Source organism: Aplidium turbinatum, chromosome 3 (genome assembly GCF_918807975.1).
Source record: "Aplidium turbinatum chromosome 3, kaAplTurb1.1, whole genome shotgun sequence".
Lineage (NCBI taxonomy): Eukaryota > Metazoa > Chordata > Ascidiacea > Aplousobranchia > Polyclinidae > Aplidium > Aplidium turbinatum.
The window spans coordinates 36,334,662-36,478,840 of NC_137474.1; the positions used below are offsets into that span (position 1 = coordinate 36,334,662).

At 38.3% G+C, this 144,179-nt stretch overlaps 10 protein-coding genes across 10 annotated transcripts; 5 read left to right on the forward strand and 5 right to left on the reverse strand.

The window, feature by feature from the left end:
- Positions 1-273: 273 nt before the first annotated feature.
- On the reverse strand, positions 274-4,213 carry LOC145767261 (centromere protein M-like). The gene is made up of 3 exons (XM_082579052.1): positions 3,865-4,213; positions 2,416-2,556; positions 274-1,084 (listed from the first exon to the last, which is right to left on the reverse strand). Exons 1-3 carry the CDS (start codon positions 4,040-4,042, stop codon positions 879-881), a joined length of 525 nt encoding a protein of 174 aa, XP_082435178.1. The 5' UTR covers positions 4,043-4,213; the 3' UTR covers positions 274-878.
- Positions 4,214-17,501: 13,288 nt separating this feature from the next.
- LOC145766762 (inosine-uridine preferring nucleoside hydrolase-like) lies at positions 17,502-38,037 on the forward strand. The gene is made up of 6 exons (XM_082578467.1): positions 17,502-17,690; positions 18,584-18,727; positions 22,709-22,768; positions 33,889-34,000; positions 37,218-37,411; positions 37,654-38,037. The coding sequence occupies exons 1-6, from the start codon at positions 17,502-17,504 to the stop codon at positions 38,035-38,037; spliced, it is 1,083 nt and encodes a 360-aa protein (XP_082434593.1).
- A 1,322-nt stretch (positions 38,038-39,359) lies between these two features.
- Positions 39,360-42,081, reverse strand: LOC145767030 (tRNA (guanine(6)-N(2))-methyltransferase THUMP3-like). The gene has a single exon (XM_082578761.1). It carries the CDS (start codon positions 40,895-40,897, stop codon positions 39,701-39,703), a length of 1,197 nt encoding a protein of 398 aa, XP_082434887.1. The 5' UTR covers positions 40,898-42,081; the 3' UTR covers positions 39,360-39,700.
- Positions 40,951-46,044, reverse strand: LOC145767031 (diphthamide biosynthesis protein 3-like). Its single transcript, XM_082578762.1, has 3 exons — positions 45,868-46,044; positions 45,375-45,533; positions 40,951-42,740 (listed from the first exon to the last, which is right to left on the reverse strand). Exons 1-2 carry the CDS (start codon positions 45,960-45,962, stop codon positions 45,377-45,379), a joined length of 252 nt encoding a protein of 83 aa, XP_082434888.1. The 5' UTR covers positions 45,963-46,044; the 3' UTR covers positions 40,951-42,740; positions 45,375-45,376.
- A 22,068-nt stretch (positions 46,045-68,112) lies between these two features.
- On the forward strand, positions 68,113-86,492 carry LOC145766390 (uncharacterized). The gene is made up of 6 exons (XM_082578096.1): positions 68,113-68,397; positions 81,595-81,651; positions 81,866-82,011; positions 82,921-83,054; positions 83,912-84,069; positions 84,433-86,492. The coding sequence occupies exons 1-6, from the start codon at positions 68,152-68,154 to the stop codon at positions 85,039-85,041; spliced, it is 1,350 nt and encodes a 449-aa protein (XP_082434222.1). The 5' UTR covers positions 68,113-68,151; the 3' UTR covers positions 85,042-86,492.
- Positions 86,493-87,070: 578 nt separating this feature from the next.
- LOC145766763 (uncharacterized) lies at positions 87,071-90,700 on the reverse strand. The gene is made up of 5 exons (XM_082578468.1): positions 90,297-90,700; positions 89,275-89,921; positions 88,981-89,199; positions 88,304-88,842; positions 87,071-87,508 (listed from the first exon to the last, which is right to left on the reverse strand). The coding sequence occupies exons 1-5, from the start codon at positions 90,698-90,700 to the stop codon at positions 87,071-87,073; spliced, it is 2,247 nt and encodes a 748-aa protein (XP_082434594.1).
- A 6,522-nt stretch (positions 90,701-97,222) lies between these two features.
- Positions 97,223-101,118, forward strand: LOC145767182 (uncharacterized). The gene is made up of 4 exons (XM_082578954.1): positions 97,223-97,463; positions 98,609-98,742; positions 99,847-100,004; positions 100,327-101,118. Exons 1-4 carry the CDS (start codon positions 97,441-97,443, stop codon positions 100,945-100,947), a joined length of 936 nt encoding a protein of 311 aa, XP_082435080.1. The 5' UTR covers positions 97,223-97,440; the 3' UTR covers positions 100,948-101,118.
- A 5,589-nt stretch (positions 101,119-106,707) lies between these two features.
- Positions 106,708-107,487, forward strand: LOC145766765 (phosphatidylinositol transfer protein alpha isoform-like). Its single transcript, XM_082578471.1, has one exon. The coding sequence runs from the start codon at positions 106,708-106,710 to the stop codon at positions 107,485-107,487; it is 780 nt and encodes a 259-aa protein (XP_082434597.1).
- Positions 107,488-117,488: 10,001 nt separating this feature from the next.
- On the forward strand, positions 117,489-119,867 carry LOC145766442 (ubiquitin carboxyl-terminal hydrolase isozyme L3-like). The gene has a single exon (XM_082578153.1). The coding sequence runs from the start codon at positions 117,583-117,585 to the stop codon at positions 118,273-118,275; it is 693 nt and encodes a 230-aa protein (XP_082434279.1). The 5' UTR covers positions 117,489-117,582; the 3' UTR covers positions 118,276-119,867.
- A 2,208-nt stretch (positions 119,868-122,075) lies between these two features.
- LOC145766950 (mitochondrial inner membrane m-AAA protease component AFG3L2-like) lies at positions 122,076-125,558 on the reverse strand. Its single transcript, XM_082578667.1, has one exon. The coding sequence runs from the start codon at positions 125,549-125,551 to the stop codon at positions 123,233-123,235; it is 2,319 nt and encodes a 772-aa protein (XP_082434793.1). The 5' UTR covers positions 125,552-125,558; the 3' UTR covers positions 122,076-123,232.
- Positions 125,559-144,179: the final 18,621 nt, after the last annotated feature.

Genomic DNA, 144,179 nt, shown 5'->3' on the forward strand with positions numbered 1-144,179 from the left:
ACAGCCTACAGATCAACAAAATATTATAAAGTTTCAAAAACAATAATGAAAGTCATGCTTTCTAGCTCTGATTGAAGGGTGCTGGTTTCAACTCTATGATCGGCTTTGCCGTAATGGCTCACATTTAGCGAAGATATGATTTAAAATGTTTACCTCTATTCTACACACTGTGTGTTTCACCTCGGGATTGTACTGTCCCTAGTTTCACCATACGCTGTTGGCTAGGCCCTAGCTGTAGGCCTAGCAACCTGTGATGAATAAAATACAAATAAATTGAGACTGAAAGCGTTTTCATTTTTAATAGGATATTCGATATAGAATTTCCTTGCAGTGAAAACATGTAAAAATGGTACAGCTGCGGACAAGGTGTGTGATTTAAAACATGCAACTAAGGCGTGCTGACCATTCATATAAAATATTGTAGCAGCACAAGGATCATGACAAAATGCACATAAAAAAATCAACATTTCAAGAAATTCAATCACTGAATCAGAGGTTCTGAGCAAAAGATTAAGCTCTTAGTAAAACTTGGGTTGGCTGTGTTTAATCGGTAGGCCTAGTCGCTTTAACATAATACAATTCTGCCACAGTAATTGAAACCTCGAACCAATCATGAGTTACGTTTTACGTGAGGTGAAATAGCGCGAAATGCAAATGATACAAAGCAAATTAAGTGATGATTTCGCCCTTAGTTTAGTGGTTAGGGAGTAGGTAAGTGTGAGACTTTCCTAAACCAATATCACTTCGATTCGTAGAAGTTTCGCCCGTAATAACAACCCAGTAGCAAAAAGTTGCCTCTTTGCGTTTAATCGTCAACAGACGTTGAAACAATATAAGATCAGAAGCGTTTACTGGTCTGAAAATCTCACAGCAGACTATCACCAACTAGACGTAGTTAAGGAAGATGTATATGGGAGGTGGGAAGACAGCAATTGAACTTTTCTTAAAATTTGTGAAGAGAGAACAGATTGCGTGGAAACCATTGAAAGCTCTCCCCATAGGACAGTGCTTTCACAATCTTTAGCAACTGCAGATATCTCTTCAGGACCGATGCACCACTGACTTTCATCACTCACATTCAAACCTTTATGAAAACAAAACATGTTATTTCTTTCGATAATTTGAAACTGAGCTAGAAACACTACATTTGTCATGCATCTGAAGTCGGATTTGGAAATCTATTTTTACATCTTATTGTTGTTCTTCACTATTTTCAGACGAACTACTTACCCTAATATTTTCACTTGACATAGTTTAATAAAGTGCAAATGTAAAATAAATAGGCTACATATAAACAACAACAATTTAAGTGGATTAAGGCAGGCCTATATAAGCGGTTTTAGTAATACAAGCATTTCTTAAAAACAATACTAAACCGGGTGGATAAATAACATTGCCAAATTTTAAATCTACGCAATAGTTTACTCATGAATGGACCCTCAGGGTTGATCGGTTTAAACCGGTTATAACCTAGTTTAAACCGGGCAGTTTTAACCACCTATTAATGGTCAAAACTGGTCAAAACCCCTTTAGTGTATGAATCAAGTTGCTTTTCAATTGAATTAAAAATATTACCCTCCATGTTTAGTAATGATGTTCTATATTTTGTTTTGATCAACAATAACCTAAATGCTGGATTTGGAACAAAAAAATATTCAATTTATCTGTTTATTTTTGATATTTCAATCAGTTGGTTATTTTAATTATTGAGAAAATTCCAATTCTAAAAATAAGTTTCTGATGAACCAAAAAGTGCTTGGTAGAATGATGAACCATTTGCACAGCCAACTGAAGTACAATAATCTTTCTTTTATGAAAAACATTTGCCATCAATTTTGCCATAAAATTTGCGCAACATTTGCCCTCAGGTTGCGTAGCACATAAGACGTAGCACGACATGTAATTAAGGTAGTAGTCTTAACGCTGTTTGATGTCTTGTTTTTGGCGGCGCTGAAACAAGAGAAAAATCCATGATAAATATAATCTTTTTTACCAATTTTACAGGCAGCCATCTGTGGCTGCCTGACAGGTCGGTATTGGCGGCCATTAATGAAAGTTCAGGCGGCCATGGCCGCCAGCTATTTCGAGGCTTGCATATCAAAATGGTCACAACTGCTTTTATATATTTCCTAAATAACCCATAGCCCAGGTAGCCGACCATTCACTACATAAAAATATTTTTCTGGGTTTTGACCTGTTTAAACCTAGTTTTGACCGGTTAAAACCAGGTTTAAACCGCTTAGTGGTCAAAACCAGTTTTGACCACTTAGAGATCAACCCTGTGGACCCAATGTATTGCCATAAAGCATCTTCTTTAAAGTGCATTACCCCTTCACTACTTGGTGAAAGTGGTGAATAACATCCAGTCAAGATCTTGCCACTGATGCATCACTAATTACAATGTAATGCACTTACCTACAAAAAGCAGTCTTCCCATAAAGTAATCCATAGGAAGGAATTTCACACATTTCTTTGCAGTTATTAGTGACTCCTTATTTCGCACATCAATCATAAAAACAACAAGAGATATGCAAAGAACGTCATCGATGTTGTTCCCTGATGCAAAATTTTATAAGGCATTTCTTTGTAAAAGAAGACCATGAAAGATAATGTATATGGACTAGCAAAGTCTTTACAGCAACAGTTAGTTAGAAATTAGGTTAGTTTCAAGCTTGAAAGATCGATCAGAAATTATTCGAAGTTATGTACTCATGACAAAAGTAATTTAGCAAAATTAATTGTAAACAAAAACTGTTAAACCGGACATTAGTGGACAAAACATAAAACTTCTAAAATGTACGCAAAAAAATATGGTAGGCTACTGGTACATGTCACTCCAGCATGGCCTACTTGGCACAAGACTATTGACTGTGGCAGAAGACACCATAAGACCATTTGGCACAAATTATGAAAGTGAACATAGAAACTTTGCTGGAAGCAGCCTACTTCATATTGTCAAAGATTAAGAAATTTATCTATTCTGACAAAGAGGAAATTTGGTCCTCAGCTGTTAAAATTCACGTAATGTACAATTGTACATAATTATGCAGTACTTTGTATGATTAATTCATATAAAAGATCATCTGTGACATAATAAACATTAATTTGTACAATACATTGGAATATCAAACTTGTTAAGTGCAATTCAAAACAGCTGCAAATAGTACTCAGCACAAATCAAGTTGGCTACAGATTTTCAATCATTAATCATTCCACAGACAATCTTTTGCAGCAAGAGCCTCACCCCAAAAAAGCTACATACTTAGCCAATGCAATTTGTATGATGATACAGTACCGTACATTTTCACCTTTACATTCTTTCACGTATGTGATTATTTTCTTTTACACTAACAAAACTCATTTAAAATGTATAATATTAGTTGGTTTTGAATCTTTATCCTCGGACTGAGAAAGCCTCTGATAGGTTTTTCCTGGCAATTTGCATACGGTAGGCTACTTGAAAAGACTTGCATAATTGATACAGGGCCGGTTACTGAGAGTGACAAAGTGACGTTTCTGATACATAGTTGTTGGTTGAAGTGTTGTTGCCGGTATTTCATCCAGTAGGTACTGCCAAATGGAGAGTAGCCTAGTCATGAAATGCGTTGCTCAAGTGCACACAAGAGCCAAACCAGTTCCGCTTGATCTTGAGTAGGACAAGTAACCACTGAGCTAAAAGTGGCAGATACAAAAATCATGGCAATAACATTGTTGCAAGGCAAGACCACAAATGTTCTAAATGTAGAATGTTCATGCAAAACCCTTCACAAAAAACCTGTTCTGGTCAGAGAATTTTGTAACATATATCCATTTCGAAAACATTGAATGCATAGCAACCAGTCAAAAGTTATAATTTAAACCCACCTGCCACTGGCAATTTGTTTGTGGTATGGACCTTTATTGCCTGATGTGTTGCATCAGCTTCTTGTAAAATTTCCATGGCAAACCTTTCTAGGTCTTCACCAAGGTTACCAACAAGTAAAATAGCCTCCTCTTCATTATCAAATCTCATTGGAATATGCATTTTCTTTGGAAAAGGCATAGTTGAGAAAATACTGAATCACCAATTCTGATAGCCCAACTAGACTAAAGACACATTGGGTTTATCCAGCTTTCATTGTAGGCTTATTAACCAGCAGTCTCTTATGTGGTACCGTAACTACAGTATGACCTCAGCCTAAAAGAGATTAAGAGATTATAAAATAAAATTCCATAACCTACAATCAAAAATGATTCTCTAGACCAGGGTTTCCCAAACTTTTTGGGCAATGGACCCCTATTTGTCAAAGTGTTTTTTCGCGGACCCCAATCTTATGTCGCATCAATTTTCCGCCTAACCAGCGATAAATGTTAATACAAATAAAAATAAGTAACACTGAATCATGTTTATTAATCGAAATGACAACATCAATGGGATGGATGTGATTGCTTCTTACTGCACAACTTGTCAATTCTTGGAGCAATTTGTGACAAGCAAACTCGCAATTCAGAGTCTACGATAAGTCTGGACCGGTATTTTGTCTTCATATTTGTAAGAGCTGAAAATGCTGTCTCACACATGTAGATTGTAGGTAGTGGCAAAAGGTAATAGCCTAACATTTGGGTAGCCTTTTGTGAGAGCAGTGGATATTCGTTCTCAACACTTAACCAGAAAGATGTAAGAGGTTTTTGATTGAAACTAATCATTAAAGTTCGGTCAGATGACAATTCAGCCAATTCTTCTTCTTTGCGTCCTGACAGATCAGTTTTTGCAACAACAAAAGGGTTTAAAATCCAGTCAAAATTCTCATTGTAGGCCTACTGACTTTGTAGACTACCGGAGAAAAAGCTGCGCAGAAATATATTTGTAAAAAATGTTGTCAGCTGCAGTGCCACCTTTGCCATTCTACTAAAAGTTAACACAAATGAATTATCTGATAACTTCGATTCGTTACTATTCTATCGTCCCTTCGCTACTGCTACTCTTATACCTAAACACCGCCCCTTCGCATTGAGTTATTTCTATGTTTTTATCTATTATTTTTATTCTATTTTGAATTATTAAGCTAGGCCTAAGGCCAATTCGAACAAAAATTGGAACTTCAGAACTTCATAACCTTACCACCTATGGGGTTATCTATTTTAATGCTCGGACTGCATAGACCTACAGGTAGCTAACCGAAAAACAGTTTAGCCTTGTAGCTATATAGCAAACATTCCCGACAGCTATACGCCGTACGTTTAATTGTTGCATCATAGACGCCGAATGCAATTTTTAAGGTAGAGCAATTACCAAGACGTACTAATTCATTTCAAATATTTAAGATTGACACGGCCTAACATTCATTAAATAATTCATTTTAGTTACAAATCACGTCGGCATTCATCTGCGACAATGGAAGTACGGTACCGTACAATGTCAAGCCTGTTTTCGCCATTTTGTCATATCGTCAGGGACCCCCTGTGCAGTCTTTGCGGACCCCCAGGGGTCCGCGGACCCCACTTTGGGAAACCCTGCTTCTAGACTAGAGCAGGGCTTCCCAAACTTTTTTGCTCGTGAACCCTTTTTATCTCCTAAAATTTGTCGCGTCCCTTTGCGGTTAAAATGATAAATAGTTCGAAATATGTAGGCTATATTTGTTACGGCCAATCTCTGTACAAATCAAACGTCATATAAAACCGTTCAAGTCTACTGAATATTACGTCATGGAAGTTGCTAGAAAATGTGCCAAAATTGCACCATCGTTCATAGACTTGTGTCAAACTTGTTTGGACTTGTTTGGGCCTGTTTAAACAGGAAATATTACATCAGCTTTAAACACCTGTTGGAATGACTTCATAATTGTCTTTCATTTATTGCGTCACAGTTACTTTCTACGTGAATTTGAGATATTGATATCTATTCTGGTCATTCGTAAAATGATTGTTTGAAAGTTGGCCGCACATTTAACTGTTGGCTTAGTGCTTGCTAGCTGGACAAAAGTTCCGTCTTTTATCCAAGTAATCTGTTCTGTAGTGACAGTTTTCAGTGGTGTACGCGTTGCACCCCCTCGTTTTCGGTAGCCGTGGGCTAATTTTTACAGAAATACACTTTTTGAAAAGAAGTTCAAGTGTGTGTTTCTTCGGTCATTATATGCAGACGAAAGGATCCGGGAACTTTAAGTTACAATTTTCCCACGAAGAAATTATGGTTTACCGCTGTGACCATAAAAAATAAAAGACGATTCTCTGTCTAGTGTTTGGCACAGAAGCACTTAGAAGCAAAGAAATAATAAAAGAAGATCTTATTGGTTGGTAGTCTAAAGAAGCAAAGAAAATTAAAGACATTTCTTCTCGGTAGGCAACTGAAGAACTTTAAGCTAAAAAGTAAAGACATTTCTTCTCAGTTTGGTACAGAAGAAAAATAACTTTGACATTTATTGGCAAGAAAGAAGATTAAAGGCAATCCATCTGTGCTTGAAGATTCAAGTGGAAGAATCCAAGCAGGTTTTGTGGACGTTTGGACTTCACATACTCGTACAGCTACGGTATCGTGCATTTAAATTCTTTTTTGTATTTTTACGGTCTTTGCAGTTAAATTTTTTATAACTACTGTAATTTTGTGTGTTTGTGTAACTTAATTTTTTAATTGTTAAATTTAGCCCTAACATTTAATATGTCTACACTCGGTGGTGACAGGGACTCGACCGCCGTCGACTCGACTGAGTTTAAGCCTGATGATGTTCTTTGCGGTCGGGCAGGCCATTCTGGGGAGGGACCCATTAACGATGAGGCTAAGTCAGTTCGAGAGGCCCGGCATCTTAGACGGGATATTTTGACTCAAATTGGGAAACTTTCTGTGGCCCTAGGTTCTTTGAGTGATAAGCAGGAACTGTTAATTTTTAGATCTAACTTATCTACTTTAGAAGAGGAATTAAGGCATTTCCATGCTCTTTTGAGTAAAATTGTTAACTCTGCAATCTTGGCAGAACTTCGTGATAGGGTAGATCCCGAATTTAACTCGTTAAAAAATAACTTCGAACAAAAAGAAAGTGATTTCTCAGATAGGTTAGATGCTGACATACATCCTGAGGATAGCGCCTCAAATGTAAGCACTAGGATGTCTGAGAGCTCGTCACGGATAGTTGCACAAATTAACCTACAGCTAAGACGAGAGGAGCTCCAGATCCAAGCCGAGGCCGAAGCAAGAGCTGCTGAGGCCATAGCGAGAGCTGAGACCATACGAGTTGAGGCCGAAGCGAGAGCTGCTGAGGCCGCCGCGAGAGCTGAAGCGAGAGCTGCTGAGTTCGCACTCAAAGACGCACAGTTGAGGGCTGAACAACGTAAGGAGGTAGCTTTAGCTGAATATCGTTCTGAGTTGGGCTCCCGGCGTAGCTCTAGGAAGGGCTCTTCTAGGCATTCCAGAAGTGAACATCAATCGCAGTTTAATTTACCTAACCTTTTCCAGACGCCTGTTCAATCTGTAAGTGGACCTGTACAATCCACATGTTTTCCAGCTGTTTCAGGAGGTCTCGGGGCCGCGGCTAAGGGTCTTCCGAAGGCTGTAGAGCCAAGGTCTGCAAATTACAACCGAACTCCTCCCCCAGAGCGTACAGGTCACGGGGCCGCCATTAGCAGTAATGCTTTGCCCCCTTCAAAGTTTTCTGCGCCGCTAGTTGCTGATCGCCCAGCTACACGTAATTTAGGTGGTTGTGAGAGGCGTATCGTGTCTCCTGATTTTAATGTGTTTGAGGATCGTGATCAGGCTGTGCATGTGACTGAGCCCACTCAGCCCCTTAAGGGATATAGCTTGTCTTCTCCCGCTAAATCGAGTTCTCAACAGCAGGATTGTTTTTTTGAATACCAAAATAGTAGGACGTTCTTCGATAAGGCGGCCTTGATTGGTTACGATGGTAATAATATGCCATTTGTCTTCTTTAAAAATCGTGTTATGGCCTTGATGGCAGCTTCGCCCTTTAAGGGAACTCGTTTGACTTTGTTGCAAGCAGCTTGTGTTAGAACAGCTGCACAAACGATTGCTAATTTGGTTTCCGACACTCCTGGCTTGTCAGAGGAAGACAGGATAGAAATGTCGTTATCTCGCTTGTCCCAACGTTTTGGAGTTCGTGGAGGTCTTTTCGCAGAACCAGAAATTAGAAAGTATCGCTATGGTAGCAAATTGACTTCTATCTCTTCCAGTGATTTGAAAGAGTTTAAAGATGAATTGTCGCAGTGTTTGCTTTACGCGAAAGCTTATGGTCAGCGTGATAAATTAGAAGGACGTTTTGTTTTGGATTTGGCTAAACGACTCCCGTTTGACGCTAAGCAGCGTTATCTTGACTTTTTAGGTGATCAGTATGGTAGCACTGAGGAACCTACTTTTCAGAGTTTGTTTGATTTTGTAGTACGGGAGGAAACGCGCAAGTCGACTGATTTTAGCATTATGCTAATGGGCGATTCTGGTGAGTCGCAGCATTTTAAAAAGTTTGGCAAAGGAAAATTGCCTTCATGTCCGGTTAGGCAGACGTCGGTAAAACCCCATGATAATGTGATTTCAGGGAGTTCGCAGTACTCGACTGCTGTTGGCGCACCGCGCGGCGGTGTGGCCAGACATAGTGACATACCGGCGTGTTTTTGTTGTTCGTCACGTGGTCAAGTTGAATATCATTTTTTGTCTAATTGTAAAGAATTTTTGCGCTTGACACCTAAAGATCGGAGAGATGTCATTGTGAAAGCTGGCAAATGCTTGAATTGTTTGCGCCAGCATATGGTTAGAGACTGTAATCATGCAAATAACTGTCGTAAGTGTGGACCTACCAACGATAGGAAACACTATTTTCTTCTGCATGATTTTTATGTGACGTCACGTGATTCTCTGGATTTGGTCGGTAAAGATGAGGCTGGTGCCAGAGTTCCTGTGCGTAATGTTAAGATTGGAAATGTTAAAGCAGCCTTTAACCGCGTTACTGCTGCTCGTGTTTTGAATCCAATGACTGGCAAATCGAAGTTGGTGTATTGTCAGCATGATCCTGGTTCGCAGTTGACCTTTGTTTCGAGTGACTTGGTGTGCGAACTTGGTCTTAAACCGTATGATAAAGCGTCGTTTAAAATGGATACTCTGGCTGGTCAGAAACCTACTTGTGCTGACCTTGTTAAACTCAACATCCAGTCGTTAGAGACTGATGAACTGTTTTGTGATATAACCTCGGTGGTTAACCCAGCTTGGGCTGACGATGTTAAAACTTTACCCCATAAACAAGATTTAAGTGGTTTCCGTCATTTTCATGACGTGAATATGTTTCATTTGAATGATTGTAGTACTGTAGATGTACTGATTGGCAACGACAACGCTTATTTGATGTGTGCAAAAGAAGAGCGTGTTGGTGACAATCGTAGTGAACCGCATGCTTTGCTCACTCCTCTCGGTTGGTTGGCTTGTGGTGGTAAGTCACCCTTAGTTGAAAGCGTTGCTAAAGTGTGCAGAGTGCAGACGTCTTCAGAGTCGGATGTCATCTCTGGCTTTCAGCGTAAAATTGAGTCTCGCGATATGGAAATAGCAGACCTGAATAAAGTCATTCAGGATTTGACTTTGCAAAATGAAACCTGTGAATTGTCTCGCAATGATATTTTGGCTAGAGAACTTGTCGAACCGAATATTGAGTTGAAAGATGGTCGATTTGAGATACCTGTTCCGTTGAAGGAAGATATTGATCTACCTAACAATTTTGTGTTGGCGTCAGATAGAGCTGCTGATTTAAAGAAGAAGGCTTTAAAACAATCTGAATTCCGAGGAACTTGTGTAAATGATGTAATGTCTTCTTGTCCTGAATTGTCTGACTTGTTAAACCCTCTGGCAGATGTCTTGGCTAGATTTCGGCTTGAAAGATTTGGTTTCATGGCTGATGTGACCAAATACTTTTTTCACATTTTGGACTCTTCAATACGTAAGCCCAGTTTTATTGAACTGCTTACGTACACAGGCAGTGCCGTTCGGATCGTGAACGAACGCCCTTTGGTACCTTTGAGTGACGACCCTAGGGATTTTACTGTCATCACCCCTGCCTCACTTTTGACCCCATACTTAGACCCATACTGTGCTGTTGGGCAACCACATGATCGTGACCAATTAAGAAGGGATTATCGGTTCAATTTGTCACTTTCTCAGCAGTTTTGGAATAAATGGATCGATTTTTACTTGCCAGGTCTTCAGGGCCGGAAAAAATGGCTAAAAATGGCCGAGAATTTGGAGCCTGGTCAACTTGTAGTGGTAGGTTCTCTCCAAGACATTGGTAAACGTGGGAAGTATCAACTTGGGAGGGTGCATGAGGTAGTTCCACAAATTAGGAAAGGGAAGCCTGTGGTTCGTAGAGCCAAAGTTGCCGTCTGCAACTATGATGAGAGTACGGGGAAAGTGAAAGTAGACTACGTGTTGAGGGATATTTCGTGCCTCGCCCCCGTAAAGAACACCTAAGTGTTAGGGTTTGAGCCTGGTTTTGTCTGCGGTGGCCGATACTTGTCTGAGCCCGGAACAGTCGGTTATTATCGCAACTATTGTATATAGCGTCATTTAGCGTGTACCTATGGTACCAATTTCATGTATCGTCGTGTTTATTCTTATTGCTGTTCATTCTTTGCATGCCCTTTGTATTTGCGTATTAACTTAAACGTGAGTGATTCAAAAAATTTGTGTATCGTGTGTTTTATTCATTGGCTCACGATTGTCCTTCAATTCTTTTTTAGTTATGCCATGTTAGACTGTCATAACTAGGGGCCGCTATGTTACGGCCAATCTCTGTACAAATCAAACGTCATATAAAACCGTTCAAGTCTACTGAATATTACGTCATGGAAGTTGCTAGAAAATGTGCCAAAATTGCACCATCGTTCATAGACTTGTGTCAAACTTGTTTGGACTTGTTTGGGCCTGTTTAAACAGGAAATATTACATCAGCTTTAAACACCTGTTGGAATGACTTCATAATTGTCTTTCATTTATTGCGTCACAGTTACTTTCTACGTGAATTTGAGATATTGATATCTATTCTGGTCATTCGTAAAATGATTGTTTGAAAGTTGGCCGCACATTTAACTGTTGGCTTAGTGCTTGCTAGCTGGACAAAAGTTCCGTCTTTTATCCAAGTAATCTGTTCTGTAGTGACAGTTTTCAGTGGTGTACGCGTTGCACCCCCTCGTTTTCGGTAGCCGTGGGCTAATTTTTACAGAAATACACTTTTTGAAAAGAAGTTCAAGTGTGTGTTTCTTCGGTCATTATATGCAGACGAAAGGATCCGGGAACTTTAAGTTACAATTTTCCCACGAAGAAATTATGGTTTACCGCTGTGACCAATATTGTATAGCCTACATTTGTGATATTAATGAAAAGGTTTTCAAATGAAAACTTAAAACAAGCTAACGGTATTCAATGACTGTTACTTTACAGTTTACACGCAGCCTACTGATAACAAATTAAAAAACTAAACACATTTATTTGAGTGTGATAGATGCGACCATTTTTTGCTACAAAGCAAGTGTATAGCTCTGACTCAATGTTAGTTAATGCTGGTTCCAAGCCGGTTTCAAAACTGCTTACAGTAGTTTTTGATGGTTATTTGTCAACGTTGTAAACGCTAAATCGCACAAATTGTAGTCACAGGCTCATGTCCGTGCACAGGCTCCAGCTTGTTTCCGAGCATTATTGGTTTTATTTCCAGTCGGATGTCTTTGGAGGCATACTCTATAATGGAACAGACGTGGGCAAAAGTCACATTGTATGGAGAGTTGGGAACGCGGTTGTATTAGCTTTTTTCTAATGATTTATTTTTCTGAACCTTTGTATCCTGCTTTTTTTTAAGTTCCGTGCCTTTCCTCGTTCTCTTCCTCCAGATTGACCTATCACTGGCAAAGTGTTCCCACTATTCTTGACCAATGTTTGCTGGGTCGAGAGAGACTTTAACTGATCTTTGTAATTGCGTCGTTGGTGAGACGATCCTATCAACGAGTAGCCTAGCCAGCATTTGCTTCAGTTTCCTCTGCTGGAAATTTTCAAGACTAATAGCCTACGTAGGCTACGTAAAAAGTAAAAACAAACAACAGGAGTGCGGTTAGGACTACTGCTGAATCAGGTAATGATATATATTCCGCTCGTTAAGCCAAAAACTGTAAAGGTGTTTTGCATAAAATTTATAAATTTTCACAAAATTTAAATTTCAAGTCAGAAGATAGATCAGTAAATTCTTTTTGAGAGAAGTGCTCAGTGGGCTAGCTATTTTGTTTTTGCGGTGCAAATAGGTATTGGATTCAATATAATTTTGTATTCAATATAATGAGAACATTTCAAGCGAATAATTTGCAACTTTTGTTTCCAGACGTTTATAGTGTTGATGAACGCTTTAATTTTAGATTTCAATGTAAAAACATAGATGTTTTCTCTATAGAGGGAATTTTCTATGGATTTCTCTATAGATGTTTTCTCTACATTCTCTTCAGTTTTTAAGCAAATCTGATAAATAGCATAATAAGAACCAGATGTCATTGCCAAAATGGTGAGCAATATGCGCATTTTTTTTTCATTACAAAAGTCAATACTTTAATTTTCAACTCTAATAATCTTTAGGCTATAGCTTCAACTTTTAAAAGCCATCATAGGCCTACTTTACATTGCAATAAAAGGATTTTAAATTCCGATTCCGTTTTACCACATTAATTTGCGAAAACATGCGTATTGAGTCCCTGATTGTTTGTTTGTTTGTTTGTTTTTCATATCTTTATCCTGCATTGCGGGAAAGCGGACTTGAGCGCTATGCATCGGTGTACGCCTTCCGACGTAGCCTACACCTAACCCACGCTGCAGCCGACTGCAATGTCTGTTTCCGGTTGTCTACTCTACTTATGACTTAAATTTGGTATTACCCATTACTCGAAATCGATCACTGGGTAGAGGCAATTATCGTAAAGTTTCTTGCCCAGAGAAACAACAGCAAGTGCGGGTGGCTGGAGTCGAACATGCAGGCTCTCGACTGCGAGCCCAACGCGCTAACCACTCGGCCTAATAACTAATAACTTGCACAGAAGTGTTAGAATGCAGTAGCCTACTTTGTGTAAAATTGGTAGGCTACACCCTCTGCGACCCCTGAAGTTCGTTACCCAGTTTGGGAAGCCTTGCTTTTAGAGCACTGGTTCTTAAACTGGGAGATGCACCCCCCATGGGACCTGAAAACTAACATTAGCCTACTACTGTAAATTGGTTGGTTATAAATCTTCATCCTCAGACTGACATAGCATTAGGATAGGTGATTCCTGAAAGTTTTCACTGAGGTTTTAAACCACTGACGCAGGGCCGGTTACAGAGATGGGCAGAGCGAAGTTTCCCCTGGTTGAAGTGTTGTTGTCTGGGAATTATTCCATCGATTAGGTGCCGCTGAATGGAGAGCAGTCCTAAAATGCGTCGCTCAAATACATATAGGCTACCAGAGCCGAACCAGCACCACTTGATCTTGAGTTGGGCGCTAAACAGCTGAGCTAACGAAGCGGACGCTAACATTATTTTTATAATTCTAGCCTATCTCAGCTTTTATTGCTTCCAGAAATTAAAAAATCGCAGATGGTATTCTCAACAACGGTTGACGTACGTAAAAACGTTTTTCTTTTTTTTTAGCCAGAAGATTTAATTTCGCCGAGTTGAAAAAAAATTATCTGGCAACACTTCCTGAAAGGATTTTTTAGAGGACCTTTGATTTCGTCTGTTGCGAGAATAATAGGCTATACGGTACGAACATAAACAATGCAAATAAAAAAACACCATAACAATCTAGATTCCACAACAGACAGGAAGTAGCGAAGGACTATGTTAGTCACCGAGTCAGCCAGGCCCGGATTTAAGGGGGGCAGAGGGTGCAGGTGCCCCGGGGCCCCCGACTTTTGAAGGACCCCCCTTACGTGGAAAAAATGTGATTTTGTGTTGTTTTCTTTCTTTCAGGTTTTGAAGTTTCTGCAAAATGCTGTGCAGTGCTGGATTAATGCTATACTGCAGACGTAGAGGTGCTTTTTCGCGCCGTAGGCGCGAACATATTTTTGCACGGGGGCCCACCGATCTAAAAGTGCCCCGGGCCCCCCATCAGCTAAATCCGGCCCTGGAGTCAGCTGCTTTTTGTGTTTTTAATGTGACAAATGTCAAGCATCGGCATTACGTTGAAACAAGACAGGCTTAAGTTTCGTAAAAATGAAAACAAAAAGTTGTTTACTGCTGCGACAGTCAAATGAATTCTTGTGGTTTTATTCAAACATCAAAAAATATCATGCTCTACAAAAGTAGAGAAATAAAACAGAGTAATCTTATTCTCAGCGGGTGTAACCATAGTAACATACTTTTTTACACACAAAAATTATAACATAATTAAAATAAACTCAAACGTTTTCGAAAAGTACGTGTGTCCTCATTAGGAATTAAATCTGCAATATAAATAAATGTAAAATCGTAAGATAAATTTGACTTTGCACTACAACTTTAACGACACTCTGGACTGAAAAGCACAAACTGAAAGAAATGACACAAGAATGATTACGAGTAAATTATGTGGTGAGAAACAGATCACATGAGGTGTAAACTACAGGCATGTGAGATGTGACAAACAATTAGTCCATTAGAACACACACAAAAGAAACGATGAGCCACAGGCGAACTCGCAAACCAGCGCCGCGTGATTTTGAGCCGGGCGCATAACCACTGAGCTAACGGGGCGGAGAAATGATTTAGAACCCAAGAATCTTATTGGTAGGCTACCGGGCCCAAAATAGCCTTTCAACGGCCCTGGCTTATTATGTTGAAATAATTAGGCCTTTGCAAATTTTAATCAGGACAAAGAAAAAGTAGCAAGTTTTCGGCTACCGTACTTAAATAAATAAGTTAAATAGATATCGATTTACAGCAAAAAATGATACTGAAATGTTCTTTTACATCGAAGAATCAAATAGGTACCGGTAGTTATATGCAATACTGTTACTGTATGTCATGTAGGCCTATACTAGCCTACATAGCCTAAAATAAGATTTTGTTAGCAACGTGGGCTGTTTTACATGCAATAGGCTATCTTTTAACCTCAAGCTATAAACATCCAAAAGAGGAACTTAGTTTCCTTCCTGATCAATGTTGTTATTTCTACCAGCTTTTCTTAGCAGATGTATTCTACTGATCTGACAAGGTGAAATCAATGAGGTGTAGATTTTATCTCTTACCTGAAGAGCAAGAGTTAACTAGTTTGGTTTCGCTTACGTTTGCTTTACTGAAACTAAGTAATAACAGCAACGTTTCTATTGCGCCACATCCAGTGGTGCATATAAGGAATAAGGTAGGCTAGAAGGCATTGGTCACCAAGAAAAGTCTAAAAATGTAGAAAATAACTCGTGTGAGCAAATATTTTGAAAACTTAACTGTTGTCATCTACAGTGCTTCTAAATAAAGGCCGCAAGTAATGTCCGTTCTGACTTAGGCTACAAATTTTATCTAAACTTTTACTGTAGGCTATCTCGTCCCCAACGCAAACAAATGTTTCACAATTTCGAAGCAACACACTCAGAAAAATTTGCTGAACTCGATCGACACGCGCTTATAACGATTGATGACATAGAATATGGTAGCCTACATTGACGAAGTTATGTAGCCTACTGTAATAAGCTATAATTTGGAACACAGCTTCAAAAGTGAGTAATCTATGTGCTGACAGTGGCCTATGCAGGATTTTTTCAAGAGACTATTTGAATTTTTTGTTCGAATAGAAACGAAAATGAATTGAAAAAACGCCTATTTGCTGATAACAACCAGAACCAGTAAGCCATAGCCTATTGTCAAAGGTTAGCCTACCATATTCAGCTTGCATTGATGACAATTTTTTAGTTTGCGGCAACTAGTTTACTAGCTTGGATAGATTTTCTCATTGAAAACAAAAATCGCATACGCGTATTGAGGGTAAACTGAGTTCAGTGGCGTAGCCTACGCAGGATTTTCTTACTCGCGAAGGAGAGCGTTCGTTATAACTGGACATTTTTTGTCGTAGCCTAAAGCAACTGTATGGTCTGACCAAGGTTTAAGGTAGCCGAGGCTATCTCTTGGTGAAATATAAACTCTCACGGTTTTAGCGTATGTCACTGTACTTTTGAATGGAATTATTAGATATGTCAATATGAAAAGCATGATGGTAGGTCTAAACAGATATAGGCTAAGTAAAAACTGTGATAGTTCGATTAACAGGCAATGTCATCAGATTGAAGCATAATTCGAACCTCTCTGTGAAAATATATTTATGGAGCGTAATTTATTATTGTACTTTAAACAAAAATTATCACCTTCTGAACATATATATAACGAATTATAGTAGACCTACCCTACAGGGCCGTGTGAGCACCATTTCGTGCCCTCCCCCCCCCCCCCCCCGAAATTCACTAGTGGGTCTTTTCATTAGTAAAGGTGCTTAAGATGTTTTTCAAACCATAGCTTGTAAATTCGGATCAAAAACATCAGACTGACAGCACAATCTGTTGGGACTCCATTTTCGAATTCATAATATGGCAAAGGGCTATGGAGTTTAAATAAATTAATTAGGTAAAAGATTTTCATCATTGTCATTTTTAGCCTGTGAAGTGAAGACCTTCCTCTTTTTTCCCAGCCTAGTCGATCGTGTGTTTCTTTTATAGTCTACCAGTAGGCTATGTTGTTCCTCATTCCACGAAAACTAAAACCTAAGAAAAAGAATGACGCAGTGTTTGTCTTAAAAAATGAAATAAAACGTTGGGTTGAATGCGTAACAGCCCACTTCAACAAGGTAGTTACAAAAACTTGGTGACGTGGAGTTTCCTTCCGTATGCACCCCCCTCTCAACAACGCTTCTAGATGCCATTATTAAACATCTTCGTCGTTTCACAAGCATTTAATTTTGGACAAGACTTATGCTATCAACCGTTGAAGCACATTTTCCATGAAATCGAAACCACAGTATTATTTCTTCTGTAAGCTTCAACAAAATTGCTTAGATTACTGGTTTCGCTGATTTGCACCAACTTAATATGGTTTAGGGGTGGGCCCCTAAAGAGAGATGTGGGGCCACTAAGCGGGGTTTTGGAAGCGATAAATAGGGCCTTGTGAGATTTAAGCTATTGAATATCAAGCTTCTGGACTAATATTTTGACATTTTTTTAATTTCAAATAGCAAAAAGAAAATAAACAAACTGAAATAAGTGAGCCCTTAAAGCTGTGCCTCTCCCCCAGAGTATGAGGAGCGGTTAATACAACCCTGTTACCCAAGACTACTCTTGAACAATAACATGTTTACAACAACGCTAAAAAATCAACATCTTTTGGAAAGGGGGGCATGGCCCAATGCCTCCCCTTCTTTGTACGCCACTATATGCTGGTTTAACGTTTTTTCCAAAACTTGTATCGACAGTTTGTTTGCTTTTTCACAAAATGAAACAATTCGATAAAAACTTTGTATCTGAACACAATCTGCTTGGAACAGTCCTAAATAGGTCTAAGCTTTTACAAGAACATAAAAATGGATAAAGGTTTTCTGCTTTTTGATTGCGACACTGGCACAGATGATGCAATTGCACTGATGATGCTTTTGGGTCAATCACACAATATCAACACTGTTGGAATCACGTGCGTGCAAGGAAATACTTCACTGGATAATGTCGTGATGAATAATCTCCGAGTCTTAAAGTTGTACGATCAGTTAGGCAGGGTAAGTGGCTACCAAATCAAAGACGTGAACTGATGTTTCTGAAAGTCTCTAAATGTTTGAAAAATTAAAGTTAGAAAGATTCAGTTGCAAGAAGTTCTAAAAAAACTTTAATGCTATATTCACATAATCTACTTCAAGTAGGCCTAAGCCTATAGTTACTAAATTGTGTGGAAGTGGAGTAAATTTCTGCTTGCAAAATTTGAGCAGCCTATAATAGGCTAAAGTGACATAGCCAATACACGGCTACAGCAACCACATATGAAATAGGCCAACCACTTTTACCAGGATCGGTGACAGGAGTACTTTGGACCCGGGTTCAGTATAATTATAGAGACCGTAACCTTCCTAAGGGGGCTCGGGATCTATAGAACGTCACAGCGTATTTTTTGAAAGAAGTGTCTTGTCTTGGGGCTCGAGGATATTGGCGCCAAGACCAAATTATCTTCTCAACGGCCCTGGCGCTACATGGGTTGGGAGACAGCTTGAAACGTAGACTTCTTTCCAGTGTCACGCGCAATCGGCCTACACTCTAATAAGAAAGTTAAAAAAATAAAATAAAATCCACGTTAACCATTTTTAACGTAGCTTAGGCCAACTGTCAAAGAATGAATAGTCTTTTAGGTTGGTCTACGCTTTTTTTGAACAATTTTATAAGTTCTAGGCAGAAAACGATTTGATGCGTACAGCAATGGTCTTTTCATTTCATAAACATTTACTTAGGCCCACTAAAAACAAAAAGTAGCCTTCTCCAGCTTAGTTTAGTCAATTTTATCTATTTAGGACATTAACTTTCAGGCTGAAATAGCCTACATTTTTTTCTGTTTAGGGCCTCTAATGTAGGCCTAGGCCTTATAAGTTAACTCACTATCTATTGGCTGTTATCAATTTTTCAGATTCCGGTGTTCAAAGGATGTGGCGTGCCTTTGATTCCAATTCATGACCCTGTTATGGCACCAGAATGCCACGGCAGTGACGGTTTGGGAGACCAACCAGATTTTTTTCCTGCAGCATCTTCTAAATTACTTGAATATGTTGAAGTAAGATGTTTGTTTTAATTAACCATAGATGGTGAAGATAGGCTATGTTCTAGCTATATAAGTTAAACCTACTTATCAATAAAAGTAGCCTATTAGGCTAAATAGATTAGACTGCTCTTTTCTACGATTCCACCCATAGCATCTTTTCACATATAAACTAGGTGGGCAATTGCCCACCTAGTCCCTTTGCTTGCCCCCCTAGCCCTTTCTTTGCCCCCTAGTTTGAAACTAGGTGGGCAATTTTTAATACTTAATTTTTGTTTAAGTTAGATCCAAGTTAAAGAATGAACAGCTAAATGGAAAGCTTTAGCATACATTTAAAACTTATGAGCCTACCTTTGACCTTACGGTACTTATAATATCCTTAATGTTCCACTCAAGCAGATTAATTAGCAATTTGTGTTGTGAGTAGCCTACCTCAAATTTTGTGTGAGATTCTAAATTAAGTTTGTTTCCTGATTTTCATCAAAATAAAATACCAGCTCTTTAGAATCATCTAATTCTGCAAAGATTCAACTCATTATAATATCTTAGCAGTTGTGTTTCATAGATTATCGCAGTGGCGTAGCCAAGGGGGGGGGGGGGAGGGTTGGGGGTTACAATCCCCTCCCTTTGGCACGCTCGTGACGTCACGACATTGAGAATGATGCTTTCAGTCTCTGTCTCTAAAACAAAGTTTGCCTAATTTTAAACGAAATAGCATTAAAAGAGCGAGTTTTGCCATAACCAAACATTCAAAATATCTCAGCTAGGAATTAGCAACAAGAAAACATAGAGCCTTAGCTTTATTATCGAAAAATGCCAAGAAAACACCATCTTATCCTTTTGCTATGCCACCGGACAGCACCATTTTACAGGAATATTTATACCCACATTTTTGTTGAAAATGCTCTCAGAATGCACCAAATTCAAAGTAATTTTTCAAAATTTTCTGGGGAGGCCCCCAGACCCCCCGCCGCTGGGTGTCGCCTTTGGCGAAGACGCCGTCAAAACTCCCCCTTTTAAAATTCCTGGCTACGCCACTGAATTATCGCAGTTGTTTCTTTCTACTTTAGTACAAGAGACCTAGATTAAATTTTATTACATTATTATTTATTAAATATTGTGGGTGGGAATGAATATAGGAAACAATTATGGGTCTCAAAAGTTTAGTCTAGGTATACCGTATAATATGCCTTTTTGCCCACAATTTGTCTGAGAAATCTACATTTTTAAGCTTACATGTTTTACGTTCGGGAAAAAAATGCTCTTTTTCCCATCATTTACGCGCGAAAAGTGCCCTTTTTAACATAACTCTCGCACTAAAAGTGCCCTTTTTTGAAAATTTGCCCACCTAGTCTCAATTTGTGAAAAGATGCTATGATTCCACCCAACTAAAAAGTGTGTCCACACATAGTCTAGGTTCACTTCAAAGCATTCAAAAAGTTTTCTGAATTAGATAACACTGGTCTACAAATTTCAACTTTTTTTTTCAGGTTTGGGTTTTGATAACTGATCTTGGCTAATTTTGGGGCGCTGAATCCGAAAATGAACTCAGATTTTCTCTATCACATCAAGTTTTCTTTCTATCGTTGCCATTATATTATGAAATTGACCGATTTTTACCCTTTTTAGTGCAGTAAAATGTCAAATATAATTATTTTCTGAGAGCTATAAACTTTCAGACATAGAGATATTTTTACACTAAATTCATAAATTGGTTCAGATTTCCTCTAAAATAAACAAAATTCCTGTTATGATAATTGTAATAGGACATAGTGGAGATTGGTAGCGTTGAGTTTTTCCATGCTGGCTTGACCTCCTTGTCTTAGCTTCTCAGGCGTTATCTGTGGGTCAGCTGCTATCTCTGTGCAGCAGGGTTACTAGATGTTAATTTGGCAAGGAGCCAACTGCACGTTCAAAAAGGGCCAAAAAATAGCCAACTTTTAAAACAAGGGGCCAAAAATAGGGCCAACTCAGATTGCCTAAGCAATCTGCGGAGTTATTGGCATCAAGGCTACAGGAAAGGAAACTTCTTAAAGCTGGTACAAGCGTGACATTTTATCGCAAACGAGAAGAGGAACTGCTTTCATATTTTGTTTCCCACAATGATTTCGTTTATTACAACAATATAGAAGGGCTTCTTCTAGAAATGGGATTACCACAGTATGATGCAGACGAATGGAGACTTTTCATTGATAGCTCCAAACGAAGTTTGAAGTGTGTTCTACTTCACAATGGTAACGTGTACGGTTCTATTCCGATAGGACATTCGGTGACAATGAAAGAAGAGTATCAGAACATCAAAACCGTTCTTGAAAAGTTGAAGTACCATGAGCATGGTTGGCTCATCTGTGTAGATTTAAAAATGATAAACTTTTTGCTGGGGCAACAAAGTGGCTACACCAAATACCCATGTTTCCTATGTTACTGGGACAGCAGAGCCAAGGATCAGCACTGGAACAAAGAAGAGTGGCCTCTAAGGCTCACCTTGACACCTGAAGACAAAAATATCATACGTGATCAGTTAGTTGATATCAAAAAGATCCTCTTGCCTCCTCTTCACATCAAACTTGGTCTCATGAAACAATATGTAAAAGCTTTGGATCATGAAGGAGAGTGTTTTAATTATATATGTTATGCTTTTCCTGGTCTCAGTGAAGAGAAAAAAAGAGCTGGGATTTTCAATGGACCACAAATCAGGCAATTATTAAAGGATGAAAATTTTGTAAAATCAATGTTGCCATTCGAGGCTAGAGCTTGGAATGCTTTCGGTGCTGTTGTGAGAAATTTTTTGGAAAACAGAAAAGCAGAAAATTATAAAGATCTCTTAAGGGAGCTACTGCTTAGTTTTGAAGATTTGGGATGCAGGATGAGCATCAAAGTTCACTATTTGAAGAGCCATGCGGATGAGTTTCCAGAAAACCTTGGGAAAGTTAGTGAAGAACAGGGTGAACGTTTCCACCAGGATATTAAAATTATGGAGGAACGTTATCAAGGTCGGTGGGATTGTCATATGATGGCCAACTATTGCTGGAGTTTTAAAAGAGAAATTCCAGATGCTGCTCACAAAAGAAAGTCCCTCGAAAGAGCATTTTTAAGCTTATAAGTGAAGAGTTCATATTTTATGAAAGCTCTTTTTTGACTGTTTTTGAACTCGCCCTGCCCAAGTCCCTTTGAGTCAATCTTTATTTTGGCACATTGCTGTTTCTGTGTGTGTCTTCAGAATTTCTGCACTCCATTGGAATGTCTATGTGCATATTGTGTGAACTGTAGGCTATAATTCAGATAATACCTTATCACCGTCCTATCGACATGTTCGTCAGCAGAATGTAGCTTTTGATGTTATTATGGTTGCTCTTTTGCATGTCTATTTTTTATTCCAAGGCATGAAATTTTAATAAAGATAACGCAAATTTTTGTGAATATAATATAGAATGCTTGTTTGCTAATTAAAGCTAGATTATTGCAGGTAAAACAGTGTTTATTGCATCAGAATTCCTTGTTTTGACAACAGAGGGGGGGCAAAAATTGATTTTTTTCAAAAATTAGGGATATTTCATATCTCAAAAACGTGATGTGATAGAGAAAATCTGAGTTCATTTTCGGATTCAGCGCCCCAAAATTAGCTAAAATGAGTTGTCAAAACCCAAACCTGAAATTTTGTGTAGACCAGTGTAATTTTTTAAAACTAGCCAAGGCCGACTTACAGTGAAAGCATGAGCTTAATTTAATTACTACCTTCTCCCGACGGTCTAATGAATGATTAGCCTACCGGTATTTTTACTTTACAAATTGAATTTCTTTTCTGACGATTATAGTTGACAAAGTTAAAAACTATTGAAAACTTTTTATTGAACTAAGCCACATATTCAAACTAAACATTTTTTCATTAAAACTTAGTTTAGGTTAAGCCATGTGGAGTTCTATAGTAGGCTACTAAATAAGCCTGTCTATGACCACTTAGATTTATTGCTGTTCCAACACAGATATAATTTTTAGACGGAGCATGCTGCCCATGCTATAGTTCGACTCTCAAAGATATACAGTGGAAAACTCAAGGTACCGTAAGTTTGTGGCATAGGCTACTCTGATGTAACTTTCCCTTCTTGTGGTTGGTCATTGTAACATAAGATTTCCGGATCCGTTCGTCTGTATGTAATGACCGAAAGAAACACTCCTTTGAAATCGTCTATTCAAAATTTTATTTCTGTAAAATTAGCCACATGGCTGTCGAAATTGGGACGCAACACCGTACACCACTAAAAACTTGTCACTACGATACAAACTACTTAGATAAAAGACGGAATTTTCGTCCAGCTGGCAAGCACTAAGCAAACAGTTAAATATGCGACTAACTTTCAAGCAACCATTTTACGAAATGACTAGAATACATTGCTATATCTCAAACTCACGTACGCAGTTACTGTGACGTCATAGTGAAACATTGTGAAGCAATTCTCAACAGGTGTGATACAAGTCTTACGAACGATGGTGCAATCTTGGCTCATTTTTTAGGAAAAATTCCATGACGTAATACGCTATGATTCAGTAGACCTGAACGGTTTTATATGACGTTTAATTTGGTGAACCATTTTCGGGAACAGTGGTCGATCAGACGATCACTGAACTAGGCTATATTTCCAAATAATAATATTTACAAAGAAGAGAAAACTTTAAAAAACTTTCAGCAAAATATTTTTACGTTTCATGTAGCCTACTCAAACTGGGTACCGCCAGGGTACCCCCAGGGTACCGCCACCTGGGGGTACCTCCAGGGTACCGCCACCTGGGGGTACCCCCAGGGTACCGCCACCACCAACTCAGCAACAGCCCTGCTGGCAAGATTGGATTCAAAGAGGAAGAAGCGCTGGACAGAAGCCATAGACTCAATCGACTTCACGCACTCCAGCCGCACAGCTTGGAGTACACTCAACAACCTCACTGGCAGATCACGTGCCTCTCGTCGCCAATGCCCCATTTCAGCAAATGCCATCGCCTCACAACTTGTGAAAAATGGAGTGCACAGAACGAGAGACCGTGAATCAGACAAGTCCGTCCTCAAGGAAATGACGGACCTCTGGAAGATCCCAACACCTGTCGAGGGCAACATCTCTGGTGAGTTTACCCCAGAAGAATTTGCCTCCGCCCTCCAGCACCTAAAGCCAGGCAAATCCCCGGGCCTTGACCACCTATGCCCGGAACTAATACTCCAAGCTGCTCCCTCTATGAGGTCCTGGTTAAAAGAATTCCTTTCCTGCTGCTTGCGTCACCTGCGCATCCCAAGAATCTGGAGAAGAGCCCTAGTGGTTGCAGTCCCAAAGCCGAAGAAGCCCCCATGGAATTCGAAGAGCTATCGCCCCATCTCTCTGCTCTGTATCCCCTTCAAGATACTCGAAAGACTTATCTACGCCCGTGTCGAACCGATAATAGACCCTCAGCTCCCTCGGGAACAAGCCGGCTTTCGCCACGGAAGATCAACTGTAGACCAGGTCACTCTGATGACCCAAGATATCGAGGACAGCTTCTCGGCAAAAAAGAAGGCTGGCGCCGTGTTTGTCGATCTCACGGCTGCCTACGACACTGTATGGCACAGCGGCCTTACCTGCAAACTACTCCGTCTCCTTCCTGACAGGCACATGGTCTATATGATTATGGAACTTGTGCAAAACCGCAGCTTTACCCTTTCCACCGGTAGCGGCCGACGAAGTAGACTACGTCGACTCAGGAACGGCGTCCCACAGGGCTCTGTCCTGGCTCCCCTCCTCTTTAATACTTACATCTATGACCTGCCTGACACCATCTCCAGGAAGTATGCTTATGCAGACGATCTGGCTCTCCTGCATCCAGCCGGAGATTGGCAGTCAATGGAGAGGAACCTAAGCCAGGACATGTCTGTCTAAAACGTTTTCTGCCTAGACTGGATAAAGTGCAGGCCTTACTTATTAGAAGAAATGGTGTATTGAAAACGACAATAATAAAACGAAACAAACAGTTGCTTACCGAATTCTTACATATTCCCTAATCACTTCAAATCTCCAGTTCTCCAGATTTATAAAACAATGACCACTCCAGTCCATGCCAAAACGTAAAAAGAAAGATCAACTAGCAAAAATTGTTAATGCATGGCCGGGTCACTCAAGCATGAAAATAGAATGGAGCAGAGATACAACAATAATATTAAATGGGCGGGGAATCGTTTCTAACATACCCACCCCCAAAACCAGAGTTTAACAAATGAGGGTTTTACCAATGTAAAACGATTAAAACGAAGCAAAACACAAACCAATTAATTGCCACAAGGTGGCCACATAAACGACAATTAACATGAATTATGCAAATGTCGACCAGAATCAAAAATATTCGCGGTTAGCAAGGATCACAATCGCAACACAAAAGCTGGCTTGCATTACACACAAACCTAATAGAACATACATAACAGTAGCTCGAAGACACGCCCAAGAAGAGTTAATAAACCCTTTTGACCAACATGCTTAGCGATTGCTAAGAATAAGCACAAAAACATAAGTCTACCGACAACTGGAAGTCAGCATAAACGGATACACGAAAAACAAATGATAGCATACATGGTACCAGTGGCAGAAGTGGGGATATGGCATAAACAAAAGCACACATACAACCTAATACTGCGCAATGCTATGACCAGCGCAAGTGACATTAACGTCAGAGCAAAAGTAGGCTACCAGAAAAAACACGCGACTGTTAGGTCGAGTCGTGATAGTTAAGCAATGAATTGACAAAACACAAAAAATAATATCGCACATAGCAAAAGCTTTAGTAGTGAGACAGGTGTGTGAAATAGTCAGACCAAACAGAGCTAAACAGCTACAGTGTAAATAACTGCAGGATGCAAATAGAAACAACACTATTAATGGGAGTCAATAACACAGTTATGGCAGAACTGCTGGATGCAAATGCATCGACGACACCACGTTAGCTGCGGTAGTGAGGAGCACAAGAATAATAATAGTAAAATAAACACAAACACGCAATACAATTCAAATATGAAACCTAAGCAGCATGAGCAATGTCAGTTGTGCAATCGTGCCAACCAGCCAGCCTAGAAAACAAAATTGTCATTTTAAAAGTCCATACTGCCCTCTAGCAGGCAGATCTTTCTGATGTCGCGGACAAACTCTGTACCGTCAGCAACCTTTACTCGCACGCGTCTGACAAGTTTATTAGTGTCCGGCATAACTTCCTTTACAATAGCCTTGGGCCAGTGCCCACGTTTAGTTGCCTCGTCCGCTACCAGTACCAAATCGCCTGGTTTCAAGCTTGGAGATGTGCTAAACCACTTTTGTCGGGGCTGCAACAGAGGGAGATATTGCAACAGCCATTGTTCCCAAAACTTGTCTGTGAGGTATTGGGTCTTTCTCCAAGAGCGTCGATAACCGTCAGCCTTCATAAAAACATCTGGCGATAGGGTGTCACAAGCTGACCCGGTGAGTATCATACTTGGAGTCAGGGCTTGCAGATCATCTGGTGACGATGGGAGCGAAGTGATGGGACGATCGTTTAAAATTCTTTCAATTTCTGCTACCAGCGTGAGAAGGTCGAACTCATCCAACGTAGCGTTTCCCACCAGCGACCGCATCAATTTTCTTAATAAACGAAAAAATGTTTCGTAGAAGCCGCCTTGGTGTGAGGCACGCGGAGGGTTGAAGTGCCAGTTCGTTTCATGCCGAAGTAAGACATCTGCGACTTTCTTTTGATGGAGGTTCTTGAGTCCTTGCCGAAGTTCGCGGTCAGCAGCAACAAAGTTTCCTCCGTTGTCACTGTACAGATCAGTAGGACAAACGTTTCTACGGCTGCAGAATCTTCGGTAGGCTTGAATGAATGCACTTGCCTCCAGGGATTGCACGACTTCAAAGTGCACAGCACGGGTCGCCAAACAATTAAAAATACAAACATATCGCTTAACACTGCTGCGTCCGCTCTTTACCATCAGTGGACCAAGAAGGTCGGTGCCAGCAGCTTGAAAAGGAATGGATTTGTTTACGCGTGGAGCAGGTAAGTTGCCCATCTGCTGTTTTCCGGCAGTAGCTTTCCAAAAACGACAGTTCATACAGGAATGCAAGACCCTTTTGACAGCTGACCGCCCTTTGACAATCCAATAACGGGAAGCAATGGCGGTAAGGACTTGTGAGCATCCCATGTGTCCTTCTCGTTCGTGATACTTCATGATCACTAGATCGGTGATTGGGTGCTGATATGGGAGAATGATCGGATGCCTTCTTCCGCTTGACAGAGAAGATTGTTGCAATCGCCCACCAACTCTTAACGTTCCGTTAACAACATAGGGGTTTAGGGACTGTAGCTCCTTCAAAGCCACATGCTTCTTCAACTGCAGGTCGGACACGAGTTCCACCGGGGCGTCGAATCCTGGGTGGTTATGGAGAACTGCGAACACCGTCGGGTATGTTTGATGCTGGGCGGCTGTGACAATGGCAAGTTCAGCTTCGTCCATCTCCTCGACAGTGAGCGAATCTGTCTTAACAGTCAAGGAGTCATCTCGGCATTTCCTTTTCAGGTACAATTTGAAGCGAAGCAACCATGCAACCGTTCTTTGTAGATCGTGGAAATGCGAGTAGCGGGTAAACAACCGACAGAGAGAGTCTGAGTCCGTAATCGCGTGTTGCTGAGCTGAGCAATGTTCAATGCTTTTAACCTCTGGATCGTCTGACGAAATTCCGCCAACAAAGTCGGGCTGGTTTGGCCAATTGCTCGTGACATCATGCAAAAACTTAGGACCATTGAACCAAAGCTTAGCGGTATTAACTTTATCAGGCCAAACTCCCCGAGACGCGAGGTCAGCGGGGTTTAAGGTAGTCGGTACATAATGCCATTGATTGACACTGGTAAGCAAGTGAATAGTGCTCAGCCTATTAGCCACAAAGGTGTGGAAACGAGTCGAAGTATTATTAATGTAACGCAGCACAACAGTTGAGTCTGTCCATAAGACAACACTATTGAATTTAAAATCACACTCTGTCAGAATAAAATTGCAGACTTTGGCAGCGAGCACAGCAGCAGTGAGCTCCAGGCGAGGTACGCTAACAGGCTTTAATGGAGCCACTCGAGACTTTCCAAATAGAAAATTACAAATTACTACAGAATCATCATAAAACACTTTAACATAAAACACGACCCCATAGCCACTGGTACTGGCATCACAAAAACCATGCAATTCAAAGCGGATAGCACATTTACCAAAAAGAGTCAGGCTTCTAGCGATGGAAACACATTCAAGCTCTGGAAGGGCCTTTAACCAAGCTTCCCAATTAATGTTTACTGGCCCAAGGCCATTAAGGGGTTCATCCCAATCAAGTTGAGCGTCACAGGCCTGCTGCAGGAGTTGCCTAGCAGGTAAAATGAAGGGTTGTATTAGACCCAGTGGGTCGTATGTTTGCGAAATCATGGAGAGAACGCCTCTCCGGGTGTTGGGCTTTTGTTGAATACTCACCCTCACCTCCATGCAATCGCTTGCAGCATTCCACACAACACCAAGGGTTTTCTGCGTTGGAAGCTGGCACTGCGGCAGATCGACTTTCGACGCCAAGTCTTCCTGCAACACAGAACTCAAGACCTCTGCACTGTTAGACAGGAATTTAGTTAAATGGAAGCCGCCACTTTGTAATAGTTCACGCAGTTGTTGTATTAGTTCGATAGCCTGATCCGGCGATTCACATGAATGACAAATATCGTCAACATAAACATTTTTTAAAACTGTGTTAACAGTGTTTTGATCAGCACCTGTTTCATTGTCTTGGGCAGTCATCCGAAGCGCGAAGGCAGCACAGCATGGCGACGACTTTGCTCCAAACACATGAGTTTGCATACGGTAGTCGACAGGTTCCCGCTTGAGATCATCGTCCGGATACCATAAGAATCGAAAGGCATCCCTGTCTCCTTCGTCTACACGTACTTGGGAAAACATGGCCTTAATATCGCCTACAACAGCGATCGGATGTTGCCTGAAGCGAAACAATGTTCCTACAAGGTTATTGGTGAGATCTGGGCCATGAAGCAGCTTCTCATTTAATGACACGCCTTTAAACTTCGCGCTGCAGTCGAAAACGACTCTAAACTTGGCCGCATTGGTCGTGCAGTGATGGGGCACATAGCACGTCTTCCCTGGTGTGTCTACCACACCAGTTTCAAGTGGCACAGCATAGCCACATTTAACATATTCCTGCATTTTACCACGATACTCATTGAATAACTCCGGGTCAGCAATAAATCGGCGCTTCATTCCCTCTAAGCGCTTGAGTGCCATAGAGCGATTATTGCACAAGTCCGGGTCTTCATCCTTCCACAACAGCCCTACAGAATAGTGTCCATCCACCTTCTTCACTGTGTCCTGCATGATCTGCAGCGCACGTTTATCCTCAATTGAAGGACAGGGGGTCTGTGGCTCGTCGAGGTCATTAAAATCCTGCAACAACACATTTAACATTCTATCGCAAGACTCCTTTACGCTAAGAAAGTTTACCATTACTGGTGAGTTGAGTTGCCTATCGCCACCATCTTTCCCATAAATGGTCCAACCCAGAAGAGTGTGCAGTCCACATGGTTCTCCTGGTGCGCCAGTACGAACTTCCTGCAAAAGATAAGCCTGGTGAAGATCGCTGCCCAATAACAACTCAACCTTCCTATCTTTTAGTTCAGGGAACTTTAAGTCCTCCAAATGACTATATGCACTACTAAGTGCTTCGGTGGGAATACTGTGGCTGACATCCACAATCTGGTCCATCACCAGAGCATCTGCAACGGAAAACACAGCCTGCTCTTCCATTCCCTGCACAGCCAAAAAATCAATTTTCTTGTCATGAAAGGAGACAGCATTGGTGGTCAGCAACTCCACATTGCTTTTTGTCGCAGCAACCCCTAAGCGAGATACGAGGCTTGAGGAGCATAGACTGACGCTAGAACCTTCATCGATAAAAGCATAAGTATAGGTATAGTTGGAGGGGTCCCCAGCCCATACCTTAACTGGCAAAACCTTAAAAATTGTTGTCCCAGATGTTGCTGGCACAGTTGCGGACGTTGTTGCTGAGATGCCCTTCTTCAGAGCAGAGGGGCTTTCCTCTTCCACACGGTTTACATGCAGAAGTGAATTATGCCTCGATCCACACGTTGCACAAGATTTCTTAAATCTGCAATCAACCACTCTGTGGCCTGCTCTCAAGCAACAAAAACACAGTCTATGCTTTTGCACCAGGGTTCTTCTTTCTGCAACAGGCTTTTGTTTAAACATCTCACACTTCCATAGGGCATGCGACTCTGCACACAAACAACAGGACTCTTGCTTATGGTTAGCAGATTGGGAAATCTGCTCTTGGGTTGTGCAAACCGAAGCACGCTTGTAGCCACCTTGCGGATTAGATCGAGCCATCGTTGGTTGTAGAGCTCTCTTAACATCTTTGCCTGGTTGCATAAGATGGCCATATTGGCTGTCGGCTCGAGAGGCTGCATCCTCGACCAAGACTCTTAAATCGCCAAACGTGGCACAGTCCGATCCCAAGTGATTAACATTAACAAACTGCTCCTTTAACTTATAAGGAAGTCGCAGGAACAGCCGTTGAAGCACCTCATCACTGTTTAAAAGATGGGACTTACCCCAGCCATCGAAACTGACTTCACACTTATACATCTTGTCGCAAAGCTTTGTGAGGCCCGGCGCATCCCACTCTGAAATAGGGGGTCCTTGCAGCAAATCTTCCTTCACTTTGGCCATGAGTTTTCCAGGGTTGCCAAACCTTTTTCTCAATCTATCCCATGCCATTCCATATGCTCTTTCACTATTTTGCAAGCAACTCAGGCCAGAAATTACTTCCAAGGCCTGGCCTACACAATTGTCCTCCAAAAAGGCGATGCGATCTTCAAAGCTTAGATAGTTTGACTCAATGTATCGTTCAAAACGCCTTTTAAAGTTAAAGAACTTTAACACATTGCCGTCAAACTTCTCCAGCGACAACCGAGGACCATGAACATTTTGAAACCCTGCACTGAGCTGGGGTTGAGGCACGACGATGGGAAATTCACTACTATTATTAGCTTCAGTGCGAAAGGGAGATGTGTAAGGATTAAGAATATTACTAGCACTACTGCTGCCCTGAAGGATACCCTGTTCTGCTTTTACAGGTGGTATCTTTACACCACTCTCACGGGGTGTCACGTGACTGCTAGACTCAGCAGCTTTGCCTGTGTCACTGCCTGCATCCATAACTACCGATGATGTTTGATGTGACACTCGCTTGGATTGCTCTCGACAGCTTCGAATGAGGGTAGAGCATGCTTCAAGCAAACCATAAATGCTTTCCCCCATACGGTTCATCCTAGATTCTATTGAGCCTGATTGCTGTGGTTTGCATTTGAGTAAATCTAAACGTTTAAGGGAGAGCTTCCTTTGAAGTTCAAGGCATCTTTTCTTTACCTCCAAAACTTCAGAAGAGCTCAGGAAATCATCACTTGAGCATAGCTCCATGTCGATGGAAGTTATGCCAAGCTCGATTTCAACCAGCTCTTGTTCTAACACAACAAGACCTGGCAGCTCTTCGCTACTGTCATGTTGACCACTAATATTAGAGGCGGCCTCATGCTGCTCTGTTGAGCCACTAGCATAACCATTTGGCTTACTCCGTCTTGGAGTTTGCTTGGGCTTTTTACGAGCCATAATTAACACACAGCAATATACAAGCTACAAAAAACAAAATCTGTATGGTACTTACCTTTGGTGAGGTGACAATTGACCTTCACGATGTTACGGAGAATGTCAGTAAGCAACCTACTAAAATTACAGGGTTTAACGGTAACCAGTTCTACCTGACTAGAACAATGGCCTGACAGAGTACAGGCTTAGAAGCTTCAATCTTTGGCAGACCTGACAAGACTGCCCAAAGTGAAGATCTATTTACAAAATTTAAACCAAGTTTACAACGTGGCGGGCTCAAAGGCACAAACCAAAAAATGAATCCTTGGCAGACCTGAAAAGACTACCCTAGGATAACAAACAACTAGTTACAAAGTTCAAAGAAACTTTACAGCATGGCAGGCTCAAAGGCACAAACCAAAAAATGAATCCTTGGCAGACCTGAAAAGACTACCCTAGGATAACAAACAACTAGTTACAAAGTTCAAAGAAACTTTACAGCATGGCAGGCTCAAAGGCACAAACCAAAAAGTTAATCCTTGGCAGACCTGAAAAGACTACCCTAGGATAACAAAACAAATTACACAACTAGCTAAAGTGAGCTAGACAAAGGCACATACCATAAATGAATCCTTGGCAGACCTGAAAAGACTACCCTAGGATAACAAACAAATTACACAACTAGCTAGAGTTAACTAGACAGGCATAACCTTGCACCAAGCAAAGGTATGTTTTATAAATGATGTCTAAAACGTTTTCTGCCTAGACTGGATAAAGTGCAGGCCTTACTTATTAGAAGAAATGGTGTATTGAAAACGACAATAATAAAACGAAACAAACAGTTGCTTACCGAATTCTTACATATTCCCTAATCACTTCAAATCTCCAGTTCTCCAGATTTATAAAACAATGACCACTCCAGTCCATGCCAAAACGTAAAAAGAAAGATCAACTAGCAAAAATTGTTAATGCATGGCCGGGTCACTCAAGCATGAAAATAGAATGGAGCAGAGATACAACAATAATATTAAATGGGCGGGGAATCGTTTCTAACAATGTCAACTACATCAACATATCTCCAGAAATGGAAGCTACAGCTCAGCAAGGCAAAGACAGTGTCGGCGGCCTTCCACCTAAACAACAAGGAAGCAAAACGTGAGATCAACATTACCACCGATGACGAACACCTACCCTACTGCGCCGAACCCACCTACCTCGGCGTAACCCTGGACAGGTCACTCACGTTACGTCACGTACCGACGACACCTGGAGTCACTGCGCAAAAAACTATCTGCGCGCGTTGCACTTTTGAGGCGGCTGGCGGGTTCCGGCTGGGGAGCTGATGCGAAAACCCTTCGCACAGCTACCTTGGCCCTTGTCCATTCTACCGCTGAGTACTGCGCACCAGTGTGGTGCCGCAGCTCTCACACCCGCCACATTGACACCGCCATCAATGACGCACTACGCACTGTGACTGGATGCCTGCGTCCCACTCCAACGGACTGCTTTCCCATCCTTGCAGGCATCCAACCTGCTGAGCTTCGCCGTAAAGGAGCCATGATTTCCCTTGCTCGTCGCGCACTGGACCCCGACCACCTCCTCCACAGTACATTCCAGCGCCTACCTGGAGGACAGCAGCGACTGAAATCAAGACGCCCATTTGTGCCCGCCGCACGACAGCTTCTGAACAACGTTGAAGATCTTGGAATAAGTGCGGCACACTGGACGAACTACACATGGAACATGGAGTGGCAAAACAACACCTCCCGACTCCGTGATTTCCTACCCGACGTCGATCCCCACCCTCCGGGAATGTCCCTCGCAAGACTTGCGTGGGTCCGGCTTAACCGCCTACGAACCGGCGTCGGTCGCTTTCGTTCAGACATGTGCAAATGGGGCCTGGCTCCCTCACCGGGATGCGAGTGTGGCGCCACAGACCAGACAGTAGATCATGTCGTCCATGACTGCCCAATCCATCAACCACCACATGGAGCGCCTGGACTGAAGGCCCTGGATGACGAGACTGTCGAGTGGCTGATGACATCATGCCCAAACATATAGTCCAGAAGAACAGCTCATACGACGAAGAAGAAACTGGGTTACAAAACCTAAAATAAACCAAAGAACTATTCCGTCCCAGTAGCCTACAAGCCCTACAATTTTCACAGTTAGACTAAATATGACTTGTTTCAAGTAGGCCTAGGTATACCCGTGTTAAAACTTTTTTCATTTCATGCGCAGAGGTGTAGGCTAGGCCTACACGCAACAACTATAGGCTACAGAAGCTCTATAGACTGCTTTCATTATGAAAATCGGCGGTACAGTATAGGCCTATACGATCTCATTCAATAAAGTTCTGTAGGCTAATGAACAGATGAGATGGCGTTTAGAGACAACTAAACCTTCAAATAAGAAAACACCAGTAATATTGACTCGGTCTACATTTTTGGCTTACATGGACAAATTTAACTCACGTTGTCTAAATACTAATTAAAATATTTAACAGATTGTGGCTACTGGACCTCTCACAAATTTGGCACTGGCTGTTAAACTGGACCCCGAACTTCCATCAAGATTAATGGCGGTTTACATTATGGGAGGAACTCGTTTCGCCAGAGGTAGTTCCCTGTGTTAATGACAAATTTTCCAAATTTAAATTAGCTTATCTGGTAGCTTGCAAGTTGGAAAAACGTTAACAACTTAAGACAAATAGACTAAACTAATTACTTTTTGGTGTATGGGATTTAGGTTATAGGCTACTGTGCATTGGTTGGTTTTGATTTGTTAATCTCGGACTGATTAACCCTATTATCCTTAGGTTCTGAGTTCCACCGAATCCCCAGGTGGTGCTGATTCAGCACCCAGTTTAAGCCTCTGATTGGCTTTGGCAGTCTCTATAGCTGACTAGCACAGCAAAAACAATAGGCTACACATTAACATAGCAAAGGTCGAGAAAAAGGTAGAAGAACTGGTGTTGTTGCTTCTGTGCACATTAAAAGAGCTCTGTCTTGGCAGTCTCGCATAAGCTACTTGTAAAGGCTTGGAATGGAATCACTGACGCTGGCCCGATTACGAGATTGACAGAGTGGCGTTTCCTCTTCCTGTTTCCTCCATCCACCAGCTGGCTCTGAATGGAGAGCAGTTTTGAAATACATTGCTCAAGCGCACACCTCAAGCGCTGAACCAGCGCCTCTTGATCTTGAAAGGTTTCTTCGTGTGCAAAGTCAGGCACTTAGCCACTGAGCTATCGCAGCGAGCGACTACATATCAACACCAAGTTGAAATTACAGACGCCGTAGGCTCCGTAGCCTACTTGTGTGTAAGATCATGGTCAGCTATAATAATCAGATCAGATTGAACAAAAAGTCAATAGGCTAGGTCACATGTGTCAAACTCCTGGCCCGCGGGCCACTTCCGGCCCGCGATGCAACATTTTTGGCCCGCAGTATGGTATTAAATTCTTTTTAAATCTGGCCCGCCGATATGCTGCATCATAAACAACTTCAAGTTTTAATCGATAATAAACTTACATAACTAAAATAAACAATGTGAAGAAAGAGGAGTTCTTCCCGGTTATACGCACAAGGCTGAGCAGTGAGCACTCACTAGTACTGCGAGCAGTTGCGATTCACTAACCATAACGGTGTAGCTTCCACGCTAGCCATTCAGACCATCTAATCGTGTCTATCGCTGTCAATTCTTGCTACAAATCGGCTGCCGAGAAACATAAAATAAACAATAATGAAGTTATACGTGATTAAAACTTAATAAACGTTTAGTTTACAAGTAGCCTACTGTAGGCCTTCAGTGCGTATTTGCACGAGCCAAAGTCCTCAATATGCTTCATCAAGTTAATGTTAAGACAACAATTTATTGTTTACGTAGTACTCGATCCAGCTTCATAGGCAAACACGTGTCTATCGCTATTAATTCATGTTACACTCGACTGCCGAGAAACACATGTTTTTGGAAAAGTCTTGATGGCTAGTGTGGAAGCTACACCGGTATGGTTAGCGAACTGTTCTTGGAAATGCTTGCTGTTCTATGGTGAGTAGTCAGGTAGTGCCGAAGCCAGAAAGATTGCTCCTTTTCAACAGGCCCACTGGTCACAGCGGTAAGCCATAATCTCTTCGTGGGAAAATTGCAACATAAGATTCCCGCATCCGTTCGTCTGTATGCAATCACCGAAAGAAACACTCTTCTGGAAACGTCTATTCAAGAATTGTATTTCTGTAAAAATAGCCTCAAAGCTGTCGAAATTGGGACGCAACACCGTACCAGGCCCGTAACTAGGGGGGGCGCAGGGGGGGCAAAGCCCCCCTGCAAAAATGTTGGCACCCCCTGGAAAAAATTATGTTAATTAGCTCTGTTCGCTGACTTTTCAGTTTTATACTCAATTTTCTTGTGTTATTTAATTGTAAACATTGTGTGTTTAAGGGTGTGGTAGAATGTTGTCTCTAAAACAAAGTTTGCCTAATTTTAAACGAAACTGCATTAAAAGAGCGAGTTTTGCCAATACCAAACATTCAAATATCTCAGCCAGGAATTAGCAACAAGAAAACATAGAGAGTAAAAACAGAGAGAGACTGTTCACCAGGCATTTGATAATAAAAGTAATTTGCGTTTTTCTGGTGACTATTTACTAGGTTACCTCCTGATGTTAAAGATGATAACTAGCTTTTGTATTTCCGACGTTTCGTCAGCAGTCAGCACGACTGACTTTATCAAGGTGGCTAAAACAGGTTAACACAACCTGTTCAGCAACGATGGCACAACACAAATTGTTCTAACTAAAACGGACTAAAACATAGAGACTTAGCTTTATTACCGAAAAATGCCCTAGAAAACATGATCTTATCCTTTTGCTATGCCACCGGACAGCACCATTTTACAGGAATATTTATACCCACATGTTTGTTGAAAATGCTTTCAGAATGCACCAAATTCAAAGTAATTTTTCAAAATTTTCTGGGGGAGGCCCCGCAGACCCCCCCGCTGCTGGGTGTCGCCTTTGGCGAAGACACCGTCGGTCTTTGCCCGTCAGCCGTCAACCCCCACCCCCTTTCAAAATTCCTGGCTACGCCACTGACTGTTTCTATGATAAACTAGTCTAATGTAAACGTTGTAGGCCTATTAGGCCTACGATTAATGTTCTTGCGTAAATATACCCACATTGTGTACAAACGTCGTATTTCGTACATGATACGGAAGGTAAAAGTTGGGCTCCCTCTAGAATACTTTTTGCCCCCCCTGCTGCTCCAAGCTAGTTACGGGCCTGCACCGTACGCCTCTAAAAACTTGTCACTGCGATACAAACTACTTAAAGACGGAACTTTCGTCCAGCTGGCAAGCACTAAGCAAACAGTTAAATATGCGACTAACTTTCAAGCAACCATTTTACGAATGACGAAAATAATTTTCAATATCTCAAACGCACGTAAGCAACTATATGTGACGTAATAATGATAAGCAATTCAAGCACCTGTTCAAGCCTGGCCAACATCTGTTCAAGTTTGGTCTACACCTGTTCAAGCCTGGCCTACAGCTGTTCAAGTAATTAAAGATTTAATGATGATGTAAGCTGCAGCTGCAATGTTTTACAGGTCTTGCAAACGATTCTGCAATCTGCTCATTTTTAGCAATAGTCCATTACGTCAGACGCCAAGATTCAGTAGACCTGAACGGTTTTATACGACGTTTGATATGAAAATTGTCCGTAACACCCACTTAGTGGCCGTTTAAGCCCACCTGGTAAGATAAAATACCAAACAACCTAGGCTAAGAAAAACTCTAAACTTCCACGTGATACAACACTGTAATGTGCTGTTGTTTTAGGTAACACTTCACCTGCTGCGGAGTTTAACTTTTACTATGACCCAGAAGCTGCGTATTTAACTTTGCAATGTTACTCGCATGCCTGCCCAGTTCATATGGTCAATTTTGAGTACACGTGTCAAAACAAGCTTTCCTGGAAAACCTACACAGATTGGCTTTCTGTTTCTCAAAATAAGAAGCAAGAATTTGCCAAAGTAAGTTCCAAAATTTTCACTAAGATATTGCATGCCTTGATAAAGGTCTATTTGCTATTGACGTATTTTCCGTGAAGGCAATAGCCTAACGCATAGCCTGCACAGCATGTCTCAATCAAATTAAATAAAAACAAATAGGTTTCATCTTTTTTAAAATATTGGTATTATGAACAATTTGATTTTCTTGCTGTAGAAGCGGGGATCCACGTGTAGAAGTTAAACAAAAAGCATTCTTTTTGCAGATGGTCCTGAAGCCAGTCGAAAAGTTGAAATTGAACAGCAAAAGCGCAGGAATTGTCATTTGCGACCCTTATGCCATGGCGATTGCTATAGACCCTTCCATAGGTGTAGATCCAGAAAATGTGCGAGCGTGTGTGGAATTGGGTGGCCACCACTCAAGAGGCCATGTTGTGGTGGACTATATGAAGAAGGACCCGGCATTTGCTTCGGTTGTGATGTACAATAGCTTGGATATGGACAAATTCGTCAGCCTGTTGAAAAAATCCTTCATGGAGGACAGCGTGATACCCAGTGGTAGAGCTCGAAAAAATATTGAAGGTAACACCAGCAAGGTTCCAACAAGTCTAAAGAAAAATCTGAGAGAAAGTGCACAAGGCAAAAGTTAAGGTTTGAAGATAGGAGTTTTGGTTGGTCTGGGACTTGCCTCCACAAGTTTTGACAAGGTTTACCAAGACTTAGTCCCCTTTTGCCTATTTTCTGGTTTAAGAATGATTTCTATACAATAATCATCAAAATTAGGTTTTTTTAGAAGATGGAGTTAACGCTTTGGTTTAACAGTGAAGTTAAATTTAAAATCACTTTTAATGACGACATAAGAATCACATTATTTCGTTTGTTTTTAGAAAGTTTTAAATAGTGTTTATGGCAATCAAGGGAAGTGTGTATGGATCGAAACACATCGGACATTTCACACACGTATCTACTTTTGGATGAAAAATTTGTCACAAAGGTTGATATAATTTGTTCTGCTTATAATTTTAACAACGATAAACTATCGCAACCACGATGTGCACAAACTTTAACTACTTTGGGCTTTTCATCACAGAAAACTTCAAACAAATTGCACGAAGTGTCTTCTAGCTTCTCCTAACTTATAACAATGTTCCTCAAACCTTTTTTCGCCGCGGCTCAAAATTCATTGATATTTTTGTTGAAATGACTTTGGCGGCCTACATTTAATCTGGCCTTGCTGTTAGTTCTACAATTCCCTTGCAATCAAAAGCTTCGAGAACCACTGCTCTATAAGATGTTATTCTTTGTTCACGTCACTAAGAGCCCTCCTCTGTATCCGCTACTAGTGATATCATAGAAGTAGTGTTTTTATTGCATGCTTTGCTGTACTTTGCTGATCAACACGGTAGATCAAAAAATCTATGTGCTCGACACGAGGCCTTTTTCAGTAAGCAGTTAAAAAGATTATATATACTGGTGGCCCACTGCAGCTAAGTTAATGAGATAACAATTTTATTAAATTGACTCTCATTGACAAGCTCATGAAATTGTGTAGCGTAATTTATTGAAAACATGAAGTTATTCGAAGAAACAATTTTGCTTAACTTTTTTTTTAATTTTTTGAGTTTTCAATTTATATTTTAAATTTTCGAGTCTGTTGCAGCATATCGACTAAGGGAACGTTCAAATATTACGTAACGCCTTCGAGGGGGAGGGGGGGGGGTTTATGCAAAGCGTTACGTTAGCGTCATATCGGGGGGAGGGGGTTCAAGCAAAACGTTACGTAACGCTTTCGAGTACGGAATGGTAGTTTTTTGTGCTTAATTCGTAGTGAAAAAGCGTTACATGGGGGAGGGGGGATTGAAAAAAGCGTTACGTTGGCGTTACATGGGGGAGGGGGGGGGTCAAAAATTCGGAAAAAAAGCGTTACGTAATCTTTGAACGTTCCCTAATGATACACATTTCATCTAAGTAATCAAACAAAACGTAGCCTTTATTGTAGAAATGTTTGTCTGGTTCCAACAAAAATAATGTACAATATCTTAAAGTGTTTTCACATGCGCACTGAAGTAGTTGTGTTTCTATATCAGAAGCAAATGTTCTACATTTATGCAGAAATACTGTACAGTACCAGCCTAGCTATCACAAGATTGTAACGGTGAATTTAATAAAAAATGCTTTTACACAAAACTAGCCATGTTTTTGTGGTCCTCACAATAATGCAAACAAAAGGATATGATGCGACAATATGGCCTGTTATATTTGACAGAGCAGAAAGTCAAATAATAAATATTTAGGCTCAGAAATCTCAGGAAACTAAGACTTTAGAGCCTTTTTCGCAGTTCGTTGCAACAAATAAACGGCAGCTCTTAACCCGCCTATATTAACTGAAGCCGTTCTTTTTAACTTCCACAAAGACGTGACAAAAGATATCGCTTTCAATATGGACCTTTTATCATTGGTGAGAATGCAAGCACGCGAGCTTTGTGGTTTTGTAACACGGGCCATCTCAACAAGCATCGCAGGATACAGAGTCCGATTGTCCAATTTTGAACCCACTCTCTTGCCGAATGGCAAGTCAGTGATAAACACGTCAACTAAACCAGGCCGCCATGGCAGATTTCGCACATCCCATCTCAATGTTTCTAAGGCATTGCTTGTTTCTGGAACTGCGTTTAAACTAGCTATGTTAGCCCTGCATTTCGTCACAGCCAAATCAGAGTTGTCTCCGGCTACATAAAATGCGTTTTTCCACTCCTGGGACCCTTCTATGGGAATGGCTCCACTGCCGCACATCGGATCAATGACAATTTCACCGGATTGAATGTTACACATCCTTAGCATGTTGTAGGCAATTGAAGCACGCAGGGTGGTGTAAGCAAAGTTTGTGATATTCCGACGGTGCAGGCTTTCTTGTGTAAGCGACAATGCAATCATCACCGAGTCAGTGCCAAGAGAAATCAGAATTTCTAGATTGTAATTGCTTAGGTCTACAGTCCATTGCGTCGAGTCCTGGACTGCACCACCCAAGTGAAATTCAGCATCTGGTGAGGTAATGCTTTGTTTTTTACCGACTCTGTTAGCGGATGCTCTAAATCTAACCAGAGAGTTTTCAACATTTCTTTCACTATTAATAGTCGTTTTCTTTCGGCGGGATACACTCTTTTGGTGTTTCAAATTTTCTTTCCAAAACTCAATCATTTCATTGTAAGGTAAACATGGTGCAAGCGCTTGAAGATCTTTGATAGCCTTCTCCCTATCTTCGTCGTATACGTAGTCTTTGAAAGTCTTCACAACAAGAAACAATCTGTCCACAGAACGCAGTTTGTGAAGATCTGGTAAGCAGTTAATGGCAGTTTGAAAATAAACTTTTCCTTGCGCAGTGGCGCTAGCATTGATGCATATTTTCTCTTTAATTTCCTCGTGTGCACAGAACTCCAGTCCCGTAGGTACAGTCGCTCCAATCGTTACCGTTTCATGGGCACTTTTAAAGTCGTGTACAATAGATTCCATGTCAATAAAGCATGCTTAGGTTACACAAGTTTCTAAAAAATTCGCACAAAGACCTATAACAAAGATATACAAGATAAAAATGCCTGATACGCTTATAATACCAAGGGATAAGTTTTTCAAAATACACGTACTTAAACACCCTATAAAATGGTAGTAACCAATCTATTACCGCAATACCCTGAAAAACATGAAAATCTTTTATGTATGCAAATTTGATAACATTATAACATTCGCTAGAGCAGTGCAGCATGACAAACGAAACGCAAAATTAAACGGACATAAATAAAAGTAGACATGGCACATCACCACCAAAGCAAAAGTTCCAAACGTTTTCATGTCACTAACCGTTTCCGAGAAAATCGTTCAGCCTCAGATGTTTCAATTCAACTGTGAATAACAGTGAAATACAAATAACTTATTGTCTTTAATCTGCTTCAAATCAATCGAGATAGAAGAAGAGACACCGCCACAGCCTTTTACACGTGAATTAACAACGTAAAAATGGCAACTTTTGGTTAATTGTGCTGTTCGAAACAAATTGTTTTATTTCGCCACCAAGGTTCTTCACTTACTTTGAAACAAACTTATCAAAGAATGATTTTGCTTTCACACAGCAAAACGCGCAAATATCTTGAACCAAAAAAAAAGAGAGTCAAAGTTTAAAATCGGCTTTTTCAGCTACGCTGCTTCATATTAGGTGTTGTGTAGTCTTTGCCAAACACGAATATTAGATTTAAAAGATTTTTGAAAGGAGTTTAGGTCAAAAATTCTAATGTAACATCCAAAACAAAATAATTATTTAAAAACTTTTTGTAAGCAGAACCCTTCTGATTACAGAAGCGGAATACAATAGTTTCGCAGGTCTTACGAAACACTAATTGACTACAACCCAATACTACTACGCTACACATATATTAAACTGACATAGATTTAGTGCATGTTGCCAGCTACAACCATGTTAAAATAAGCATCAACTAGAATTCACAAAAATTTAATCGTTTTGTTTTTTGTTCTTCTTTTGACCCTTGCAAAGAACTTGAATCACTGACGCAGGTCCGGTAATTATGGCTGGCTTTCGCTTGTTGGAAAAAATGTTTTTCGTCAACTACTCATTCCACTTGGTGCTGTTATACATAGAACTGACTTCCCAGCTAGAATGTCTATTATTTTTATGGTGATTTAACGTCGACGCCAATTTCTTGTTAACAAAACTGGATCGAGCTAATGATTGAGTTACCGTGGTGAATAAAAAAGACAATAAATAATCAGAAATGTTTCACCTTTGTCTTGTCAAAACAACAAGTTTTTAAAAAATGTTGGAAAATAGGCTTAAACATAAAGCTTGCAAAAGAGTCAACTAAAAAGAAAAATGAAGTTTCAGTTTTTAAAAAAGAGTTACCCAACCAATCCACGCAAGGATCACATTTAAAAACTTGTGTGCAAATACAAATGCTTCATCAAAAGTCTGAAATACATACACTACAGCGGAGCCCCACTAATCCGACCACACCAAAGACATGATCAGGGGTCATGTTAGTGGGGTGGTTCCAAACCGGAGTTCCACTGTTATTTCTTGACATTACTCATTCATATGATTACTGTAAACAACGGTTCCAAGGCATAAACGACTGTATTGTACTCAATAAGCAACTTTAACTATTAGAAGTAAAGTAATGAATATTATAAGTACAGAAAGGTGAGGTGTTTGTGAAGCAGGGTGAAGTATGACAATTTCGCAACAGAAAGTGGGTTTGAAGAAAGAGAAATATAGGTCAGCTTTGTGATATCAGGACCATGATGAATCAACTTCACACTGAGTGCATGAAATCAGGATGTCAATCACCTGAAAGTAATTGAAAACAACGATGAAGTTGTTAGGGTTGTTACTTATCAGTAACACTAACACCATTGCATTTATCAAATATGCACATTGCTCTAAAATAACAATTTGGCATTGTAAGTAAATAATAGATTGTTTGAAATCAGGGCTGCGACTTTTTCTTTCTTGTCGAACGACCAAAAATTCTACGCTTGTTTGTCGAATAGTAATATGACGTCACAAGAGTCAGATTATAAGCGTTTGGCGGCGAGTTACCGCACAAGTTGTGTGGTATCAGAGTCACTTACTTTAAGTTTTTAATCGCACGCTGGTTGAGTGATTCCATCTACGACGGCAAAAACATTGCCGTCGCCAAATCAACACACCTTGGATTGTTGTGACAATTGCCGTATGCTTTAATGTTTAATCAAACGAAATTTTATGCGCTTCTTCATCGCGTGTCACACGGTGGTAGCTCAGAGCATCACGCAAGCTATTTTATGCGCTGACAATGCTCTTGTGAACTATAAAAAGTTTGCAACCTTATAAATACCGGCTTATTGTTACGCAAAAGTTATTCTTTCATCGAATGCTTATTGTTTACCGGTGTCGTTGCGAATATAAATCATCGTGAAAGAAGATACAGTTAAAAAGTGGAATTTACCTGCTATAGATTATCAAACAGAAGGAAAAGCTAGTGTGGTATTTTGCAAAATTTGTAAAGAATTTTATGACGGAAACAAATCGGAATTAGAAAAGCTACGGGGTCAAGTTAAAAAAGTAGTACAAAATTGGATAAACGGTTCTTCAGCAGAAAAGAAAAATAATGCTTCTGATCGTATGGCATTGCGCGTTCATGAATGGGCAGTTTTGCGTCTTCAAGTGACGATGCGACAGCTTCATCCTCCCATACAGCGTCTTATGATTCCTATTCTGACAGCTAGCTCTTCATCACACAGACTCGTGTTTGCTCGCAGTATCTCAATTGTGCCGAAATTATGTTAGCGTAAACGTAAATCGAGGCAATCTTCCCGCAGTGAGATATTAATTTGTTACCGGTACGTGGTTATTATAACGTTATTTTATGATAATTCAAAGTTCGCTAGATGTCGAATTAATGTAAAACAAACGTAAATTTCTTCTTGGGCATTGTTACGTAGGCAGCAAAATTTCGTTATTTTTGCATTGACTTCACGTCTGTAGACGTTGAATTAATGTAAGAATGATGATTTTTTGCTGTCTGGGTACGCAATGTAACTCGCCAGGAAAATTAAATAGATTTGTGCTGACTCGAACGTTGAATCAACCCAAAATTAACTTACTTTTCCCCCTGAGTTCTTTAACGTGATTTAAGGTAACAGCGTGCGTATCGCTACTTTTGGTATTATTACATCACTACAAATCAAACAGTGCGGTCGTGACTCGTGATAGACTACTCTAGTATATTTTTCGCTCCTCGTTTTTTCGATTCAATGTCTGCAGACGTTGAATCAATGTAAAAACGACGGGTTTTTCCAGCTGGGTTGTGTGCTTTTGTGAATGCAAATGCAAAATCGCCCATTACGTAATCACAGAAACCCTTTTAGTGGATGGAAGTCAAGTTGCAACCGTGTTTATCTGTCTACTATTCTTTATTCACATTGCAAAACATTTCTGCAATCTTGGAACAACAAGTGCATAAGTCAGACATAAATCCAAACTTACAAACACGTTGACAATATAAAGTAGCCTACTTCGGTTATTTTATCTATAAAAGAAACCCGTTGTGTCGAATAGCACAAAACGTGTGTGGTGAAATGTTTGATGCCAGGCGTTGGAACTTTGATCAAAGCATTCTCCCGCAGTGTTCAAAATGGCGGCGTTGACGCCTTGGGAGTTTCTCATGTGAAGCGTCGCTTTTAGACCTTGCTTTGAAGTACCTGGTGCAAGAAAGTTTACGTAAGTCAGCACTCTTATGATTGCATCACGTGATGCTCCCCCCCTCCGATTGTTCCTAGACCTGACGACGTTTAGTCTTCTCTCAGTTTTTTTTCCTTTTTATTTTCGTAAGGCACGGCGTTTGTCGAATAGTGATGGCGCGTGTCGAGTGACCTCGTCACCGAAAAAGGCAAAAATCGCAGCCCTGTTTGAAATTTTTGCATTTGTGTGATAGCTGCCTCATTGAGAAAATATTTCTATTTCAAACATCTTGCAACATGTAAAAACAGTGCAAAAAAGGAAACTTATTCACTTTTGTGCATCTTGTCTATTGAAATTTTGCCATTTTTAAGAGAATTACCATCTATGGTGACCTCTTGTGTGATATCAATTATCATGAATTTCATAAACCTTTGAAAACAATAAACTTTATAATTAAACAGAGAAGTTGCATAGGTTATCATATAGGTTATTTATCATACAAGAGTTATAGATATTTAGTCAATTAGCCATAGACAATAATTTGTTAACAATACAGCTGATCACACTTTGTACACTGGCTATATGCTTGCATTTGATAAGTTGAGTTTAAATGCATGTAACTTATTACACACATGTCATTAATTACTGTCTATAATAGAGGGATGTTAACAAATCTTACGCGTTGTAATCAATAGACAGACAACAGACACATAAAACAACCTTTAGATTAAATAAATAAAATAAACATATATATATTACCTTTAGGATGTTTGTTTTAAAGGTTTATTAGTTCCCAAAGTTTCAACTTCTTCAACTAAAAAATCATCTGGATCATAAATAACTTTGACAAGTAGTGAACAGCTTGGGCATGTGGCAACATCTTCTCCACTTTGTAACTCTTCTAATGTGATTTCAAATCTAATTAAAAACAGAACATTCAATTGAATAAGTATATATAATCAGTTGATCATATAGCTTTGGTTGTAATGTCATATATTAATCTAAACGAGAAAGCTTCATTGCTTTAGTTCGTAAAATGTGTGACTAATGATGAACTGAAATTAAAAACAAATGTTGGAAGCTAGGTACTTTAAAACACAATCAGAAGTTAAAAAATCACAAATTCATCAGTAGTGATTGCATGCACGGCTTACACGCTCAAAAAAGAATGCAGCACACATAAGAAATTGTTCTTGAAACTGGATATGTTTATGATGCCGTAAGTATAGATAGTTTTGACTATTACACATACTTATCCCCACAAGGACATGGATAATAGTATGTTTCAGTATCTTCATCAAATTCAAAATCTTCTATTTCAACCTCATCATGGTAAACATCAGCCATTGCAGTATAGTACCGGTGATGTATTTGTGCGCAACAGCTTGTAGTCTGGGATTAAACTAAACAAAATTATAACCTATGTTATAACCTTCAAAAATATATTTCTTTAAACTTGTATCCGAGACATTTACACCACATGTGCCATGAATTGATTACATTTTATTTGTGATACTTTAATCATTGCAGTTTTTTTGTGAATTTTTAATTTGAGTTCAGCCTAATTTTTATGTCTTTTTTATGAATAATAAAGTTAGAGTTTTTATAATTTGTTTGAATTTGACAATCTTTTTGGGTAAGTTTTCATTCATCATGAGGGAATGTGAGTGTGACCACGTTTGCCAAACGAACTAGCATGTGATCTCTGTTTCGATGCACTACATTTTTGCTGTTAACATGTTAGTTTGGTGGCTGTAAAAAGTAACAATATATATATATATAATAATAATGGTGTTGCAAGCAAAGTACCGTATTTTACGGACCATAAGGCGCACTTTAAATTCTTTTTTTTCCTCATAAATTGATCGTGCGCCTTATGTATGGATCAAGTGCGGTAGTGCTTTATTGCCTACACTCAAAACCAGTACCGATATACTATTATATATGGTCCGGTGCGCCTTATGGTCTGGTGCGCCTTATAGTCCGGTGCGCCTTATGTATGAACAAAAAACTAATCAAAGCAATTTATTGACAGTGCGCCTTATACTCCGGTGCGCCTTATGGTCCGAAAAATACGGTAGTGCTTTTTCACCTTCATGATAACTTAGGTAGCAATTTATTAAATAAAATAATATATACTTGTAGGGGTAGGCAGTAAAAATGAAGGTATTCAGATTTTACATAGGACTCTTTTTTAAACAATAATATGATATGACAATGCAAAATCAGCAAAAAAATTTGAACTTTAGGTGTTTTTGGCGGTTAGCACCACAAAAACCTGAAAATTGCTTTTTCGGGTTGTAAATTTAACAAAAAATCACAATTTTTTGGAATAAATGGTTTTCAAATGTGAAATACAGCATGAACTTGTCATTTTTTATGCAAATCAGCTCTGTGAAGATGGAATAATAACTCAAAACTAATTCGGAATTTTATTAGTCAAAGAAAAGTCAAAAAAACACAAATAAATGGTAAAAAAGCATCAATTTTTTTATGGTAAAGTGTTCAGAAAAGGACATGCCTATTGCAAAACCCTGGACACTAGAAGAGATAAAGAATATTATGGTATAAAATGGGGAAGCTTTCGAGGTTAATGCATTTAATGGACTTCTTGAACTGTTGATGGCATCTCAGAGGGGGGGGGAGGTTAGGGTGATGAAATAAGGATTTGGGTATCTTATTCCAGAGTCGTGCCGCTGAGGGAAAATACCTGAACTGACAGAAAATGACCATCATGACTGACTCTGCGAGTAAATACCTTAATTCATATAATAATAATCCCATATAATAGCCTATTATAATAATGATATAATATTAATCCCATATTCTAATATGCATCCCTAAGTTGATCAAAAAGTACCCTGTCCTATAGTTCTCTGTCTTGTGATTGCCCCAAAATCTGTTAACTACAGACATGAAACAGGTCCAAGCTGTCTGTTATACTTTAGACAGCATCTCGATCATGAAAGTAAATGGAGTTTATCAGTCGCTTCACTTCAGATCACGTAAATATTCCAGCTTTGGTTTTTGCATCTTGCAAAGTTTTAAAACAGCTCTTTAATTGCTTGAATGCTCCGCTCCACCCTCTGTAGAGTTGTTTAAGACCTAGTTTTATGTGCAGAGAAGACATCAGTATTTTTGTTGCATCTACCGGAGGTTGTTGTTTTACATTATAAGGTCCAATCTCATAGGTGGTTCTTGGAGGCCAATTCCTCTTCTTGTGAAAAACGGTGTTTCTGTTATCCCAGAGACAAAGACAGCATCAAAACTTGATAGAACCACCCGGAAGCACCATTATGAAAGCCACCATCTTGAAATCACCAACGACCTCCCAATTGTAGAGGTCCTACTTCAATGCACTCATCACGATTTTGATGTTTTAATATTCTTCCTTTATATAAACTGAGTAAGCCGGAAGAATGGAGGGACACTTGTCTGCGTTACTCAACAATCCAGCTGTGATATTTTAGATGAGCTGTCGATGAAAAGCTTCCAGTCAAGGATTGCAGGAAATGCCTATTTAGCCTGAAAGACTTCTATATCATGGCAGTAGCATAAACCGTCTTTAAATGTGTAGAACACTAAAAAGCTTCTTTGTGAAATAAGTTGAACACTGTCATCCAATAAGTCCCATCGCTCTGTTGTAAAAATGAGTAGCTCAGCATTGGACTTTATCAATGACAATTTTCCGACACTATCACAAGACACAAGGTAGACCAAAACTTTCTTGGGAAGAACTTGTAAAACGTGACCTTGTAGCCCTGAACAATGGACTCTGCCAACCCAATAAATCGCGAGGTGTGGAGGGGAAGACTTAGTTCTTGACAGACAGACAGGCCACACCCTCATGAGGATTAATTCATAGCCTGTAGTGTATAATCAAAATTGGTTGATGATGATGATCGTTTATGTCTTTTTAATGGCGATAGTAAGGGCGCTTTTCACCAGTAACTCAGAGTTGAAGACAAGACAAACACATTGTGTAGGGGTTGCATCTCGCAAAGCAGTAAATTTAAATAACTTGCTCAAGTAAGGTATGCGACTGCAAAAATGCTCAGCCCTTTTTGTTTCATCACAAAAGTAAAACCTTGCAAGGCTTTGTGTGCAAACAGAATCCAATTGTTACTTAATTATACACATTAGTAGGTAACTATTGCTGGAAGCAGCTGACAGTAAATTTTCAACGTTATGTATAGGCTATGCCTATTTTCATGAGAAATGAGAAAAATTCAAACTAATATGAGGAACACAAACCTGAAGTTATTGTGGTACAATAAAGACTTTTTGTATTTTTTTGGCAAAATCAAACAGAAAACAGCAATTATTTCTCAAGGACAAAATTTTTTTCTTGTTTTGTTACACTGTGTTATTGATGGTGAGTGGGATGTTTCCCAAGAAGGGAATTAAGAAGTATTTCTGCAAGATTCCTCAAGTATAGCAGGCAGTATCAAATATCATTACTTCATATTTTGGAAATTAAACTCAATTTTAGGTGTTTTTGCCTCAATATCTATGCTTTTTTTACCATTTTTTGGACTTTTCTTAGACTAATATTATTCCAAATTAGTCTTGAGTTATTGTTCTATTTTCACAGAGCTGATTTGCATAAAAAAACGACAAGTTCATGCAGTGTTATACATCTGAAAACCATTCATTTCAGAAAATTGTGATTTTTGTTAAATTTAAAATCTGAAAAAAGCAATTTTCAGTTTTTTGTGGTGCTAACCGCCAAAAACGCCTAAAGTTCAATTTTTTTTGCTGATTCAGCATTGTCATATCATATTATTGTCTAAAAAAGAGTCCTATGCAAAATCCAAAGTTATTGCCTAAAATCCACCCTGTACTGCCTACCCCTAATACTTGTCTAAAAAAATAGTTTTATCAATGTATAATTTGTGAGCTTTAGTTTTGCAATTTGTTTTATTGCTGCCGCCTTCATAAGTTTATTATGCAAGAGCGACTTGACATTTCGCAAATAGATACAGTACAGCGCATGCCGCATATTGAGGTCAAACATCATGCTCAAGTGAACGTGTGCAATGCATAATTGCATATAGCCTCAAGGCTATATTTATATTCACAATATATATATTATATATGGTAAACACAGCCTCTGCCTAAAAAATGCATGCAGCAGCTACAAAAGGTCATGTCTCAAACAACATAAATGGTTGGTTTTGAAGCTTTATCCTCAGACTGACAAAGCCTTGATAGGTTATTCCTGGTAGTTTCACATAGTTGTAGAGGCTCTTGACGCAGGGCAGGTTACTGAAATTGACAGATTGAAGTTTCCGATTGTTGAAAATGTTGTTGGCAGGGAATTTATTCTATCCATTAGGTGCCGCTTACTGAAAAATGCCATGGTTTAAATAACGACAGTAGAATAAAAATCGTTATACCATCCAATTTGTTTTACATTGGTCGTAGTAACAGCCTATAAATAAATACTACTTTTACACGCTACCTGCCTGCAGACAAAAGCATATGACTAGGCCTATAAGTAGTCTCAACCCAGCTTCTGGTTTTTTATTAGGGTATACGTGGCTGAAAACTAGGCTAGTACACTGGCACATTTTTTGATTGTCTATTACTAAGGTTGGGTCTTAGTACACATTTTAACGTTTTTACCACAATACAGCTTAAAAACGCCTTGTTCAGATGATGTGGCTAAAAGCTACCAAATCATTGACATAAACAGGTGGTGGGTGCAATTCCTGCTTCTCACAGACATTTGTGTAAAATAAATCAGCAGCCTACTCCACACCTTTCTTCATAAAGACACAAATTTCAATGCATATCCCTTCCTGGTCTTTCACTACCGGTATCACTTAACCCAGCGGTTTCCAACCTTTTTGGTACTGTGACCCTTTTATAACATTTGCCAAGTTGCAGTGACCCCAAGGATAAAATTAGTTGGATTGATCCTCCTTCACTGCACTTTTGGAGCTAACTAGTAGACTACTAGGCTAACTTGTCTTCTAAATAAATAAATAAGGCAGTAGCTATTTGACCGGCGCCGGTCTTTGAATCTGAAACACTATTTGACCGGTCATGATGTCACTAAATAAGCATTTTTTTCTTTTTCTCTTTCAAAGCAAAAGACGAGAAGAGTGCCTATAGGCCTATAAGTTCTAAATTCAACACTTACGCCCAACTGATTCGGTGGCGCGTAGGATATGTATCGGGCTGGTGCTCCAGAGAGAATGAGTTCGATACTACGCGGAAGCGTTTTTTTTTTAATTTTTATCTAAATTTTTACCCGAAGTGACTCAATCGTTAGGCTTCTGCATTTTTGTGGTCAATTTTTAATTTGAGTAGCCTACAGCCCAATTTTTTATGTCCTTTCAAATAAGAGTAGCCTAATAAAGTTAGAGTTTTTTAATTTTCTTGAATTTAAAAATTTCTTTGGATAATTTTCCGTTCGTCATAAGAGGATGTGACCGTGTTTGCCGAACGACGCAAAAATGTAATGCGTCGTTCGGCAAACACGGTCACATCCTCTTATGACGAACGGAAAATTACCCAGAGAAATTCTCAAATTCCAGAAAATTAAAAACTCTTAACTGTATTACTCTTATTTGAAAAGACATAAAAAATTGGGTTGTAGGCTACTCAAATTAAAAATTAACCACCAAAATGCAGTAGCCTAACGATTGAGTCACTTCGGGTCAAAATTTAGTTAAAAATTAAAAATAAAAAAACGCTTCCGCGTAGTATCGAACTCATTCCCTCTGGAGCACCAGCCGGAGACTTCTCCTACGCGCCACCGAATCTGTTGAACATAACGGCCGAATTCAGAACTTATATAGGCACTCTTCTCGTCTTTTGCTTTGAAAGAAAAAAAGCCTATATAGTGACGTCATGACCGGTCAAATAGTGTTTCCGATTCAAAGACCGGCGCCGGTCAAATAGCCACTGCCAATAAATAAACAACACAACAATTTGTTCAGTGAGAAAGCTGTGCTTGCTTCTTTTTAGCCAGATCTGAAATCCTTGGAGCAGTCTTTGCAAGAGCACAACACAGATCATCTTCTGCATCAAGTCTGCTCCTGTATTTAGATTTGATAACCAACAAGCTTGAAAAGCCTGTTTCACAAAGGTACGGTATGTTGTTGGAAAAGGAAGAATCAGACGCGATGCGATCTCAGACAGAACGGGATATGACTGCAAACTTTTCGCAAATAGCTCTAAAACTTACATGTTCATACTTCATGTTTTCATTTTTAAAAGGCCTCAGGTGACCCCAGGCAAATTGTCAGGCGACCCCAGTTGGGGTCGCGACCCACAGGTTGGGAACCGCTGAGTCTTAACCTGAGTTTAGTTTTTTTTTTTTTTTTGGAAATGAAAAATTGAAAACATGAAGTATGAACATGTAAGTTTTAGAGCTGCCAGAAATTGATTAATTACGATACATTGTGATACGCACACATCATTTCTTATTGTCTTTATTTTATTATTTTTACATAGTTTTTCCATAAATAATATGGCTGTCTGTTTTGAAAACAAAAATTGGAATAAGAAATGAAAAAGCAATTCGCTCGATTCCTGGTCTTTTGTGGTCTTCACTCCATTGTATTGAATGTGCAAAAATAAATGTATTTGATGAGGACGTGGAAAAAGAAATGATAAAACTGGCAACTTTTGTCAAATCATGTGTGGCAAAAGTTTCCAAGTTATATTTTTGAAATAATAAACTCAATCCCGATTTCGAAACCAACCTAAAAATTTCGGAATTGAGATTATGAGGAATTTTTCTTCTGCAATATCGAGATGTACTTCGATCGAATTAATCCTAGGATCAAAATTTAAAAATAGCTTCATTTTCGATCAAGTTAATCCCAGAATCGGGTTACAAAATAATTTAAAGTAGCCTCCGGTAGGCTACCCGGATTTCGTGGTTTTCCACTTTTCCTGGATCCCATCCTCAACCCTGTTGATGGAACCTTGGAACCTCAAGCACCAATCTAAATTGTTTGACGTCATAATTGGTAGGCGTTGTGTTCTTAGTTCTGTGTTCAGAGTAATCAACTTTTTAGTTGCACCTAGTAGGCTACAGTTGACACATATTACATGTTCTCCCTCTCGCCCTTTTATTAACAAACCCAAAGCATAAATTGTGATTAAATGGATAGCTTAAGTTGCAATCAATTGATGTGAATTTAATTACGATTTATTTCACTCACTAGGTACGGTACCGTATTGCTTTGAGGCACAATAGGACAAGGGACAAAAAAATGTTTTATTAACAGCAACTGCAACCCTGGCTTTGGTCCACTCCACCGTTGAATAAAGCGTCCTTACCTGGTGCCGCAATGCCCATACTCGTTTCATCAGCTGGCCAATCAACGATGCATTGCGTACTGTGACTGGATACCTGCTCCTTACTCCAACAGAGTACCCTACACTTACCAACAAGGCCTATGAGAGGGGGGTAGGCTACGTAGGGTAGGCTACGGCGTACCCTTGAAGGCCCTGGCCTGTGTTTGTTGGGGGGCCCGAAATTGTGATTTTATAATTTACCCGCAAAAATGTGTGGTTAAAACCATCCTAAACGACTAAATTCAAGCATAAAAGTTGTTTATCTTTAGTCCTGGGGGGCCCGTAATGTAGGCTAGTAAAAGGGCCCGGAAAGGTAATTGAGTGCATTGCGAGCAAATTAGAAACCCAAAGTGGCAATTTAATGCTTTACGTGCAAAAATGTTCTGTTAAAAGTACCCTAAATTAAATCATAAAAGTTATGGTTATTCTCCTGTCTTTGGGGTATAGTGTAGCAAAAGCAATTTTGAAAAAAGCCCGGGTGTTTTGTGTTTTTTAAAAACTATTTGAAAAAGTTAATTTCACGCTTATTTCACTTCAAATAAACTCCGGAGTTGAAGCAGGAGCTGGAGTCAATATACTTTCGGAGCAGAAGCAGAGACGGAGTAAAAAAACTGACTTCGTTCACCTCTGCTAGGCATGTGGTGAATGCAAAAGTTAATGAAGAAAGGTTATTGGTCAGATGATTAATTTGATTATGTTTTAACAATGATGTTATGTTTGAGCCTTGGTTGAGTGCTTGACTTGTACCAGATAGGCTACATGTAACACTCAGTAACGTTAATGGATTTAACATTTTTTATTAAACACACAAAAAAACTACTAAATCAAACGTTTTCGACACCACATAGTGTCCTCATCAGAAATAATTACAGGCTACATCTAAGAGAAATAAATAAATTTGAAAACTTTATATTAAAGCTGTACAAGCGACTCCTCTCAACAGCACCATCGACAACTGACACACGAGTTCAATGCAGGATACACAAATTGGCGACGGTCAGATCACATGATAGGCTATGCACAACACAAAACACTAAATAATAGTGTTTTTGCTGCCTGATACTATTTCTATTATTGCGCACAGATATCCAATTCTACAATGAAATGTTGTATGATGCGCAATACGCCTACGCAAACATCACGCATTTTGCCCAAGACAAAGGGGGCTCGGAGTGAAAGGGGGGCCCGGAATAACTCTTCGTACCCCTAGTGAAAATTTCTCTCAGAGGCCCTGCTTACCAATCCGTGCAGGCATCCAACCTGCAGAGCTTCGCAGAAAGAGAGTCATTATTAGGCTATAGGCTAGGCTACACAGAGGCGCAGAAACGAGTTTTGACTGGGGGGCAGGATTATGAAAAAAGGACACTTTTGTTGCTGAAAGGCCTATTTTTTTAAAGTTTTACATAACATAGGCTATAGCGATAATGCTCCTCTCAGCTCATTATCGAGTAATGATACAAGTGTCCGGTAAACAAAACAACAATGGCACGGAAGGGCATCATGCTATGTTATAGGCCTAATGATGTAAGCTACTATGATACAGAATTTTGTGTCGTGATTAGCCTATTACTGAAATGCAAAAATGAAAGATTATAATTAGGCTAAAGGCGAATAGCAGAAATTGTTATATTGTAAAATGTGCAGTAGCTTATAGGCTACTTGACCTCAAAAGGGCGCTATTGCCCCCCCATTCACAGAAAAATTGAGGGCAGGGGGGCAATAGCCCCCCTAACCCCCCCTCCGCTTCCGGCGCCCCTGGCTATACACCTCGATCGCTGGGAAGAAGATCCTAACTACTTGCTCTACGCAAAACTCAGCGTGCCACTTTAAGAATCTTCACGGTGATTAAAGTCAAAACATCCCTTTGTACCAGCTGCCCTTGAATTCAACCATTCAGTGATCACACCACCAGTGCAGCGCATTATAGTCTATAGAAGATAGCCTACTTGGAACACAGCCATTGTGTGCCATGGATAGGCTACTAAACGCCATGGTCTTATACCTCATCCGGTGGCGCGCCCCCTGGTATGGACCTGCCCGACTTGGGTCAAGTAGGCGTATAGGCCTACAATTCAACCAGGTGTCGGCCGTTTCCATTCCAATATAAGCTATAGACTACACGTGGGATTTGGCTCCCTCATCATCCTGCGAGCACGGTTCGGCGCGGAGAAACAAACTGCTGACCATGTTGTTTTTGAATGCTCATTTACAAGGCGCCAATTAAAATACGTAGCAGAATTGGACGAAACGACACTGCACCTGGCTTTCCATCCCAGCAATCTTGTCTCACAGAAAAGAAGAAGAAGAATAACAACAACGAAAATTAGCCTATTAGGCTACATAAGTATTAGAAAGTAGTCTTAGAAAGGTACCGTACGGTACATAAGTCTTAAAAAAGTAGAATTTTTTATTTAACCATGTAAGTAGGGTATATTACCCAGCCAGCAAGCCTATATGGGCCCCACATGGGGACCCACATGGGCTGATGTACGGGCCCCATGTGAGATGCCCATATGGGGCCCATACACATTGTGTCCGCGGGCATCACATTGCCCCCATATAGGCTGCCCATATTCATTTATGGGTTTCATGTGGGTTGCTCACACTCAACCCACAAATCTAATATGGGCTGCCCATATGTAACCCATAAATCTAATACAGGCTGCCCATATGTATATCAGGTATATAACTGCAGACAGATGCCAAAGTGCTGCAAGCAGTGAACTTTGCGCAATGCATAGCAAGGTGTCAATCGGCGTAAGCCAAGAGCGTCAACTGCAGACAGTGCACACGACGATGAACTGTTTTATTTTTATCAACAACGCACGAGTAGGTATATAGCTCCATGTGACATTTTCCTATTTGTGGTACGTAAGCACAAAAAATAGTACTACTGCTAACCTTACCAAAGTGCTTCAACTGCAAGCAGTGAGCTTTGCGCAATGCATAGCAAGGTGCCTCCAGTAATTTTGCTTGTTCAATTTCATTTTGTGTTTGTTTAAAAGATCAACAAAAGTCGTTTGAGACTAATAAAAAATCTCAAAGTCTAGACAAATGCTGATCGAGGTGTATATCATATTAGTATGGGTTGCCCACAAACCTTTGAATCACTGTGTGGGTAGCCCATGGTCTGCCCATAAAAAATGTGGGCAGCCCATGGCCTGCCCATGAAAAATGTGGGTAGCCCATGGTCTGCCCATAAAAAATGTGGGCAGCCCATGGTCTGCCCATAAAAAATGTGGGCAGCCCATGGCCTGCCCATGAAAAATGTGGGTAGCCCATGATCTGCCCATAAAAAATGTGGGCTGCCCATGTTCTGCCCATAAAAAATGTGGGCAGCCCATGGTCTGCCCATAAACAAAGTGGGCAGCCCATGGTCTGCCCATAAACAAAGTGGGAAGCCCATCAATATTTCATGCTTAGCCCATGATCAATAATTTTATGTGGCTAAATTTCTTAAAATGCATTTATATGATCACGCATTTGAAGATTGGAAGTTTTATATTCCACCTTGTCATTTAGCAACACATTCTGCAAGAAAGCCCATATTGGGCGCATATGGCAAAAACAAAAGAACCCACATAAAACCCCACATGCCCACAAGCCCATTAAAATAGTATATGGGGCCCATATGGGCTTGCTGGCTGGGTAACGACTTGTTTATTGCTGAACATCTCTGAAATGTTAGACTAGTTAAGTTTAGGCACAATTATCTTCTTTCTGCAAAGCCTCTCGTGTTAGGTTATCGTTATGCCATCAAGTGTCTAATAAAGAAGATAATTGCTTTTTTTAGTTTTGATATCAACTGGTCCAGTGGTTCCCAACCGGGGTGCGGCGGAAGTCTGGGGTAGCCTACCATTTAAAATACTTTGGGGTGCCGCGAGCTGTTTGTCTCATTCGATTTTATCTGTCTTCAGTTGTTCTGAAACAAAAAACAAAAAAAAACAATTCTATTGATTAGCCTACCCGCAGCATCCCGAATATTTGGTGTTAAAAATAAAAACTGTTTATTAATGCGGTGTAGGCTACAGAAAATCATGCATAGGTAGCCTGAGAGACTCATTTTACCACCTGATTTTCATCTTATTTTGAATCATAAAAGGAAAAAAGAACTGATGAACATGCGTAGGCCTAATGACAAAAGTATAAAGCCGTTACACAGGAAGGTGCTGTTCGATGAGTTCTGGATAAAAAATTGAAAGGAATAGCCTTGCTTGTATGAAAGACAGAAGAACAACCAACGCAATTTTCACCATGAGAATGGTTGGTGAAAGAGCAATCAAAGTCCAACAAGACCTAAGTATCTAGCATTTGTAGATTTCAAAAAGCCCTTCGATAAAGTTTGTCACGAACAGCTTTTTAAGATGCTAAACAACATTAACGTTGATGACAAGGACCGGCACATAATTAAAAATGTGTAGGCCTACTGTACATAAGTTGGTTAAATTGTCATGAAACTAAAGATGATTTTATTCATAAAGTTTTAACCAACTTAAAATGCGGCCACCCCAACTCAAAACATATTAAAAATGAAGGCAGGTAGCTCACAACAACAATATATAGGCCTACTGTGTTTCATGACAACAAGCTGCAGTTCACCTATCGGAATTAAGGCCTTATGTCTAGATATTTTGAAATTCAACGTGAGATCAGACAAGGCTGTGTGATGTCACCAGATCTGTTGAACTTGTATAGTGAAATGATTGATTGATTGAATCTTTATCCTCGAACTGGGGAAGCTTCTTGTAGAGCTTAATCCTGGCAGTTTTGCATAGCCTACTTGTAGAGGCTTTGAATCACTGACGCAGGCCCGGTCACCGAGATTGACAGAGTGAAGTTTCCGATTGTTGAAGTCTTGTTGCCAGGGAACTATTCCATCCATTAGATGCCGCTGAATTGAGAGCAGTCCTTCTATGCGTTGTTCAAGCGCACATCCCGATAGTCGAACCAGCGTCGCGTGATCTTGAAGCTTTTTTGTTCCTTGAAGCTTCTTCGATTCTTAGAGAAATAGAGGCATTGATGAGGGAGTTTTAGTGAACAACATCTCAGTAAACAATAGTCGCTATGCTGATGACACTGCGCTCATTGTGATATACCCGGACGGTCTACAAACAATAATTAACAAAACTTCAGACATCAGCGCAAAATATGGAATCCAAATTAATGACAAAATAACAAAATGCAAGACTACCTCCAAAAAAATGTCCTGAACCCCACTTTGCACTTCACCAGGGAGGCAGCACAATTTAACAAGTGTCTTCTTTTAACTATCTTGGTTCTCTCTTAACAGCTCTTCGTTCGCCCCGTTAGCTCAGTGGTTACGCGCCCGGCTCAAAATCAGTCAGCGCTGGTTCGACCCTCGGGGTGTGCGCTTGAGCAACGCATTTCATGACTGCTCTCCATTTAGTGGCAACTATTGAATGGAATTTTCCCCGGCAACAACGCTTCAACAATCGGAAAACTTCTTTCTGTCAATCTCGATAACCGGCCTTGCGTCAAAAGCCTCTACAAGTATGCGAAACTACCAGGAATAACCAATCAAGGTTTTGTCAGTCCGAAGATAAAGATTCAAAACCAGCCAACTAGCGGACCGCAGTTTCCCCCTCACCACACGACGCGGACGAAAAAGCAAGCGGGATGCCTAAAACCTACACCTACTGAGTTTTTAGCAGTTCTTTCAAGCATCGCCACTGCCGAGCTTCACCGCAGAGCTGTCACACTCTTCCTGGTTTGCCGGTCACTGGAGCGACACCACGCGCTCCACAGCTACATCACCAGACCGGCAATAAAGGAACACTTCAAACCGAGAAGCCCCTTTGGTCAACGGTTATACAAATTCGGTAATTTTTTTGCTTCAAAATTTCATTTTGACATAGTTTGTGATTTGATCAAGCTATTTGGTAAAAATTGCTTGAGAACAAACAGTTTGTTTGTGCAGAATAGCCTACGTTTAGGCTATATAAAATTTGAAGCGCGTAAACTGAATAAGGAGGCCTGCGCAATTGTTTCATTTGCTTCTACTTGAATCTATCATTAAAAATGAGCTGTTCACCCCCGAAAAATATTAAAAGAGAAAGCTAGGCCTATTTAGCTAAAACCAAAGTCCACAATTGCTTGACATCATTGTGCAAAATCTATCCTTTACGACGCAATAATTTGTGTAGTCAAGGTGGATTTATTGCCGCCACTGCCAAACTTCAACACAGGAAAAAAATCAATACCGTACATAAGCTACAATTTATTGCTCTTGTTTTTGCTGTTTTCGGTCTTTCAGTGTTGCAGCCCAGGATAAGTTGTTTGCATCTCTCAGATCAAACGCAAACATTGAAAGCATCTCTTAACCCAGGGGTTCCCAATCTGGGGGTCATGGTCCCTTAGTGGGCCATAAGCCTTTTTCAAGGGGGCCATGTAGAAATTTGAAAAATAATAATTTTTTTAATTTATCATCTCTAAGTCCATCCCAACACTATATAACAAAAGAAATAAATTAAAATTTAATAAAAATACTAGGCTAGTACATATTAATAAAAATACAGCAAAAACAAGCTCAACCATCTAACTACCGATTACTGTATAAACAAGTTTTTTTAATTAAAGTGACGCAAAAGGTTGAAAAAAATATGGGGGCCACTGATATTTCAAAGGGGGCCACGGTGTAAAACAGTTTAGGAACCCCTACCTTAACCTAACATTAAAATTCTTCACGTATCTGAGGTTCCTTTTTATTAAAAATTTTGTGACTTTCCTGTGTCAATGTTGTTCTCAGATTATTTAAAAAGTTGTTAAACTGCAGCTTAGAAATTTAATTAAGCAATCAGTTTGGTCATACAGTAGCATAATTTTTCAATCTATCACGTTACAATACGTCAAATCAATCTTCTGTCAAACATCGATTGTAAGACATGTAGGCTATATTATTTACGTATATTTATTTTTGGTTGTGCGCTACCAAGCAATGTGAAGGTATGGCTTTGCAAACAAAAAGGTTTCTTTGCCGTTAATGTGCTCAGTCGTGTAGAAATACGAGGTCTGATAATGATTAACTGCATTACTTCACAGTCGCTTAGTAAGACCGTCAAGAGCAACATGCCTCAAGATTTCGCAAGGTCTCTGGTTAAAGAAAATGCGAAAGAAACTATTATTTATTTTGTGTGCTGAAGACAAAAGTAGGCTAGAGTTGGTGCGAAAATAATAGCGTCATAAAAAATAAATTTAACAACACCCAGAAGGTAACAAAATACTATAACACAAGTCAGTTGCTTTTCATGTCCTTCAAGTACTGTAACAAGTGTAAAGGAGCAGTGGCGCTTGAGAGAAAGCGAAAGAAAGCGAGAAATAACTTTATTTGCCAATTAGTTTCTACGATAGTGTACCATAAGCTTACGTCACAATAACATACAATTCGAAAACATAGAGAAGCGCATCAGTATGCTTAGTGTTAAACAATTCACCATGATTAGCCATTTTCTTGAAATGAAGGTATTGATGCGAAAACGAAAATAGGCTATAATGTTGAGAGATGTTAGGGCTGCAATGAACTCCAGCCTACCACGGACATATACTTAATATAACGCAAATAGGCTAACTCAAGTTGTGCGGTAAAATAGATTTTAGTAATTCAAAAATAAGCTTATTGCCCCCTCTCAAAGACGAGAGTTTGTTTGATGTGGCATTTAAAACAGAAGGTATTGCGCCACGTTTTAAACTAAACATATTCCGTGTTTATTTCAAAAATGTTTTGAAATCATTCAAATTTATATCAAAAAACTGGAGGCTGTTTTTTCACTCGAGAAGTTTCAAATTACTGATTCATAAAAAAGCCTTAGATTATAGAAACAAAAAGTGGCAGTACTCAGCAGATGTTGTTTTGCATGGAAGTGACCTGAATTCAACAAGATTTAAATTTACATGATTCGGCCCTCTGCACAGTGTATGCAAAGTGTGTCTATAATTTGTTGTAATACTTATTAAGTTTGTGCTGCACTGTGTCAGACTATAGCCTAGTCCAATAAATTTCAAGCGGTGTTCCGCGAAAGATGGTCAGATGTTTTGCAAGAAATCTATAAGTTTGACTAGTGTTTCATGGCATAGCCTACTGTTCAAAAATCAAAAGAGCTTCGCGTTCGTCTTTCTGCAATTCCTGTCCAAATGTCAAGTTCGTACTCTTTCAAGCAGACCGAGATATCGCACTGAGAAAAACTGAAAGTGATTAAATTTTCGCTGTGTTGTATATTTTATTGCATCATTAACCATTATAAAATATCGTTTGGTGTTCTGCAAGATTAATTTAATGCATAAACTGTTCTGTGCCTCAGAAAAGGATGAAAAACACTAGCCAGTAACTGAAACTCAAAAACTATTCAAACAATTCGATTTGTAGACTTAGGCTAGGTCAAATGCCTTCAGCTCACTGCAAATTACGTGTCGTGCACATATTTGCTTATACACCATAAAGTTTGTTTTCAATTTCATGAGTTAATAAAAAAGTTGTAAAACCATTTCAAGCATTTCCATTTTGCAATAAACTTTTTGCAAATTAGCTTGTGTTCGGATTGATTAAATGAATAACTGCTAAATGCTACAAAGGCTGAAAACAAACAATAGTAGTCCAATAGCCTACAGCAGCAATATTGAATATTTTTTATTTTTGATCTTTTTCTTAAAGAATTAATATTTGACAAGTTACTTTTACGTAGATATCGCAGACAGTGTTAGACATCATCACTAAGTAAATACCTTGATGATTGGAAATTGTTTATTAACCATTCACAATGGAATGAATACGTTTTTGGACACAGAAACTACAAATAGAAGTTGTTAAAGCCACTAAGCCAGATTCTCGTAGTCCATTTTGGTTAAAAGGAACTAAGTGACTTTGATAACATTAACACCGATATGTGGTATCGCAAGTAAACAGTGCTCAGTTAAAATCCAAAGTAATTTATGAAGTTTGGTTGAAGTTGAGGTTATTTGAGCTTTGAAAGTTCAAATCAAGTAGCCATCGAAGTTCATATATTTAAGTTGTTGTTATGTCGTTTCGGTTGCGTTACATTTATCGAATTAAATTTCTGCCAGCGTATGTTCAAATCAAATTACTTTTGAGGCATGTTGCCGCGTGAGACTTATTTGCCAGATTAGGCTACACTTTTAATCAGGGTACTTTTGAATATATTTTTTAGTACATTTTTGCGTTAGCAGTTTTTGATGCAAATTTTCGCTTTCCTGTTTGAAATACTGTAGAATGTTAACTGCACAGGTGACAAAGTTTACGACCCTGGTTTACAAGGCAAGAACATAACACTGATTTAATTTCAATTTTAACGCAGTGTTAATATTTGTTTAGCGTTCACTCGAGTTTCTATTGTATGTTCTTCGAAAGAATATTGTTTAAATTCTTGGAAAACGCAGCTGATTTTCAATCAACTAAACTTTTGAAAATAGAACCAAATCATTTTGTACGTAAAAAGTTGGCAAAATTAAAAAATATTGATTCTTCATTTTAGTTTCTTTTGAGCATTGTAAAGTTAATTTATCGCTTATTACTTCAATAATTGCCAGCAAAAGCTTCAAGGCAGCACTTTTATGTGGACTATAAAATCGTACATGCGGAATCATGGCTTTGGTTGTTTGTGCAATGTTATAAACTTGTTTACTTGAGGTACGTAAAATTGTTCAGACTTTGCAGATCTCACGCATGCTCTGAACCTTATCAAACAAGCTTAGCCTCCAACTGTAGTCGACTTTACTGAATAGATTAAGTAGAATATCAGGAGCTGTTTTAGTAACTTTCATTAACCTAAAAATGAACCTAAACAAAATTGATTTTGTTTACGTAACAAAATTTGAATGTACAATTGAATGAGTAGGTCTACATCAAAACAACCACTGAATTGGATACGAAAACATGAATGATGAAAAGTTTTCTTTTGTCCTTGTGTCTTGTAGCCTATCCGTGATAATAGTGAACTTTTGAGCTTTCTTGTTACAGTCGTCTGACGCTAATTTTCAATAAAACAGGTGTCCAGTAGGCTACCATTTTTTTCCGACAGTACAAAACTAGATCTTAAAGATACATTTTTTGAAAAACCGAAATCATAGTTCAAAAAAAGTAATTGGCTGTGCCAGAACCAGAACTCGTACTGAAATATCACGTCACGCGAGCTTACTAGGAACACCTTGACTTTATTGAAAAAACTTTCCAGCAAAAAACGATCAGAACGCAGTTTAACAAGTCAGATGCAGCCTCATGTTAGACAAAAGATGAAGCTTTCTAGCCCCTCATTAAAACCAATCCACACGAAAGAATACTTCTGTTGTATATCTAGGCTACTGTGTAGGCTAATTAAACTTTTGTGAAGAGATGTTAGCTCAAGCTTTAATGTTGTCAGAAAACTATTTAAATTTGAAAACGTTTAAGTATTGACTTCTTAACACAAACAGCTTGAAAGGGAGCTCACTTTTTGATGTCACTTGTAACGTTTGTAGATAAGCTCAGTAGTCTGCAATTAGGCCATACACGCGCGTCAAAAGACAAAAAAGCTAAACGTTGTTTTTATTGTTTGAACAGATGGCGAAAACAATGTAGCAAACGTTCGAGTTTCACAGTTTTAATCGTTTTTAAAAAGCACAAAGTTTTTATGACACCATCATATCTTGTTAGGGCATTTTTATTTTGCTGGGAATGAGTAAACTACGGTATAGCCAATGTTACTTGGCATGCTCTTCCCAAATGGTTATGAAGCTGGACAATGACCGAGCTGTATGTTAATGAATGTGTAGTTTGGTGCCAATCCAAAAAGTGAAAAGCCAAATTTGAATTACCAAATACTCCTCATCATCATCAACCAATTTTGATTAAGCTTATAGACTATAGGCCATGAATTAATCTTCTTGTTGAGGGTGTGGCCTGCCTGAAAGCTACTTAGGCTACTAGGCTACTTGTTCAGCAACGCTTGATTGTCATCGACCTTTTGCTGGGTAAATGTTGATGAAACTAATAAACGATAGCCTATCACGCACATGGGAGGAAAGCTAATTAATCGTCAATTTCAATTAGCACACGTTTAAAATATCCTGACATACAGTGTAAATGTTAAACGAAATAATTCATTTTTTGTAAAGAATGCCCCAATGACTCAGTTGGACAAACGCCTGACTTTGCGCTTGAGCAAGGTTCCATGGTTTAAATTCTTCGGATCGCGCTTGAACACTACAGTATTCAAAGCAGCTCTTCACTCAGCGTCATCTAGTGGATGGAATAATTCACGGACAACAACACTTTAACAACACACGAAAACTTCAGTCAATCTCGGTGACCGGCATGTGCGCTTACGGTAGTTAGTGGTTCAAAGCTAAAGAACTTCCAGGATAAAGTTTTAAATGAGGCTTTTTCAGTCCAAAGACAAAAATTCCCATAGGCTACTAATCAATTTGCGTTACCAAAAACGTGTTATCATTTTTTGATGATAGGCCTACATTTATTATAGGGAGATCTTGAACCAATTACGTAAAATCTCTTGTAGTTAAAACCTAATGAAGCAGATTGGATGCGTAATTCATTTATAAATATTATTATTATAATCACTAGTCCTCTTCAAGCAAATTACCCAGGTTATATAGTAGGCCCAAAGTGGATTAACGTTAGCATTGGTATTTCGTCCAAGGTTGCCCGTGAATTGCATCTTCCAGGTTTTCCCAGACTATGCTCCTTATTTCAAGTAAACTATTAGACTGCAATCGTCGAACATACAGATTTAAATACAGCCTAGCACAGTGTCAATATTTATTAATGTTAGCGTTTTACAGTAAATGAAGAAGCAATGTTGCAACGGAAAGCTGCGTCATTTGAATAATGAACAATAAAAATCAAGGACATTTTCAATGTTCAGTTCAGCTCATTTTTACATCTGACCATCACAATCCAGACAGCCATTTTCTTTGGTCCAGATCTGGTAAAGATTTGGACAAGATGTAGTGATTGTCCGGGAGCGAAACAATAGGCTGGATGCCAAACATAGCAGAGGTATAGAAAAAAGTAAAAACGCAAAGCGCGCACGTTATAATGTGCTTGCGATTTAAATAGGATAATCGCTCTAAAATTTGACACGATCGTAGCCTACAATGCCTTGCACTTTCTTTTTGTGAGTGTCGGTCTATGAAGATAGCTTAGGCCTACAACATCTAGCCTTCGACTAGTCTTTGACTTGCATGAGAAAACTTTAAAAAACAATTAGGCCAGTTTCTTTCTCTAAGGACAAGCGACTTTTGAAGTGATTTTTATGCTTGAAGTTAGAATAGCATCGCACTCAATTTTGTTGTCAATACTGAAAAAGAACTTTCTGGATCATTTTTGACAAATTTCAAAACGAATTCAATATTTTGTTAAATCAAATACCGTTAGCGGCGCTCTTGTGCTTTTATTTAAAAGTTTAAAGAAATTTATTGCGAAGCTTCAACAACTTTTTTCCGTCCAAGTGTTATTGATAAGACTGCTGCGGCATAAATTTTCCTCTTCTTCAAAATAAAATAACTTTTTACTTTCATGGGATAATATTTTATTTTAAACTTCTGTAGAAACATAAAGGTAGTTAAATTCTTGTCTAACGACTTTTCGGATATCGATTGACTCGGGCTTTGCAAGTAACACAATGTACATGTATTTGAATTTATTGATGATATTGGACACCAAGATTCTTGTCTAACGATTTTTTGCGGCACTAATTGAACTCAGGCTGCAAAAGTAACAGAATGTATCCTGTTTATTGACGATATTGGACATGCATGTTAAAATTATATTATTTTTGTAAGTAGGCTATAACGACGTTACCTTTGGGACTAATAAGTTGCCTTCAATAAGCATGACCTTGAAAAAAATTAATTGATGAAAAATTTCGTGTCAAAAAGTTTTTTGTCGCGTAAAGCTTCTGTAGGCTAAATGGCTTGGTAACATATAGGCTAATGTAAACATATTTCCGCTGTGAAACCATTCCCTGTGATACTAACTTGGAATTGCTTTTTGTGGTGCATGCTAAACGGCAAAAACTTTTAAAAGGTCCTTTCCATAACAGTACAAATAAAAGTAAATTTGTTTCTGTTTTTGTCATTGAAGATAGAGTAAAGTGTTCCAAATATTGTGAAAATTTAAATAAAGTAGGTCTACTTTAGGATATTGAGCAAAAAAGATACTATGGCTGTTGCAATTGCTTGGTTGTTATATTTTAAACTTAGACCATGTTAAATTTAAATGCACAGTTACTCAGTAGAGACACCACATTTACAGTATAGCACGTGGGTAAACGTCGGCGAGTTGTGACATGATGGCGTAACGTTAAACATTGCCACTACGTTATTAGTAGGGCGACTTGTTGTCACTAAAGTTATTTTTTTGGTTGTACCAATTAATAAAAGAAATGTAGAACTAAAACTTCATGGTTGTGGGGTCAATATTTAAGAAGTTATATAGTTACCAAAAGTCACTTCTGTGCCTTTAGGTTTGTTTTCATTTGTTCGCTCACTTTATTTTACATACTTTTTTGCCTAATTCCTCTATTTATTTATCTTTCATTGCTATTGGAGACATGAATTTACATTCTATGTAATGCCAAGACTTTTAATACTGTATCATATGTACAGATTTTAGGTTGGCACAAGCCCATGCTTGTTCGCATCACGTGTATTCCTGAAAATTCGTAAACGTTAAGTAAGTTTTCCGATGAAGCAACTTGGGTTAACTACATTCATCCACTTGTTTTCTCTGCAACAGCTGAAGTGTTTGAATGACGTTGGTCTATGGCATTGCGTCAGTACATTACATGTTATGTTTGTTTGTTTGTTTCTATCTCTTTTTTTCTGGAATGGCAGGGAAGGACATGTGGGTAATAGTGCAAGCAATGCATTCTGTTAGCGCTACGGTAACAGCTTTTTATTCTTTATTTGGCAATACTGCCTGTTGCTTGGTTAGTTACTCTTTGTTTCGCGAATCATTTGCTTGTTACATCAACTTTTTCAGAAGATAAATTTCCAGGTAGCGTGAGCCGTGAGCCGGTATAGCGTACTGAGTTGTGCAGGCCTGGTGAGTTCTCAGTGATGTATTTGAGGTGTCGAGTAGGCGTATTGATAATTCTTCAGTAGCCTACTGCTGGTATGGGGTAAGTTGGGTCTTGCAATAACCTAGTTAGTTGGCCTAGGACAGTTTGCACGTCGATTTCACGCTTTCTACAATATCATCGCATCTGAAAGTTTGCTCAGCTTTGGTTAAAAAAAAAGATTTGATAGACATTATGGATATGAATCGCCAGGAAATTGCTCCAGCTGTGTATGGCTTACTCCAAGAACTCCAACCAACAAAGGCTTCGGTGCAACACAGCTTTTCCATGCTCAACAACAAGCTACTAGCCAAACACAGAAATTTCCTGCCAAAGAATGTAAAACATTACATGTGCATTATAATTTGAGCACAAATTGAAACTAATTTGGATACTTTTTATGTTGAATTGCTGCTATTTCTTTCCCTTTCTTGTTTTCGTTGAATAAAGTTACTTTTTGGTTACTTTTTCGCAAAATTAAAGTCTCCTTTTTGAGTGTTTTAGGTTACAAAAAAATCGACCTAGCCTACTTGGGGATATCGAGCAAAAAAGATACTATGGCTATTGCAATTGCTTGGTTGTTATATTTTATTGTTATTACTTAGAGTCTTGGACTATGTTAAATTTGAATGCAAAATTACCCAATAGAGACACCACATTTGCAGTACAGCACGTGGATAAACGTCGGCGAATTGTGACATGATGGCGTAACGTTAAACATTGAAACTATTTTATTACTACTAGAATTATAACGTTTTTACCGAATGCCATTTTCAAGCTAGAGTAGTAAAGTAACGGAAGTGTGACGTTTTTGGAGAAAAGCACATGTGGTGGGTGGTGAATATAAGTAACATTTAAAATATTTTGGTTGTGACATTTGACGATTTTGTTCCTATATGGCTCTCTCTAACCTAATTTTGGTGGCAGGCAGACATATGCAGAAAGGCTAGAGCGTTTTAACAAAAAACAAAAACACCTATTGAGTTTTGTGCATTGAAAAATCTTATTTCGTTAAGTTTATGTGAGCCTATATGTAATAATCTTGCATATCTTTTGTAGGCTACATAATAATTACACATATCTTACACAAAAAATCTATATTTCTTAACATTTTCAGATAAGATATTATTGAAATGGCTCATGAAAATGTTGCATTCGACACAGAAAAAGAAGTTGAGATTACATCATTTTGTTCGAGAAAATCTAGCAGACGCACATTGAACGGTGAGGTCAACAATACTTTTGAAAAAGAAAACAACGGCGTTGACACTGAAACAAAACAATATGATCTTCCTAAACCGCATGAGATTCGCACTGAAACACAACTGTCCTCAACAAGATCGTCTTCCGTTAGGAGCAAGTCTTCCCATGATGGAAGGGTAAGTAAAGTTTGTCACAATCTTTACAATTTTCTCCAGGTCACCGCATGTTGGTGACTTGCTGTGATTCTGTTTGGTGCACATAAACACTTGTCTCAACTGATGAGACCACGGAATGAGACATTGGTAGCTTCATGGTAGGCTAATAAACTCTTCCCCCGGGTGCATCGCCACTTCAAAAACACGCCGCTTACCGCTATCGCGGGTGTTGCAGTAACACGGTAAGAATGCAATGAAAGAGGGGTCGAGTAAGAAAATAAGATCGCAAAAAAAGAAAAGAAATAGTAGTAAGAACAAAGAGATAAAAAAACACTGTAAAGACGAAAAAAAATGCAAACGCAACGACTTGAACCTGGAGAGCAAAAATCTTGCAACCGACTTTCAAAATGCGCGAAACAAAAGAAATCCTTGGAGAACTTACTGCCGCAAATAGGCTACCAAGGTTTCTATTACCTTCATAACGGCACAAAAGTGGCGAGGCAATGTAATAATGATGTAACAATGTGGCTTTCCCGCACGCAATAAAATTCCGCAACAGCAGGCTTGCCCTTAAAAGTCGGGTGAAGTCTGATAGGCATTTTCAGATTTTTTGAGCAGTGTTAGAGCGAATTTTATCTTGTTAAGTAGCCTACATAGTGAATAAGAGTGAATTTTAATTGTTAAATATTTGAATTTTCAAAAATGTATTGCGGGCCGTATTAAAACGTATTCGTGGGGTCGCGTGTTTGAAACCCATGCTATAATAAGTAGGCTACAGTATATCTTTGTTTTCTATATAACACAGCATAGAATCAAACTCAGACCTACACAAGAGCACCAACTATTCGAACATTGAGCTGATTCAATTTGACTATGTGGTGTATCGACAATGTGGAAAAAGTGTTGTCTACTGGCTATAACACACACATAAAAAAAAAACAACAATTCATTTCAGCTTGTTTTTATTTCTGCCCATCACAAAAAATACTCCATGCCAAATATAGCAGAGGTCTGGAAAAATGTAGAAGCGACAAAACGCGAACGTTGTAACTTGCTTGAGACCGAATTAGGACAATTAGTTTAAAATTTTGCACGGTCGCTAGATCTTAGTCAGTTGCGGAACATCATTCAAAACAGAACAATTTTCCACAGTACCGGTACTTCATTAATGAATGATCAAGATATTTAATGCATACGTCTACAATAAATTTCCAAACCATTTTTTAGAGTTGGCTAGGCTACAATTGGGTGCAAAGTAAATTTTGCTTATTTGTGCGATGCAAAAAGCTTCTTACAAAATTCAGAACAGAAATATCAATCTTTAAAGTAACGTAACTGGAAACTAAGTGTAGGAGCGCCTTAAAGTGTAAAAATCCCGTTCCTATCCCAGTACACTTTAACATGAGGGCAAAAATTAAATTTTTTTTAACGAAACCAACGTCTATATTGTGTATTTTCAGTTTATTTTTTTATCACGTAGTTGCATTGATTGAAGTATTGAATTAAGCTCAAGTATTTAGAATCACTCTAATTGTTTTTCTATACCACCGCAATTAACAAATTGCGAAAATACGACTGAAGTGTCAGTACATCTTACATAGTGAATAGAACGCAAACAAAACTGTGAATTGAAAAGTGTTTCTGGTAAGAAGATACACAACAGTTACCGAAAAATCAGTAGCCTACCAGTGTGTCTGTTATTCATAAACAAAAGGTATTTGGACAAGATTTTGTCATACAAAACTAAAAGCACTAGGCCTATACCAGGGCTACTCAACTGGCGGACCTCGGTCCGAATCCGGACCTTTTGGGTGTTGATGGTGGACCTTGAGCTTTTGGAAGAATAACCTCATTGTCACGTTTCTGGGCTTCTTTAAACAAATTTCTACTAGGAGGAAGCAATTTTTATCCTAGTTTCTGGGGTCTTCGACTCCCAGACTCCCCAACACTTTCTCAGAAATCCAATTCGAGTTAGGCCTACAGTTTACCTAAAAAAAATAGTTTGGTACCGTGCAGATACTTTAACTTTTGTGGTTGCGAGTCAAATAACTTATTCACCGGACCGCTAATAATATTCAACTTGTCAAATTGGACCTGTGTTAACATTAGTTGAGTAACCCTGGTCTATAGTAACGCGAGAAGCGAAACTTAGCAGCTACACCTTGAAAGAAAGCTTTAAACAAAAGTGTTGCCAAATATTTCCAGACAACCACTGTATCTGGTCACATCTGGTAAAGATCTGAACCAGATAAAGTGGTTGTCTGGGTTCTTTCATTACAATTATTTCTTTATTTAGCTGAAACGTTGTCTTGTGCTAATATGTTTCTAGTAATTAAAGTTTAATGTTTTTGGAAACGATTAATGGCCAACCTTCGACTTGGTGATTGAACATAAAAATGTTGGTGATTTTAAAAACCATAAAAATTCATCTACAGCCACTTTTTAAACTCAAAAATGGTTTCAAAACTTTTTAAACTTAATATCTTCTAAAAAGTTTTTGGCTGCTCAAAAACTTATGGCTCAAAAAATTGCTGTTTTCTCAAAATTTGTAGCCTACATTTTACTTAACAGAATTTTGAGAATATTACAATATACTGTATTTCAACTGTCAAGTAATTATACTAAATCATTCAATGAAGCGATTTTAAATTGAATTCTCTATAGGTGAAATGACGTAAATTCACAAAAACAACTACATTGACCAGTTAATAACAAGTCGCTTCACATTAAGTTCACGCGTTTTCTGAATGCTGCAAGTTCTAGTAAGAAGTATTTGGGATATTTTTTTTGATCTAGTTAAAAATGGCTTGTGAGTTGTAGTATCTGGCAATTAAGAGCGCGGAAAAGTTGCGCATTGACATTGTAAGCACAACGCAAAAAGAAATTTCCAAAAAAATTGATATCTTGGAATGCTTCAACAAAGTTCAAACTTTAGAAAATTTCCCAACATCAATATTTACTTCGCATTACTGATGTCATGGTTGTCTGTTTCCTGTTTAATAATATAAACAGTTACCAACATTTGCTGCCTTCCCCTTAGTGCGGGCCTTTTGTGTGTTATGTGTAGGCAATACAGCACATACTTCAATTACTGCAGGTTTCAAGCTGTATCTCCCTCTTTCTCTAGCACACACGCTTTAATTTCATATGTGTCTCACAGAAGATCTGTTGTTGAAGAGCATGTGTGTATTATCGCCGAACTTGGATCTCAGTATTTTGACAACGTAAGTCCAGCCGCGGAAACAGCCAGAAGCATTGCCGACTCCATACTCCATAGTATCAATAGTTGATGATAGAGGAACAGACACCAGCGTAATAACAGCCGTGGGGTGTGATAGTATTGTGGTAAATACAGGTCATGCCGGCGGTGTTGTCTGACTGTTGTAATTAGAGTTTGGAAGACCGCTGCAGTGGTTGGTATGTCAACTCCACGTAGTGGCGTAGCTACCCATTGAGTCTTGTGAATAAATCTAGGGGCAGCACGTTGCTGGTGGGCGGAAAAATGTCATAACGTTTTAAACGAACAAAGATAGTCACATTAATTTATTCTCAGAGAGACACAGACTTAAACGAATTAAGTTAACACTGATCTAAGTGAAGCCAAAAATTACACAGGTTATGCCTCCAAGCTAATTTGGAACTTTTTTAAATTGTGACTCACTATGCGGCATTTCTAACGGTGTAATTATGCTCATGCCGTTGAAGTCATAATAGAATGTCGGTTGTAACTTGTAAGCTGTAGCATTGTTCAGTCAATTTAGCTTTGGTGGTTAAGCTTAGATTAGATTTCAGTTTATTTCACTTTCGTGAGGAGACAGGAAGCGACCGTGAGGTCATCGAGTCAACCTTTACCGTCGTGGTAAATAGACGGGTTTCCTCCATCTTCGTGAAGATGGGTTGGGTTTGTGAAAGGTTAAAGTTTCAGGTCCGAAATAGATCACTCAAACAGAAAATTTGCAATTATGGTTGTTTTATTGTGCTGCAGATGCCAGAACAATATTTAAGTTACAAATGTTTTAAGTTAATTTTTGCCTATAAACAGAATAAAAGAAAGTGGAGTTTTTTTTAGAAAGAAAAAGAAATCTATAGAGAAGAGGAACTAAAAAAGAATAAAGGAGCCATTTTGAAGTTCTTAAAAATTGCCTCTGCTGAAGAAACAGAAGAGGTTAGCAGCCACAGTAGGCTAAATCGTTACCTCAAGTTGAGACGGAAGAAGTGTACCTCGAGCAAAACAATAACGAAGTGATCATTGAAAGAAGTCAGCCTCTAAATGAAACACTTTCAGATAAAGGTAAAAACAGATGATCTATTATTCTCATAACGATGTAGCTACTTGGCCAGAAATATTAACTCATAACATGACTGAGAGTTGAGATGATCAAATTATGGCTCGAAAGGTTTCAGAATAAAGGCCATTCAAGCCAGCGATTAGAGCAATTAAAGAAGGAGACAAAGAGAAAAAATCCTTAAGCTCTCTGAGTGATTTTATAAGGTTAAGAAGTGGTTTAATAAGACGCTAAAGAATATTGACGAAGTTCTCAGATCATGGTTGCTATATTCGAATAGCCACTCAGGATTGTATTGTTTCTGTTGCAGGTTATTTCAATCGAGAAATGATAATTCTCTATTTGTTTTCAAACCTTTTGTAAAATTTTGGCATCTTAATCCGTGCATATCTAGTCATGCAAACTCAAAAGTTCACAAACAGTGCTTTAATAAATGCAATGATCTTGCACTGAGGCTTCAGGTTCATCAAACAATTGAAAAAGAAATGCAAGTTCTTATGAATAAGGAAAAAAATAGACGGAAAGATTTCCTGCAGAGCGAAATCGCTGTCATAAAGTTTCTCAGTAAACAAAATCTTTCTTTTCGTGGTCATCGAGAAGATTCTAATTCAGGGAAATTTTCTTGGAACTTTAAAACTCCTTGTAAATTACAGTCATTTACGAACACATTTTTGGTACCCAACTCTCTAAAAAATGCATGACAACCTACCTTTCACCAGCTATCCAAAATGAATAAATCGATCTTTTTGGTAAAAAGATATAAAATCTCATTCTGAAGCAGATAAAGACAGCAAAATAATTCTCAATTTTGCTTGACAGTACTCTCCTGACGTCTCTCATATCGATCAAATGGCTTTTATTGTTAGAAACGTCAAAATTGACAGCAATAACGAGGTACAATTAAAAGAATCCATTCTAGATTTCTTTCCACTGCACGAAAAAAATGCAGACGAAATTACTAAGTCTATTGTCAATGAGCTTCAGCAAATGGGCTTAGACCAGTGGTTCTCAACCTTTTTTCTTTCGTGGCCCATTTTTGTTTGCATAAAAGTTCTGTGGCCCATTCAGTTTTTATGTAAGAAAAAAATTCCAAAAAAGTTTATAAACAAAAAGCAGCAGAACATTGCCTTTGGAATGTTGCTGGAATCTCCTTGTTGAATCCAGGCGCTGACGCTTCACACTATCTTCTTTTCGTTAAAAAAAGTTCACATCTTCATCCTTGTAATTTGGATAAACTTTTTCCAGGTGTAGTTTCAGTTTTGATGGCCTCAATGAATGATGACTAAGAACTTTACAACATAATACACATTGTCCTTTTTCTTCTCTGTTATCAAAAATTGATGTACATACTGAATGTAATGTTCATCAAACTTAAAGCCTCAAGTATTGTCAATTCCTCTCTAAAATAATCCACAAAGTAAAATGCTGCACGTACTAAAAAGCAGATCTGCAGAAGTTCAACAAAGCTACCGCTTATAAAGATGGCTTAATTGTAATCACAAACTAAATCTATTACATCATAAAGCGTTGTAAAAACTGAGTTGATGTAAAACTGTATATTGCAATAATTAGAATGATGATTGCCACTTTGTATAGCTAAAAACAACAGCATCATTCATTGTAACTAAACAAACACACAAGTGTAAAATTGACTATAGTGACAAAAATGAAACAAAGTGTTTCAATTTTTTAAATATGTCTGTGGCCCACCTCAAAATGCTTCTATGGCCCACCAGTGAGCCATGGCCCACTGGTTGAGAACCGCTGGCTTAGACATAATGATGTGTAGAGGCCAAGCATACGACAATACTTCCACCATGGCAGGAGTCCGTACTGGAGTACAATGCAGAATATATAAAAATTATTTTAAAGCCTTGTTTATCTCATGTGGAAACCACTCACTTAAAGTTGCAGGAGTTCACGTAGTGGGATAGTCGGAAGTTTATGAAACATTTTTTGCTGTTGTGGAAAGGATTTGCTCCTCCTTTTCTGCTTCTACTCACAGATTGGAGGTGTTGCGTATGTGGCAAATGTGGTAAAACGAGTGACTGACACACGATGGAGTGCGCACTATGAAGCTGCGAAAGCGCTTCAGCAATATTTCATTGACCTGGTGGTTGGTGGGTGCATTAAACAAACTTGATAATCAAAATGAAAATATTGATACACGAGGACAAGCGCGTGGAATCAATTGGATGCGATTCAGCGTTTTTCCTCTGTTTCTTTTTTTATAACTTTGGTTGGAAGTCCTAAGAGAATCTTATGACACTCAAAAATATTTACAGCAAAAAGGTCTGTCTCTGGGAGAATGTACCCACAAGATGAAAGCATTTATTGTTTTTGAAAAATGAGCACAATGCGCTGATAAAGCAATGCATTGAAATAGCGATCACGATATGCAACAGGCAAGAAATACTGATTGAAGACAGATCAGAACGAAGAAGATGCCTTGCGAATATGCAGAAAACGTAGGCTTCTGGGCTGTTGAAGAAATCAAGAAATGCATGTTAGAAGCTATGTATCGGTTTCGTAGTGAAGCTGAAAAGCGTTTCAGCGATATGTGACAGTATCGACATAGATATAGACAAAATTGAGAAAACGTAAGCTGATGACGTAAATTTTACCAAGTTAAGAGTAGAAATCTCTAGGTTTAATCGACTAGTACAATCCAGTGGTTTTACATTTAAAAATGACACTACAGCGCTGGACGTGCTGCAGTGGTTAAACAAACATCGTTTATGTGAATCAACACCTTATTTATTCATGAGTCTTTCTAAAGATTTATCTCAATGTTGCCGTTTCTATCGCAAGCTGTGAAAGAAGTTTTTAAAACTTAAGTTGATAAAATCTTATTTGAGATCGACAGGTTGTCTGCGCTAGTAATACCATAGATGGTAATACTATGCATTGAAAGTGATTTAGTCGAGACATTATCTTTTGACGATGTAATTTCTGAATTTGCTTCAATGAAAGCTGGACGTATTGAATTTAAACTTTCAATAAAATTAAACAAACGCTTTTTTAATTCTTCTGTTGGGTGGAATTTTAATCAGCTTTTACAACGGTGTTAAAAGGGGGGCGGCATTTCGTGCATATTGCGTTGCTACCCCACTGACTCCACGCAAACGAATTACCCCTGCGGCATCTTTTTGAATTTTTGGAATGGTAGTACAACTGGTTCTCGTGGATATTCCGGAGAGATTGGAAAGGCTTTACTTGCATGTGATAAAATGCCTATCCGACGATTTGAATCAATACCAAGTAATTTTCCTCATATGAATGTGGCCGATTTAAGCACGGACGAAAGATACCTCCGGGACGAAACTTTCCAAAAGGTACCCTACTTTGAAATTTGGCCAATCAGAGTCGTGCTGATTAGTAGGGTAGGCACTTTAGCACTTTAAAATTTATTACTTTGAACTTTGTTTGGTATAGGCCTATACAAAAGAAAAAACAGCAATAGCAGTGGTGGGAATCAAACGCACATCAAAAAAATGACTACCATCTCACTAACCCTCAGCGCCAAGTCAGCCGATGCCAAACCGATGACTTAATTTAGCTACGATTTGCGTTTTTCCTATGTTCTTCTAAAGTTTTAACACGGGGGATTTTTTATGGTACCTTTTGGAAAGTTGCCTCCGGGACATTCTTCATTGTGTTTGTACAGGAAAAATTCCCAGTTCATACCCCACAAGAAGTCTAGGTAAGCTTAATCACTCACGCTGGCTAACTGCGGGAAATGGCATTCTACGGTTGTACCATATAGAGATCACAGAACCCTCTGATAATTAATTTAAAAATGCTGGCTGTCTTTCTCATGAAGGCATTTCTCTGCTCCTATGTGGTTCGAAATAAAGTGCAATCCACTCTGTATCAGCGGTGCTGTTCATCTCTGGCAAACAAGGCAGTAGGCTTACTTGAGCAAAACAAAGCTCTGGCAAACAAGGCAGCAAATCTCGCTACCTGTCGGATAAACTAAAGGCCATTGTCGACCCTGTTATTCAAAGAAATGTTTTTTTTTGGCCACAGCGAAAACATACTTTTATCAATGCTGTTTGGCAAAGGATCACATGTGCGTGAGCTGGGAATACGCCGTATACTGCTTGCACGAAAAACTCCCGTTTGCACTGAAATCCGGCTCTTCAAACTGCCAAAATTCAATTTTAATGTTGTCAGTTATATTGATATGATGTGTTGGCAAACCGATAACGACAAAACTGAACCTCCAATAACTATGAAAATGACAACAGAAGAACTTTGGTCGTTCAAAAACATCAACACAAGCCAACATTCAATTTACATGCAAGTAGTTGAGCGAGGTGTCAAGGTTGTCGCGGAGGCCTCTGTTGCAGTATGTGGTGCCGCTAACCGCGATGAATTCATCAGAAGTAGGCTACAGTCCAGAAAAGACATGCCGCGGTTCAATACAAAACAAGATGTTAGACTATGTTCTTAAAATGTTTGCGTATCCTAAATGTACTTGTAATAATACCTGTAAATATTGATTTTCTGCGTAATTTACGATGATTAGCGGGAGGTAGTGCTGTTACAACTGTGTAAAAATGGAATTTGAAATTGTTTATTAATTTTGAACTTTCTTGGGGCACGCCAAGACATTTTTTTCAGAAATTTTTTTTGCGTTGTGCTTACAATGTCAGTGAGCAAATTTTCCGCGCTCTTAAAAAGCGATTAAAAATTAAAATAAACAATAAAATCTTTGGAAATTTTCCACTTTTTCTAATATTTCAACTTCTTTCAGGCACCCCAAGATATTAAAATTTTTGTAAATTTTTTTTTGTGTTGTGCTTACAGTGTCAGTGCACAACTTTTCCGCACTGTTAAGAAGCGATTGCCAAATATAAAAGTTGCCAAATATTTTCAGACACCACTGTATCTGGTCACATCTGGTAAAGATCTGAACCAGATAAAGTGGTTGTCTGGGTTCTTTCATTACATTCATTTTTATAATTAGCTGAAAAGTTGTCTTGTGCTAATATGTTTCTAGTAATTAAAATTTAATGTTTCTGGAAACGATTGACGGTCAGCCTTCGGCTTGGTGATTAAACATGAAAATGCTCTTCTAAAAAGTTTTTGGCTGCTCAAAAACTCCATGTCTTAAAAAAAAGTTGCTGTTTCCTCAGAATTTGTACATTTTACTTAACAGAATTTTGAGAATATTACAATATACTGTATTTCAACTGTCAAGTAATTATACTAAATCATTCAATAAAGCGATTTTGAATTGAATTTTCTATAGGTGAAATGACGTAAATTCACAAGAACAACTACATTGACCAGTTAATAACAAGTCGCTTCACATTAATTTTACGTGTTTTCTGAATGATGCAAGCTCTAAGTTCTTGTAAGAAGTATTTGGGATACTTTTGATCTAGTTAAAAATGGCTTGTGGGTTGTTCAAATTATCTGGCAACGCTTATATTCAAAGCACTCTTCGCTGAACAGATCCCTTTTTAATGTAGAAATTTCTGACAAAAGTTTGCTAGCACCCTCCCAGGCAACAAATCTGTCAACTTTTACATTAACTCAACGTCTGCAAACGTTGAATCAGTGTAAAAACCGAATGATTTGCCATTTGAGGCTGCTTTAAGAAAAAACATACTATCCTCGTTATCGATTAATTGACAAAAATAAAAAATAGGATAGGATAGATTAGAAAAATAGAATAAAGTCAAGGTAACTTCATTCTACATTTCAACTAAGCGTTTACAAAAGCTCTATGGGTTTCCATGCTAAAAAGAAGTCAATAAATCATAGGTACGAAGTCTAATTTTTTCAACACCTCTATGATTAGAAAACCATTTGTTTCATCATATACTATTAAAGAACATAGCAACTCAAGTGCTGCAATGTTATTTCAACGGAAAACGATGAAAAAGCGAAGATGGATTCTATTGTTCAAATTCGAATCAGGGAAGATGTCATTGCAGAGAAGCTGTAATTGTCGAGTTGTACAGCTTGCATTAGCTAGGAAAATCATTTTGCATTGATTCGATGTAAAAAGTCAGATTTTGCTAACTGGAACGTACTTTTTCACGGCAAAGTTTGTTGTCTTGCCTTTTTTGTTCGTCAGACAATGCAAGTTTTTTTCTTCTGCTGCTTATAAGTTCTTGGTGTCATCAAGTCTTGACACTTTTGCCGAGTTTAAAGTTCTAAGTTGAGCTGATCTGGCCAAAAGCCAAACTGCAGAAAATCGGATTGTGAAGAAACTACTCTGCTCTTCAAAAACCAGTCAAAAAAGTTATAGATTTTACTGAGCGGTTCTGCAATTATTGGTTAGTACTTTTAGTTGTTGGTATATTTGTATTAGGCTATTGTTTACTGGTTTAGCTTGCGACCCATAAAATATATATGTTCAAGTAAAAACGTATTTTTAACTTTCGCTTTCAGTGTCATGATCTTATTATAATTCCCTTCAATCTTTTTAATAGCTTATTAGAATTTTGTCGAAGTAGAAACGTTTTCATGAACAAAACATAAATATATTTTTTCATATTAGCAAAATGATACTGCCTAACCACCCCGGGCATTTTTGCAGTTAGTATTTACACGTGTTTATTCTGACAATCTGATTTATTGGTTATAAAATAAAAATAAAAACAATTGTTTTCCGTAAAATTCACAACGCTAAAGTGTAACCAGATTCTATATGAATAAGATGAAGATGTTATTATTATAACGAAACCAATTCTAAAATTATACTAAGAGTGCAAATGCAAATGCCGACATTTAATAGATTCTAGTGCAAATGCCGACATTCAATGAATGCAAAATAGCAGTACATACAGAAAAAAGCAAATCATAATCCGTTACTGATAATAATGTACGGTTTACCGCTTGAACAAAATTAACAAGAACTTAAATCTCGTGAAACTTTATTGATTTTGTCCAAGTTCACATCTTACAAGGAATTGTGATCATGGACGATTAGCAGAAATGATTGACAGGTAAAGTAGATTGTAAAACCCACAATCTCCTTTTAATTCCAAAGTATATGTTTTCCGCGGTATATTGACGCATATCTCAATGTGGCCACTAAGCCGGAAAATTACTTTTTTGCTACAACACTGATACAACACTAAAAGTTTTTTTTTTTATATCATTATATTTTGTTTTGTTCGTAAATACTTCCGTTCTCTCCTTGCTGATGAATTGCTTTTCTGACAGGAGACGGTTTTCCGTGTTTTCAACAGCAATTCCTGAAACGGATAAATAATTTGTTTCCTGTGATTACTCGTTTTTGTCAAGTAAAGCGACTGCTTAAAATTCTTTTCATTATGTAAAGAAACTCTTCTTCTAATTGGTTGTGGTTTATCGTTCAAGATAGATTATTTACAAGCACTGTACTTGCGATTAAAAATGCAAAGCAAACTAAACTTTTTATCTTTTGATTTTAAGCTTAATCCAAGAAAATACTTCAAAGGCGTTTCTTTGTCAAGCTTATCCGTTTTTTGTTTTTCTGAACGTATTTAACAAGAATACAAGCAACTACAGTATACCTAAAGATTAAATTTATTTTCCTGGAAAGGCCCCAAGTAATTTTTCTATTGGTTCGACAATAATCTATAACAAAACATTTTTGTAACAAAGCGTTTTTTTTTGTTTTTTTCTTGAACGTTAAAGTACAGTTAAGTAAAAGGCTTACTGCGGTGGTTTAAAGGTGGTTTGGGCGGTGGCCAACTCTTTTACAGTTATGCTTAAACAAAGGGGAAACGAGCTGTGTATAGCTTCTGTCCCCCACAATGAGCACCAGAAGCTCCCACTGTACCGGTATTGTGTTAAATCAAAAGATAAATACAGACTTTGTCATAAGTAGAAGAACAAATAATTATACAATATGTAGTCCATTCATTGGTTTGGCCTATTGACCCAATGTTTTGGTCTTATCATACTTATTGTAATACTTAAACAAGCCTCAGGGAATTAAATAGATATTAGGCGTGCGTTTCCAAACGGTTTACACTCTACTGCTTTTGTAACGATAGCCTATGGGTATTCGGGTTGGCTGAAAAAAAACATTGAAAAACGTGATAGCTATTTACCTTGCACAAAAAAATCAAAGAACAATTGTTTTAATTTTATCACAGCATCATTACATGGGCAAGAAAACATGCACAATATCGATCCATGATTTGTTAATTGCAAGGGATGGTGATCCGAAATCGATATTCGATCGTCTCTAAAAGTAAACTGCAAAAGAATTCGTACTCTTTTGTCTTTTTTTGTGTACTGATAGAGAACATGGTTTTTGTTGCAAATTCTTAAGTCAACAAAAGTGATTTTTGATCCCTGAACCAGAGGATCTTGAAAAACACGTCTTTGACATGTTCACCATTGTTCTTGAAGTAACAGATGTAGTATGGATAAATATAACATCAATCTCGGTTTATTATTCTCTAGGTATTTTTTGTTTCGTTCTGTTGCTATTGTATTAGATAAAAATACGATTAAATATTTTACAGATAAAAATAATTTTCTATCGTATTCTTTCATTTTATCTTTTTGCTTTTTCGTGTCGTTTTTCTGTATCAAATATTTTACCATTTACTCAAATCTTCATTATCTTTTTTTAATTGCATTAAATATTTTACAGATAAAAATAATTTTCTATCGTATTCTTTCATTTTATCTTTTTGCTTTTTCGTGTCGTTTTTCTGTATCAAATATTTTACCATTTACTCAAATCTTCATTATCTTTTTTTAATTGCCTTAAACTTAGGTTTCATGCTTATCTAAAACTTTTTTTATCATGATATAATTCTATTCCGCAGCAAACGACTCGATAGATCTATTATGTGTAATTGTGTATAGGCTACATTACACAAAACGTTTTTGGCGTTTAGAGAAACAAAGGCTTCATTATTATCAATACTTGTTTAAGTTAGAAGGTTAACAATTTCTCTTTTTGCTTCAGAGATCTCTTCGACAAGTATCTAGCACAAAACTGCCAGACATGGAAATGGAAGTAGTTGTAAGTCTGCAAGATTTAGCATCATTAACTCTTTTTGCACGTTTCACTATAATTGAAGTTAGCAATTTTATTACAATGTGAAATATTTAGGTACGTTTTCTGCTCATGTGCCAAAGCTTAATTAGCCTGACCAATCTTAAGCTTATATTCAAAGCAAGTCTCTCATACATCTGAAGTAAAGAAAATACAAAAATTTTACCACATTTTTATTCAGTCAACAGTTTCCAAAAATGGGCAAAATGGAGATGATAAAGGAAAAAACAGTGGACCTCACGTCACAACGAAAACAACAGTCAAAGTGACGGCAACTGACGCGTATGGATACGAATCATCCCAGCTATCATTCTACGTTCAAATTGCGTGAGTGCTCATGTATTTAGCAAGATTAGAAGAATTGCTGAAATAGTGGGGTTTAAAACTACCCAACACCAGTTAAAATGCTACAGCACACTAATAGATGAAAGTGATGAAGCTCAGTTGCAAGTTAAACTGCAAAAACATAACGAGTGCGTTGAAGTGACTGGCAACTTACTGGTGATTGTTTATTCTGGTTTTCTGGTTGAAGTGACTTTAGCAAAATTGGATATAAAAGTAGTACGATAAACTTAAGGTCTCATTGTTATTACAACATTGCCAAAATCTTAACAAAAACAGTCCTCGTGGAAAAAGTCAGACATAAAAGTGATTCACTCCAAGAAATAATTTTCAACTATTTTTTCACATTGCCACATTGCTGTGGGCTATACGCTCTAAAGTTTATTTCTACAAAAGTATTTTTGCTAGAAAACAAAAGTTTGAAAAAAATCAGCATTGGCATTTGATAACACTGAACTAACATTAAACAACGTTATTAAGCTTATAATAGAAAGCATTGTTTGAAAATATTGCCGAAGTTTGCAGCTTAATTCGCTGAAATCTTTTGTCACTTCTAAAGTCAGTAGATGCCTAATGAGCAGGTAACTTTAGTCACGCGTGAAGTTTGCTGGTATAATTTTTGAAAAGGTTTGAAATGTTCTTTGTTCAAACAGTCATCTACGGACCCTAAACTTGCAAGCTAATCAATCATGCCACATACCCGCTGCATTAGATAGTTTAACGCTTTTTGCATTTTTTCTCGAAAGATGAAAAGACTAAACCAAAAGCTTTGCAGGTTCTACGAGAAGTCTTTAGTCACGGTGCTTTGCTAGGAATGCGTTGTGCATTGATGATATGTTGATAAACGCTTCTGTAAACAGAGTAAGCTTAACAAATCATCAATTGTCGTCACAGGTTCTTCGCCATGTGTGGTTGCCTTTGCAGAATCGGTTCCGACCAACTGTTTGGTAATCTTGCTAATATTGAAGATCCTGGTCAAATCGTCAACCAATCTTTTTTTTCGAACATCTTTGGAAGTTTCGTGCTAGGTCTGTTGTTTACGTTTATTGACATGCAACGTTGTACATGTTACATGTGACATGTAGGCTAACATGACATTGACAAGTAACGTTGCTCAGCTTACATGTATTTGGTTTTATTGATTACCTTCCGTGATCTATAGATATCTAAAGCAGTGACCAAGCTGTAAAGAAACTATTGGAAGAGGTTCAAACGGCATCCAACATGAATTAATTAATGATTTTAAAGCCTTGCAATAGCATTGATACATGATTTTTTGAAGGCAACATAAAATTTTTGAAGGGGGGAGGGGGCGATTGCCTCCCAAGCCCCGTGACTACGTCTCTGATCCAGTGGAAGATAGATGGGGGGTTCATAGAAAATCATGTTTACAGTGGCTTGGAAAACCTAAAACAAATAAACAAATTACTATAAGTTATGTAGGCTTATAATAAAACAAAATTTTGCATTCTTTTTTTGTCTTGAAACAAAAACAAACCGTAGTCCACACGGATGAATACGGTGCAGGATTAATTTAGAAAAAATAAAGCATAGCCTTTAAAGTAACCTGATAGACTGTACACAATGAAAGGCTGGAGTTTGAAGCATGAAAGCGTTTCAAATGAGGTATTTTGCTTGCTTATCCTGTTTCAAACTGGATGTGCTATGCTGGCCAGTTCCACCTACTTTCAAACAAGCTGTTGCATCTTGCATGAATGATTTGTTGATGATACGAAGAGAAATGTAAAAAAAAGTTTAGCTATCATTTTTTTGTTTGCTTGTTTGTTTTTTTACTTTTTAATGTAGAGTTTCCATTTTAATCTTGAATTTCCGTTTCTATACATGTAAGTTTAAGGTCTTTTTAAACTTTAAATGGTTGTGACAGGTGCTTTAAATGGTTCTCCGATGGGAAAAACCAGACTGGCAGCCGTTTACAAAGGATTGACAACTGGGTTTTGCGGAAGCTTTACAACGTGGTCGAAATGGAACCAACAACTGAGTCTCACTTTGATAGGAGAAACACCAACTTCTTCACAAACGCAAGTTAGTTCTTTATGCTTTTCAAAGACGTCATAAACTTCGGTACAGCTGCAAACAATGCACCCCATTGGCTACTTGCCTTTCTTGGGATTACTACAGTGTGACAGTGCTCTCAAATATTTAGACAAATTGATTTGTTAAGTAATGTTATAAATAACTTCCTTACGACTTTACAAATTGACCTTTTGGAGTTGTAGATATTGTTGTTGGTTAAAACAGTTTGTACACGGACTATCTGTTTGATATTGGAGGATGCCAGTAACCGACTTCAAATAATAATTTAGGGAGCAAAGGTCTATCCTGTAAGTTACAAATGTAGGCTATCATTACAAATGTTTTAATTTTAAAATTATTTTCAACTTGTAGGTAATGTCTATTGCGTCTTGGTTCATCGGATTCTACTCCTACATTGGGTCATATTGCGTTGGGATAGACTTTGGAAAAGATATTGGCGGAAGAATAGGAAAGCATGTTACCCGGAACGGACCAAAACAAGCGGATATTATTGTTCCAATTCTTCTGCTTCTCGCAGTTATCGGATTTGCTCTTGGTGTTGCGTTTGATTCCTCTGCAGTTGGAAAGGGAATGTGGCTTGCCGTGTTGTTTGCTCCTTTCGGTGCTTGTCTCCGGGCCTGGTTAGCACAATTCAAGATTGAAAAAATTAAGCTGCCACTGGGCACTTTGCTTGCAAACTTATTAGGCGCTCTGATACTAGCAGCTATACATGTGATAAACGTTTGGGTTGCAGAACCGGGATGCACCGGCTGGGCTACTGTTTGTTGGCCCACAATAGTTACTTATGGAGTAGGAACAGGATTTTGTGCTTGTTTAACTACTATCTCCACTTTCATGAGCGAAATTTACAAATTGAGGCCAGAGCACCCCATTTTCGCATACAGTTATGCAATAATGACCGTTGTCATTTGTCAGATTCTCTGCGGCATTATTAACGGAGTGAGTTTCAGTCAGCTGTAGTGTAACTTACAAAAGATCAATTTCGTAAGTTCTCTTTTTTTTGTAAACTCTTTCGTTTTTTATTGACTTACAAGGCGTTTGGCCGTATTAGGGTTATCAAGCTCAATTACAGTAAGACTTAAAATAATTTTTAACCCAAAGAAAAGGATTAGTTATTAAGAATTAATACAAGAAGAATACAGTGCTCAACAATATGATTGTTTGTCCAAAAATTCTGTCACAAAATTGAGTAGTGCAACATAAACAAAATTAGCGCTTACTTTACATTAACTTACAACAAGGGTGGCAAAACTAACCACTTGTGGGCATTTACAAGACTTCCGGAAACGAGTTGACTTTTAAGTGTTGCATCTTGAATCGGTTCAGTGAATCAACTTCTTGGAAAAAAAGTTGAATCGTTAACTCTGCATATATCACCTCGTCGTGATTGTGTTAAATCGGCAACAATGCAACATACATTTCCGGTTGCTCGAAACGATTTTCCTCAAAATTATTTAGCGTGATTCATTTTATTTTCATTGGTGCCCAAATTTTTTCATGAAAAATTTCGGACTATTGACAATGTCTCGTTTAAATGAAGGATTTTTTTCTGTATTGATGTCTTGAAGCCAATTTTTCCTTTTTAAATCAATAAAAAATAACACGGCACTTTGACGGATAATGGTTACTTTTTATTTTGATATTTCAGCCGCACAAACTATTTTCGCGAACCCCTCATGTTTGTTTCCCTTGAATTACGTCATCTTCTTGTAGTTTAATACTGACTAGTATTTTGTAATTTTACAAGTAATTAGCCTGCAACTAACATTTTTTTGTATAAAGTTTTATACGTATGCTTTAACATTTTGGTTTGAAAAAGCTTTTCACAAAATATTTTCTTTTTTTTTTTTGGCTTTATAGAAACGAAAAGTTTCGTAGAAACACATTTAAAGTGATTTGAAGAGCTTTGGTACATCCTATAGCTTATCATTCATGCATGCGCATCATCGACGTGTATTTTAACCTCGCCTCGTTATAATGGTTCAACGTTAAAAAAAGAGTAAAAATCTACATTTTCAATACCGTCTTATTAACATGTAAAAGACCTAGGCCTATCACTTTTTTCAAACTGGCATTTTTCTGAGAAAACATATGATATAAAATTGTTGTTGGGTTATATCCAAGTAGCGTTTTGTCTCACTAATCAAATCGTTTTTATTATACCCTGCAACCGCACAAAAGCTTGCATTTACGATCAATGATTGCAAACAAACGTAGCCTATCTATGGGTTGTTGTTAAGTATCATGACGTAGGCCTATAAGCACAAACGGTTTGTATGTAACTCAAATAGCTTAGTTGGGCTTAGTTGTTTTAATTTTGTTCATTGATATCGCTTTGGAGATTCTTTCAACGTTCGCTTTATTATGGTTTCTGGATGCTGTTTTGTAAAAAATACACGTAACGAACAAACTATAGTTAGTAGGCTATTTTTTTTACAGGTTCACAGAATTAGATAAAGATGTAGGCCTAACAGTTGTTTGACTAGCTGCTAAAACCAAGCTTAGTTATGCCATTTTTAGCAAAAATATATTTTGCTTTGAGAATATTCCTCCCAACTGTTTGTTCTATATAATCGCCTTAGTAGAAATGTTTGTGACAGGGCTTTTCATTTACTGAATTATGTGGGCGAGTAACACCTGTCTTGACTGGGATAGGCAGATAAAGAAATGGAGCTATTGCTTCCCCGTTTCAAATTTCTTTGTGTAGTGAAACCATCTACAATTCCTCTATTAAGAAGTTTATTACGCTAAAATGCAACTAGGTTGTTCTGACGACATAAACTGCAAACTGAATTGAGACTGAAAATAAACACCAGTAAAAACGACAAAGGAACTTAAGGCAACGTAACAAAGCAATCAGCAACGAAGCAATCAGCAACAACGTAAATTACAATGCAACTTAAAGCAATAACACGTCATTCACCCCTTCCATAGATTATCAATAGGGATCAACAAAAATTAAAAGCGCTAATACATTAAATACATTTAATTAATTTACAAATCTGTTTGGCGGTCGCCTTGAACGAGATGAGCGCCGGGGCATGGGGCGCTCGCTGGAATCAGTCGGTATATGAGTTTCCGATGACGGGGCAGGTGCATCTTCATTGACAGACTCATTATTAGTTGTTATTTGTTCGGAAAATTCCACAGATGGATTGTTTATCCCTTCGTTTGGACTCCCGGGATCCGGCAAACTAAGAGTCGACTCGTCAAGGCCACCACGAGCAGTTGGAGCGATGTCACGAATTGACACTGTGGTTTCGCGTCCGTTCGCGAAACGAACGTGCGCGTAGTTCGGAGTTGCATGAGTCATTTCCACTTCTTCGACAAGCGGTTCATACTTGCTAGCACGAACGTGTCGTCTCAATAAAACCTTTTGAGGATATTTAACCCAAGTAGGTATGGAAAGACCTAGACTTGAACGACGCTGAAAATTAAAAAATCGCTCGTGTGGCGTCACGTTTGTTGCAGTACATAATAAAGAGCGCATAGAATGTAAAACATCAGGTAGAACACACTCCCATTTAGAAATAGGAAGATCTCGAGTTTTCAAAGCAAGTTTTACAGAAGTCCAAATTACGTCGTTGTATCTTTCGCATTGGCCATTAGCCCGTGGATTGTATATAGAGGTTCTGCTGGTAGGAATACGCAAACTGTACATGTAAGACACAAAATCCTTAGACATAAACGATGCACCTCTATCCGAATGCACATAACCACATTTACCAAACATTGCAAAAAGACTAGACATGCACGAGATTACAGTTTCAGTGTCTACTTTACTACAAGGAAAGGCGAAAGGGAATCGAGAGTACTCATCTACTACAGTCAGAATGTATTTGTTATTCGTAGCAGAAGGTAAAGGTCCTTTGAAATCGATGCTTAAGCGCTCCATAGGTTGCGTAGCTTTTATCAATGGAATTTCAATTGGCTTGTAGAACTTAGGTTTCAACTCAGCACAAATTTCACAAGCGGATGTCATTTTACGGATGTCATCAATAGAATAAGGCAAATTCTTTGTTTTAACATAATGATGCATGCGAGTTACTCCAGGGTGGCATAAGGCCGCATGAATTTCATACAACGAATTGTCCATCATAGTTGCACAATACACTCTAGATAAAGTGTCGGGAGCAGTATTATACTTCCCTGCTCGATAAACAATTTCATAATCGTACTGTGATAGTTCCAGTCGCCATCTCAAAATTTTTGCGTTTTTTACCTTGCCATGGTTGTTGCTGTTGTACATGAATGCCACCGATTTTTGATCTGTGACAAGTTTGAATCGGCGTCCCGCTAGAAAATGACTCCATTTTCGAATGGCTTCGATAATTGCCGTCGCTTCTTTCTCTATGCTTGAGTGAACTTTTTCACTTTTGTTGAGTGTCCTGGAAAAAAAAGCAACGGGTCGCCCGTTCTGATTTAAAGTGGCTGAAATGGCAATGTCAGATGCGTCAGTTTCTACTGTAAATGAAATTTCTTCATCTATCACCCCAAGCGTAACTTGAGCCAATTCAGCTTTCAACGTCGCGAAAGAGTTTAGGGCTGCATCATTCAGAGGAAAGGTAGTGTTTCGAATTAGAGGCTGAATCTTGTCAGAATAACGCGAAATCCATTGCGCATAATACGCAAATAAACCGACAATCCTCTGCTGTTGTTTACTACTTTTTGGAGGCGGGATTTTTAGTAAAGATTCCACTCTTTCGGGGTTAGGACTTAAAGTACCTTTAGAGATTCTATATCCAAGCAAGTCGATTGTATCTGCCGAATAAGTACTTTTTGCTTCATTGAAAGTTAGATTGCATTCTCGAGCTACTGCAAGAAATTTTGATAAATTTTGATCGTGCTCTTCTTGGGTTTTCCCGCAAATGGTAATATTGTCAAGATAAGCGTACGTACCTTTGCACTTGTAGTCTTTGATAATGTTGTCCATTATCCGTTGAAAACCAGGTACTGCATTCGTTAGACCAAACGGCGTTCTCTTCCATTGCCACAAGCTTCCATCGGCTTCGAAAGCAGTGTAATTTCGATCTTGCAGAGGAACTTCTACCTGGTGGTACGCACTTTTTAAATCTAGCGTTGTATAGATGCTGTTCCTAGCAACATTGTTCACTACGTCTGACATAAGAGGTAAAGGATACGCGTCCAAACAAGTGAATTTGTTTATGGTTTGGCTAAAATCGATGACCATACGCTTTTTGTGATTTTCTTGAGTGACCACAAGAGGTTGTGCTCGCCATGGCGAACGACTCGGCTCAATTAAACCTTCCTTATAAAGTCGCTGCACCTCTGAAGAGATAAAACTTCTATCGGCTTGAGAATACTTTCTAGGCTTTGTAGCAATCGGATGGCACTCCTTCCTTAAGTGTTTGAAAAGCTGTATTGAAGTAGACGTTTTAATAGCTTCTAATGCTCCGATCTGTAACGTTGGCATAGGCCCTCCAAATTGAATGTTCACGCTTTTGTGCTGTTTCATAAAAGTTTGTCCGATAATTAGGTCGGTGAGCAAATTTTTCAAAACAGTGACTCCTACATTATCATACTCTTGTCCAAAAAGCGCGACTTTTACGTTACAGATTCCTAAACTTTGCGATGAACATCCTTTCACGGCTAAACCAATGCGGCATTCACTTTCTTCAAGATTTAGTTTTAGACGCTTTCTTAAACGGTCGCTCATGTGACAAAGGGTAGAGCCAGTGTCGATGAGAGCATTGGCTTGAACTCCGTTAACTGTAACAGGGACGTTGACCTTTGCGTGGGTGTCGAAAGATTCGGTTGTCATATTCATAATGACATCTCGTGGAGTAGAAGCAGATGAATAAATAGGTTTTCGATTTACCCTGGAAAGACGACAAACTTTTGAGAAATGACCTTTTTTAGAACATTTGAAACAAATAACTTCACGAGCAGGGCAATATCTTCTACTATGTCGCCTATTTCCGCAATAGTTACACTTTTCAACCAACGCGGCGCTAACATCTGAGCTTTCTTCCTTATCTGAAGAATCTTCAATTTTAAAGGTAGGACGTGTTTCAAAAGCTGTTGCGCCACAATCAAGTGAAGACGGAGTCTGGCTCGCAGTCATTTCGACACGATTGCAAAACGTTTGGGCATCATCTAAGGATCGAGCTTTATCAAAAGTTTGTTGTAGCGAAGCATTTTTGTCCTCTAGCAAGCGTTGTTTAATGTGATTTGACGAAATCCCAGCGATAAACGAGTCACGTATAGCTTCCTCTTTATGCGCAACTGCCGATACGGCCGGAAAGTCACAGGAGAGGCTCAATCGCTTTAAGGTCTGCATGTACTCGTCTAGTGATTCATCTGGCTTCTGCTTCCTAGTTTTTAAAACAAATCGAGAAAGCATGGGGTTAGAAACCTTTTCAAAAAGGCGCTTCAGTTGTTCGATAGCTTCATCATAATTTGTTGTCTCACACACCAGTTCATATATTGAAGCGTCTATATGATTTATAAGCAAATTCAACTTGTCTTCAGCTGAAACTTCTCCGAGCTTTTCTAGATAAATTGTAAAAGACTTGTACCAATGCACCCATTGTCGTTTAGCGTCTTTACTTTGCGGGTCCGCAGCTAAGAGTCTAGGGCGCAAGTCTTTTAGATCCATACTTTATTAGCGTAATAAAATGTAGTGAAACCATCTACAATTCCTCTATTAAGAAGTTTATTACGCTAAAATGCAACTAGGTTGTTCTGACGACATAAACTGCAAACTGAATTGAGACTGAAAATAAACACCAGTAAAAACGACAAAGGAACTTAAGGCAACGTAACAAAGCAATCAGCAACGAAGCAATCAGCAACGAAGCAATCAGCAACAACGTAAATTACAATGCAACTTAAAGCAATAACACGTCACTTTGCAAGATTCCTTTTTACGCAGAAGTAAAATGGTTATCTAGATCTAGACTTTCTAGAGTAATCTTCAGCAAAACATGGTCTATAGAACTGAAGTGCTCCATTGCAAGTCTTACCCAAGCCAGACTATCCATAAAGCTAAACAAGCTGAAGTGTAGGGTGTAGCCCCACCATAAATACGAAAGTCACTCATGGAAAAAGTATAGGCTATATTTTGAAAAGGCTTTGCTTTTTGTAGTTCTATTATTACGTCATGAGAAATTTGTTCAATGCGGTTTAAAAAAAAACTTTATTGCCGAGTTTTTACTGTATAATTTATTACATCAAATTCAGTTACTACTCACTAAAAGCATCAACAGCCAGTTTCACCTTATTAGAGTCATCAGAAAAAACTTATTCAAATAAAATTCTGTTGGAATTATTATTTTTATTATTGTTCCTATTAGCCTACTATTCTTATTATTATTATTATGAAAATTTTTATTTATATAAAATAAATTTTACTGAATTTGATGTAATTCGCTCTGCTTGGCTTTGAGCACATTTTGCAGTATTAATAACATTTATTGTATAATTTTATTATAAACAGTAGATCAAAAAGAAGCATCAAGAAGCAAGAAAAAAAACTGCGTTGTATTCTTGCATGATTGTGAAACAATTAAAATTAAAATTTTGTAATTAGTTGAAATAAGTTTAACAGCCTATCCCCATTACGAGCCAAAATAGGTCTCATAAGTTTTTACGCGCGTAAAAATAGACCCACAAGTAATTAAGCCTAAGCTTTAGGCCTACAATACGCATCATCCAGCACTGGTCTTGCCCGTTTAAAAAAACTTCTGTTTGTTTTTTGAAGAGACAATTTTTCTTATCCGGACAATATAAAATAATACAATTTTGGTAAAGAGGTCACTTTCTTCAACCACAGACATATACAACCAAGCAACCACACGGCATTTAACATAATCCATTAAAATTGAACATAAACTATAAGCTACAAACGTTTTCGGCCATACACACGTTAGCCCTTATCATGTAACAAAAATAACTGCTTATCATATCTACAATGAAAATGAATAACTGATCTAAAAATAATATTGTTACTTGTTAGTCCAATTAAATTTGTATCTTTTGTGTTTCTTAAAACTCCTACTAAGATGCAAAGACCACAAATAAACTCTAGGCCAGTGGTTTGTAACCTGCGGTCTGAAACGGCTGCCTCTGAAGTTCACAAAACTTGGAAATTAAATTTGCGTTTGATTAGAATGAAAAATAAAACGGTACCAAACATTGCTTAGGCTACTGGTTGTGCAAGATGATGCAGCAATGAACCATCACTGAGTGATATGCTACTCTATCCAGGGGCGCCGGAACGATTTTTGACTGGGGGGGGGCAAGATTATAAAAAAGGGCACTTTTGTTTACACGGCCAATTTTTTTTCAAGTTTTAAGATAAGATATAGCGATAATGCTAATCTATCAGCTCACTATGTATTGAGTAATGATCTACAAGCGTCCGGTATACAAAAAAGGGCATCATGCTATGTTATACTGATGTAACCTATTGTCAAGCTTTAAAGCAGCCTGCGGCCATGGCCGCTAAGTAGTGCTTGAATGACCGCCGGTGCTACCTCCTCAATCGGCCAAGTTTGGCCGCCGGTCTCTTCTAGCCAATTATTTAATTTCGCAATAGAATGATCGTGGATTAACTGTCGAAAATATGTAGTATCAAAGAGTGACGCAGAATTAGGTCAGTACGTCATAATTACCAGTGTTGTATTGTGCTGGAACATTTGCTATTGTATGGAATATATCCATCTGAGATCACCAGCGCTGTAAGTCTTGTTTGAAATTCCCGACGTTTATTTTAACAAAGTCTTAATCCGAAGTGCTAATTTACATCGGCTGGCAATATTGTCGTTTTTATGTCGATTCGATGTTGTCGGACATTGAATCGTTGTTAAAAAGGAGAACTAGGTTAGTTGACATCCGAGGGGAAAACATTTTTTGATCACATTTTGCAAAAATTATGCTTCTTTTAGTAATGTCCTTCGCATCATTGAAATACTTATTTTATTACCTTGCCGTCATCGTCAACACCTATCGAACGTTGTTTTTCGTTAAAAAAAAGAATTCTAGGGGAATGACGAACTTCTTTAAAATCAGCCACATTGGAAACACTTGTGCGAGTGTCGTTAGATGGTCCCGCAGTACTGGATTACAATCCCGATAAAGCAGTTATTGCGTGGTGCAACGATTCTATTGTAGGACGTCGCCCAGGCCCAGACTTCAACAACGCTAAGTGATCATATTAGCATTGTTGCAAGTTTAATTCTATTTACTTGTGCTATCGTTATTTTTATTTTGTATTTTGGTCTCCAAGCACGCAGATTTGGCCGCCGAGAAGGAGCTCCCGGTAGGCCACAATGGCTGCCGAAAAAAAAAACGAGTATTAAGGCCTGTATTGTGTTGCAAAATTTTGTGCCGTAAATATTATTATGAGGCAAAATTGAAAGATTAACTTATATATAGGCTAAAGTGCTGCCAATGTTGTGGCAGCTCAAGAGATGGTTAAGCGTGGAAATCTGTAGTGTATGCAGACGGCTTTCACTCTACCGGTAGCCTATATAAAATAATCGTTCCTTAGGTAGCAGAGAAACGGTGCTTTGATTTACATTTACAGAAATACCACGAAATACGTATAACTTAATTGATTGATTGAATCTTTATCCTCGGACTGGGAAAGCTTCTTGCAGAGCTTAATCCTGGCAGTTTCGCATAGCCTACTTGTAGAGGCTTTGAATCACTGACGCAGGCCCGGTCACCGAGATTGACAGAGTGAAGTTTCCGATTGTTGAAGTCTTGTTGCCAGGGAATTATTTCAACCACTAGATGCCGCTGAATGGAGAGCAGTCCTTAGAATGCGTTGCTCAAGCGCACGCCCCGAGAGTCGAACCAGTGCGGCTTGATCTTGAAGCTTCTTTGTTCCAGAAGTCACGAGGCGGACACTAGGCCTAATACAGTAGCCTATTACGTTTTATAGCTCTTTGCTGGTCATATCTGCCCAAAGATATAGTAGAATAGCTAAAAAAGGTTAAGGACCCCTATTTAAGCTAATTTAACTTATAGCCTATATCACTTAACTTAAAGCAACTTAATTACTGGCTTCAAATACACTGAATAGTAGAATTTTTCAATGAGCTAAAGACTTCGATTTCAATGTCAATTTATCCACAACGCTCTTTTATCTAAAAATTTTAAAAGCTTTGGTTCCAAAACTTTTAACAAAACAAAAGTTAAAATGTGAGTTGTAAAAATTTACAAAAAGCATGAGAAATACAGAGGAAAAGCTTTTATTTGGTCTGTCGCGAGAATAGTTTTGTGCAATTATACACAATACGAATAAAATAGCCTACTGTAGCTGTAGCACCATAGCAATCTAGATAGGCTACCAAAACAGACAGAAAGTAGCAAAAGACTATATCAGTCATCGTGGCAGCTGCTTCCTTGTTCTTAATGTGACAAATGCCAAGCTTCGGCAAATTACGTTGAAACAGGATAGGCTGATTTTCTGCAAAAATGAAAGAAAAATAAAGTACATGTTCTGCTGCGATCCTCAAGTGAAATCCTGTGGTTTTATTCACACGCATGTAGCCTTTGACTAGTTCCAGAGGAAAGTTGCAGCAACAACCGTTTGTCGCTTTCTGTTGATAATTCAACTAAGCTGCCATTGACCTTGCTTTCATGGGAAAAGTTCTTGACTTCAACCGGAAGTAATGAGGTAGTTCTCCCAGTGTAGCCTACAAGAACGAAATGAGATCAGATCTTCTCTTCACGCTTTGCTTCCATATGGTGGGAGTAGAGTCGCCTTTCCGCGAGCGCGGTGTGGCGCTGTTGAGTGCAGATTAGTAATATTAACTAGAAAACAAACAAAATTTGTGTAATTCATTCTTGTCCGATACAAATAAAAAAATTCAAATATAAACTTTATTTCGGGTGTTTAAAAATAATAGAGAAAAAAGAAAACTTTTCAAATCAAGAAACTCTTGTAGCAAGGGCGTTTAAATTTTAGTGCAACTAATAAGAGTTCAAGCCAATAAATGGTAGCCTACCAGCAAACAAAAATAATCACAATTTAAAAAAAATAGGCTAGCCTTATTGTTCTATCATAAAGGAAATGGCTGAGTGACCCTCAGTGTGACCTGTTAGCCTGCACGAAGCTAGCTCAATGTGACCGTGTAAATTGAGAAAGAAATTAAATAGAATGTAAATGAGAAATAATTGAGTGTAAGCGAATAACACAATAGGTCAATGATATTTTCTTTAAATGAAATTTAACAAATCAAATCCAGGTAACGTTTCATTACAAAGTTTGAGCTCAAAATAACAATTTATGACGATTTAAATGTACCTGTCACTTTTCCACTGACATAAACCAACAAAATTTAATTTCTATTAAAAAAATCAAGCACTTTGCTTTGATAAAGGCAAGAAAAGAAAAGCAGTTAGTTTTGTCGGTTTAAGTGCGATTGATCCAAACTTGTCTGGCAGCCTTGCTTAAAAAAACTAACTGGGCTCGACTGCTAGCCAACGTTCGATTTTCATGCCAAGAACTAAGTAATTTATCATTGAAAACTCTTGAGCTGGTTTAATTAAATTGTTTTATATCGAGACTGCTCACACTAACCCAGAAAAGTTTAAAACAACTGAATTTAAAACAAAGAATTGTAGGACAAACTTTGAACCGATTTGATAATGGGCAGCAAACTTATAAAGACTAATTTACATTTTTTTTAATTTTAAAATATTATTTTGTTTTTCTTCTGTAATCACAACACGAGCAGTTTCAATTTGTATATTGTTGAATGATGCTCACAAAAAACTGATTTCCATACTTTCCCTTTTCAATATTTAATTTTAAATGTTGTATAGATTTTGGTGTTTTACACTTCATCACATGCCGTCGCCGTTACCATGGAACCTTGTAATTCTCTCTTTTTAGATTATTTTCGCAATGAGTATGGTCCATTGTCAAGGGCTTGTAGGTCGTTAATGTGCAGGCTAGACAATCTCTAAAAAAATATTCTTTAGATGTAGGTTAATGCTTGATACCTCAAAGTTAATGCTTGTATACGATAATTGTATCAAAAATCGAGAAACGTATAAAGTTTAAATCTTTATTTGTAGCTTTTACTTGTTAGGCTAGCTCTTGTAAATTTTATTTCAAAAATTTGGCAAGCTCTTCAGGCGAAAGCTAAAAATAGAATTATAATGACTACGATTGCCTTAGATAATTGATTTCTGTATTTTGTCAAATAAATATTTTCAAAAACACCAGACAAAATTTTGAGATCTAGAAAATTTAAATCGTTGAATAAGCTAACCTTTTGGTTAGGCTACCGGTATCTTGCATTATGGTTAGGGAAAGCTACCTTGCTCTCCCGAGAGCAAAATGTTTTTTTTTCTGCGGTTTTGTACAAGAATATAAGAAAAACTTTTCACCAACATCACAGGAAACATTCTTTTGAAAACTACCCTGTTTTGCTGATAAAATTAATATAGTAGTCTACCCACTCAGCGTCACAACAGTCGTCGTCGTCGTCGTCGTCTGAGCTTCTGGGGCCGAGGGTCTATCCTTTTACCACCCCAGATTCACGATGTTCCCGGACTACACTGGAAGGCTGCTAGAGAGCAGCCAGTCTTTAGTTTCATCATCCATGACGCGCAGACCTTCCACTCCGTTAGGTGGCTTGAAGATGGTACAGTCATTGATGATGTGGTCTGCGGTCTGTTCCTCGGCACCACATTCACAGGAGGAGGAAGAAGCCATTCCCCATTGGTGCATGGTTGAGCGGAAAAGGCCGACGCCCGTACGGAGACGGTTGAGGCGCACCCACGCCTGTCTCCGTAGTGTCAGGCCGATTGGGCGTGTGTCGGCGTCGGGGATGAATGAATGGAGTCTGGTGGTGCTTGACAACAGTCAAAAAGGTTTGACACAAAAAATGCAAATATGGTATTGATCGCTGTGAGCTACAAAGTTGCCTACAAATCTTGTTTTGATCTTTATAATGTAAAATACACCCACGTAGGCATTCTGCTCTAGTAGAATGAAATGAGTAACAGTAGCCTACTATCCTAATAGCCTAAATAGTTTTAGGCTCTTAGCAATATCCCTCAGGAAGCGCTTGTCTGGCACGTACGTTTTATAGCCTAGCCCTAGCCTACTAACCTACTATGCTACATTTTGTCAAATCAAAATTTTGTTTTTATTAGATCAAGCCCCTTGCGCGACTAAGGGTGTATTTTTACCTTGTGTTACAAAAATTTAGCCTACTGTGCTTCAGGACTAATCAGATTTACCAATTAAATATGCATGTTCTTGAGTTGACAAACCAATAGCTACTCAAGACAACACATTGATTTATTTATGAATCTACTTCCAAGCTGAAAACAATAGCAGTAAATTAAAGACTAAAGTACGTTTCAGAAGACATGGAATCTGAAATTACTTTCAGGTAGGAAGATTTTAATCTTGCCAGGCAATCTCAAGTGCTTGAAACATATGTCATTTTGTTTTTTTTTGTTTGTCGTATCCAGGCTTACACCTGGTGGTTGAAGATTTAGATTAAGTGGACGGGAAGGCAAGGAAGCCAATCTTCATGTCCACCTTCAGGCATGCCTTTAAGTGTTCTGCCAAAGATACAGCTGCATGCTCATGAGCGGTGTCGAACCGGCGCCCTTTCGATTGCCGTTCCATCGCTCTCACCACTCGGCAATGCAGCCGACAATGCAGCCGACAAAATGACAAAGTCATTTTGTTGCTTGAAGATAAAACTGTAACTACACAAATATTGATTGTTTGTAGGAAATTTATTCTCGAACTGAGAAAGTCTCTTTGGAAGCTTAATCCGGGTAGCTTTATGCACTTATAGAACCACTGTCGAAGACCCGGTCACCGAAGTTGACAGAGTACACTTGCTGTTTGTTATCGTTATCTGCAAATTATTCCGTTCACTTGGGTAGCTGCTGCTAAAAGGGTAGCCTACTGTTCCTTAAAGTGCTGTGCTCAAGCACACAACCAGAGAATAGAACCTTCGTTTCTTGATCTTATTGTTTTTTATTTGTAATAGTCGAGCGCTTCGGAGCAGCTTGTTTGTAACGTAAACGTAGGCTAAGTAATATTTTTTCTGTGGTAGCGTATCTTCGACATATGTTTATTTTGCTTCAATTGCGACAGTATACGCCACAGCAATGGTTGGTTATGTCTCCACAAAAATATAGTTTCTTGATATACTTTCGAATTAAATTCTTTGTGAAGAATTCCGTCTCATTTCGTTTTGAACGGCTTTGGATAATTGTTTTTCATGGAACACAATCCATGCCATCGATAGATAGGCTACATGTAGCCTTCTCCATGCGTGTTGTAGGCTACCCAATTACCCATGTCAGTTGCAACTCAAGATCATCCCTGTTCAGGATAACATAAACCGTGATTTCAAAACTAGCAAAGCTACAAGAAAATAATCTTCGTTCTTGTTATATTTGTGAACTACAATGTTTGAAATCACCGTTTATAACTTATTATCCTATCACTATGTAATTTAAGACAAGGGTCGTAACTAACGTAACTTCTAATGTTTAAGCCACCGATTCTTTTTAGCTTATTTTCTATGGGAGGATGCTTATGCCGAATCTTTTGTGATCAACTTTTCGGGGAATTGACGGGAATCGAAACCTCAGATCAAATTATCAACCATTCTTTCATGGCCAACATGCTTGCTTGCTTTGTTTTGGGTAAGATAGGCTTAAACGTATTCCACAAGATATGTCAATGTTTTGCATTAACTAGGTCTATTGCTTTTTATTTCACTGCGATTTTGTGATATATATTTCTTCTAAGAAACTGAGAGAGGGAAAGATTTATCAGCTTTGTAAATTATACGAGTCGTAAAATACTGGAAACCAACTATACTGGTGGCACCAAACAATAATGAGGTTTTCTATAGTCAAGATGCTGCCTTGGCTAGTTTTTTACTGAAATTGAAAGAAGTTATCTGTGAAAAAAAGAACAGTTGAAATTGACAGCCACGTGATAACAGCCGCGGTGTAGCTGACAACCCTACAGCTACAACTATTGTAAACATCTTGCGACCAGTAGCGGAACTTTGTTCCATTTATTGTGAACGGTTTTCATCAGTTTTCTAATTATAATATGCATATTAGGCTATTACAAATTCTGCACGCGACTGTGATGAATGCAAAAACTATTACGTAATCAGCTAAGGCTAACATGGTACAAAATAGTTAAACTACTTTCAAATACGTATTTTCCAACAAGCACCAAGCGTAAGCTAAGGTAGCCCATGGCCACCTAAAGATACGGCCTGATTTGTCACATTTTGCAGAAATTTCCAGGTTTTTCTAACTTTGGGCGAACGTTTAAATAAATTTTTCTAAAAATTAGATTTTTACGCTTTCCTTATTCTTTTCCTCAGATGACACAATAGGTTTTAACATCCTCACATGTTGAAAAACAAAGAAAATTTGATTTCGAAGATTTTAGTCATAGCCTACTGTTAATTTTTCAATAACAGTCTGATTTTGCGTTTTTCATCTTACTTTTTCTCATTTGCTACTGCTTCCCCAAGGCAACAAAAACGTTTTATGCCATTACGAAACCGCAAAAAGTAAAACATCTCAAAATGACAAATCAGGCCGCAACTCCAGGTGGCCATGAGTAGCCTAGCAGACTAAAGCAGCCAAGTGCTTTGAAATATCATTAAATAGCGTCAAGAAAAATGTTGATCAATCCAACCACCTTCTAATACCTGCAAACTTTATTACTGTACACGGTAGCCTATGTTTTATTTGATAAAATTTTTTAAAATTGTTGTATAGGTGTGTTGGATGGTTCTCCAATGGGTGGTACTGGAATGATCGCTATTTATGAAGGTTTAGCAGCCGGGTTTTGTGGAACTTTCTCTACCTGGTCTAACTGGAACCAACAACTAAGTCTAATAATGATTGGAGAAACACCTACAACGTCACAACGTCACGTGAGTAGGCCAATGATTGACCAAAAATCGTTACTGAACTTTTACCTTGATATGGGTAGCCTATAGTGGAACATTTTACACCAACGGTAAAGCTGAAGTCCTATGCAGTAGCGTTGATAGGGGGTCCATGGGCTACTTTGGATCCGAGCCGGGATGACTTTAGAGGCCCGTAATATTTCCAAGGGGATCGTAGCCCTTGTCCTATGTAGCCTACAACTTTTTTCAGCAGGAGCAAACTATCAGTTCTTATCTGGCATGAAGGGTTTATTAGTTAAAATCAGCTCTAATTTATTGAGTTTTTACAATATTTCTTGTATTTCAGGTGCAAGCTGTATTGTCGGCTCTTGTAGGTTTCCATGTGTTTTATGGTTCGTATATTGTTGGACGTGATTTTGCTATCTCAATTGTCGGCAGAGATGCTGATGCAGGAAAAACAATAGCACACATTGCTTCTACTACAATCTTTGTTTTGACATTTGGCTGCTTCACTATACTTGCTTTGTTAGATATGCCTGTTAAAGAAAGGTCCATAGTCTTTTCCGTGATTGTTTCTCCGCTTGGTGCTTGCATTCGCAGCTTGCTCAGTAAATTTCACATTTTTGACGAACGTTTACCTTTGGGTACGCTCATTGTTAACTTCACAGGAGCCACAGTGGTTGCTCTCTTGCACATGTTCGCATCCCGCAACGCTCCTTATGATTGCGTAGCAGGCGATCTGTGCTGGCCGCAAATTGCAATGTACGGGATAGAAATAGGATTTTGCAGCTCTTTAACAACTTTATCTGCGGTTATGTCAGAGATTTATTATATAAAGAAAGAAAGCCCTTACAGCGCATACCTCTACTTCGTTTTGACACTCGTGCTTTCACAAGCTTCAGCTGGCTTGATAAATGGCCTTAACTTCAGCGGTGGTACTGCTAGTCCAGTCGTTACCAAAAAATAAATGAAACAAAATTTCATTTGTTGTTGTTCATTATAACAACAAACACCATCTGAACGTATATTAGGTTGCTGTTTTGTTTATGTGTTTGTTGTGAAAGAAAAGGCTTTAATTTCTTCGTCTCAAACATCATCACTGCGCGTTGATATTGCTCAATAAATACTATGCATTGCATTTTGTAAGTTAAGTTCTTTATAGCCCCGGCCTACTGTAGACAAAGCTAGGCTATGCTCTATAAAAAGAACGTTGAAAACAAAAAGCATCACAATGATATGTAGTTTGTGATAGGCTACGTAGATGCTTTGCTATCTATGCGCATGTGTGCTTGCGATATAGGCCTATGCCTATAATTATCCAATGGGAAGTGATGATGATGTCATACCTTCCATATGCGCATAAGTTAAAAGGCACAGTGCGCAGTATTTAATTCTCTTATTGCGATGATATGTTTACTTATGACAACCTGAGTGTTGTTTGAAACAGTAAAAGCGATTAGTATCTGTAACCAAGAAACAGCTTTGTACTAATCTCTTGGCAAAAATGAGTTGGCTTAAAAAACTTTGCCATCAACCACTGCAGGTGACGAAACTTAAGCTCAAACAATGAGATAAACGTGCAGCATTGGGCAAGAAAGTTCAAACTGAACTGATTTACAATTTCACGGTCAAACTTCAGGTGAAGCCACAGAATGAATAAGTTGATGCTAAAACAATAGTTAACAGTTAAACTCATCAACAGACCGATAGTTTTTTTCTCAGAAATGTTGCTTAGCGAATAGACAGTAAATTGTTGAGGTCACCTTAGTTGGCATGAAAATCTATAGGCTATTCACAGACTGAGAGAGCCACTGAAAGGTTATTCCTAGCAGTTTCGCGTACCGTACGTGCACAGGCTTTGAACCCACCAAAGCAGGCCAGCTTACCGAGATTAACAGAGTGACATTTCTGTGGTCTGAATATTATTAGCCTATATCCACGACCACTCGTAGCCATTGAATGAGAGCTGTCGTTAGGCCATGTATTGTTCAAGCACACAGTTTGGTTTTGAATCTTTATCCTCGGACTGACAAAGCCTTGATAGGTTATTTATGGCACTTTCGCATTCGCATAGACTACTTGCAAAGGCTCTTGACGCAGGCCCGGTTACCGAGATCGGCAGAGTGAAGTTTTCTGATTTTTGAAGTTTTGTTGTCGGGGAATTGTTTGTTTGTTTATCTTTATCCTGCATTGCGAGAAAGCGGACTTGAGCGCTATGCATCGGTGTACGCCTTCCGACATACACCTGACCCACGCTGCAGCCGACGGCAATGTCTGTTTTCGGTTGTCTACTCTACTTATGACTTAAATTTGGTACTACCCATTACTCGAAATCGATCACTAGGTAGAGGCAATTATCGTAAAGTTTCTTGCCCAGAGTAACAACAGCAAGTGCGGGTGGCTGGAGTCGAACATGCAGGCTCTCGACTGCGAGCCCAACGCGCTAACCACTCGGCCTGCATTCACGGCTGCATTCACTAGGTGCTGCTGAATGGAGAGCAGTCCTGAAATGCGTTGCTCAAGCGCACACCCCGAGAGCCGAACCAGCGTCGAGTGCGTAATCACGGGACGGCTGAAAGGTTATTCCTAGCGTCGAAGCAGGGTTGCTTTGAATGTTCACTAACTGAGCCATCGGGGCAAACCTCGATAAAATTACCTTGCTGGCCGTTCTTAGTGCTTCAAATTTAAAAGACACTCATCCCAAAGACTACCAGGCTATGCCGTTATACTGTAATACGGTCATTCAGTTAGCTGTTTTCATTATAATAATAATTGCTTGTGATAACTAGCGATATCAAACCAAGGTCTATTCGAGCGTCGTGCAGACGTTTCCACAAGTCTCTCACGCAGGCGCCAAATAAACAACTTCTCTATCCTGCAAATAAGCTCGTGGCAAGAGAGTCGTCAAAAGGTTGTGATTTTTTGAAATATCGCTGAAAAAAGTTCTCCAATTTTGACCAATTCTACAAAATTCCAATTCTTTTTTTTTTGATAAACTGAAAAAAAAAAGTTTTAGATTGCCATAGTAGCCCTATCCATGTGCAGCCTATTCCCCTGCCGCCACTATAAAGCCAACTTTTCTCAGTCTAACGATAGAGTTAAGGTCAACAATACTGTTGAGAAATTTATCGTGTCCAACGTGGGTTTCACGTGAGATCTTGAGATAATAGGCCTACCATATGTTTAAAAAATTTAGTAGATCCACACCCCTTGACGTCACTTGTAAAACTTTGCGTCCCCATTTTCTTGTTTGAGTTGCAGGTTAAAGCCAAACTACATAAATTCCACGTGTAGGGGAAGGTGGGGTAAAGTGGAATACCTAAGGGTTAATTCAGTACAGTTCACTGATTTTGCCAAAAAAATTAACTTTTTTTATTTGAGCGTTAACTCTAACATATTTCGACAATTTTTAAAGTGCACTTTTGATGACTGCCAGCTTTTTTATATAAATGTTTTTAATTTTAAAATTACCTCCAATAATCCACTTTACCCCACATATGTGGGGTAAACTGGACCGTTGTAAGTTTTGAGCAAATTCCGTAATTTTTTTCCACGCAATCAAATTATTTACAACTAGCATCATTAGCGAAGACATTATGAAACTTCACAACTGCAGTTCATAAGTCCATTAAGAATCAAACTTTGAAATTTTTTTTTAAAAACGGAGTTCACAGATAAAGTTGTCATCCTCTTCATTGCAACCAGCACAGGCTTCATACGCCCACAGGATGTCCTTTGGTGATAACAAAGCATTCTCAAAAACAAGAATATAACTAAGTTAAGAACCAGCTCGTCTACTCGATCATGATTGGTGGGATATTCCGCCCCGTTAGCTCAGTGGTTACGAGCCCGGCTCAAGATTACACGGCGCTGGTTCGACTCTCGGGATGTGCGCTTGAGCAACGCATTTCAGGACTGCTCTCCATTTAGCAGTACTTAATGGATGGAATAATTTCAGGCAACAACACGTCAGCAATCGGAAACTTCACTCAGCCAATCTCGGTAACCGGCCCTGCGTCAAGAGCCTCTACAAGTGTGCGAAACTACCAGAAATAGCCTATCAAGGCTTTGTCAGTCCGAGGATAAAGATTCAATAACCAACCAACCATATCAGAACAACTATCCACTTGAGTGCTAATTAGGCCTACACAGCTGTTGTGTAAAATAAGCTACAAGATTATAAGTAACACAGCACCTTATTCGGTCAAGAAATCATAAACAAGAAAAAATATTTATGACGGGGTAAAGTGGATCACCACTGGTCCACTTTACCCCACCTCTACATTACTACTAATTTAACTGTTGGTCAAATTTAGGCTAGTCAGCAACAAGAGTGAATCTACGTAATGCGTACGTGATATAGTGAGGCTCATTTTTATTATTCAAAAAAACTTCTACCTTATGTACATAAGATACAATTTAAGTTACCATACATACCTTTCAATAGATCAGAGGGTGCCAAAAGTAATTTCCACGCTTTTTTGTGTCTTCTAAACCATGAAACCTTGAATAATGGCGTGTGCAGCTACTTTTCGTCATGCTTCACTAAACTTAATGGTATCCGCACAATAGTGAAACTTTAATAGCAAAAAAAGGCGGGGTTCCACTTTACCCCGTTGGTCCGCTTTACCCCACCTTCCCCTATTAGTTTTTAAAATAATCAAAGTTTATTTTCTATTTTCCATCATATATAAATCAAAAGATTAAATGGAAAACAATTTAGGCTACTTTTCCTTGCGTTAATGGAAAGGAGATGTAGCCCAGCTGCTTTTTTTAAGTCAGCAGTTTTATTCGCGGCTTACATGAAGACAATGCACATCATATTCGCATGTCAAGTTCACAGTTACGTTTGTTCCGAGCTTGTGTCTTGATTACACTTGCAAGTGCAAAAACGCCACTTCCACACAAAATAACGTCACAGAACAATGGACTAAACAACAATCGCAATAATAAGCGCTAGGAACTAAAATCAAAAGTAGGTCACTTCACCAGCCAACAGGCCTCAGTCGAGTGCCTGCATGTTCGACTCCAGCCACCCGCACTTGCTGTTGTTTCTCTGGGCAAGAAACTTTACGATAATTGCCTCTACCCAGTGATCGATTTCGAGTAATGGGTAGTACCAAATTTAAGTCATAAGTAGAGTAGACAACCGGAAACAGACATTGCCGTCGGCTGCATCGTGGGTCAGGTGTACGTCGGAAGGCGTACACCGATGCATAGCGCTCAAGTCCGCTTTCCCGCAATGCAGGGTAAAGATATGAAAAACAAACAAACAAACAAACAAGGCCTAATCGTGACACAAGGAAAGGTGTAACCAGGGAGTCGAACCGTTTGATTTTTCCGGTTCGGGTCCGGTTCTGGTTCAAAGATTGTTTCAAAATTTGGTTCAGTTCCGGTTTGGGTTTGAAGAAACTTAAGAGTTCCGGTTTAGCTCCGGTTCAACAACAATGATTTGTGGTTCGGGTACGGTTCGGTTTCGACAAAAATAGTCTCAACACCGGTTTTATAAGTTCCGGTTCAGGTCCGATAAAATTAGGCCTAGGCCTACTATTGAAATCCAACACTGGTCAAAAAATTCCTCTCCAAAGCATCGATGATAGTGGATTGTGTGTTACGGAATAGGCTATAATTCATCCGTACAATGTCGCCTCCAAGATAACAACATGCTATACGTACAACTTCACTTACCACAATGCGAACAATGACGTAATGCTGGAGTGAACCGCTTTTTTCAACCGGTTCGGGTTCGGTTAGGGTTTAAGCTAACTCAAATTTTCGGTTCAGTTCCGGTTAAGGTTCAGACAAAATCGCACCAAAACCAGTTTACAAAAATCCGGTTCGGGTTCGGTTTGACTCTTGGGTGTAACCAACATTTCTAGTCACGACTTGTGTTGTAATGGCTTACTATTGTAATAGCTTATCACCTTCGTTCCCTTCTGGAGAATCTTCACGCTCCAAGTTGAAAAACTAAGTTAACTACTTTGCGATATTTTAAATAATATTATAATAGGTTATAGGCTATTTAAAATTATTCATATTATTATTTGCATACCGTATTACCGTATATAGGCGAATATGTTTTTAACATGAGAATAAGAAAATAAGTGACCTTTCAAGTACATAGCTCCACACAAAGTGAAATTTGCATGACTTTTGACTCTTTTTTATTTCTTTAAAAATACAGTAATGTCTAATAAGAAGACATTATTAAAAGTAACAACGGATATTGGCCGGACGGACAGCGTTTCGATCTTCTGAAAAATCTTTTTTTTATCAATTTTTGAAATTTTTTTGGAAGATTGAAACAGTGGCCTATATTATATCTGTAAAAAAAATTATTATTTATTATGTTTATTGTAGGCCTAATCCTATAGATGTTTGTTGGTACACCCCTTCATTTTCTTTGGATCTTAATATATTTTTGTTGAATATTTTTAGATAGACCATGGTTAGTGACGCCATCAAGATAATTGTTTCATCATAGCTTGTTAAATAAAGCAATGTTTCAGATTTAAACTATATCATGTATTTCATAATTTTACAAGAAAATTGTCGTGAAGTAGTCTAGATCAGCAAAGAAGAACAACACTTGTTTTCAATTATTGCATTAATTTCAATCAAAACCCTTTCACAAAATAGTTTCCTGGGTGCTTTTTTTCAGGCTTTTAAAAGAAGTTTTTGAGTAGGCTAAAGCAGAAATATGTTGCGAAAAGAATTTCGCTATGTCATGCCTTTGTCTATGGATGAATACCAGAAAGGTGGAATTTGGACAACAATTCAAGATTATGTTGACGAGGAAAATGAAGAAGGAATTAGATTAATTGAAAAGAAATTATATAATGACGAAAAAGGCAAGGGACAATACTTTCGGGCAATTTATCACTACCCATCATGCATACCTTCTGCGATATCAAGTTTAATGAGCAGTTTTTTTCCAGACAAAGCGTTGGTCATACACGAAGAATCTTGGTACGATTATCCTCGTACTCATTCTAGATATTTTGCTCCGGACTTTTTCCAAGATATATTTACTTTTCATGTTGACACAGTGGTTTTACCAGACATGGGGACAAGCGAAAATGTCCACAAACTTCCTTCAGAAGTCTGGAATAATGTCGCCGTTGAAATCATGGATATTGCCGACGAGACTAAAGCAACAAGTGGATATGCAACTGGATATAATCCTTGTACTTTCAAATCAAAGAAAAATGAACGCGGCTCCTTAAGTCCCACATGGTTGCAAGATTTCAAAGTACAGCTTTCTCAGGATAATAGTGCAGATAACTCACAGTCATCCATTTCTCCTCAATACATTTGCGCGTATAAACTTGTCTCTTGTGAGTTTAAATGGTGGGGTTTACAAAATTTAGTGCAAGAAACTTTAATTAATCATGATGGACCAACAATGTTAGCATTTCACCGTAAATTGTATTGCTGTATGGATGAATGGATTGATTTGTCTTTAGACCATCTTAAAAGTCTTACCGACAAGAAATTGTGTTCTTGAAAAGAAAACATTGATCACTAATCGCTACCCTTCCGAGGCTTACTGTTTTTATTATGCCGTAGTTTCGTTTGAATTGAATTACAAGTAGTTTTTAACTGTTTCGTTATCTCATGAATTGTTTTTTGCAACAATAGCAAAAATATGTTGCTAGCGTTAAGTTGGTAACTAACTACTTTTTGGAGAGTTTAATATTAGGAGAGCTCATCCATAAACTTATATTTTGTAGTTGGATAGAAATTTGACAAAGAAATAAAGAGTCTAAAATGTAAACACTAAACTCGTGTGCAGGAGTGCAGCAAACGTTTCGAAAAGTGGTTAGCCTGCTGTCTTCATCTTCACTGCTATAGTCTAGTTGTGTTATTTATTTTTTGATCAGATAGAAATTCTCACTTAATTCTAAATCTTGGTTATTCTAATTTACTAATATCATCTGATTATTCTGAATATTTTCAACTCTTCCAACGCTCATTGTATGTAAATTTGTTACAGTTTAGTGAGCTCTTAAACTGACGACATCCAAAGTGGCTGACTGTGACCGTTGCGCATTAATTTACAGTTTGTGTATTATTTTGTTGTTTTGGTTATGGACAGCTTTTTCTGACGCAAATAAATAATAATAAGAATAATAAGAATACTCACAGCTTCTGTAGATGAGAAAATTAGCTATATCAAAAAATAATTTTTATTGTACCCTTAGCTGTTTGTGTTCAATTTGTACTGTGCAAAACATTAAAAGTCGACTTTGCAATAGACGTTTTCCTCAGCTCTGTACAACGAAGTGTGACGTGGAAAACAATCATGCTGGCTGCTTCATTAGCAAGCACCAAACTGCCTGAAACTTGTTTAGCAGTTGGTAGAATCCTGGTAGAATCTTTGTAAAAACGTGGAATCAAAGTTATTAAACAAGGTACTGATTGTTATATTTTATTCAAGTTACTTTCATAAGAAAACAGGCCAAATGATGCAATTTTTTTTTCAATGTATTTAAGTTATTTGCATCAGACAAGACTGTCCAATGTCCATATTCAAATTACAGGAAAAACACAAAAATAAAAGGCATAGGCTACAATAACTTAATTAGTAGCCCATACAAACAGCTGCGGCGCAAAAGTAATTGAAATGAAATTCCGAGCTCACTTTGTTCAGACATTCAACTAGTAAGATGTCAATGATAGCCTATGGCAGGGCTACTCAACTGGCGGACCGCAGTCCGAATCCGGACCTTCTGGGTGTTGAAGGTGGACCTCGGGCTTCTGGAAGAATAACTTCATTGCCACATTTTAGGGCCTCTTTAAACAGATTTCCATTAGGGAAAAGCAATTTTGTGTGATTATTCAAGGAGCTGGAGGCTTCGCCCTTAGACCCCCCAACGCTTTGCCGTCTTCTCTAATGTGCGATCCACGCAGCTGCACTAGCCTACAAAGAAACACAATACATTTTTCCTTTTTTGTTTCTTTATTTGTGTCAGACAAAAATCCAAGTCGTGTTACATACTACCTGAAAAGTGTTTCGATGCTCATAGGCTACTGGTTGTTTAATTTTCGTGGTTGCATATGAAATATTCACCGGACCGCAAAAATATTCAACTTGTCAATATGGACCTTTACTAACATTAGTTGAGTAGCCCTCGCCTAAGCCACTTATTAAATGTGCTCTCGTAACTGCGCATAAGCTATGGCGCTTGAAAGAACTGCTGGTACCGTACTGTGCTGGTGCGAAAGTAAAATGTTGTTTGTCTACAATTCTGATCGACTTGAAACTCATTCCTGCGTCTTCATAATAATAAGTGAGAATTATTGTCGTATTTGCTACAATGAGTAAGTTTCCATTTTCAGCCTGTTTTGCTTCTTTAGCCTACTTGTTAAAACAATGTAGCCTAGCCTTTCACTCATCGCCTACTTGCACTGAATAAGATCAACTGAAGTAGGATAATAAAGCTTATTAACCGGACATAACTTTAAGAATAGTCTTACCTTCACCAAGCTCGTTTATAATTTATTCACCAAGCGCTGGTTCGACTCTCGGAGTGTGCGATTGAGCAACGCACGTTAAGGACTGCTCTCCATTCAGCGGCATGGAATAATTCCCCGGCAACAAGACTTCAACAATCGAAAACTTCACTCTGTCAATCTCGGTGACCGCGGGCCTGCGTCAGTGATACAAATTACAAAGCCTTTACAAGTAGGCTATGCGAAACTGCCAGGATTAAGCTCTGCAAGTCCGAGGATAAAGATTCAATCAATTATTATTTAGCCAAATTAAACAAACTTAGAAAAACAATATACCGTAGCAGTAGCGTAGCCAGTAATTTTGAAAGGGGGGGGGGGGGTTTGCCTACCCAACGGCGGGGGGTCTGGGGGACCTCCCCCAGAAAATTTTGAAAAATTACTTTGAATTTGGTGCATTCTGAGAGCATTTTCAACAAAATTGTGGGTACGAATATTCCTGTAAAATGGTGCTGTCCGGTAGCATAGCAAAAGGATAAGATCATGTTTTCTTCGGCATTTTTCGGAAAAAAAAGCTAAGTCTCTGTGTTTTCTTGTTGCTAATTCCTGGCTGAGATGTTTGAATGTTTGGTATTGGCAAAACTCGCTCTTTTAATGCAATTTTGTTTAAAATTAGGCAATTTTTTTTAGACTGAAAGCATCATTCTCAATATCGTGACGTCACACGCGTGCCAAAGGGGGGGTTGTAACCCCCAAAACCCCCCCTTGGCTACGCCACTGTACCGTAGCCTATGTTATGGCTGTAAAATTATATTTGAGGTGGACTATCACAGTTGTAGATAATAATAATAACATGGTCAAATTCAAAATGAAACCATGTGTGTAGCAGACTTGTGATGGGATAGTTTGATTGAATCTTTATCCTCGGACTGGAAAAGCTTCTTGCAGAGCTTAATCCTGGCAGTTTCGCATAGCCTAGATTACTTGTAGAGGCTTTGAATCACTGACACAGGCCCAGTCACCGAGATTGACAGAGTAAAGTTTCTGATTTTTGAAGTTTTGTTGTCGGGGAATTATTCCATCCATTCAGTGGCGCCGCCAGATCTTCAACAATGGGGGGGCAAAATATTGACAGTGCAAGATAGTAGCATAGTCATGAATTTTGAAAGGGGGGGGGGTGTTGACGGCCGACGGACGAAGCCCGATGGCGTGTTCGCCGAAGGCGACACCCAACGGCGGGGGGTCTGGGGGACCTCCCCCAGAAAATTTTGAAAAATTACTTTCAGTTTGGTGCATTCTGAGAGCATTTTCAACAAAATTGTGGGTATGAATATTCCTGTAAAATGGTGCTGCCCGGTGGCATAGCAAAAGGTTAAGATCATGTTTTCTTCGGCATTTTTCGGAAATAAAGCTAAGTCTCTATGTTTTCTTGTTGCTAATTCCAGGCTGAGATAATTGAATGTTTGGTATTGGCAAAACTCGCTCTTTTAATGCAGTTTCGTTTAAAATTAGGTAAACTATGTTATAGAGACATAGGTTGATTGCTTTTTTTTTGCCAGATTATTACAGTTTTATTATTTATCAATTTTCTCCTTGGTTGATCCAAAAAGCGATTTTATTCCGGTAAGTCGCTAACGTTTATGCTTTAAGGTCAACCCAAACTTTAGAAAATGTAACATCATAGACATCATACATTTTGATGAGTGTCAAACAAAAAGCTTTGAGACAATGAAGTTACTTTATTTCTGATATATTCAAGTTTTGTATAACGAATAGCTGTTTAGATGTTAATCTAGATCGAACAAGCGATCTCAGCAGTTGCAGATGGCTTGCATCCTTGCACAGTTTGACGTGAAATTACATCATAGGCTAAAGCTTTTCTTGCAAACAATGTATTAACATCCGTAAATTCAATTTGAAATGTTGAAACCCCAAAAAACCCCCTCCCTTGGCCACGCCACAGGTGCAAGACATGCAAGACAGTGATATATTATTTAATTTCTCTTGTTTTCTACTGCTATTGTCTACTGCAATATAGCCTACCAAAAGTCCTACATTTTTGACATGTCTGATCTGTTGAAAAAAAATAAAATTCAAAATAAATCACAGTTTGATTCCGTATGGGACTTGCAACTGCCATGGCTAGCGAAATTCTGCGTAGCTTTTTTCCGGATTGAAAAACCATTTTTTCAAATGCACTTTCTGATTATCCAATAGTCTGTTAGTAAAATATGCCTCATGATTTGGACTAGTCTGTCAGTTGATAGAAAAATTATCAAATACTGCACTGAAACGCTGTGAAAACGTTTTTCCATGCTTACAAAATACAGATGTCAAGACATAGTAGATATATCAAACAGCGGCGGCCACATGCGTAGCCTTATGACATTGCGAGCATTGAGGCCAATAAAAGTTAATAGAACAAGTTTACTGTGACGGCCACCAGGCATAGTTCAACTGCAATAAATGCTCTGCAAATTATTTTTTATTCTTAATATTTCTTTTTTCCTTTCCACGAAGATTTCATCAGGAGAATGCACAATATCAAATGATAAGTTTAAAACACAAAGTTATCGAACAATTCTTATATTTCTTATTAAGATGCCAAAAATGCAGTGTGACGGAACAATAGGCTACAGTTAAAGTCAACATGTTTCTTCGTTTATTAGACGTAAAAACAAGCTTCACTTATTATAGTAGAAATAATCAATTGAAACACAAACCCCAGCCAGCTAATTCTGCTGCTTTTTACATCGATTCAACGTTGTAGGGCGTTGAATCGATGTAAAAAATGTACAATCTTCCTCACGGGGACGCAGGTCTTACAATTTATACAATTGTGCATGAAATCCTCGTAGATAGGAAGAAGAAATATTAAGAACAAATAATCGTTTAACACCGGTGGAGCATAATTGCAGTTTAATAAACTTTAAATAATATTAACACTTAACAGGACTATAACATACCAAGCTGTTGAAAACTCGACAGAGCAAGCAAAATGCGGCATCCTTAGCTTCTGAATACTCCAGCCAGAGATAGTCATCAAAACATTGTGAGCGAAATTTTCTACCTTTAACTTTCGGATAGTTGGCCTTGACAGTTTTAATTCGTCCTCTACTAATAACATAATTACATGCTTCATGGCATTTTGGCAAAGGGAAGGCAGGATCAAATTTATAATCTTTTAAGTCCATTGTAAAATTTTAGTTGGTAAATATTAAGATTTACTGAATCACTGCTCTAAATAAAGAACACTGATTGTACGGTTTAACAATATTCTCATTTGTTGATATTTGACAAACCTTTTTCCAGAATTCATTTACAAGGTGATACGCCTAAGCATTATATCACGACTTATTCAAATAGAATTATAATTAACAAATACTCCAGAAAATCTAACATGACCTTTCTTAAATTACGATCAAGAGTTCATTTCAATAGCTCAGTTAACAAATGCAGTAATCTATTTCTAAACTGCTGAACAATTCTATCCATTAACCATATCTGTTACTGACGTAGACCCTATGGTCTCGCCCTCTGCTAATTCAGCAATTTCACATGGAAGCAGTGACGCTAGAAACCTGAGATTTCTTGACTTTTACTTTTTTTTCTCGCCCCAACTTTTAATCCCAATTATGTTGGTATCGGATGATTGTGAAGTTCACAATAAACTTTTTGTCACAGCCAGTTATGAAATGCAAGAAATTTGCGGATATTCAATAGCTTGATTGACAGTTTACTATTAGCGTGCAGTTTTATTTTGTGTTTGTTATTCATTACGCGACGGCGCTAAAATTCCATTCTATACCCAGGCAGCAAAACTCGTCATTTTTACATTGATTCAACGTCGATTTTGCTGTCTGGGTAGGGAGTTGGTCTTTGACGCGATATGAGTCGATCTTTGCTGGCAGACAATAATTAGGAAGGTAATTTGTTATTTGAGCAAATTGCTTTGTAGTGCAAAAAGTGCATGGAATACTGTTTGCATAGAAACGGAAAAACAAAATTGATAAAATTCTGTGTTCAATGCAAAAAGACTTTCAAAATAAAATGTGAACTGAGAAATTTGACCAAGAAATGGCGAAATTAGGTCAAAAACCAAAGTCTTTATCACCTTTTTTACCTAAAATACACAATCACGAATATATTTTGCGAAATAAATTGATTGAAGTGATAGATAAGGCTTTTGACCAACGGCATACTTTTTCCCGTTGTTATTTGATATAAGCCGATGGAGTAATTAGCAATAAGAGAGACGTAGACCTGATGGTCTCGGCCAGTAAGTCTTGACGCCAAAAGGAAGCAGTGACAGATACGGTTAATACGTGACCCAAAGGAATGTTCGCGTAGCTGAGCTATTATTGCTGAATTTGAGAAATAATGCGAAGTTCTTCTATTTGAAGCGATGGATTAGGAAAAAGGCTATTCCTGATGCTGAATGTAAAAACGTTACAGTTGCATAAAAAGGCTGTTCGTTAACGTTAATGCTGAATATTTCACAATACAACAAATTTTCAAGAAATTGACACAAAGAAATACGTTTACAAACAAGTGAACCCATTTAGCATAGAATCAACGTCAAACTGTGCTATGCCAATGTATACACAAATGTAATCTCGCAATAATTAATCAACTGGAAAGAATCCGACAACACAGGCTATTTTCGATGCGTTAAAAGTTAAAAATAACACAATTTCAGAAATATGGGCTCCACTGTATGACTAAAAGAGGCATAGACTCCTTTTGAGTCTGAAAACTGTCAGAATCTAAGATAGTTAATAGACTTGTTTTTTCCGGACGCTGCAGACAAAGGGAGAATGTAAATGTTTTTCTGTAACCCAACAGACAACCAACTTTCCAGATAGGAAAGTTTTGATTTCGCTCACACAACTTTTATTTTCACAAAAGTGATGTTACACTGTGGAAGCAAATGACCCTTATGCTTGTGCAGAAAACAAATTAAACTAAGCTAAAAAATTACAACCGCATGAGGTAAAAAGATGATATATTACACAACTAAAAATGAAATAGCCAACCTAAGCAAGAACCAATCTGCTGGGCTGCGACTACACTCACAAAATCATAATAATAACTACAGCACAAAGAAAAAGTTAAAATAAAAGAGAGAGCTTTCTAGCACTAACCCCCCCCCCCCCCCCCCTTGCAAACTTGAGTTGACTTCAGGTTGGGATCCAAATATTAAAAAAAAATATTAATATTTAACAACAAAAAAAAAATTAAAAAAGTGATGCCCAAAACATTGGGGGAGCAGCTGCCCCGCCTGCCCCCCCCTGCCGGCGCCACTGCATCCATTAGATGCCGCTGAATGGAGAGTAGTCCTTAGAATGCGTTGCTCAAGCGCACTGGAATAATTCCCTGGCAACAACACTTTAACAATCGGAAAACTTCAATTCAATTTTTTTTTTTTGTCAGAATGCAAAAGAAATGATATTGTGAAAAAGAAATACAGTAACAAAACTAACAAAAGGAAAAGGTGGCAAAACCTTCATGGTTTAAGACGTGCATGAAAGGATCTAATATTGCGGTATGCATCAATAAATATAGTTAAGCACGGCCACCAAACCTGATACTTTAAAATAAGTTGATGAATTAGTTAAGAATCAGTCGCCTCTTCGTTCCTGGAACAACTGGAGCGCCTGGTCTTTTCACTTTTCCAATCTCAGTAACCGGCGCTGCGTCAAGAGCCTCTACAAGTATGCAAAACTACCAGAAATAACCTATCAAGGCTTTGTCAGTCTGAGGATAAAGATTCAAAACCAACCCTTATTATTATTAAAAATGTCCGAGTTCTTCTAGAATTACCTGGCAACTCTGTTGTTAGAGCTGACTGTCCTGGGCGCTGAGACTGAGCTTCCAGCTGATAAAGTGAAAAGTGACAGCGATACCTCACTGCTGATAAGAATGTAGGCTACGGTACCTGTCCAACTCGGAAAAAAATTCCTCAGGTGTTCCCGGGGTTACATGTATGTACTGCTTAAAGATGTAGCTTCAACTTCCTTAAATAATTAAAAAAGTGGTGACAAGGATGAATTGACTTCTTGGTCTTTTCGCAGCCTCCTCGTCATATGACACAGAACAGATTATTGGATGTTTTGTATTCTTTTCATGTTTGTGACAAATAAATAAACTGATTGATCAGTTGACTCCACATCGTCAAGGTTACTGCCTCCCTAACTCTGGACCGCTCGGCTACACTGGCGACTGCTAAACGTTCTCTTAATTTAGTTTTTGTTAGATGTTTCAAGAGCACTTACAATATTATGTGCATGTAGCACTCCGTCTGCCGCGGCTAAAACAATTTTATGGTTTTTCTTGAGCGCTACGAGTTGACCAATGTTACAGGCATCATGTGTAGCCTAATCATGCATTACTGCAGTAGCACAATGATGCAAAAATAATTGACCTGATTTTTTACGAGCTGGAAAATGTGGTGTCCATGTCTTTTAGGTACAGCACTGCCAAATAGCTGCGTGCACTGTGGCATCAAGATATTTAAGTGCAGCGCACTTTGGCGCCTGGTCGTTTAGACGCTGTTTGATGTATCAAATTACACTCATAATCATTTATCAGAAATGCTTGGTTAAGAGGGTTTATCATATTGTTTGTGTTAAATACAAAATTTATCCAATTGAGTTACCGTACCGAGCTGCACGCACAACCTAACAAAATATCGTCAATTCAAACTGAGTATGGTAGGTTAATCGTTTACAATATAATTTGCTGGTTATAACTGGCAAATAAGCATTTTTTAAAATTTGTTTTCATTTTAATTCAAAACGAGTTTCAAATGCCCCTCTCCTCTGGAGAAAATCCTGCGTACGCCACTGTCTGCAGTGTCACCATCAAGCACCTAATGAAATAAACTTTACTGGAAAAAGCACCTAAATCATGACTGGGCACCACAGTGTGCGTACTTATTTGGCAGACACTTACATTCTGCATTTAAAAGATGTGCACCGAAAATTTATAAGCTGCCTCTTGCAACTATTTTGTGTCGTTTTAGTTTGTTTTTATTTCTGACCATCCCAATGAAAAACAAAATATGCCAAACATAGCAGAGGTATAGAAAAAGATTGAAGTGACAAAACACAGATGCTATAACGTGCATGATGCCAAAGCGGGACAATCAATTTAAAGTGTGGCACAGTCGCAGCACTTTTGTGTATTTTTTCTCTTCAATGACGGTTCCAGTTGAACCTACTCTTGTGAAAGTGACACTGGCTACAAAATTTTTTTGCGTCCACTCAAAGAAAATATTTTGACTCAGTCACATAAAAAAGAGGTGGCTTTTTTGCGAAGCCACCAAAGCCTTTGGAAATGTAAATTCCTACCTTCCCTCTCTCCAACCTTCTTCAGTTAAGGCTTAAAAATGTTTCAGTGCAGCTGGACTATTTGTCTTACACTCAGGTCTTTCCTTGGTGATAGAAATCACAGAGAATCAATCATACTGAGAAGTCATTTCCAGAGCTAGGAAGAGAGGTGCAACTGTAATCTATCTCGGTGACTGTAATGAGTAGAGCCATTTTTTTAATTAGATATATATGATATATGGCTCTTTGATGTCCACTTTTTCCTTTAACTGATTGCTTTTGTTTGTATATATATATTTCATTATTTCCAAGTGAATGTGATATTGCAACTGCCCATCTTGCCAATACAATATCATCAAAACATGTCATGATGTGAACATTATTAATATGCTAATCTGCCTACTTCTTTCGCAGGTAGTATTACATATATTGTTTATTTAATGATTTTTCAACTTATTAAACTTTTAACTTTATTCAATGATGTTTTAAAACTGATTTTTTGATTTAATGTGATAGGCTATATACTGTCGACTTTGTTTTAGATATTTATCACACTATGCATCCTATTGGGTCATAAGTTAAATCATAAGAAAATTTCATGAAAAGTTTAATGACAAAGATGCGTTGGTAAATTGCCGATTTTCTTATTGCTTTAATTACTTAAGTAAATTTGTAATCCGTGCTTATTCTCACTGAAAAAAAAAAACTTTTTCAATCCAGAGGTTCCAGCCCTTCTTATAAGCGCTTTGAAATAATTGAAGAAATATACAGATTTGTGTAATTTACTATTTATTTGTCTGGTAAAACTAAACTGCTTTATGTCTAATGTTCGATGGATGCCGTTAGAATCAAATCCTGAAGTCATGAATACCTTCATGTGGAAGCTTGGAATATCAAAGAAGTTTCAGTTTAATGATGTTTTTGGGTTGGATCCAGAATTACTTTGTATGGTTCCTCAACCGTGCTTTGCTGTCATTCTTCTGTTTCCTGTAACTGAAAAGTATGAAACTTTCCGAGAAAATGAAGCCAAAGTAATTGAACAAAATGGACAAAAAATAAGTTCAGATGTTTTCTTCATGAAGCAAACTATTGGTAATGCTTGTGGCACTATTGGTGTAATTCATGCTGTTGCTAATAATAAAAATAGGATTAAAATTGACCCCGGTTCTGTTTTTGAGAGATTTTTGAATAAATGTGCTGCTTTATCTCCGGACGAAATAGGAAAACATCTTGAAAGTGACACTGGTATCTGTGAAATTCATAAAGAATGTGCCCAAGAAGGGCAGTCAGCAGCTATCGATGCTGAACAACATGTAGATCTACATTTTGTAGCTTTGGCTCATGTAGATGGTAGTTTGTATGAATTGGATGGCAGAAAAACTACTCCAATTAATCATGGTGATACAACGCCTGACACATTCTTAGAAGATGCTGCTATTGTTTGTCAAAAATTCATGTCTCGTGATCAGTCAGAAATGAGATTTACAATTGTTGCATTATCTGAAGTTTAATTGCTGACTACGGAGCCACAGAGATTACGTTTACCTATTTCAATCTGGATGTACCTATAACTTTCTGTTCAACTACAAAATTATATACCCTTAGTAACTACACTGCATGTCACATGAAGTATTAGGCCTACTACGCCCTACATATTGTTATGTTCAGAGAGAAAATGGGTAAGCTCGGTACAAGTACACAATGAATTACATATCTGTAATCCTGGAATTCGTAATCGAAAGAACTCCAAAAGTGTGTTTTTGGAGAATGTTAATGTGCCACAAAACTTTCATTTTTGCACAAACAATTAATCGACCTGACTTGAGGTTCACATCTTGTATTTAAGATTTAGTATGTATTGGTAATTTGGTATACTTCAGTTAAACTTTCAAGACTGGTTATCATGTAGACAGTTTGAAATCTACGTGAATATCACCAGAGCCGCAATTTATTTGAAATCAGCAATAATCTCTACAAAGACTATGTTTGCTTGTCTCGTTTTGCTTTAATAATGAATACCCCTGAGTGAGTACAATTAGCCTATACTTTCTTGAAACGACAATGCATGGTTGAAAACGCATTGCCTAATCTCACAGCCTTCGCTGAAGTACAACAATCTGTCAGATAATTACAATCTTGTGAGATTGTTTTGACTCATATCGATTAAGGAGCAAGCCAGTGGCGTAGCTGGAAAGAAAATTTTATGGGGGTGAAGCAACTTTTGGGGCGGGGAAATATTTGAATGCTTAAAATACAGACTTTTTTTGAAAATGTAGCTACAGAATGCAGCCAAACATTGTTTATCGCTTGTGAGTTGCCAACAACGTCCGCCGTTTGGTTTTCAAATGTTGGAAACAAGCTAGTCCAAAGTGTTGCTAAGTTGTTTTTTATTCTACGGAAAACAGAATACACTTATCTACACAAATACAGCAATCATAAACACCGAATCAGTGCAAAACAGACAGAACTTTCATCATAAAACAGCAACTAGGATTTCGTGGCTGTAGTTATTGGGAAAATTGCGATGCTATTCCACCAGTAAGTAAATTATAACGAAGGAAATAACGCTTCAATTTATAAATGAAACTGGGAAAGAAATACTGGGGTTCCGTTACGGTTGAGTTTCATACTTTTCGATAGACACGAATAATTTTTTATAAAATGTTATTCAACATGAAATACAATTTCATTGAAACGTGGTAGGCTAATAATTTTTGTAACATATTTTTGGGGCGGGCGATTGCATGTGGCTACGTCAATAAACCAAGACTCTCACCATTGTTAATTAAACGTTAAAACATGGCCTTATTGTTGCCTTCATGTTGTATTGAAAATATTACATTGCAAACTCATTCAGACATACAGCAATGTTTTATTAATACCAGAACTTTAATGACGCCAAAATTCCAAGCGAGATAAATAAAGTAAATATTGAGATTCTACATGAAGGAAGAAGGTTGACATGGAGTGTGGAGAGCTTGTCCCCTGCCACGTTTGGCAATTGTAGGTTATTGTTTTCTCTGTTTTGGGTAGGCACTAAAATTAGCACCCCTTACGTTATAACTACTGCTGAATATACACTATTCATATATATACCTCTGGTTGTAGGTCAATCAAAAGTGCTTGAGCGAGAGAGAAAATGTTGCCAAAACGGAGAAAAATTGCATAATGTTTCTCTATTTTGAGGAGGGCAAGTGATCCTAACAAAAGACATTCATTTTACTAAAATTGATTTAGACACGATAAATTCAAAATAACCACGTCAGTAAGAAAAAGTTTTGATCTTCAGCATTGTAAAGATGTAGTCTTAGCTCGGTAGTTTGTCTGATTCATCAAAGTAAGCCGAATCAAAAAAATATCAACAAGTTCTTCAAACACGTTTCCCAATTTCAAATAAACTTACGAAGAGTGACATGGAAAACAAAGCACTTCATGAGCTGAGACCATGGTGGTGAAGCACACTTTTTGAACGTTTTGGTTGTTTTGATTGAACAATCGCTCGTTTTAGTCGTACATTTTGTGCTAAAAGTACTTTGTTAACTGAGTATCACAATTAATTTATCTATTTTCAGAATAAAATTTAAATTTACTAACTTACAGGGCCTATAATAGGCTAACTACCGCCGGTAGCCTACAGCGCTGTAGCCCACTGATCAAAAAAACCTCGCATTGATAAATTTTGTTGGTAACCTAAACTTGTTACCGGTAATTATTATTTCAGTTAGAACCTACGCTTATAATCTTTTCGTGTAGGCCTATTGCTTGATGTTTTTGGCTTAGGGTCACTCCAGGTTCACTTGGGCCTAATATTTGTATTTTGTTCGGCTTCTTTCGCTCTTATGGAATTAAGATGTTGATCGGCATCTTTATTTTTTTCCAATTAGCCTATAGGCCTACTCTCTGTCGAAATAGTTGGTTAGCGCGTGACTTCTGGAACGAAGAAGCTTTTCGGGTTGACACTGAATGGAGAGCAGTCCTGAAAGTGCGTTGCTCAAGCGCACACCTCACGAGTCGAACCAGCGCCGCGTGATTTTGAGCCAGGCGCGTAACCATTGAGCTAAAGGGGCGGACAATATTTATATAGCGCCACATCCAAACTATGCTCCAGGGCGCTGAGCCTGTAGGCTACATGACAATCGGGATAATTAATACGGCACTTTCATTCATAATGTTCAGTGAAATAGAACGTTTTCAAGCGAGCTTTTAAGACAAATCACACAGAATGCCTTATTTATGGTCAAGCACTACAGTGATGTCAGAGAAAATTAAAGTTTGGGAACGTTCAAATATTATGTAACGCTTTTTTCCGAATTTTTAACCCCCTCTCCCCCATGTAACGCCAACGTAACGTTTTTTTCAACCCCCCCTCCCCCATGTAACGCTTTTTCACTACGAATTCAGCACAAAAAACTACCATTTCGTACTCGAAAGCGTTACGTAACGTTTTGCTTGAATCCCCTCCCCCCGATGTGACGCTAACGTAACGCTTTGCATAAACCCCCCTCGAAGGAGTTACGTAATATTTAAACGTTCCCTTTGCAAAAAAAAGTTACAATCTAAATAGCCTAAAAACTTGCCATCGTCGGAAACAGCATATAAAATTAGGCCAGTTTATCGCTTCTTCCTAAATTTTAGGCCACTTGTGCATAACAGAACAATTGGTTGAATTGCAAAGTCAACAAATGAAGAAACAGAAGCTTAAATTTTTTTCTCTGAATCAATTGTTTTCAGCAGGTAGCGCACCTATTTCCTTATGTAGCCTAAGGTTTATTTGTAACTTAGTCTACCGTAGCCTACGTATTTAGTGCATGGCTGAAATAAATTGTTTCCGTCGTAATCAAATCAAGGACATACTTTCAAACAACTCGTAGCCTACTCTTGACGGCCATTCTCCCGACTCGGTGGATGGAGATCCCTGGATTGCACGATATAGTTTTGACCAGAGATGTAGGCTACGTATACGCCGTAGACTTTTTGTTTACGCTAACGCTTGCGGCCACATTTTTTTGGATAGTTTGCGCTGGATTGCATGATATAGTTTTGACTTTTAGTTCCCAGCGAGCGCATTCTTGGGTTGTTGTAATAGTCCATTGTTTGGTAAAATTGGATGTTTGTGACGTTAAAAATGGCGATGCAGATACGTATCGTCAGCTGGCTATGAATAAAAAAACATCAATATCTTATCCAGACAGGGTGATTGAAGATTAAGTGGACGGGATGGCAGAGGAGTTAATTTTGGTGTTCCCATTAGCTCAGTGGTTAAGCCCTGGTTCGGCTTTCGGGGTGTGCGCTTGAGCAACGCATTTCAGTGGCACCCAGTGGATGGAATAATTTCCCAGCAACAACACATTCAACTAAGTAAACTTCACTCTATCAATCTCAGTAACCGGCCCCGCGTCCGTGGTTCAAAACCTGTAAAAGTATGCGAAACTGCCAGGAATACGGTAACCTATCAGAGAGGATTTGTCAGCCCGAAAATAAAGATTCAAAATCAACTAACCAAGCCTACGGGTCCACGCGATAACGAATTACGATAGCCCAAAATCCACATAGACCTACAGGCGCTACACCATGGCACACAAACTCAACAGCTTCAGTACTTGCTCAAAATGGGATATTGCAAGAAAATAAATTTAAAGTTTTATGTTGCAACTACAATGCTCGAAAAAACTTCCATCGCAATAAGGTTATAGCTTTGTGGTGTGTACATGATAGTAAGCAAAACTATTGATCCATCGTCCGTTCAATTGCCAGGATAGCAACCGATAATTCCTTATTATCAACACGCTGTAAAATGTTGATGTGGCAAGATGGTGCAGTAACTTAACGAGACAACCACTTCGTCTGGTCCAGATAGAGTACGGATCTGACCACATCTTTACGAGATAAAATGGTTGTCTGAGTAATACGCTTGCCACTGCCACTCTGTTTGGTCGGCAACTAATCAAACAGCCGCTTGACACGACAGTAAACTACAAAGTAACATGGATGGGAATTGATCAGGCAACCACAATAGCGTGAGTGAATTCTTTTACGAATAAGACAATAACTTGCAAAGCGTCTCTAGTATTACAGTAGTAGCTGAGAAGATGTTATTTTAATTACTGTAGGACACACTTTGTCATTTCAAAGCACAGCCAACGAAGCAAAGCAACAGGAAGTAGCAATAAAAATAATTATAAAAGGAAAGTCCACCGAAACAAACAAACTCCGAGTTACCCAAATGCAGGAAATAGCTTTCCGTTTCCTTCCTGTAAGATCCATCACGTTAGCGAAAAATTACGGTAGACCTAAGCTAATCGATGAATGACATAAAACACTTTTTAGAGCCTTTTAAATGCAGGGCACTCAAAGAACGGTGTACGGTATGTAAACTTATGTCAATAAACTTGTTAACAGTAAAAAAGGTTCTTACACGCATTATAACAGTGAGTATATTGTGACCGGTTTTACTTTGGAAATTGAAAATCAACCGTCCTTTTTCACGTTAGTTGGAGCAGGTTCATTCCAGCCTTTTAATCCTTCGGGGAGGTCAACATTTTCTTCATCGCTGCCCGTTCCTTCGACAAAGTCCTCGTAAGTTGTTTTGTCTTTGTACGGCCGTTCGCCAAGCAATTCAATAACGTCCTTTCGTTCTAAATGTTCTTGCTCAAGAAGGCGTTTGGCTAGTTTTTCTACTAGATCTTTCTTGTCTTGAAGCATGGCGAGTGTTCTATCGTAAGCTTTGCTTACGATTTTCCGCACTTCTTCGTCAATTAGTTCAGCAGTAGCTTCACTAAAAGGCTTTTGTAATTTCATCCCACTGGCTTCACCTTGATCAAAAGAAACTTGCCCTACTAGATCGCTCATGCCAAACTGCGTAACCTGAGCGTAAGCCATCTGTGTTACTTTTTGAAGGTCATCCTGAGCTCCGGTTGTTATTCTGTCAAAAAATATTCTCTCTGCACACCTCCCTCCTAGAGCCGTGCACATTCGATCCATGATTTGTTCTGCTGTGTAAAGGTAAAGTTCTTTTGGTTGGTACATAGCATATCCCAAACCTTTGCCTCTAGGAACTATTGAAACTTTAATGAGTGGATCAGCATGCTCAAGAAACCAACTCACAACAGCATGACCTGCTTCGTGATACGCTACCGTGGTCTTTTCTTCAGGCTGCAAAACTTGAGTCTTTTTCTCTAAACCGCCAATAACTCTCTCAATGGCTGAAGCAAAATGCTTTTCATCGATGCTGACGGCTGCATCTCTTGCAGCTATTAAAGCAGCTTCGTTACATACGTTTGCGACATCAGCACCTGAAAAACCAGGAGTTCTTGCTGCCATTTTTTTTGCCATGACAGTCTTATCTAAATCAGTTTTTAGAGGTTTTAAATGGACTTTGAATATAGATGATCTTCCTTTTATATCGGGAAGACCAATGTGGATCTGTCTGTCAAAACGACCAGGTCGCATTAATGCCGGATCAAGAACGTCTACTCTGTTTGTGCCTGACAATATGACAACATTGGCACCAATTGTATTGAACCCGTCCATTTCAACAAGCAGTTGGTTAAGAGTGTGATCAGCTTCTGAATTTCCTCCCATTCCAGATCCGCTTCTTTTTCTGCCTATGGCATCAATCTCATCAATGAACAAAATGCAAGGGGCGTTTTTTCGAGCAAGTGAAAACATGTCTCTCACTCTCGATGCTCCTACACCAACAAACATCTCTTGAAACTCTGACCCACTTACAGAAATAAATGGCACACTTGCTTCTCCAGCCGTGGCTTTTGCTAATAAAGTCTTTCCTGTACCCGGAGGCCCAGAAATAACAGCACCTTTTGGAATCTTGGCACCTAATTCTTTATACTTGGCAGGATTTTTTAAAAAATTTACAAATTCCATGATTTCAATCTTGGCTTCTTCACAGCCAGCGACATCTTTAAAAGAAACGTTAATGTCGCTTTGCTTGACAACTTTGGCTGATGACTCTCCCATCCCTCCAAACATGAAACTTCCAGGACCTTTTTTCATGTTTGATGATAAACCGGACATACCTCTTCTCATAAAATAAAGCATTGATCCAAAAAGCAGAATGGGAAATAAAAATTTTGAAAGAAAGGACCCAACTGTAGTAAGGTCAGCTTTATTTTTATGTTGTGCAAAAATTCTCTCAGCAAATGTAATTCCCAACTCATTTTGAATATGATCCAAGGTGCGCTCAAATGATTCCAGGCTTCCAATGTTGAAAGTTAAAACCTGGCTAGGTAGGCTTTTTATTCTAACTTCCACATAGCTCTCATTAATTATAACAACACTTTCAACAAGATTGTTTTCTAAATAATTTGTAAACTCTTTCCAAGTAATTGTGGTATACTGTGAGTTGTTGTTTATAAAATATAACACAACGGCGACTCCCAGCAGTAAAAAAAGTGATCTGAAATTACTTTTGTCCTCTGGGTTATTAAAGTTACTTCCAAACTTCTTAAAAGCAGCGTCAAGCTGTTTAAAAACGTCATCACCTTTCGGACTTTTGCGCTCCGAATGAGGAACATCTCTTGGTTTATCAGTTACTTTGGGATCTTTTGGATCCCCTTCAACTGGCTCTTTTAATTGATCTTCTTTCTTGCCTTTTTCTTTAAAAAATTTTTCGAAACCTTTAGGTGCATTGTTTTTGTTATGACATGTTATTGCAGCATGCAAGTATCTTTGGAAAGAATGTTGTGATGATGGAATAAAGTTCTTTCCAGAGTATTTTGAGCAAACAGAGAAGATATTTCGAGAATAAATAACTTGAAATATTCTTAACATTCTTCTAATATCTATGAAAACAGTATAAAATTAAAAAAGCCATAGCTGTAAACAATGTAAAGTTTTAATCATGAAGACTTTACCATAAGAAGTGGATCTTTTTTATGCACCAATAAATATATATATATAGCCAGTTCTAATATGAACAATTTTAATCTGCAGTGTAAAATCGGAATTCTAGTGTAAAATTGATATCACCACTAATAACATGTTATTGATTGAGAGCAGAAACAACTTGTGGTTGTATGGTAACCTAGCTGTAAATCTTGGAAAAGAATAGAGTGGCTTACAATGCAACAAAACCTAATCTATAAAAACAGCTATATATTTAAGCAATGCGTTTCAAAAATACTTTGCATTTCTGCACAGCGTCTCAAAATAATGGAATTAAGTATCGAATTTAAGGTCTCTAGCATTGGGTAAAAATAATTGGAGAAATTTCACCAGCAGTGGGGAGATTCAGTTGGCGGTGTCTCGATTTCAAGACTTTTTTTCAGCCCTTGAAGTTGGCTTCCATCTACGCAAAAACATTGCCGTCGCCAAATCAACTAACCTTGGATTGCGGCGGCAATTGCCGTATAATCAAACAAAATTTTATGCGCTTCTTCTTCATCGTGTGTCACACGGCAGTAGCCCAGAGCATCATGCAAGCTATTTTATGCGCTGACAATGCTCTTGTGAACTGTAAAAAGTTTGCAACCTTATAAATACTGGCTTAATTGTTACGCAAAAGTTATTCTTTCATCGAATGGTTATTTTTGACCGGTGTCGTTGCGAATATAAAAAGTGGTACAAAGTTGGATAAATGGTTCTTTGGCAGTAAAGAAAAGTATTGCTTTCGATCATACGGTATCGCACGTTCATGAACGGGCAGTTTTGCATCTTCAAGTATTCCAGTGACGACTCGACAACCTCATCCTCCGATGATTCCGATTCTGACTAGTTCTTTATCCAACAGACTTTGTGTTGCTCGCAGTATCCTAATTGTGCCGAAATTATGTTAGTGTACTGTATACGTAAATCGAGGCAATCTTCTCGCAGGGAGCTATTGATTTACTATCGGTACCTGATTGAGCAATTAACGTTATTTTATGTTAATTTAACGTCGCTAGATGTCGAATTAATGTAAAACAAACATAAATTTCTTATTGGGCATTGTTGTTACGCGATAAACTCGCCGGGAAAATTAAATCGATTTGTGCTGACTCGAACGTTGAGTCAACCCAAAATTAACTTTCTTTTCCTCCCTGTGAGTTCTTTAACGTAACAGCGTGCGAATCGCGTTTATTGCTACTTTTGGTATTACTACATCACAACAAATCAAACAGTGCGGTCGTGACAGACTATTCGATTATTTTTTTCTTTTTTCGTTTTACATATTTTGGTACATTTTTTCCGTAATAAACGTTCACAGCAATTACCGAGGCAATTTCAACTTTTGCCGTTTGGCCTCGTCAACGTTTTTGCGAAGTAAAAATACGATAATTTTGAAGACTGTGTGAGTGTTCACAGCAAGTAAAATAGTCCAAGGTGAGGTCTTGGTGCGATGTTTCTGCTTATTAAACTCCCGTTGCGAGTAAATCAAACAGGAAACAATTTTGAACAATTTTTGTCCGAATTAAATGCTCATTTTGCGACGGCATTTTTATTGCCGTAGCAGAATGGCCATTATGATGTTTGCGGCGGCATTTACCACGGCAATTGCCGTGTGCCGCCGCTAATTTCGAGGACTAAGACTAGGTTCAGCTCTTTCTTACCCTTTTAGGCCTTTCATAATTCATATATCCTCAAATGCAATTATTTGCCCCAAATTTGAAGCAGAATTGCTCATCTGACAACACTTATACAAACCAAATATCTTCCACTTTTGATCACACTATGTGGCAAAAAAAGTTGATTTAGGATATATGGGCTAACAAAATAATTATGCATATGAAATGTAGGACATTGTCCTAAAAATCCAAATACATTTGTGGCAAGTATATGACAAAGAAACGTTACAGTCTGAGAGATTTCATTAAAAGAGGATGCCAAGCTTACTACTTTGGCATGAAGCTGGGAAATTAAGATAAGTTCTGAGTTCCTCATAAGTAACGTATGCCATCATTGCATTAAAACCTGTTTCTAGGGTTGAGAAAAACTAATGTTATAATATTCGAAGTGCCATGATGTTACGAGAGCCGCGGAATTACTACAACAACTGACTTATAGTACACAATAGATATGTTTAAATGGAATTTGACAATCCCAATCCCAAGAAAATTCAAGGTGTTTGAGCAAACCTTAGATTGAGCTTTTTCATTTCAATCAGTTTGGAACAAGTCGCTGATCGGAATTGCCAAAACAGTTGACCAGGCTAAGTTTCTTGAAATAACAGTTGATAAACCGAATCTCATATTCGGGTTAGGGTTATTTTGATAAACCAAACCTCACTTTCGGGTTAGAGTTTTTGAATTAAGATTGTAGCCCCCCTGGCCTCCATTGCAAATGATCACTAGTTGCCACACTGGAATGATTTATTGACTTCCAACTAACATTTCTAGACAAAATTACAAAGAAAAAGTTAGCACTTATTTTGTGGTGGCCCATTAAAATTCAATGATTAATCCAAGGGGAAAATTTTAAAATATTTGCGGAAACTCCAATCTACTATATTTTTTAGGGTTCAACCTAGTTCGTACCCGGAACAGTTCGTACCCTGAAAAAATCGAGAAAATTTTTTAAAAAGCCGAAGTTGCTGATTGCAGTTTAATAGCACAAAGACGAACTCGCTGATCGGAGTTTCCGCTAACAAACTCGAGGGTTAGCGGAAACTGTGGAAAAATATTTGCGGAAACTGCGATCAGCGAGGGTTAGAGCATAGATTACTCTATGGTTACTGGTTAGGGTAAAGGTTACCGGAAACTGTCAGTTAGCAGAAACTGCGAAAAAATGTTTGCGGAAACTGCGATCAGCGAGGGTTAGGGTTAAAGCATAGATTACTCTATGGTTAGGGTAAAGGTTACCGGAAACTGTCAGTTAGCGGAAACTGCGGAAAAATGTTTGTGGAAACTGCGATCAGCGAGGGTTAGGGTTAGAGCATAGATTACTCTATGGTTAGGGTAAAGGTTAGCAGAAACTGAGGAAAACTGTTTGCGGAAACTGCGATCAGCGAGGGTTAGGGTTAGAGAGCATAGTTTACTCGATTGTTAGAGTTAGGGCCAAGTTAGGATAAGCGGAAACTGCGGTTAGCGGAAACTGCGGAAAAATGTTTGCGAAAACTGCGGTCAGCGAGGGTTAGGGTTAGAGCCAGCGGCGCAACCACAAAAATCAAAGGGGGTCGACAACGAGAAAGAAAACTAACAATTATTTGTAGAAGTGGATATATCACAGTAAGATTGTTAGAGTATTAAGCCTAGTGTAAATTGACAGCCTAGTAATAATGATCCAATTCTGTGACGTGCGAAGCGACCTTTTTCGCACTGTCTGCGCTTGCTACTCACTCTCAAAAAAAGTTTCCCGCACTTTCGAAAGTAGGCAGTAAATTGTTTGCTCTCCAGGCCCACATTTTAAAAAGTAGTCCACACAAGCTTAGGACCTGGATCCCTGGATACATGTCAAGTTTGACAAGATTATAAAGAAAATTTAATTGCCGTCTTTTGAATACCAAAATTATAAAATTGGTTTAAAAATGTGTAAAGTTGCGACCATACGAATATTATATACAAATCAGACTAGCGGGTCATTCCATTATATTTCAGGTCAAAATTAGAGGAAATGCCACCCACCCTCTCCGATTTGGTTGATTTTGACATATGTGAGAGATGGCAACCCACTGAGCTCAACAAAAAAAAATTTCAAAATTGGTCAAGGGGTTTTAAAGTTACACTATTTTCAATTTTAACCGCATGGTGGCAGTATTTCAGGTCCAAAGAATAAAAATGCCCTAATATCTGTTATACTGAAGCTAGGAAGTTGATGAAAATATGTAGAATACCATTTTCGGGGATGAGGAATCCAAATTTGCAAACAGAATATAAGAAAAACATGTAGTTTTGGAGTAATTTGATTATAAATATTTTTTGAGGTATATATTTTGGGGAGAAATTTGCCCATGTAGCCGAAGAAAAAAAAAACATTTTTTTTGGGGGGATGTTAAGTTGAACTTATATTTTGATAAACACACTCCAATTTTGTTGTTCCATATTCTTCCTTGCCTGGACTGGTGGTCAAAATTCTTTATAAAATTTTGCAAATTTTAAATGCCTTTTTAACATTGTACAGTGGGGCATTCCATTTATAATCATCAGATTTTTTCAAATTTTGTAACCACTAGTCACAAATTTTGCTTATTTTGACATATTTTGTACATACATACTAAAAAATGATGACACTGACAGTAGCAAAAAAATTTTTTGAAGTATCTTAATTGGGGGCCGAGATAGAGCACTTTGAATTTTCGGTCACTAGTAGGATTTTTGAAGCTGAGCACAGCCATTTTTTTCATTTTGCGCCTTCATTTTTTGACAATAACTCTTTACCTTGAACGATTTTCGCACTGAAAACATGCATTTTACCAATTTAAGATCCAAGGAATTCATTTAAATTGCAATTAAAAATATGCCAAGATGAACATTTCAAATGATATATATATAATTTATAGTTATTTAGGTTTAAAGTTTTTCTTAATTTATTTTTGATATGCTAAGTTTGGGGAAATATTTCGGAGCGTTGAGAAAAAGATCGCAAAAAAAATTCCTTTTTCTAACAAAGCAATTAAGTATAATATTTTCTCGAAATTTGATTGATGTAAGTTTTGCATAAACCAAAATATTCAACTTAGAAAATATCAACCCATACATATCAAAAAAATGAAAATAATCGAAACATAACTGATGCTTTGTCACAATATTTGCAGGGTTCAGCCATATTATGGTCCATTTCTTTAAGAATTGTTTTATGTGTCAAACTACCAATGTTTTATTATTCAGCTGATGTCACACAGCTAGTCTGATCAAGATTTTGCTACCGTTTCTTATCAAACCAGCACATGCACCCTTATCATTTCTGAACTAACTTTTCATTGAAGTAGAAAACTGCCTGGGTATGATGTTTTTATTATTCAGCAGGAAAGGAGTTGTTAAACAGTTTGGTTTGGAAAAGACCATATATGCTGGATGCCATCCACTTCTGCACTTTTGAAACTAACTCCACCTTCTACATCCAATGGTAGAAGTTACACTTTTAGCTCAGAACTGAACAAACTTGAAAAACTTTTTAACTAGACCAGGGGTGTGCAACCTTTGTTACAGGAGGGCCAGATATAAATAATTGGGTGAAACCGCGGGCCGCACGTTTATTTAACATATGATTTCTAGTAGTTGCAGGCACAAAAGAGTGGTTTTTCTTGTTATTCATGTTATTCTTATATTAGGGGTTATCTCCTTCCAGAAATAATAAGTTTGGACGCATAAATTTCTGAAGATAACTGCTATTCAAATTTATTGTCACACTGTCTTTAAACGAGCTCAGTGAGAAGTTTGCAGCTGGCTTCTTTTCCTGACGGCTTTTTCCAAATTTACTTTAATGGTTCAAGTGATCGCAATTCGAAGTCCATTTTCCAAGTGTTGGTCTGTCAGAACCGATCAATAGGGAGATTTCATGACGCCCGTTTTAGAAAAAAATGTTTGCACAAATACGTTGAGCCAAAAAGTGCCATTTTTGAAGCCATGGATTTTTGAAATGTGGAAAGTCATCTTAGTTGAAATGTTTTCGGTAAAAATCGCCAAGATTCATTTTTAAATACTTTGCTTTCAAATCCGTTTTCTCTTGAAGATCAATCAGTTCAAGTTGGATATCAGCTGCGGGTGCTTTGTCAATGTCTGTGTTGAATGGCGAAGAGAATATATCAAACAAATGTTCATGAGATTTGAAGTCCTTGAAACGAGCCAAAAATTCATACAACAATTTTTCAAATTTAGTTTTCTTCTTCGGATGCATTTCATAGACTCTCAAAGTTGGAAAGTGGAAAAGATGTCCTGTCTGTATGTGAGCTTTCCAAAGTCGTACTTTGTTCATAATGCCTTTTATGTGACCATACATTTTTAGAAATAATTGATTAAACTACCATTCAACGTTTTATAGGCAGAGAAAACTTTTTCTCGAACCGTAGAAAATTTCATGATCAGATCACCGCTTCAATGCGTGATGGAAAGCTACAGATAAATCTGCATCTGGCATTACAGAGTGCAAAAAACAGTGTTGCAGAACGCGTTTTCGAATATTAAATTCTCATCAGTGCAACTACGTTTATGAACGCAATAACAACGGTTAACTTTAAACTCAATACAATACATTACAAACATTATAAGGACATATTCTCAGTGTTCAATTGAATATTAATAAATCCAGAGACATCAGAATAGAAAATTAAATACAATGGATTGGCGGTGGCCGGTGGGAGACTTTTAAAATGGTTAACAGAAGGTGCGAAATCTACAATATTCCACTCCACAATGAATTGTTCAAACGTACCAGACTAAACTAAATTACCGTATAAACATGTTTCGCGGGCCGCACACAATTCAAAATTGGCACATCTTCGCGGGCCACATAATTTTTCTTCGCGGGCCACATTTGGCCCGCGGGCCGCACGTTGCACACCCCTGAACTAGACTGATGTGCAATTAGGTGTATATATTTTTTATAACTTGATTCTCACTCAATAATTTCTAAACTGTACCTATGGGATTTAATAATACTTTTAACTTTTTTGATCATATGGATTGAAACAAATCACTGTCAGATGACAGACATTGCATTTGCTGTTTCAAAAATGCCAAAACTGCATGTCAAATAAATTGGAATTTTGCCAAACTGAGTATCAGTTTTAAACTGTAATCCCTCTCAAAAAACACATGGAACAACTAAAATAACTCATCATAATGACATAACATGAACAGGTAAATAATTTCAGGAAAAAAATTTTGAGTTTGGTCATGGCTACATGGCCAAAGCACCCCCCAAAGTTATCCCCCCCAAAATTTTTGAAACGTTGTTTTCATCTATAAATGATATCTTTTCACCAATTTTGACTGGAAATTCAGATTCCTTGACCCCAAAAATGGTATTCTACATAGTTTGGTTGTTTTTTTAGCTATAAATTACGAGATATTAGCAAAATTTGAATTTTGGGGGAGCACGATGCCCCGGTCGAGTGGTGAATTTCAAACCCCCACAACTTCTAAACCACTTAGTCAATTTCAAAAATTTTTTTTGGTGTGCTCAGTTAATGATTGTGAACTAACTGCCAAAGTATGAAACATTTCCAAGAGTATTGGTTTTTTCATGACCTGAAATATAATGGAATGACCCTAGCCAAAAGCCAGCTGCAGTTTCGTTTTGTGGGTTAATAAGGTTGCATCCTAAGTTGGGATGCCCAAAGTAGAATTTCGAATCTAAAAACCGCTTTTTTATCGGGTAATTGGATTCGGAAATAATACAAAAGGAAAAAAAACTATAAAAAAAAGAAAAAAAATGCTCCGTTGTCCGCAAAACGCCTGCAAGTCACGTGCGTCGTGCATGCCAATCCGTTTCTGCATGTGATAAACAGAGGTCCCTTACGTGTGTGTGCCGCGTGTGTTGTTTTGAGAGAACAAAGGCAGCAGAAAAAAACGATTGAACTTGAGAATGAGAACTTGTTAAAATGATTGCTTTGTTTGTAAAGCTTCTTTTTCATGCCGTTGTAAGCGTAAAGCTGAGCCAGTTTCCCGCACTGCAAGTTTTACTACCCTGGAAAGTCAGTCATTTTGTTTTTATGACATCATATTGCGTGAATAAATGGCGGTCTGTTAATATTTTGTATTGCCTCTATACGACTTGAGCGTGAAACAAGTTTGGTATGCATAAAACGTAGCTTGAACTGACACACGTTAAGTAGTAGGTAAGTCGCAGTCTAGTTAGTCGTCCGTCTTCTTAAAGTTGCAAATTTTAAAGTGGGCTGTCATGCCGACCAGACGACCCCCCTAGTTGCGCCCCTGGTTAGAGCATAGATTACTCTATTGTTAGAGACTTAGAGCTAGGGTTAGCGTAAACAATGGAAAAATGTTTGCGGAAACTGCGATCAGCAAAGGTTAGGGTTAGAGCATAGATTAGTCTATGGTTAGGGTTAGCGGAAATTGCGATAAGCGAGGGTTAGCGTTAACGGAAACTGCAATCAGCAACTTCGGCTTTGTGCTATCTTTCTCTCGATCTTTTCAGGGGAAAAATTTTAAAATGTTTGCGGAAACTGCGATCAGCGACTTCCGCTTTTTTTAATTTTTTCTCTCGATCTTTTTAGGGTACGATCTGAGGGTACGAACTGTTCAGGGTACGAACTAGGTTGCATCCTATTTTTTAACCTTTTCAGGGGATGAAATTGGGGTATGAAGTGTTCAGGGGACGAAATAGGTTGCACCCCTGCCGCCTTAATAAGTTTATTAGACTACAGAATGCATGCGCATTGCGCAACTTGATGTTTCGTAAAAAGATACAAAGCTGAGATATCCAGCAATGCTGAGCGCATATTGAAGTCAAGTCATACTTGAGTGAACGTGTGCATATACCGTAGCCTCTTACAATTACAAACAGGGTTGGTTCATTTAAATCCAATGATTTAAATCGTGATTTAAATCAAACAATAAAAATCAAAAAAATCAATTAAAAAAATTTGCTAAAATAAAAATAAATACATCAACAAACGTTTCACTGCTTCTCTGTAATACAATCAAAAGTTTCAATCAAAAGTTCGAAATCGATTGGGCACTGCAAAAGCTGGCGAGCTTGTATTTATGTACAAACTTCTTAATGCAAAATAAACTGCAATTTTGTGTCATCTGAACTTTTATTGTTTTGGTATGGTACGTCGGTAACATAATTATATTACACAGTTAAACTTTCTTTGCAAAAAGTCTGGTTGTAGGCTATGCATCAGTTGAGCAAAAAAGCAAAGTGATGTGTGCTCAAACGTAAGGAAAGATCTTAGTAGTGAGATGACAGTCTGAGACGTACCTCAATCTCGATATGCACATTATGATTTAGTATAAAGCAACATATCACACCTACTTAAAAATATGTGCAATAGACAGGCTAGCCTACAATATGATGATAAAAATGATTAAACACTTGCATAGCAAAGCCTTTTAATCAATCAAGGGGTTAAAAATAATTCTGCTATCTTACTAAAATGATCTCTTCCCCCAAGTAGACTTGACGCTTTTTTATATAAAAAAAAAGGCAGTGGCTATTTGACCGGCTCCGGTCTTTGAATCTGAAACACTATTTGACCGGTCATGACGTCACTATTTTTTCTTTTTCAGAGCAAAAGACGAGAAGCGCCTATATAAGTTCTAAATTTGACAGTTTTAATCAACACGTTCTGTGGCGCGTGCGCTACATCTCCTCCTCCCACTCTAGAGGGAATGAGTTCGATACTACGCGGAAGCGTTCTTTTTCTCTTTTTTTCTTTTAACTAAATTTTGACTGGAAGTGCATTTTTTTAGTCAATTTCTAATTTGAGTTGCCTACAGCGCAAATGTGAGTAATAAAATTAGAGTTTTTTTAATTTGCTTAAATTTGAGAATTTCTCTGGGTAATTTTCCGTTCGTCATAAGAGGATGTGACTGTATTTGCCGAACGACGCATTACATTCACATACCATTACCATTATTAACATCCTCTTATGACGAACGGAAAATTACCCAGAGAAATTCTCAAATTCAAGAAAATTAAAAAACTCTAACTTGATTACTCACATTTGAAAAGACATAAAAAATTGCGCTGTAGGCAACTCAAATTAAAATTTGACTACAAAAATGCACTTCCAGTCAAAATTTAGTTAAAAGAAAAAAAAGAAAAAGAATGCTTCCGCGTAGTATCGAACTCAATCCCTCTAGAGTGGGAGCCGCAGACGTAGCGCACGCGCCACAGAATGTGTTGATTAAACCTGTCAAATTTAGAACTTATATAGGCGCTTCTCGTCTTTTGCTCTGAAAGAGAAAAAGAAAAAATAGTGACGTATGGTGACGTCATGACCGGTCAAATAGTGTTTCAGATTTAAAGACCGGAGCCGATCAAATAGCCACTGCCTAAAAAAAATCTGATTTAAATCAAAAAAATCCGATTTTTTTGACTTTTTTAAAAAAATCATGATTTTTTCCAACCCTGACTACAAAATATAGTAAATATAGCGTCTGCTTTTTTTAAAGCTAAGATCTCAAGAATAACTTAGCTTTGTTTTGTTTGTTTATCTTTATCCTGCATTGCGGGAAAGCGGACTTGAGCGCTATGCATCGGTGTACGCCTTCCGACATACACCTGACCCACGCTGCAGCCGACAGCAATGTCTGATTTTCCGGTTGTCTACTCTACTTATGACTTAAATTTGGTACTACCCATTACTCGAAATCGATCACACTAAACTTGCTTTCATCCAAAATATCACTCTTTTTATACCCAACATGTTAATTCTTGCCACTACAGTGTGCACCAAAAATCCTGAACATCCTTAAAACACTAGTCAACTTGAATGCAGGCATAGAATGATGAAAGCTTTGCCTTTGCATGAATCCATGTTCAAAGTAGAACTGATTTGCTGAATGAAATAAATACCAGTTACCAGTAACCAAATTCAGTGCTTCCACTTCTGACAATTGATAAATCCTCTTCAATTTCCTTTTTTGTCCTGAAAAATCCCTTTTTCTCAGTTGGAAATCTTTTAAAATTTCCTTCATAGGCGAGGTTATTTTTGACATTATTTAGGTTAAAAAAGGTGCTAATACAACTTTAAAGTTATTATAATCTCAGTTAAAGCCATTGTAATCTCGATTTTATTCAGTAGCATCGGTATGTCAAAGCAACGTTGTTTTATTAGAACAGTAGGCTGCACATACGCAGCACATGCACATACTTTTACAATAACATGGTTTACTTCCTTTGTTCACTGTCCAATGAGTGTCAATCCAAAAAACTGCTTGTCAGTTGGTCGGTTCTGGGACATTTACTAATTACCACTCTCATCTTTCCTACCCGGACTCCTAACCTATCCCTAACAGCAAAAATGTACAGGTGGTAAATGTCCAGTTTCAACGAATTATCCATCCATTAACAAAATTATTTTTGTGTTTAGTTTTCCTTGATGCGCTAAGCCGCTAACTTAACACCATTGGCTAGGCTATCTCTTTTTTCTCCTTGTCAGTACGGTAACTTCTTCACAATCATCTGAGACTGACGAAAAACTCAAGGATACTAGGCGTATTCATGATACTAACTCAGTCTGACTGTGTACACTATACATGTTGTATACACACTACATAGCCTAGCCTCTATTATTATGACACCATATTCAGTTGGCATAGGCAAAAACTAACTTTTATAAACCGAAAGGATATCACTAGTCTAAGCTTATCATACCTAACTGTACGTGGAAGGTCGAACCTCAGTGAACTTTGTCATTGCTGCTCAACTTCAACTGTAAATCAACGGATTACCTAATTTTAACTAAAAGAACTGAGAACTAACTCACTCACTGCAGTCTGCAATCATGTCCAATTCCCAAAATGGCGAGAAAAAAAATCAAGCGACAAAGGTGAGGATGGGAAAGAGAGTACGAGGGGTTCCGGATGTCGAGGGACCACGGAAACCAGCTGATCATCGTTATTCCAGTCGTTGTTAGAATTTTTGAAAGGGAATATTAAAAAGTTTTTCTTTAAAATTGCTAAAAACAACAATTCCCTTTTTAAGACAAAATTTCCTTGTAAAATGGTTAAAAATCCTTAAAAAATCCTTCCTATCTTCATTTCCCTTTTTTATCCTTCGAAGCGTTGAAAAATCCCGATTTCGGGATAAAATCCTTCAAAGTGGAAGCACTGACCAAATTACCAAAGTTAAAAGTTTGCATCATCATGACACAATTAACAGAGTTGCCAGATGAGCAAACTTTTTTCCGTATTTAGTTGAATCAGACAAAGCTGTCCATATTCAAAACAACGAAATAATAGGCTACAAACTACAAATGCACAAAGATCACAAAGAATCACTTTTGATATAGTTAATTTAAGAGCTCACTGAACACTTACTGTTAAAAATTCAAATTCAATGAACGTTGAAAGTATTCAGAACAATAAAAACAATCGGATAACATCAGGTCTGATATAGGTTAAAGTGATTTGAGGAGTTTGTTTGTTTGTTTGTTTATCTTTACCCTGCATTGCGGGAAAGCGGACTTGCGCGCTATGCATCGGTGTACGCCTTCCGACATACACCTGACCCACGATGCAGCCGACGGCAATGTCTGTTTCCGGTTGTCTACTCTACTTATGACTTAAATTTGGTACTACCCATTACTCGAAATCGATCACTGGGTAGAGGCAATTATCGTTAAGTTTCTTGCCCAGAGAAACAACAGCAAGTGCGTGGGTGGCTGAAGTCGAACATGCAGGCTCTCGACTGCGAGCCCAACGCGCTAACCACTCGGCCACGGCTGCGGCTACAACCGTTGACAAACGAAATGTTTTTCTTAACAATGAAGACATGAAGAGGAAATTGTGCAATATCTTCAAGAAATCATTGTAAGCAATACGTCATCGCTTTATACTGAAAGATCTAAACTTGTTCCACAACAGGGATGCGTAAAATCACATACCGTGCAATAACAGGGAAATAAGCTAGGCTGCAGTATTTTTTGACAGCAGGTGAGCATTAAGAAAAAATAGATTTTGCATTGTTTAAAGCACAGCAGGCCTACTGAGAGCGTACCTGCCTTGAAATATTATTTTCATCTGAGGGAGAACTCTCAATAAACACACCCAGGCATTTCATAGAATCGGTGAACACAATTTCAGATTTACCTAAACATAGCTGACGACCAGGTATAAGATAAGAGTTTTTTGGGAAGAATAACGTACCGATACCAAATGAATTTTTAAAATTCAATGTAATTTCATATTCAACAGCATAGCTTACTTGTGCAAACATCTAAATTTTGTAGGCCTAAACCATACAAACTGGTCGAAAATATAATCAGCAAACATAATAGCCTATGATTTGCCAACATAACAATAACCGACTTTTGTTTGATTGAGTTGATAAGATAGCTCGTCAATATATAAGGTGAAAAGTATAGAGACCTAACACCTCACCTGGCCTGACTCCATTGGACACATGAGAATGTGAATTTCAAAACAACATTTCACAGATTCGTTTTTTTTTAGCAGATTTTTTCTGCACGAAACTCGCGCGGCGCATTTCACATTTTCACCCAGTCAAAATGCGCTATGCCGTTGCCTTATAGCGTACGCAGGCGCGTACACTGCGCTTATGACTAGGTAGCTTCTTCTTGTCAGTTTCCAGTAAGATCCCAATTTCAGCAAAAACACTCCCACTCAATCAGAAGCTACGCTGTTCATGATGTCACCAAGGTTGCGTTTCCAGGAAGAACAAAGAACATTGAGTAAATTAAGTCAACTTTTGCTGCCGCTTGAATGACGTAGAGGGTTAAGACAATAATAGTCATTTACTTGATAGGATAGCTATCAGTCATTTCGATGACGTTGGGTAGATTCTCAGCCCTGCCATAACTATTGTTTCTTCGTATAATTACCAGCTACTTTCCAAAGTAAAGTGAAAAAAATGACTCATGTTTGTAGACTTTTTATGAAAACAATGCGTCAAAAAACCAAAGCAGAAATCATTCGACTATTAACGTTTCCCACAACTCTGTGCAATAAAGCGTGACGTGGAAAACAATCACGCTGGCTGCTCCGTTGGCAAGCACCAAATTGCTTGTGAATGCTTGATAACTTGTTTAGCAGTTAGTAAGTTACAATCTTTGTAAAAACGTGGAATCAAACGTGGAACAAATTGCTTTTTGATTGCTTTTTTTTATTCAAGTTATTTTTGAAAGAAAAACAGGCCAAGTCGTCGTCGTCTGAGCTTCTGGGGCCGAGGGTCTATCCTTTTACCACCCCAGATTCACGATGTTCCCGGACTACACTGGAAGGCTGCTAGAGAGCAGCCAGTCTTTAGTTTCATCATCCATGACGCGCAGACCTTCCACTCCGTTAGGTGGCTTGAAGGTGGTACAGTCATTGATGATGGGGTCTGCGGTCTGTTCCTCGGCACCACATTCACAGGAGGAGGAAGAAGCCATTCCTCATTAGTGCATGGTTGAGCGGAAAAGCCCGACTCCCGTACGGAGACGGTTGAGGCTCACCCACGCTCGTCTCTGTAGTGTCAGGCCGATGGAGCGTGTGCCGGCGTCGGGGATGAATGAATGGAGTCTGGTGGTGCTCGACCTCCACCCAGAACTCCATCTACGGCCCGCCCAAGCAGCCGCAGAGATGTCCCGTTCATCAGCTTCGTTGATCAGAAGCCGAGCGGCTAGCACGAATGGGTGGCCGAGCGGCTGGCACAGGCCAAGTGATACAATAATAAGCCACTTAGCCTATTAATGAGATCTTGTAACTGCGCATATGCTAGGCGCTTGAAAGAACTGCTGAGTGCTGGTAGCGTGTTGGTGTGAAAGCAAAATGCTGTTAGTCTACAATTCTGATAGACTTGAAATTCCTTCCCTTGTTTCTGTGTCTTTAGGATAATAAGTGAGAATTACTGTCTTGTTTACTTCAATAAGTATGCTAATATTAAGTAGCCTATAGGTTTCCGTTTGTATCTTTTTTGCTTTTTGTGAAAACAATGTAGCTGTTGTGTGCGACGCGAACACAACAGGTACGGTAGTTAATTGCGCCGGTGACGTCACGATTTTCATAATCCACCCGGCAGGAATGAGCACTGTTAAAGCACGCCAACTTGAAGAAATCACTCGGTTTCCAATGACTGCTTCGCAGCAATGAAGTTTATACGGTTTTTCTGTCAAGAAATAACACAACATAAGACACTAGTCACAATTCAGCAAGCACAACAGTCGAACTGATAAACGTACCAAATTTGTTGACAAACAGTTCTCAATCCACTGTACGGTACACAAGTTCCACAGGTTGGCCAATGACGCACGGTAGTATGACCGGATCAGTAATGCCAAATGATGCACTTGTACGCGAAGGATTCTATATAGTGATTGACTCAGTAAGTTGAACTTTGAGAGATAGCAAGCTGCAAATATGGAATTCAACCTACACGTAAATATTAGGCTACCATAGCAGTTGTCAAATTTAAGTCCTTATTCAAATAGAAATGCATAACAGAGAAGCAGCTAACAATGCATAAACATCAATCAATCAACTTTCAGTCACAAACTACAGTAACTAACAAGTTAGGCTAGCTGGCGAACTAGCACCAAAACGAAAACGTCTCGAAAGTTCGATAGACAATCTCGTGGTGAGTGTTGCCATTTGCAAACAGCGATAACATAACAATGAAGGGGAAACGACGCTAGGTGGCGAATACACAAATCAACGGGAGTAATGCAGTAAAAACGAAAGGCAGGATTTTTAAAGACCTGTTGAAAATCTAACAGTAGCCTATCACTCATGGCGTACTTGCACTGAATTTGAATCAACTGAAGTAGGCAAATGAGCCTTGTTAAACGGACATAACTTTAATAGTGCCATTCATTAAGCTTGTTTGTTTAGTCAAATTAAACAAATTTGGAATAACAATATAGATAATGATATAAGAAGTTATATTGAAGTACGCTATCACAGAGAATGCGTTTTCTGTGTTTTAGAACGTAAAAATGACGTGTGTAAAGCTCCCAGGAGCTGCAGACCACGAAACACCATGTCTATCGCTGTCAATTCTTGCTACAATCGGCTGCCGACAAACATTTATGGATGGTTGCCATATACCTTGTTTTGGCCGCTCTTTGGGCTCAATAGCCAAACAGGTTAACTTATTGATAAATGATGAAGACGTATGGACATACACTTCGCATTTGTCAAAACTCATCAAATAAAAACTGGATTTCCGTAGAAGTCCGTTTGTCTACTACCTTTTTCAACGTGTAATCCAATGCCGAATTGGATGACTTTTGCTATTTTGGTTTAACGCGTAAAACATACGTTAACCCAAATTCAGTGGCGCAGCTAGGGGAGGCGGGGGGCGGATCGCCCCCGGCGGCACGTCTGAGCGCGGCACTTTCATACTAGGATTTTTGATTTTGATTATAATCTGATAAAAAAAACGCATTTCATTTTCACATGCTTTTTTTTGAAGGGGCGGCAAAATCTGAATCCGCCCCGGGTGGCACATTCCGGCACATTCCCTAGCTACACCACTGCCCAAATTCCTTGTATTACGATGATATACCGCTACTGCAGCCATCCTAGCTACTGGGCCTGTCATTTTTGTATTGATTCGACGTTTGCAGACGTTGGATGATGATGTTGTTTTTGCTTGTTTGTTTTATTTGTTTCTGTCATTGTTTCGTGTCGTCAAATTGTAGGGCCTAACTATTTTGTGAGTCGTGCAAGGCCTGGTGCGTTGCGCTTGAAATGGCTTTGCTCGTGGTAGGATTTCTTTGTGTTTTTTTTTGGGTTTTCTCGACCTTTGCTATGTTGACGCGTATTGTTTTTGCTGTGATGGTCAGAAACAAAAACAACTGAACTGAAGCTACGTTTTATTTTTCTTTCATTAAGTAGTAGCCTAAACAAAAATGCTGCACGAAAAAATTATATGTACCGTAGATTTTAAATGAAATAATTAGGCTACAAGTTTAAGGTAAGGTATGCCTACCTACTTTAGTTGTTAACTGAAATATTTTAAACTTTATTATCAAAATGCGAGGTCCTTTCGTTCAGTGGCCCGTGCAATAGGCTATAGCACTGTTCCAGCGGTAGTTAGGCCCATGGGGTACGATCCTGCAGTGTTTTTTTTTTTTAAATAGATAACTTAATTGTAATAGCCTACTCAGTAAAAAAAGTAGTTTTAGTAGGCTACAAAATGTAGCTTACGACTAAAATGAGGCTTGTTTGATGAAAACAACAACAACCAAAACGTTCAAATACTGTGTTTCAGTATCACGATTTCAGTCTGAAGTGATTTGTTTTCCACGCCACGCTTAATTGGTTGGCTGCGAGAAAGGTCTATTACCGGAAACGTTAAGCTACCTTGATACCGACAAGAGTGACGCAACACCAGTCATGACTCCGAAAATCAATTTTTTGTTGTGTTGGTGCCATCAAATGAAACGTCGGAACGGAAAAGAAAGTCAATTGTGGAGTTCTTTTTTCAGACAGACGCAAGTCCTTGGGCCTTCCTATAGTACCGATTCATAATATCTCTTCATTATAATAATACAACACCCCCATTTCTTTCTAGCATTTCTAGCATTCTAGCATTTCTGCTGCGGTGGAGAGATTTTCTCCATTGGAAAAGACGTGTTGAAGCAAGACGGACTATATAGAGGCCATGACAACGTACAATGGGATTGTTAAAACTGGGGGCAGATAGTGACGTCATAGTGCCATTATCTTCAATTGAACCGACATTGAACCGTACGTTAGGCTAATACAGTATTTATAACACTGAAACGAAAGCTGTGGCACTGTGTGGCAGCTTTAAAAAATTAATATGTTGTTACAGAACGGTAGCCTAATGAAAGTTGAAATAAATCACCAAATACGCTACTCGTCTTTTAAACAATTTATATATTTTTTAATCTCACCACAAACTTGTAAAAGGAAAAATACAATTAAATCGTTCGTTTGATATTGTAGCCTACCACACCAACCTTGAAAATTGCGATGGATCAGCCATGATAACACTGAGATATTTAAAAAAGTGGTAACTTCACTAGCAAAAAGTATCTAAAAAAAAACAATGCACCAGCTACTCGTAGCCAAGACTCGCTTAGTTAAAAGATTAATTGTTAACATGTAAAAAGTAAGGCATCATTTACAAAGCCTTATAAACAAGTCGATATCGAGACAAGGCTGATACGTATCATCTTTAGTATATAATTTGACTAATATGCTAACCCGACTTATAGTAGTATTAATGAAAACACTCAAGATAAAAAAAATTGATAAATATCCAGAAAAGCTCATAAACTAAGGTTAACTAGTCTATGATAATTCATTCCCAAGCTTAAGAATTGTAAGTGTTCTAGTACTGGGAACCTACTTGAATACAACTTGAAATCCGTCTCAGTCAGTTGTATGAGCTTCTGCACAAAGAAAAATATTCGAAGGACCTAACGATTGTTTCCACGGTGTATTTCTTTTCTACAGCCGGCATAAAATTCATAGATTTTGCTGTTGCAAAAGAATACTTTGTTGATGAGATAATTCCGTATAATGCAAGAATCTCACAGCTTCTTGAATTTGTGACCATCTGGAACATTTACTTGTTGATAGAGACGTTGTAGAGCATTTTACTCCAGAATGAAATGCTTCAAAGCTCAGATTGTCATCAATTCTTACACAAACTTGGGTAGGCTATGTCGGAATCTTGCATAAATTCCTTGCATTGAAAAACAAGCGTCTGATGAGCCCGAAATACAACATCATCACCTGCTAAAAAAGGAAATTGGACACTAAAAGCATTAGCCAGGACATTTTCAAAGCTCACAATAATGTCACTTTTGTCAAAACTTGGTAATTCATCAACAGGCTGATTGCGAGTTCCACTTAACGCCCTTTGAGTACTTCTAGGAAGA

Excerpts from the sequence above, each read along its gene's own strand:
- LOC145767261 (XM_082579052.1), bottom strand. The coding sequence starts at position 4,042 with ATGCCTTTTCCAAAGAAAATGCATATTCCAATGAGATTTGATAATGAA. Across the intron at positions 2,557-3,864 it reads AAACAAATTGCCAGTGGCAG|GGAACAACATCGATGACGTT; the intron begins GTGGGTTTAAAT and ends ATTTTGCATCAG. Across the intron at positions 1,085-2,415 it reads GGGAAGACTGCTTTTTGTAG|GTTTGAATGTGAGTGATGAA; the intron begins GTAAGTGCATTA and ends GTTTTCATAAAG.
- LOC145766762 (XM_082578467.1), top strand. The coding sequence starts at position 17,502 with ATGGATAAAGGTTTTCTGCTTTTTGATTGCGACACTGGCACAGATGAT. Across the intron at positions 17,691-18,583 it reads TGTACGATCAGTTAGGCAGG|ATTCCGGTGTTCAAAGGATG; the intron begins GTAAGTGGCTAC and ends TCAATTTTTCAG. Across the intron at positions 22,769-33,888 it reads TATACAGTGGAAAACTCAAG|ATTGTGGCTACTGGACCTCT; the intron begins GTACCGTAAGTT and ends AATATTTAACAG.
- LOC145767030 (XM_082578761.1), bottom strand. The coding sequence starts at position 40,897 with ATGGAATCTATTGTACACGACTTTAAAAGTGCCCATGAAACGGTAACG.
- LOC145767031 (XM_082578762.1), bottom strand. The coding sequence starts at position 45,962 with ATGGCTGATGTTTACCATGATGAGGTTGAAATAGAAGATTTTGAATTT. Across the intron at positions 45,534-45,867 it reads CCATGTCCTTGTGGGGATAA|ATTTGAAATCACATTAGAAG; the intron begins GTATGTGTAATA and ends GTTTTTAATTAG.
- LOC145766390 (XM_082578096.1), top strand. The coding sequence starts at position 68,152 with ATGGCTCATGAAAATGTTGCATTCGACACAGAAAAAGAAGTTGAGATT. Across the intron at positions 82,012-82,920 it reads TCATTCTACGTTCAAATTGC|GTTCTTCGCCATGTGTGGTT; the intron begins GTGAGTGCTCAT and ends TTGTCGTCACAG. Across the intron at positions 83,055-83,911 it reads CTTTGGAAGTTTCGTGCTAG|GTGCTTTAAATGGTTCTCCG; the intron begins GTCTGTTGTTTA and ends TGGTTGTGACAG.
- LOC145766763 (XM_082578468.1), bottom strand. The coding sequence starts at position 90,700 with ATGGATCTAAAAGACTTGCGCCCTAGACTCTTAGCTGCGGACCCGCAA. Across the intron at positions 89,922-90,296 it reads GAGGAAGCTATACGTGACTC|GGTAAATCGAAAACCTATTT; the intron begins GTTTATCGCTGG and ends TCGTCTTTCCAG. Across the intron at positions 88,843-88,980 it reads CAAAGACTACAAGTGCAAAG|ATACAATCGACTTGCTTGGA; the intron begins GTACGTACGCTT and ends CTTATTCGGCAG.
- LOC145767182 (XM_082578954.1), top strand. The coding sequence starts at position 97,441 with ATGGAATCTGAAATTACTTTCAG. Across the intron at positions 97,464-98,608 it reads GAATCTGAAATTACTTTCAG|CTTATTTTCTATGGGAGGAT; the intron begins GTAGGAAGATTT and ends GATTCTTTTTAG. Across the intron at positions 98,743-99,846 it reads GCTTGCTTGCTTTGTTTTGG|GTGTGTTGGATGGTTCTCCA; the intron begins GTAAGATAGGCT and ends ATTGTTGTATAG.
- LOC145766765 (XM_082578471.1), top strand. The coding sequence starts at position 106,708 with ATGCCTTTGTCTATGGATGAATACCAGAAAGGTGGAATTTGGACAACA.
- LOC145766442 (XM_082578153.1), top strand. The coding sequence starts at position 117,583 with ATGTCTAATGTTCGATGGATGCCGTTAGAATCAAATCCTGAAGTCATG.
- LOC145766950 (XM_082578667.1), bottom strand. The coding sequence starts at position 125,551 with ATGTTAAGAATATTTCAAGTTATTTATTCTCGAAATATCTTCTCTGTT.